General features: G+C 41.7%; 2 protein-coding genes across 16 annotated transcripts in view; one reads left to right on the top strand and one right to left on the bottom strand.

Moving 5' to 3' along the window:
- Positions 1-273: 273 nt before the first annotated feature.
- Positions 274-97,484, top strand: MAPK8 (mitogen-activated protein kinase 8). Of its 6 annotated transcripts, XM_027062513.2 has the most exons (13): positions 275-436; positions 1,803-1,956; positions 57,257-57,427; positions 60,756-60,885; positions 66,741-66,799; positions 66,889-67,027; positions 81,079-81,244; positions 85,796-85,867; positions 87,212-87,394; positions 87,726-87,850; positions 88,382-88,445; positions 91,954-92,031; positions 95,909-97,484. In XM_027062513.2, the coding sequence occupies exons 3-13, from the start codon at positions 57,306-57,308 to the stop codon at positions 96,052-96,054; spliced, it is 1,284 nt and encodes a 427-aa protein (XP_026918314.1). In that variant the 5' UTR covers positions 275-436; positions 1,803-1,956; positions 57,257-57,305; the 3' UTR covers positions 96,055-97,484. The 6 variants fall into 6 exon arrangements, with proteins under 6 accessions (XP_026918316.1, XP_026918314.1, XP_026918313.1 ...); XM_027062515.2 differs by lacking the exons at positions 1,803-1,956; positions 85,796-85,867 and adding an exon at positions 85,349-85,420 and having other exon boundaries at positions 274-436; XM_027062512.2 differs by lacking the exon at positions 1,803-1,956.
- Positions 97,485-108,979: 11,495 nt separating this feature from the next.
- Positions 108,980-144,179, bottom strand: part of ARHGAP22 (Rho GTPase activating protein 22) — a 174,292-nt gene continuing 139,092 nt past the window's right edge. For 5 of the 10 annotated variants that reach the window (XM_027062517.2, XM_053206798.1, XM_027062518.2 and 2 more), the window contains 7 exons: positions 138,503-138,679; positions 121,006-121,213; positions 118,232-118,364; positions 117,155-117,228; positions 116,478-116,599; positions 113,569-114,478; positions 108,980-109,543 (listed from right to left, as the gene is read on the bottom strand). In XM_027062517.2, the coding sequence (XP_026918318.1) occupies positions 109,315-109,543; positions 113,569-114,478; positions 116,478-116,599; positions 117,155-117,228; positions 118,232-118,364; positions 121,006-121,213; positions 138,503-138,679 (1,853 nt within the window). In that variant the 3' untranslated portion in view covers positions 108,980-109,314. Of the gene's footprint in view, positions 109,544-113,547; positions 114,479-116,477; positions 116,600-117,154; positions 117,229-118,231; positions 118,365-121,005; positions 121,214-125,414; positions 126,134-138,502; positions 138,680-144,179 lie in introns of those variants that run through there. The other 5 variants (XM_027062520.2, XM_053206801.1, XM_053206802.1 and 2 more) reach the window with 4 other exon arrangements.

Consider the following 144,179-nt stretch of genomic DNA (forward strand, 5'->3'; position numbering starts at 1 on the left):
CAGCCTAGAGTTCCGGCCACACGCCGCCACGTGCCAAGAGCAGGGCCCCGCCCCCTCCGATTCCCCGACACGCCCCTCACACTTGGCCCTCAAAAGCTCTCCCCGCAGCTCCGCCTCCAGGGGACCTCCGCAAGTCCTCCCGGCCCCTATAGTAGCCCCGCCCCAGACTTCGAGCCCCGCCCCCGCAATCCGGGCCCCGAGGCTGCCCCGCCCCAAGAGCCGTGTGCGAGGCGCGGGGGTGGGGCCCTGCGCGATGACGTGGGCGGGCGTGCGCGGTGACGGCCCGCGTCCCTGTTACTCAGCGGAGTGGCCGAGGCCGGACGACGCGGCCGGGAACGCAGAGCCGCGAGCAGCCCTGGGTAACGGCCGTGGCGAGCGCCTGGACGGCGCCAGTCCTGCCGGCGGGCTTTCCTGTCGCCGTTCGCTGCGTTGCGGGGTGAGTGCGGCGGGTGCCGCAGGGCCGGGGCGGCCGGCGGCCCCGCCGTGTTTATGTTATTGTGCCGCCGCCACCGCCGCCGCCTTCTCCTCAGCCTTGACCCCCTCCCGGGAGTGGGGGGCGGGAGCGCGCGCCGGCTGGGGGCGCGCGGCGGGCGGGGGCGGCGCGGGAACAATAGCGGCTGGGGAGGCTGGGGCCGGCCAGGGGGCGTGGGGCTGCGAGACCCGGCGCGCCCAGGCCGTCAGCCCCCGGCCCGCCACTTCAGTTCCACCCGTCAGTCCTCGCGCGCCCTCCTTGCACGGGTCCCGCATCCGCGTCGGGAGGGGAAAATGGAGCGGGGAGGTGGGGGGGGAGGGGGAAGCGGCGGGCGGCAAGTTCTGAAACACTTCGAGGAAGGTCCGGACGGAGGCGCCTGGGCGGCCCGCCGCGCCCTGGCTGCCTCTCCCGGCGATGGGGAGATGAGAGCGCTCCTCCGGTTGCTGGGTCCGGACGCCTTCCTGGCGCCCACAGGGTCCGTGGTTTGTTTCTCGGTGGTTTCTTTGTGCTAAGGCTCTGGGCGAACACAGGCAGCAGCTTCGAAAAAGGCTGGGGTGGCTTTCAGCGCTGGGCTGTGAGGGGGAGCCCTGCCCGCGACTTGCGTGGAAGGTGTCCATCACGCTGTGAGCGAGCTTCAGTGGTCAGCGGGCATTTCTCTTGAGGGTCACTCGGTGGTGACCTTTTGACTTTTTCACCCCACCCTCTCCTCTCTTTGTCTTGCCCTTGTGTTCCCAATCCTTAGATGGTAGGATCAAGTCCGGTTTAGAGTGTTGGGATGAACGCTTTTGATTTTTATTTCTGAGAGTTCCCTATCAGATGTTTACTGTGAACTTAATAACATGTTGACTACATGGTATCACTGTTCAGTGGTTACTATTTTTACCTCTGAAATTCAGTAGTCTTCGGTAGAATTCTGGTCTGTCAGTCCATTGTGTTTGGAGACAAGCATCCAGCAAGTACCTTCTTGACAATTAGAACATCTGTTTATTTCATTCATTCATTCAGCAACTGTTCAGTACTGTACTCAGATGGAGAGTTTGAAGGTAAAGGGAAATATCTTTTAATGGAAGAGGATGCTTTGAAATATAGATATGCCTTTAAATGATACAGTTATGTAAGTGATGAGTGTTAAAAAAGGTATTAGTTATACTCTCGGTCATTTCACTATTTTTTGTTAGTAGTACAATCTGGAACTTAGAGTGCAGTGTTGTATTAGGAAGTAGAGTTAGGAAGTTGGTCTAAATGTACAACAGCTTTATTTATTTCCAAATCTAACTTTTTAGTCTTAACAGCCTTACAGTCTTACAGTCATTTGTAATGTCTATCTCAGATTTTCCTGCTGTGGGTTAACCTAGGAGGGCAGATGCTCTAAGTGAACATGTTTAGTGCTGTGCCTGACAAAAGCAAGCAAGAAATCAAAATGGGACCTCCTTGAGGACAGGCCTGTCTTGCATCTGTGTCTCCAGCACCTAGCCTGGAATATAGTAAGTGTTCAATAAAAGTCTGATTGATGAAAAGCTCTTTACAGTCAATAAGATTTAAAGTCCAGTCTTTATCAATTTCAGTATCAATTTTTTTCTGTCCCTTCTAAACCATTTGCTATCCTAAAATAAAACCTCGTCTAAAATGTTTTTTTTTTAAGTATGTGTATCATGCACAGACAGTGATGTTTCAATAGGAGTCTAAAAATGATTGCATTTGTCTTTTGGTGACTATTGCTTTTGAAGTTTCTGATGACTAAGCAGAAAAGCTAGAATATGGGAAATAGGCTACCTAAAAGTTTTATTAGAAATGTTTAATTTCTAGGAGCGCCTGGTTGGCTCAGTTGGTTAAAGCATCTGACTTCAGCCCAGGTCGTGATCTCACAGTTTGTGAGTTCGAGTCGGGCTCTGTGCTGATATCTCAGAGCCTGCTTCAGATTCGGTGTCTCCCTCTTGCTCTGCCCCTCCCTCGCTCATGCTCTGTCTCTCTGTCAAGAATAAATAAACATTAAAAAAAAATAAAATAAAAGAAATGTTTAACTTCTAATAGCATTTTTTTTAGAAATATTTAATTTAAAATTCTATCTTGGTGAAGCATATGGGCCTAAAACTCCAAATAATACCGATTTATCCCAAGTTACATCTTTTTTCCCACTCACTGCTTAATAAATTTTAGCATTTGTTTTGGATATGAGCAAATTTGAGGTGAGCCCATTAATATCTGATGTAGAGTACAAATAAAAAGGAAATGATACTTTATTAAGATAAGGAATGAAAATCTTGAGATCCCAAACTTTCATTGCTTTGCCTAGTATGTCAGATTTCAGTAAGGTTTACTGATACAGTCCTTTGGCAGTAGCTCACTGTCAGGTTACATGTGAAACCAGTTTATTTTGTTTTGTTTATGAAATTCTTTTGTTTTTTAAAATCACAGCTTTATTGAGATACAATTCACATACCATAGGACTTACCGTTTAGAGTGTGCATCAGTGGTTTTTAGTGAATTCACAAAGTTTTGCATTGGTCACTATCTAATTCCAGAACATTTTCATCACCCCAAGAATAAACCCTGTACCCATTAGTAGTCATTCCTCATTCTACTCTAAATTATGTTAAAAGGAAGAGATAGCACTGAAATGGGCTCTCCTTAAGTGTCCCAGAACAGGTGGAAACTATACCCTTTAAATTCCTTTAGATCCTGGGAGAAAGGCCACTTGGGAAGGCAATTAAAGAATAAATTCCACCCAAATTAATGATGTTAGAATATTAACTCAATGCCTAATATTATGGAAATGACCTTGTGAAGATTCTCAAGTGAAACAACTTGAAATTATTTAAGTGATTATCCTAGTGGCAGTTGAAGAAGTTGTTGAATAGAAGTCTGGTTCAAGTTGTCTACGGCCATACCACCCTGAACGCGCCCGATCTCGTCTGATCTCGGAAGCTAAGCAGGGTCGGGCCTGGTTAGTACTTGGATGGGAAGTCTGGTTCATGTTAGTCTGATTTGTCTGTGAAGTGAATTTGGACACATTTGAATCGACCAGGTAGTTTAGATGCTGTGTTGCAAATATAGAAGTGTCAAATAATGTCTGACATGAAAGTGCCAGCTCTCTAGAGGTCTCTGGTCAAGTCAATGGTATAGGTAGTAGTCTTTCTGATTCATGTAGTGCAAGGAAGTCATTATAGCCACATAACTCTAGGTATGAATCATTTGCCTATTTCAGTGAGCTGTGATGCTTGTTGTCTTAGTCATAAGCTCTTACATGAACATTTAGAAAATTTGTCTTCTCTTATGCAGATTAACCTGAACTCTGATTTCAGAAATGAGTTCTGAGTCAACAGACTTTACTACCTAAAAGATGACAGGAGTATTGAAATAAGAGCTGTCCTATCATTCAGGGCAGTAGGTGAAACTAGACCTGTCCGGGAATCAAACTTGGGTTCACTTCTCAGTTCTGTCTTCTGGACTTTGCCATTGAGTTCTAGAGCCATAGAAAAGTTGCTTAGCCTCTTTGGATTTAGAACTATAAAGTGAAGCTGTTGGAACTCTTTTTTGATAGAAATGTTACCAGATAGGTTTTTCTTCAGAAAACATACTAGGACAGAAAGAGTCCTTGGGTGATAATCAGAATCCTGTGTCAAGAACAGCAGTGAAACTTAGACTTTTGTAATTTTCAGAAGCAGAGAAAATTGTTAAGTCAAATATTTTCTGTAATACCCATTCTTCTAGAAAAAAGCTTCACAGTAACCTAAGAGTTTTTGAATGATAGATTTTATTCATTTTACAGCACCATGCTTACTAATGAGACTTCCATTACTCTCAGAGGGTTAGTGGAAGATGTGAAAATGAAGAGTTTATTAGCCTTAAGAAGCTTATGATCAGACATGGGACTAAAGGCATATCTAAACAGTGAATTTATGTTCTTTTAAAAGATTTATGAGAGCTTTCCCCAAACAAAAGCCTGCCCCAAATATCTGGACCGGCTAAATTTCATTGAAATCTGTTTTTTAAATTATATGCGAATATGTAAGAAAACTTACTAGCCGCCATTCTTTTTCAGGGTGGTGGATTATATCATAAATATAGCTAATGTGGTGTTAATACATGTCTGTCTCCTGGTACCCTGTCTCCTGATACATCAGGTTTGGTTAAAATCTGCCAATTCTTTAGAAAGTTAAGGAGCCCAAACTTAATAGTGGTTGTTAACATGGGCTTTAGGGTCATCTCTGAGTTCACATTCATGCTCCAAATCTAATTATATGGCCAGGTTAGTTCAGGGTATATAACATCTTTGGGCTTGTTTTATTATTTGTCAAATGAGAGTAATAATAGCACATAATCTCATAGGGCTGTAAAATTTAAGGTACTGTATGTGAAGTGCTTGACACTAATATAGTACCTGGAATACTAGATAAAAGTATTCAGGAAATTTTAGCTATTATTAACACTTAAGATTTTTAACTTGGAACAAATGCAAAATGCCAAGTAAATTAAAAACTAATTTCATGTACAGTAAACATTTGAATTCTCCAAAATGCCAGTTGTTTTCCGCTGCATCTTTGGGGTTTGTTTAAAATTGGATTGTCTTAGTATCTAATCTGAATTGGCTGAAATGTTTGTACCACTAATCCTCTCTGCTTTAAAATTTAGAAACGTTCCAGATACAGATATTAAAAGAAAATTATTTGCCACATTCTCTGATACAAAGTTATTTTGCCGTGTTTACCTTTACCACTGCAGAGAATTGTCCAAGCTTTCCTAGGTTGATTTTGACAGATTTCTAAAAGAATGGCAATCCAGGAATGGGGAATAGCTGTATCATGTACCCGTATTTGAAGCAAATGGAATACTGTTATATCTTTAATCTTAATTTTGACTCTGTGAAGATTGCAGATTTGTCAGAGACCGGGTAACCACAACAGTTCATTAAGCATTTTCTAGAGGTCTCTAGAAAAATGAGGGAAATTATTTATAAGTGGCATCTGGAAATATTTTTCCTGTGTTTTTCTGTTTTCTGTGTAGTGTTTCTGTGGTTATATTGGTACATCAAATTTCTTGCTCCTTCTTGAAGACAGCAACTATGAAATGATGTTAGTTTTACATAGGCAGTATTCACTGAGAAGCCATCTACACCAATCCAGGAATTAGGTGATGTGGGGGCAGCAGGAAGTAGAAGTTAGTCTTTTCTTTCAGTGAGTATAACTTGATGGGAAATAAGGACAAACGTAAGTACACTTATGTCCTAATTCAAGGAACCAGATATTGTTAGGCATCTCATTGGGAATTTCTTTCATCTTGAGGCCTGAGTGCTGGATGGTGGAGCATTTGGCGACTTCCAAACCATACATCTCTTACCTTGCCTTTTAAAATATACTTACTAGGGGCACCTGGGTGACTCAGTAGGTTGTGTCTGACTCTTGATTTTGGCACAGGTCATGATCTCACAGTTTTGTGTGCCTGCTTGGGATTCTCTCCTCCCCCCTGCCCCTCCCCCACATGCTTGCTTTCTCTCTCTCTCTCAAAATAAATAAACTTTATTAAAAAAATAAAGTAAAATATACTCACTAGATAAACCGCAAAAAGCAAGATGTCTTCTTTCCTAATTTCTGGTTAAAGTTGTGACATGGTACAGATAAGTCAAAATGTAAATCATGAGAAAAGACAAACTTTATAGTCATCTCAAATGCATTTTGGAGCACAATAGGATATTAAAAGAAGTATATGAAAAGCAGATAGAAAAGATGCTATTCACATATTAACCAGAATCCTCAAACTCTGCAGTATTGAAGCTCTGAAGACTTAAAGCTAGATTTATGCTAGGAGCATTTTTCTTAAATTTTTCTCAGAGAAGTAATGGGTTTCACTGCTTCCTGTTGCTGAGGGGCTCAAGCCCCAACATATTTTTAGGGTCACGAGGAAAGAAAAGAGCTAAGCACACCGCCTTTGCTTGGCATGAGACATTAACACATCAGGAACTTGCTGTTTTCTAAAAGCTGTTAATGGGAATGGATACTCACCCTTCTCTGACTTGCTCTTTACAGAGTGAATCGCAGCTGCCATAAGGGTCAACCAAAAATGAAATAAAGGAAAGCCATCACTGTATAGATTTCTCTGTGACTTAAGAAAGGGTTACTTTTTAGTCAAAACAAAAACCAAAGCATCTGGCTGAGAATTAAAAAAGTTTTAGTAATTTTATTTATATTTTGACTAAGTAACTTACTCATTTTGATTCAGAATTCCAAAGATTGAGAAAGATATAGTAAAAAATATCCTTCCCATTCTCTTCCTCCACATGGAAACAGTGTTAAGTTTCCTGTGAATCCCTGTAAAGAAGTTAATGTATGTGCAAGTAAATACACAATTACTTGTCCAAAACCCTGGATCCAGATGCATTTCAGAATTAGTTGTTTTTTGGGTTTTTTTGGGGGGGGGGAGGTTGCTGCAGAAAGGTAATATAGTGCATCGACCATTTCATTCAAAATCCCTAGTGGAGGGGGGAAAGTGTGTAGCATCCTGTAATTAAATGTTAATATTTCTGTTCAAAAGCATAAATAGTACACTAAAGATAAATAAAGATTATAAAGTCTTATGGAAATTTTTGTCAGATTTTGACACCAAGTAGGTTTGTACTAAGCTTATAAAAAACTTATTTTTCTGAGCTTGACAGATTTCAGAATTGCCAATGAGGAATTGTGTGTCTTACATATGTAATGTATGTCCTCTGACTTCACCTCCTTATTCATTGAGTTGTTGCATACTTTGCACAGTATCCTTTATCTTTTATTTTTAACTTAACAATATAGTTTAGAGATGATTTCCTATGTAAATACCAAGTTTATTTTTTAAACACCTTCACAGTGTGTCATTTGTCTTAGCCGGGACAGCTATAACAAAATATCATAGACTGGGTGGCTTAAACAATAGGCATTCTAGTTCTAGAGGCTGGGAAGTGCAAGATCAAGGTGTTCAGAGATTTGGTTCCTGGTGAGGACTCTTCCTGGCTTGCAGATGTCACCTCATTGTGTCCTCACTTGGAGAGAGGGAGTGTCTGCTTTCTCTTCCTGTTTTTAGGATAGTGATCCCATCATTGAGGTCCTATCTTCACAAGCTCTTACAGTACTAATTACCTCCCAAAGTTCCAAAGGGGACACAAATTCAGATCATAACACCATTTTACAGGTGTAACATTGATTTAACTAGCCCCTTTTTTGATGTACATCTAGGTTGTTTTAGGTTGTTCTTTTGCTGTCAAAAGCCATGGTCAAGTGGATTACCTTAAATATACATCATTTAACACTTGCATAGAAATGTGTAGGATACATATCCAGAAGTGGAATTGCTAGATCAGAATGTATGTGCCTTTCTAAATTTGACAGACATTGCCAAAATAACATTTGTAGAAGTTGTTCCAACTTGGTTTCACCAGCCCTGCCATTATGAGAGACATTAAACATATTTTTACTTTTAAGAGCTATTTATAGTTTTTTTATTGTGAACTGTCCATATCCTTGCCTATTTTTATATCACTTTTTTTTAGATTTGTAGAATTTATTTTTATATTAGGGAAAATAGCTCTATGCTAATTTTTGGAAATATTTTTCCTAGTTTGCTCTTCACTTTTTGGTTTCTTTATGGTGATTTTATCATTCTGAATTTTTTTCCCCAATTTTTTTCCCAAGTTAAAATGCTTACCAATCTTTACTGACTTCTAAATTGCATGTTATGGTTAGAAAGTCTTTTGCTAAGCTAAAGACTATGTAAGAATTCTCAAATGTCATTTTTCTAGAACTTTTATGGTTTCTTTGTTCTTTTCTCACTCTCTTTTTGTACTTTTAATTCTTTTACTTATTTGGAATTTATTCTGGAGTAAGGTCTGATATATAGGTCCAACCTTATTTCTGTTACCACATAACCATCCAGTTGTCCCAACATGATTTATTGAATAACAGTTTTTGTCTTACAGATTTGAAATGCCACCTTTATAATTTACTGGATTTCCATGTGTATTTGGGACCATTTCTGGTCCACTGACCTATCTGCCCATTTGGGAACCAAACCATCCTGTTTTAATTATTGTATTTTATACTGTGTTTTCTGTTAGGGCTAATTCCCTTTCTTCTTCAAAATCTTTTCTGACTTCCATCTTGTTTATATGAAATTTTGCAATCAGTCCATTTAGTTTAGTTACCATTTCTGTTGGGATGACTTGATTTTTTTATTTTATGAAGGTAAAATTTGTAGTAAGATGCACAGTCCTTAAATGTATAGCCCAGTGAATTTTGCCTATGTATATATTCTGTGCAACACCCAGATCGAGATCTGGAACATTACCATTACCCAGAAAGTTTTCTTATGCTCTTTTCAAGTTAATATCTCTTCTTGTGCACCACCCCTCCCACCTTAACTTCTATCACATAGATTCACTTTGTGTTTAGGGTTTTCTTCATATTTATTGGCAGCTTTATGAAAGTGTCGTGTCTCTCTATCCAAGAATATGGAAAACCTTAATCTTTTCATTTCTTCAAGTCCCTTTTTGGGTTCCTAATAGCATTTTTAGGTTTTTTTGCTATTAATTTTTTTTCTTTCTTTTCTCTGTTAGAAATGGCATCTTTCATTTTATCTTCTACCTGATTGTATATATAAGAAAGCTGTTTATTTTGCTCATTAATTAATAATTTGTATATTTAATAATAATTTGTATGTTAAACTCCCTTTTAAAACTTGTAATTTGTAGTAATTCTGTAGTTGAAATTTTTATTATCAGGTATAAACCATGTATCCTTTTTCACTTTCTCCAGGTTTACCTCCCCTCTCCCAGCTTTTAGTGATTTTTAAACATAGTTTTCTTCCACAGTGTATAAAACAAAGATCAAAATATCTGTATATTTGTTGAGTATTTAAAGGATGTGAGTAGTGCAATTCAGGAGGGATTATGAGAGTAATTAGGGCAATGTGTAGTTTTTTAACATTAACATTAAATAGACTTGAATCATGGTTTCCAAAACGTCAAGTAGACAAGCTAGTCATCATTTGACAGTGAATGCAGAATTAGTAAATAACTTTTTTGTCTCTTATTTGGTAATACTTGTAGATAGTTTTCTATGTACATAGCACCCAGAGGCAGTTTCTGGAAGTATAACTTAGTCTGCTGTCTGGAAACATATAATCAAAGTGGAGAGTCAAGCTATATAGAAGTGAGCAGCAAATGAATGTGGAGAGGAAGGACTTAGACTTAGAAAAATGATGCTGGCAAAAATCTGCAGGACTGGAAAGCATGGAGGTAGAGGAATGAGTGGAAGGAGTGGGTTTGATTTGACTATTGGGCTTGAGGTATCTCATCCTTGTGAAATTATGTCGTGGTTGAAGATATTTGGCTGAAATTCAATTCAATTTAATTGTTTAATGGAGATTTCATAGTTGGGTTTGTATCTTTCCACCTCTTCCTGCCCCACAAAAATCTGAGGTGATTTACTCCTCCAGGACTCACACACTGTTGAATAAGCAGATAGAAATAAATAATCAAAACCGAGGGAAAACAAGAATCCAGAATGTTCTAATAATAGCTAATACTTATTCAATACTTATCATATACCAAGCACTGTTCTAGGGCTTTACCTATGTTAAAGTGTTTAAACATCACACAACAGCCCTATGAGGTAGACTCTGTTCAGCGTTTTTCCCATTTTATAGATGAGGAAGCAGGCACAGAAAGATTATGTGGGAAATTGCTGGTGACGTTGATGAGTTTTATTGAAGTGAAGAGAAAGAAACCAAATTGAAATCAGTCAAAATACATTGAATGAAAAGTTTTTTTAAGAGTAAATGAGAAATGAGCAAATGCAGGTATAGTATATGTAGAAAACTTCTTAAAGATTAGCCATGAATTGAAACAGAAGAGTGAATGGGTAGATAAAGTAAAATATAGGGTCTAGTGAATGAAAAAGAGAATATACAGGAAAAGGAATGGAGAGCATGAGTAGAGAGATTGGTCTTTGTTAGACAGAGGTCTTCCATCAAAGAGGAGGAAATGCAGAAAAATTGTGTGCCCTTGTAAGGAAGTTTGGTGGTTAGAAGATGAAAGCTTATCCTTCTTGTGTTCAGCCTTTATCTTCTGTCCTGGTTTCAGTTTTCTCAGTGAAGTATGAGTTTGGTATGGGCAAGAGGGGGAAGCGAGTTTGGGAAGTTTTAAGCAGTTTGCCAGGAAGTATTGATTAATTATTCTTTTAAGGTTTGAAATCTTGAATTTAAAGTGATATTAGTCAGGCTGGTTTTGTGATTTCCCCCCCCGTCCCCCCGCTGGCATTATTTAACTGGTTAGATACAAACACGGATAGGCAGATCAACTTCTGGGGTGAGGTTTTGCTAGGTGTATCAGATTTCTAAAGAGAGAGCATCAGTAGCAGATATTTATATATAAAGAAATTTCAAAGAATTTGCTTACACAGTTGGAGGCTGACCTGTTGGAAATCTGTAGGGCAGGCTGGCAGGAAACTCTTGGGCAAGAGTTGATGCTACAGACCTGAAGTAGAATTTCCTCTTTCTCAGGAAAACCTCAGTTTGTCCCTTAAGACATTTCATCGGATTGGATGAGGCTCACCCACATTATTGAGGATAATCTCCTTTACCTACAGTCAACTGACTGTGGATGTTAGCAACATCTGCAAAATATCGTCATAGCAACACTTAGATTTGTGTTTGATTGAATAACAGGACTGCCGCACAACCAAAGTGACACATAAAACTAGGTCACTATAAAATAAGGAAAAAGGAAGGGACAAGGAAAATAAGGGCTTTTTAAAGGGAGTGCTTACAGGAGTGGTGATGAATCATGAACTCGTAACTGGATAAGAAAAGGAGGTGAAATCAGAATGGATAGTAAGGAAGTGGTAGCATTAATGTATCGGAAATTTCAATTAGAATTGTTGGGGGTGGGTGGGATTGGATAAAGTAATGAACTAGAAGGATTGAGTGTGTTGGTCAGAGTGGGATGCTTGAAATAGAGATTTAACAGGTATAATCGTTTCTGGCAATGATAATACCCAGGATGCTTTGGAAAATGGACTGCTAAAGTGGGATTGAATGAAAAGTCTGTGGAAATGAGGACACCAATGAATTAAAGAGGCTGAGGTATTAAAGGGGTTAGTCAGTCTGCATGAATGGTGGTCAGTAGGTGGTGACGGCAGTAAGGATACTGTGAACGAGTTGCGAACATCCTTAATCAGTGGAGAAGAATTGGAAGGAGGGTAGATGATAATAAGGAATGGTAAACGTATAATCAGCTAAGTTTGTCACAAACTAGGAATTTCAGCCCAGTGAAGGGCTGAGGAGAGATGACGGATTCGGTAAAATGGAGGATGTACACCACCTCCATTGTACATGTACATGGAGGATGTGGCAGTTAAGAACTCAGAGAAGATGACCAGGAAGAGTTGGACTTTTTCTGGGACATGAAGCATGAATGAGATTGGTCCTGATAAATAGGAGATGTGGGCATCAGTTCTACTGTTAGAGGACTCTATGGCAGTGTATTTCAAGTTGCCAGTCACCCATTAGTGGAGAATGAATTTAGGAGGTCACAACTAATGTCGTGGTTTTAAATGAAACAGAATAGAAAATATCACAGAGTAATATCACAAGTAAAAAGGGGCTAAGAATTTTTTAACAACTTCGTTGAGATTTAATTTATACGCCATTACAATTCACCTATTTCAAATATACAAGTTAAAAAAAATTCTTCTTGTTATTCACGGAATAATGCTGCCATCACCACAGCCTAATTTTAGAACATATTTGTCACTCTGAAAATTCCATACTTAGGGCGCCTGTGTGGCTCCGTTGGTTGAGTGTCTGACTTTTGATTTCGGCTCAGGTCATGATTTCACAGTGGTGAGATGGAACCCTGCATCCTGCAGTTCTTCCCTGGGCATGGAGCCTCCTTAAGATTCTCTCTCACTCTCCCTCTGCCCCTCCTTGCTCTCTCAAAAACAAAAACAAAAAACAAACCCAAAACACCAAACACCTTAATTTTTATTCTGTATCCAAGTTTCTTCTGTTGTCCATTTTGTAGGTAGGTTTCTCAAACCAGGATTCAATCAAAGTTCATGTGTTACATTTGTTGTTGCCTTAGACACTTTTAATCCATGCCCTTCCCACCCCCAACCCCGCTCTGTGGAGTATACATTCCAAGACCCCCAATGGATGCCTGAAACTGCAGGTAGTACTGAACCCTACTTTTTCCTATACATATATATCTGTAATAAAGCTTAATTTGTAAATTAGGCCCAGCAAGAAATTAATAACAATAATAATAAAATAGTTCATAACTATGTATTATAATAAAGGCTATGTGAAAATTGTCCCTCCCTATATATCTTATTGTACTGTACACCCGTCTTGTGATGATGATACAATGCTTGTGTGATTCATTCACTTCATCATGAGGTGAATGATGTAGGCACTGTGATGTAGTGTTAGGCTACTATTGATCTTCTGACGGTGAGTCAGAAGGAGCATCATCTGCTTTAGGACCAGTGGTTGAAATCATGGAAAGCAAAACCTCGGATAAGGGGAGACTACTGTACTACATTTGTCCTACCTCCACTTGCTCTCCCATGGTCCTGGCTTCTGGAAGAGATCAGGCCAGTTGTCTTACAGAATGTTTCACATTCTGAATTTGTCTGATTGTTTCCTTGTGGTATTTAATTTGTATCTGCAGCCACTGTGTTTCCTAAAAATAGAAGGTTGGGTCTAAATGCTGGATTATATTTAGATTTTTTGGCTTAGATGCTCTTGTGTACATTGTATTCATTCATAATATAAGGCATATAACACCGGGTTTTGTATGCCTAAAGTGTGATCATTTGGTTAAAGTGGTATTTTATAGATCTATCCATTATAAAGATTTTTTTTCCCCCTCTTTGCAATTAGCAGCTGATCAGTGAGGCAGTAGTTTGGTTCACTGAGAAAATTCTGTCTCCCAGAAGCTTTTTGCTTGATGTTTTTAAAGCCTTTCGTTGTCTAAATCAGTTATTTCAGGGGCGCCTGGGTGGCTCAGTAGGTTGTCTGACTGGCTCAGGTCATGATCTCGAGGTTTGTGACTTTGAGCACTGTGTCGGGGCTTTGTGCTGACAGCTTGGAGCCTGGAGCCTGCTTCGGATTCTGTGTCTCCCTCTCTGCCCCCACTTGTGCTCTGTTTCTCTCTCTAAAATAAATAAACATTAAAAATTTTTAAATCAGTTATGTGATTTGGGCTCACAAAATGTTTCTATTCTGGATCTGTTAGCCAGCTGTCCTCCATTAAAAAGACTTTTCCCTTGTCAACTAGGATTGAACCACAGTTTTTTCCTAAAAAGATGAGGTAGATGTTTATTTTCCTTTGATATATCAATCTTTTAACTCTGAAAACTCCTTGAATTCTGAATTCTGAACTTGATTTCTACTCTGAAAATTAGTTACTAGTTATCTCTGATGGTGGCAAACAACTTTATTTACCTCTTTCTTTCTCTCGTTCAGTATTACAGAAATTTGTGGGGGTGGGGGTTAGTATTTTATAATCATTTCCGTCACTATTCTTTTTTTTAGAGAGTTTATTTTTTTAGAAATTTTAGATTTACAGAAAAAATTAGAACATTTTACAGAGATTTCCCATATACCCTCACCCAATTTCTCCTATTAACAACATCCTCCTACATTAATATGGTACATTTATGATAATTAGTAAACTAATGTCAATATATTATTACTAACCGAAGTCCATAGTTTATTCAGCTTTCCTTAGTTTTTACCTAATGTCCTTTTTCTGTTCCAGGTATCCCATCTAGGATACCACATTCCATTTATTTGTCATGTCCCCTTAGAATCTTCTTGCCATTGGGTACTCAGACATTCCTTCAACGTTTTCCTTCAAAACAGTTTTGAGGAGCACTGGTTAGGTGTTTTGTAGATTCCCCTCTGTTGGAATTTGTCTGATGTTTTTCTCATTTTTAGACTGGGATTGTGGGTTTAGGGGAAGCAGATCATAGGGGTAAAGTGCCATTTTCATTACATCATATCAAGGGTACATACTATTAACATAATTTGTAACTGTTTATGTTGGCCTTTAGCACCTGGCTGAGATCATGTTTGTAAGATTTCTCTGGTATAAAGTGACTCCACTCACCCCCCCCCACCCACCCACCTATTGTACTATTTGGAAGAAGTCACTATGTGCAGCTATACTTAAAGAGTGAAGAGGTATGTTTTGCCTTCTTAAGAGTGGAATACATAAATTAGTTGAAATCCTTTCACATGAGAGATTTGACTCTTTTCCCCGTTTACTAATTCAGGACTTTGTATCAATATAGATTCATGATTATTTATTTCATACTTTAGGTTGTAACCCAATAATACTACATTATTTCTTGCTCAAATTGTTCCAGCTTTGGCCTTCCAGTTGGTCTTCCAGTTGGCTCCTGTGTGCCTTTGACATACCTCCATCAGAGTGGGTTGTTTTTTGTTGTAGTTTGTTTTTTGAGGCCTTCTTTAGTTTCTGTCAGTACAAGGTGGTTCCAGCCCATCTTACATATTTTCTGCTCTAATCCTAGAATCAACCACTTCTCCAAGGAGCTCTATTTCCTTTCATTAGAGAATGTTGTTGGAAAATTAGAAACCAAGATCTGGGTGCTAGGTGTGCTTATCGCTACTAGGATCTAATTTCTTTTAGGTGCTCTCAGCATTCAGCAAAGAAATGAATGTGTATGTATATTAACATACAGGTATATAAATATGTGTCTATACACATATATATAAATATTTTATGTAACCATCTGTGTCTATATTAAGCTAAACATGAGTTCTTACTGTCTTCAACTCTAATCCATTACCACATGGATCTTTTTGGCATTCTCCCCTTTGTGACAGTAAATTTCCTTCCATACTGAGAAACCTGCCTCCTACCATATAGGATTCATTTACTTAATTGTTTAATTCCAGTATGTATGTATGCAGAGCAGTATCAGAATTATTAACCCATATCCAAAAGGAAACAACTTTATCAACCAGGAGCTTTTTGTGTATTCTTTAGGAATTACTACATATATAATCACATGTACATACAAAAACAGTTTTATTTTTTCTTTCACAATCTATATACCTTTTCTTTTCTTTAATTTTTAATAATTTTTTAAAAGTTTGTTTAGTATTGAGAGAGAGCACAAGCTGGGGATAGGCAGAGAGAAAGGGAGACACAGAATTCGGAGCAAACTCCAGGCCCTGAACTTTCAGCACAGACAGCTCGAGCTATGGCTGGAACCCACAGACCATGAGATCATGACCTGAGCCTAAGTCAGACACTTAACCGACTGAGCCACCCAGGCACCCCATACCTTTTATTTTCTTTTGTTGTCTTGCTGCAATAGCTAGAATTTCTGGTATGATACTGAATAGGAGTGGTGAGAGGGGACATTCTTGTCTTGTTCCTGAACTTAGAGGGAAAGTATCCGGTTTCTCACCATTAAGTATGATATTAAGTACAGAGTTTTGTTTTGTTAGATTTCTTTATCAAATTGAGGAAAATTCTCTCTATTCCTAGCTTGCTGAGAGTTTTTATCATGAATATGTGTTAGATTTTGCCAAATGCTTTTTCTTTTCCAGTGATAGGACCATATGATTTTTCTTCTTTAGCCTGTTAATGTGGTAGGTTACATTAATAGATTTTAGAACCAGCCTTACATACCTGAAATAAATACTTCTTGGTTGTGGTGTAGAATTTTTTTTATATATTGTTGGATTCCATTGCTAATATTTTATTGAGGATTTTTATATCTGTGTTCATAAAGAATATTGCTCTGTAGTTTTCCTTTCCTGTAATGTTTTTGTCTGATTATTAGGATAATGCTGCCCTCATACAGTGAAGTAGGGAATGTTTCCTTGCTTCTGTTTTCTGGAAGACATTGTAGAGAATTAATAATTTGTATCATTTCCCCCCCCCCCCCCCAATGTTTGGTAGAATTCATCAGTGAAACCAATTAGACTTGGTGCTGACAGTTTGGGAAGGTTAATTAATATTGATTCAGTTTCTTTAATTAATGTACTCCTATTCAGATTATGTGTTTCTGTGTGAATTTTGGTGGGTTGTATCTTTCATAGAATTGGTCCATTTCATCTCAGTTATCACATTTGTGAGTATAGAATTTTTCATAGTATTCTTTCACTATCCTTTTAGTGTACTTGAAATCAGTAGTGATGACCCCTCTTTCCTTTTTTATATTACTAATTTTTGTCTTCTTTCTCTCTTTTTTCTTGCTTAGTTTGGCTAGATTTTCTTTATATTTTCAAAAAACCAGTTTTTGTTTTTGTTGATTTGTTTTCTTTGTTCTTAGTTTTATTGATTTCTGCTCTAGTTTTTTGTTTTGTTTTTCCTTCTGCTTGCTTTAAGTGTCATTATTCTTTTTGATGCTCACATTGTTCCAGATTTGGCCAGTGGGAATTTCTTGAAGTGAATGCCCTATCGTTTTGATCTGACCTGGTTGGTCATTGAGTGCTTCGTGCAGAACGAGATGTCTGCGTTTCAACTTGTACTTACCCTGCCTCAACCTGGAACACTCCATTCCTTAGGAAATTGGTTTTAGCCTTAATTTTACATGGTTGCTTACTTCTTTCATTTAAACTTTGAACAGGTCTGCCACAAAGGATCAGCCCTTTTGTTTTTCTTTGGTAGGCTACAGAGCAACTGAGGTATCCTGTCCATTCCTGTATTTGTTGAATTCTTCCTTGTTTCAAAAACAGAACAGGGGTGCTTGGGTGGCTCAGCCAGCCAGTTAAGCGTCTGACTTCGGCTTAGGTCACCATCTTTCAGTTTGTGAGTTCCAGCCCCGTGTTGGGCTCTGCTGACAGCTCAGAGCCTGGAGCCTGCTTCAGACTCTGTGTCTCCTTCTCTCTCTGCCCCTCACCAGCTTGTACTCTGTCTCTCTGTCTCTCTCTCTCTCTCAAAAATAAATAAAACATTTAAAAATTTTTTAAAAAACAGAACATTTTCTTGTTCAGTATGTATAGGCGTAATGATACTTTACATATAGCCAAACTCTTCTCTATAAGTCACTGAAAGTGACTTGAACTTTAGCAGTTTGAGCTCCTGCTATGTTAAGAGATAATTGAACACACTTTCTTAAGAAGGTAGAAAATTGAGTATGCAATTTGCTGAATTACCTGATTTGGCTTTTCCGCATCTCTAGAATTGTTTCATCATTTATATTTGAAGTGTTTGAACTTTAACTTCAAGGTTTTTGCTATTTTTTTTTTCACCAAATATTTACTGTCTGCTAGCACTTCACAATTAACCCATTTAATCCTTCTAACAACCTTTTAGGTAGATGTTATTATTCTACCCTGTCTTCCATTTTATAGATGGGGAAACTGAGGCAGGTAAAGTTAAGTAAATTGCCCAGAGTGGTGGGGCCAGAATCTGAATCCAGATAATCTGTTTTAGAGTCTGAGTTTTAATCACTGCTCTGTGTGGCCTCTCCTGTGATAGTTACGTGGATGAGTTGTGATTTTGCATCACATTCTCCCTTTCTCTTCCTGTTAATTATGGTGTGGTGGGTGGCACTCATTACTGTAATGACTTGGTGTGGCATTGTAGGCACCAGTTATATAAGCAGTAGAGTTTTGAGATCCCTAATTGAAAGAATTCAGAGCCTTGTATTTCATTGCTTTGTACTATTGGCCCTTTGCTGCAATTCTTTTTGGCCAAAAGACATTTTCTTTAATAGAGATAATCTCTAAAAAGATTGCATTCTCCTTAAAAAAAAAAAAAAGTTTACTAAATCCATTTAGAGTATGAATTTTGAAGTACTATATTCTGTGATGATGTAAGATCAAAGGAGAGTAAGTAAAAACACTTCATAAGGTATGGAGAGCTGAATATTTGTAACAAGTTTATTGGTGTACATAGTTTGGCCGGTACTGTATATATAGAAAGGATTATTATTTTATGAGGACATCTTACTGGAAATCTGAGATTCTTAGAATTCTAAGTTTCAGTTTTTTGCTATGTTAACAAGGGATCCACTGCATCCCATTTTCTCTTTAATTTTCTCCTCTTTCTGTGCCTCCCTGCAGTTACTAAGGCCTGCTAGTTCCCTAAGGTTAGGAAGCACCCCTTTTGGAAAGAATGTTATCCAGTGCTAATGAGAGGAAAAGAGTAGGCATTTGTTTATTTTTTTTAAGTTTATTTTTATTTATTTTGAGAGAGAGAAAGCACAAGCAGGGGAAGGGCAGAGGGAGAGAGAGAATCCTGAGCAGGCTCCCCGCTCAGTGCAGAGCCAGACATGGGGCTCAATCCCACCACTGTGAGATCATGACCTGAGCCGGTATCAAGAGTTGGATGCTTAAATGACTTGAGCCACCCAGGTGCCCTTTTGTTTATTTTTTAAAAATTCAATGCAAATACATACAGAATATTGGGGAAAGTAAAGATAAAAAGATCAAAACTGCTCATAATCTTGCTAATAATATTTTGGTATATTTCTTTCCATATATTTTGTGTATGTGTGAGAGAGATCATTGTTTATATACATGAGCTCACACATCAGGTATATATTTATAAGGGATCTAAGAATAGTGTTAACATGTATCAATTGGGAACTATCACGGTGATAAGTGCTTTGATCTGATTAGGAATAAAGCCTGAAAAAATAGATTTTTCTCTAAAAGAAATGTGTCCTTAATGGAGTAAGAACTTTTATAAAATAAAAGAAAATTTGTAATATTGGTTTTCGTACCTTAGTCTGCTAAGGTTTATTAACATCTCTTATGTTAATATTAATATTTCTTTGACAGTAGAAAATATAGGAAGGGGTTTCAAGAGTTCCATGAAGTGAAACTTTTTATAATAATGATGATGATGATGATGATAATAATAATAAGTTGTGGGGTGCCTAGGTGGCTCATTCAGTTAAGTGTCCAACTTCAGCTTAGGCCATGATCTCAGGGTTCGTGAGTTCCAGCCCCGTATTGGGCTCTCTGCTGTCAGCATGGAGACTGCTTAGATTCCTCAGTCCCATCTCTGCCCCTCTCCCAATTGTGTTCTCTCTCAAAAATAAATAAACATTAAAAAAAATAATACTAAGTTGTTATTTGCCTTTTTCATGCTTGTTCTCAAGTTTTCCAGAGGCCACGTGACCAGACCTGTGATGTGGCAACAGAGTGCAGAAGCACATAAGAGAATCCAGCTGTCCGAAATTAAGCCAAAAAGAAAGGAATTTGTAAAAATGTAAAACAGAGGCAGTCTTCTCAATAGTGTTTAAAAGAAAAACTGTTTTCCACCAAAATGCTAGTTACGTTAACATGTAGTAAGTTTTATTATTATATTTAAGTAAGCTTTAAAGTTTTTAAATGTTCAGTTTTAGCATCAAATGTAGTACATATTAATAGCTATAACCAATATAAATTATAAATAAAAGTTGTCTGGGATCTTCAATATTTTTTTTAAATGTTTATTTTTGAGAGAGAGTGATAGAGTACCAGCGGGGGAGGGGCAGAGAGAAAGGGAGACACAAAATCCGAAGCAGGCTTCAGGCTCTGGGATGTCAGCACAGAACTCGATGTGGGGCTCGAACTCATGAACTGTGAGATCATGACCTGAGCTGAAATCGGACGCTTAACCCACTGAGCCACCTAGGCACCCTTGGGATCTTCAATAATTTTAAAGAGCATATGGGGTCCTGAGACCAAAAAATTTAAGAGCTGCTGCGTTATAGGATCTCAAGAAATCATTTGTTTCTTGATATAGGATATCAAGAAATCATTATATCAAGAAATAATCTGACTGCTTATTTTATCAGAAATATCTTGGGAAGCTGCCAAGACTCACAGGGACAGGTTTAAATTTTCCAGAGTTTTAATTTTTGCTTGAAACCTTGAATTTTATCATTGGCAGTAAATGCTGTCATTTGTTTTCCTTGAAGTAATTGACTGACTTTGTTCATTTTCAAGAAAATGTCTTCCAGATACCCTACTCCAAATTAATAGTTGTCAGTCATTCTTTCAAGTAAAAATGGTATTCCTGAAAAAGTACTCACAACTCAAGTAGTTGCACAGGTGCCTTACATTGAGACAACCATTATTTTTCAGTATACAGCAGAAGTGCCAGTATGAGCCTCCCATCTGATCATACAGGTTATTCGAATATTCCTCTTTTATACCTCATCAGAATTTGACAATTTAACTACAGTGTGAAATCTGAAACCACATAAATCAATTTTTCATATTCTATTATATAAAAATCCATTGGTCTGTCTGGCATTCAAATGAATCTTTTGCCAGTGCATTGATTATTTGGAAAATATGGGTTCAGTCAGGTCTGCAGATCTTCTGAATGTTGGAATATTTTAGTATATTGTTATTGTCATAGTGTCTTAGGGTTAGCACCAAAAACCCCATCTGTGTCAAGTATTTGAGGGCTGAGATTTATATAATTAATAATTTTGGGGAAAAATTATTAAAATTGTTATCTGGAGCCAGACTGGTTACTATAAAAAGAGAAAGGCCTCAAATTACCAATATCTAAAGTAAAAGAGGGACATGACAACATATCCTGCAGACAAAGGGAATATTATCAACAATATATACTAATAATTAAACGATTTAGATGGAATGGAAAAACTCTTTTTAAAGACATGCATTACCCAGATTGACACTACAAGAAAGCAGTGTATTTATTACAAAAAATTGATTTTGTAATGAAGAAGTTTCACCTGGGCTCTTTGGCATCACAAAGGAACACTAATTCAATGGGGCCACTACTCCTAAAGCTGTGATTCTCCCAATTATTTAGTCTTGAAATGTCTTTATGTCTTTATGTTCTTAAAAATGATTGAGGATCTCAAAGAGATTTCCTTTATATGAACTACAGGTATCAAAGTTTACCTTATTAGAAACTAAAATTAACTTTAAGAAGTTTGTTTATTTACAAAATGATAAACCAATTACAAGTTAACATGAATAGCTTTCTTTTTAACATGAATAATGTTTTTGTGAAAAATAACTATTTTCCAGAAGAAAAATAGTATTTGTTATGAAATCACCGTCTTTTAGCCTCTGGAAAATGCCTGTACATTTGTGAATGAGATTGAAAAATGTAAATGATTTGCATTTCTAGATTGACATTTGTGTCAGTGTCAAAACTTTAAAGTTGTAGTTTCCTTGTCTCGACTGGCGCAGTTTCAGAGAAGCCTGTGGTCATTTTTATCCCTGTTTCTATGTGAATTCTGGGAATTGTTCATCTTAACAGTTCCCTGTACCTCAGACTTGGGGAGTTTGCCTTGGGCATGTATAGATTAGTATTCAGCCAGAGACACAGGAGGACCCCATGATGATTTCTGGAGTTCTTTCTACTCTGAGTTATCTCCCTTCTATCTACTCCACCCTCAAGATTCTAGATACCTTTGCCTTCCTGATGTGGCTTCTCAACTCCGTGAAGCTGCTGTGCTGTGTAGTGTGGCCTGTTCCACACAGTGGTCTGGAAGGGGCCCCCAGGCAGAACGGTAGGACAGTTAGAGGGTTTACTTACTTTGTTTTCCTTTTCTTGGGAGGTTACAGACCTAATCTCTGTCCAGTGTCTGATAACAGTGTTGTATTTTCTCTACTTTTTAGTTACTGAAAGTGGGTAAATCTGATGCTAGTACTCAAGCAAGCCAGACACAGAAATCAGCTTTATTAATTTGTATTTTTAGAGCTGCTTTAAGAACTTTTTTTTTTTTTAACGTTTATTTTTGAGAGACAGAGCACAAACAGAGGAGGGGCAGAGAGAGAGGGAGACACAGATCTGAAGCAGGCTTCAGGCTATGAGCTGTCAGTACAGAGCCCAACTTGGGGCTCGAGCTGTGAGATCATGACCTGAGCCAATGTTAGGTGCTCAACCGACTGAACCACCCAGGCACCCCAAGAATGATTGTTTTAAAAGAACTGAATCACATTTAATATAAATATTTAATATTTATAAATATCCATATTTAATATAAAATGGATAATACTGGACAATGAAATATTTTTTTCTTTAGGAAGCTCTAAATATCTGTTACCTGGGTTAAAACATACTACAGGTCCCCACCCCCCTAATCTGAAAGAACATTCCTATTTCACCTTTAGCATGCTAAAATGATGTTAAACAAAGAAGCAATCGCCGTTAGTGTATTGGAACAATTTTTTGAGCATTCCCAGACCCCAAAATAACTTCTCTCAGGCTTTTCTGATACCTTAGGACACAGCTTGCTAGTAAATGCACAGAATAATTAAGCTAATGCACACATGCTCACAGGCACAGTTCAAAGCTATGGTGGTTTGGTACTGAGATACTGAGTGTAGTTCCTGGGAAGGAACTTGGCAGTGCACTCTTCCTGCTTGGAGTGTGCACTGCCTTTATAATGGCTTGCTGCAATAGGGGCACTTGTACCCCAATGTTTATAGCAGCACTCTCAACAATAGCCAAATTATGGAAAGAGCCTAAATGTCCATCAACTGATGAATAGATAAAAAAATTGTGGTTTATATACACAATGGAGTATTACGTGGCAATGAGAAAGAATGAAATATGGCCCTTTGTAGCAACGTGGATGGAACTGGAGAGTGTTATGCTAAGTGAAATAAGCCATACAGAGAAAGACAGATACCATATTGTTTCACTCTTATGTGGATCCTGAGAAACTTAACAGAAACCCATAGGGGAGGGAAAGGGGAAAAAAAAAAGAGGTTAGAGTGGGAGAGAGCCAAAGTATAAGAGACTGTTAAAAACTGAGAACAAACTGAGGGTTGATGGGGGGTGGGAGGGAGGGGAGGGTGGGTGATGGGTATTGAGGAGGGCACCTGTTGGGATGAGCACTGGGTGTTATATGGAAACCAATTTGACAATAAACTTCATATATTGAAAAAAAAATAATGGCTTGCTGCAAAACAAGTGCTGAGTGCTATTTTTGTTTTTTGCCTCTTTTTTGTAAAAATGGAGATCATTGGATTTCTTTTGATTAGTGAAAACAGGTACTAATGTAGGTAGGTCTTTTCTAAAAGTGAATTGGCATAATGTAAACTTTTAAAAAGCATAGATACGTGTAATAGCCTCAGTAACTAATTGTAAAAAGTATAGGAGGCTTCCAGGACACCCATATTTGAAGCAAAAGATTTCAGTTTTCATTTATTTATCAAATATTATTTGGTGTTTCCTAAATACCAAAGCAGACACTCTGCTTATGCTTTCAGGATATAGAGTGAAGAAAATAAAATAAGCATTCCCTGACATCTTGGAGCTCATAGTCTAGTGGAGAATAGCATTAATCACAAAACTAAGTGACAATTAGAACTCTGATAAATGCAGTAAAGAGAACTTGGTATCATGGAAGCGTATAAAGACACCCAGTTTAGATTGGAGAGTGAGGGAAAGCCCACCTTTCTTCTTTCTTTCTTCTGCAAACAGAAGTTTGCAGCTGAGCTGAAATCTGAGATTTGAAGGGTGTGCAGATGCTCCTCAATTGTGAGGGAAGGAAGTAGGTTGAGTAGAACTTGGACAGAGCAGGGTAGGCTGAGAGAATGCATATGCAGAAGCTATCAGGAGAGAGCCTTACATATTCCAAGGAATGAGGGAAGGCTAATATGGTGATTGAAAGGCAGAATACCATTTGCTGAGACAAGGAACACTGGAGGAAGGACCAGATTTGGTTTTTAGAAGAACCGGGTTTTGGTTGTTGAACTGGAGGTGCTTTTGGAACATCCAAATGGAAATATCATGTAGGCAGTTAGATTTGAAATCAGACGAGAGATCAGAGTTGAAAATACACATTTGGATTGTTGGATCAAGGTGGTGACAGCTGTGGATGTGGGGTGAAATTCATCAGAGCAAAGGAATAGAAGTCCTAGCCTTTGAAGAATTTTTTTATTTTAATATCTAGGTAGAGAGAATGACTAGTTCTTAAAAGCCCAAGAAGAACTGATTTCAGCACACCAGGACAGTGAATTATTAGAGAAACTACAGTGTATTAGTTTTTTGTGGCTGATTTAATGAATCACCACAAGTTTAGTGGCTTGAATCAGTAGAAATTTATATTCTTTTATAGTTCTGGAGGTCACAAGTCTGAAATCAGTATTACTAGGCCAAAATCAAGGTGTTGGCAGAGGATGCTCCTTCTAGAGACTATTTCAGCTTCTGGTGACTGCCAGTATTTCTTAATTGTGGCCATGCCACTTCAGTCACTGCCTCTTGTGGTCACATGGCCTCCCCCTTTCTATTTAATCTCCCTCTACCTTGTAAGGATATTTATGATGGCATTTAAGGTCTATCTGGATAATCTCATCATGAAATCTCATCTGCCAAAGGTTTACCCTGAGCTGTTTTTACCTACTCAACACTGATGACACCAAATGTGTGGGATTTTTCCTCATAGCAACCAATTCTCTGATTCTCTGGACACTACATGGGTATTCTACAATTCAATACTGATACTACCAGAGTTAATGCAGACCCCACTGGTTGAAGGCCCAGTACTTCAAGATTGCCCACACTCCAGATGTCTGTTGTAAGTCTGGATCACCCCATAGTTCTGACTAAATGGCTGTAAAGTGGAGGTGGGGGGAGTCCCATAACCCCTCACCTCAGGTTTGATAATTTGCAAGAAATGACTCACAGAGATTAGAGAAGCACTTTAGCAACTATTGCTGGATTATTGTAAAGCGTGCAACTCAGGAATAGCCAGGTGGAAGAAATGCATTGGACAAGTCACAGGATGAGGAGTTTGAAGAGTTTCCATGCCCTCTCTAAGCATGTCACCTCCCAAGTACTTTAATGTGTACATCAACCTGGAAGTTCTCCAAACCCCATTGTTCAGGATTTTACTATGTAGGCACGATTGATTAAATCATTGGACGTTGGTGATTTACTCACTCTCCAGCCACTCTTCCCCTCCTTGAAGGTCAGGGGATGGAGTTGTAAGTTCCAGCCCTCTAATCATGCTTTGGTCTTCCTTGCAACCAGGACACATCTTGAAGTTACCTATGGCCCTTAGCTACCAGCTAGCCATCCAGTTAGCATACAAAAGACACTGTTACCACTGCAGAGATTCCAAAGGTTTTATTTTAGGAGCTGTGTGCCAGGAATCAATACATTTTTTATTGTGTCACATTTAACAAGATAACCTTCCCAGGTTCCAAGGATTAGGACCTGGTATCTTTGGGGAAGCATTTTTCAACCTTTCACACAAGAGAAGAGAATGCTTCAAGGATTCTGTTGATCAGCTATGTTAGGTCAAGTTAAATGTGAATTGACAATATTCTGTTGGTAGTCTCGGAGACCTCTTTGATGGAAGCAGAAGCCAGATTGGAGTGTTTTAAGGGTGTAGGGAGGCTGTTTAGTACCTAGAAGTTGCAAAACTTCTTGTTTGATAGCTTTTCTGTGAAGAGAAGGATGTTCTAGGATTTGGCAGGTTGAAGAGAAGGGAGAAATTTTGAAATGAATTTTGTAAAGAGTGGGAAGTAATTTTAAAAACATTGTGCACTCATTGAGGTTTATCATGAAATGATAGTTGTATCTGTCATTTTGTGTTACTTTTTCGACTTGCACTTGAGTGTGAGTATGGAGAAAGCAGATATTTGGGTTCCTCTGGGCTTGGGATTTTGCAAAACAGGAATTTAAGGTATTCCTAAGAGTTTTTTTTTAACAGGATGGAACATGGAATTTAAGTTGGCCAAAAAAGCCCAAAACCAAAAAGAATATAGTAAGAGGAGGATAGATGGGGAGAAGAAAGTTAAGGTACTAGAAGACCATTTGAGTTCAAAGATTGCTTATTATGAGGGTGGTTTATCAGTAGGCTGCCAGGAGAAGAGATTATGGTTAGAGTGGTATACATGAACTATGTTTTCTACAAGTGGGTCAGTTTCAGATCATGACTAGATCCCAGATAGTGACCATGGGAAGAGTTAGCTAGGGTTAAGTAGAGAGATAGATTGTTGTAGATGAGGATGTCAGAAAACTGAAAGAACATAGTTTTTGGACAGTGATCTCAGGGATGTTGATAATCTTTGAGGGTGATAGGGTTTAGGGTAAAGGGGAAGACTTTAGGCATGAAACTCCTCAGTGAATGAGGGAGGTGCGAGGAAGCCTGGTAGATCACAGCAGTAAAGATGGGAATAGGTGTTGCAGCTGAAACATGAACTTTAAAGGAGCAAGTTTTTGTGTATATGTCTCCTAAGAGAGTTTGGGAATGATAGTAGTAGTGGGGAGCAAGCAAGATACCTATACCACCATTTGAGAAAGCATGGGTAGTGGTTTGAGGCAAGACAGGGTTTCATTGAAAGCAAACAAAGCAAATGTTTGGAAAAAAGATTGACAATATAGGGGAATTTGGAGCTGCAGATTTAGTGGCTTTATAGAAAGGTTTGGGACGGTTAAGGAAGAGTGGAGGTCTTGGTCACAGGTCAGAGAGGTATAGAATTCCATGGAGATGATGGTGGGCATTTGGTTGGGCATTAAAAATAATTGTTTTTTGCTGAAATGAGAAAGGAGAGGCATTATGATTTTTTCACCTTTTTCTTTGAGATGGTGGACACTGGGCCCAGTTCTCAAAATAATTGACTAAAATTGACCTAATGTGAAGGCTTCAGTTGATCTCAGTCTTGCTTCACAAGGCAAGTGTTTCAGCTTTTGTAGGCTTTTATTTCTACTGTTTTCAAGAGAAGGCAGTAGAGGTCAAGGAGCCAGAAGGGAAGGAGACAAAAGAAGGTGATGCTATCCATAAAAATATATGGAAATATGTGCTATAAATTTATTATTTACAAACCTGGATTATTTGATATGTGGGTTTGTAGTATTTTAATTCTAGAAAGATTACCCATTGAACATAGCACATGTGTATTTTCTGGTGTACCTCCAGTCACTTTCATTTAGCCAAGATACACTTAAGGAATGCAAGTTAAATAGTTGGTAATATAGAACAGTGTCAGAGTAAACAATGATATTTTGACTCTAATTATGGGTTTCACCAGTGACCACAGATAATTTAAAAGCGACTATAGTTCATCACTTTTGAAAATATTACAAGGAAATATGGCCCAGATGAGTTTTAGAAAGTTTAGGCTAAAAGATTTGCTTCTCTATATTCATTTTGTAAATTGCACATATTTTATGAGCTACTTTTGAGTTTACAGATTATGGTACTATTTATAACTTACTCTTTTCATTCCTAAAGAGCTCCCCCATTTAAGATTTGCCAGATTGGCCATCTGCAGTTGTTTCCCACTAGTCATTAGTTTTTCATTATGTACTTAACCAAAACAGTTCTTCTGTTCATTCCTGTGTTGGGGAGTTTCACAGCAGGCCACTGTTGGGTATCGTCTTCTTGGTGGCCATTGTCAGCGTACATTTCTAAACTGGTAGACTGTTTATTAGGATCTCATTGTTGATATATTTTCTAGCCTCATAATGCTGTAAGATTAATCTTCCTGATTAAATTCAAGATATACGTTATATAGCTTCTATGAACAAGGCAATGTGTTAATTACTTTGGAAAACTTTAAAAAAAGGTAACAAAAATTTTTCTACCCTCCAAATGTCTGCAGTCCATGGAGAGGTAGCATGTATGTAAATATACCCAAATTGTGTAGTTAAATTGCTGTGAGACAGGTAAAGTTAAAATGCTGTAGAGTTCAGGAATTCTAGGTGATTGTGATATGATCGAGCTCTTTAGGAGTGAAAAGAGTAAGTTATTTTTTCCTCTCTGCCCACTGAAATCCAGATGGAGTCAGAAAACAAAAGGTTGGTAAATGCTTCCTAAAAGAAAATCACTTAAAGTGATGCGGGAAGGTTAAAGGTTAAAAATCAGGAACTTTTTAAAAAAGATTATGAAGTTTTAAAGGAAAGTAAAGAATAATAATATCAGATACGTTAGAATTTGAGGAATAAACATTAACAGAACAAAACAGGCCTTTTTTATTGATAAATCATAGTGGAATACTTTGACATCCTTATCTCTGAGAGTACAATATACAGAGAATAAACAAGACCATAGGAAATAGTAGAGATTTAGATAAACTTGTCAGGGATTCCCAGTTTCATGGCTTGATCCAATATTTCTATGAATTCCCCACTTTATTTCCTTATGGTTGACTCACTCTTAACTATTGGATGCCTTCTCAATTTGGCTTGTGAGTCAGCAAGTATACAAGCCTTGGCTCTTTTTTATATTCTGCTAGAAAACCAATCCTAAATATTTTGTGAAATAAGTGAAATTACCAAATATTTGTAGTGTCAAGGGGAAGTGTATGAATGAAATAAATCAGGATCATCTCTTTGAGTTCAAAATCTGATTTTTTTTTAACACACACATGCACCCTACACACCAACACACACACACACACACACACACACACACACATGCACACACAATCTGCCCCTCTTTACCAAGCTTAACCCTGAAGAAAATATAAAAGTAAACTTAAAAGTGATGCAGTATAGACTTTTGCTTCCAGAAAGATGGAATGGATACACTTTTCCCTCTTCTTCCTAATAAGTACAGCTAAAACCCTAGACATTATGGATAAAACAAATGTAAGAGTCCTGAAAAGTTGAGAGAAGAAGGTAGATTGGCTTAGGACCTCAGGACCTAAATAACATGATGGTAAAAATCCTGGGTTTTCTTATTGCCTCATATATTCTAGAATGAGTGTGGAGAAGTTGGCAACCCTGAAATGTCGGGCACAGACCAATAAAACTCTGAGAAAAGTCTATCTTCTTTTTAACCAAGGACTAGAAAAGGAATAGCCTAGTGGGAGGAAAAACTTTTAGGCAATAACTGCTCGGCTCCAGCCAAATACACAGGAAAGATCACCTTGATTAGCAAAAGCCAAGTAGAGACCTAGACTTCCACTCTTCTCGGGCATAACAAGGCAACCCCTCCCCAGTGGTGTCAGTGGTGGTAATGTGGGGAACAGTGACTGTACACTTTTCCTAGCCGGGGCAGTATTGAGGATCATGAGCTCCCACCTTCAAATAGCAAGGAGTTCCTCCTTCCCTCCCTGCCCACGTGTGGTCAAGAAAAACCTGATGAATAATCTGGACTACCACCCATGCCAGGCAGTAATGAGGCTGTATTCTTTCCTCATCAGAGCATTCTTAGAGAAAGCCTGCTATAACAATATTTAAAAAGATCCAGAGTCTCATAACATAATACCCCAAATATCCAGGTTTCAATTGAAAATATATCAAGAACCAGAAATGTTTTAATTCAAATTAGAAAAGACAGTTAAGACATGCCAACATCAAGACAGGATTTTAAAGCAGCAGCAAGAAAATGTTTCAGCAAGCAATTGCAAACATATTGAAATAAATGAAAAAATAGAAATTCTCAACAAAGATTAAGTGTCAGCAACTTTGATGAAATGAACTGACTGCTCAGAAAGCACAAGCTGCCACAGCTCACACAGTATGATATAATTTGAATAGCTCTATAACTGTTAAGAAATGTTGTAATTTTAAAGAAAATTTTAAGAAAATTTGTAATTTTAAAATGAAAACTAGACCCAGATAGTTTCACTGGAGAATTCTACCAAATGCTTGAAGAATGCATACTTTTTGTACACAGTCTCTGCCAGTAAGTATAAGATGAATGAACCCTTCCTAATTCATTTTATGAAACTAGTATTAACTTTGCCACCAAAATCAAAGACATTACCAAAAAAACCCCACAAAACTGTACACCAGTATCGCTCTCATAAGAATAGGTGCAAAAAACCTTTAAACAAAATGTAAGTAAATATAATTCAGCAGTGTATAAAAAATTATACACTGGGACCAGGTGGACGTTATTCCAGGAATGCAAGGTTGGCTCAAGTGTTTGAAAATCAGCCAGTGTAATCACCCATATTAACAGGATAATGAAGAAAAGTCACATGATCATATCAGTTGTTGTAGAAAAAGCATTTGACAAAGTTGAATACCATTCACTACTAAAACTTTCAGAAAATTAAGAATAGAGGGAAAGTTCTTCGAATTTATAAAGAACATATAAAGAAAACATGCAGTTGATGTCATACTTGATTAAAGAAAGAATACCCTTATTATTGGAAATAATATGTCAAGGATGTCCATTTTCACTACTCTTATTCAGCATAGTGTTCGAAGTTTCAGGCAGCACAATAAGAAGGAAAAAAAGGGCATACATACAGATTGGAAAGGGAGAGAGGAAACTGTTCCTATTTGCCTGTGATATGATCACGTCTGTAGAAAATCCCAAATAATCTACAAAAAAACCCTGTAGAACTAACAAGTGAGTTCAGCAAGATCACAGGACACAAGATTAACATACAGAAAGCAGTTTCTGTACTCCAGCAATGAACATGTAGAAACTGAAAAAAAAAACCAAAAAATACCACTACTGGGGCACCTGGGTGGCTCAGTCAGTTGAGTGTCTGACTTCAGGTCATGATCTCATGGTTTGTGAGTTCAAGCCTGCATCAAGCTCTCTGCTGCACGGAGCCCACTTTGGATTCTCTGTCCCCCTCTCTACATCTCCCCTGTTCATGCTCTCTGTCAAAAATAAATAAAAATATTTTAAAAATACCAATACCATTTGTAATTGCTCTAAAAAATGAAATACATATGAAACTAACAAAACATGTATAAAACTTGTATACTGAAAACCATAAGATGCTGATGAAAGAAATCTAAAATCTAAATTAATAGAGATACTTTGTTCATAGGTTGGAAGACTCAACAAAGTACTGAAGTCTGTTTTCCCAAAATGGCTATACAAGTTTAACAAAAGCCCTGTCAGAATCTCAGCAAGGTATTTTTGTGGGTATGGACAAAATCATCCTAAAATTTATATGGAAAGGCAAAGGAAGTAGAGTAGCTAAAACAACTTTGAAAAAGGAAGAATAAAATGGAAAGAGTTACTGTACATGATTTCAAGCCTTATTATGTAGCTAGAATAATCATGACTGTTTGGTAGTGTCAGACAGACCTATAGGTCACTGGGACAGACTAGAAACAAATCCACATAAGTAAGGTCAATTTATTTTTGGTAGATGTGTAAAAGAGAATGGAGGAAGGATAGTCTTTACAACAAATGGTGCTGGCACAACGGAGTATACATTTGGTGCTGGCAACCAAATGAACTTTAACCTAAACCTCATACATGACACAAAAATTAACTCAAAATAGATCATAGATGTAAATCCTGCAGCCATAAATCTTCAAAAAGGAAACACAGGAAAATCTCTGAGACTTAGGACTTGGTGAAGGGTTTCTAGACATGACCCCAAAACCACAATTCATATAAGAAAAAAAATCAATAATTTGTCCTTCACCAAAATTAAAAATATTTGCTCCATGAACGACCATGTTAAAAGGATGAAAAGACAGACTACGTGGTGGGAGAAAATGTTAGCAGCCCACCTCTGTGACAAATCACTCATAACTGAAATAAGTAAAAAATTCTTAAAGCCCAATAGTAAAAAAGCAGTCCAGTTAGAAAGTGGGCAGAAGATGTGAAGAAACATTGTAATGAAGAGCATATATGGGTGGCAAATAGCATATAAAAAGATGTTCAGTACTACCAGCCATCAGCAAAATACAAATTAAGATTATGAGATATATCTACCCAACCAACAGAACCATTAAAGTAAAAAGTAGCATGTATATTGACATAAAGAGTAGCAACTAAAAGAAATAGAAGGAATAACTTTGACATATAGGGTAGGGAATTGAATAAGGAAGACTATGAAATCCTAAGAAAGAAAGAAACAGGCAAAAACAATTTACAGAATAAGCAGAAAACAAAATGATGGACATAAATCCTACTATATTTGTAAACCATGTTAAATATAAAATGGGCTAAGTCTCAATTAATTTAAGACTGGATTTTGAAATTTTTACTCTACAGTTTACAAAATAAAGTTGACAGTAAAAGGGTGGAAAGGATATATCGTGCAAATACTAGTACATATTTTTAAGTGAAAAAGCTTTACTAGAGATAAATTGGGTTGTTTCATATTAATAAAAGATACAGTTTAATACAAAAATTAATTCTAAATGTTAGATACCTCATACTGTGACCCCCAAAAATATGTAAAGAAAAAAAATGCAGAAATAATACAAGAAGGAAAAAAAGACATAAGCATAATTTTGAGAGTTTTCAGCTTTCTCTCATTGACTGATAAAGCAAGCAGACAGAATATTGACATAAAACCTTATAGCATCTTTTTAGCTATTGCATGTCTGTAGAATTTGTAGTCATATCCCTTTTTTTTCACCACTCTTATTAAGGGGAGCTTGTGCTGCCTTTTGCTCAGTCTTGCCAGAAATTCATCAATTTTTGTTAGTCTTTTTTAAAATTTTTCAATTTTTAAAATACACATAAAATTTACCATTGGTCACGTTTACTATATTTACAGTGTTGCACAACTGTATACTCTAGTATACACTACTGTATAGTTCCCAAACATTTCACTACTCCAAAAGGAGACCCTGTACGCATTAAGTAGTCACTTCTTCCCCAGCTCCAGCCCCTGGCAACTTCTTATCTACTTATTGTCTCTATGGATTTGCCTGTTCTCAATATTTCTTATAAATGGAGTCATACAGTATGTGTCCATTTATGTCTGGCTTCTTTTATTACCAGTGTTTTTCAGTTCAGATCACTCATGTTGTAGCATGTATCATCACTACTTTCTTCCTTTGTATGTCAGAATAACATTCTATTGTATATATGAACCACATCTGGTTTGTTCATTCATCAGTTGATAGACATTTGGGTTGTTTCTACCTTTGGTAACTGTGACTAGTACTGCCATGAATATTTGGGAAGAAGGACCTATTTTCATTTCTTTTGCATTTATGCCCAGGAGGGGAATTGCTGGGCCATATGTTAATTAATTCTATGTTTAACTTATTGAGGCACCCACCAAATTGTTTTCCACAGCATTTGCATCATTTTACATTTTTGCTAGCCATATACAAGGGCTAAAATTTCTCCACATCTCACCAATGCTTGTTATCATCTGTGTTTTTGTTATAGCCATCCTAGTGGATATGAAGTGCTATCTCGGGGTTTTGATTTGAGTTTGCCTGATGGCCAGTCATGTTGAATATCTTTTCATGTGCTTACTGACCATTTGTATTTAATCTTTCGAGAAAGGTTTTTGCCATTTATTTATTTATTTATTTATTTATTTATTTTAAGGTTTATTTATTTATTTTGAGAGAGCGAGAAAGTGTGAATCAGGGAGGGGCAGAGAGAGTGGGAGAGAGAATCCCAAGCTGGCTCCAGACTGTCAGTGCAGAGCCCAACATGGGCTTGAACCCACCAGCTGTGAGATCATGACCTGAGCCGAAGCTGGTTAACCAACTGAGGCAGTTGTCTTTTTGTTACTGAATTGTACGAGTTCTTTATATATTCTGAATTCTGGACCTTCGTCAGATAATATGAGTTGCAAATATTTTCTCTTATTCTGTGGGTTGCCTTTCACTTTCTGGATAATGTCCTTTGATGTACGAAGTTTTTAATTTTGGTGAGGTCCGTCCAATTCATCCGTTTTTTTTTTTTTATTTTGTTTAGTGTGGTTTTGGGGACATATCTAAAAAATCATTGCCAAATCCATGGTTAAGATTTACTCCTCAGTTTTTCAGGAGTTTTGGCTTTTGTATTTAGGTCTCTGATACATTTTGAGCTAATTTTTTAATATGGTATAGATAAGGGTTTCATTCCTTTCCATGTTGTTATCTAGCTGTCTAGCACTGTTTGTTGAAGAGACTATTAGTGCATAGAATTATCTTGGCGTTTTGTTGAAAATCAGTTGACCATTGGTGTGTGTGTATTTCTGGACTCTATGATCTACTTGTCATTCCTTACTCTAATACCATACTGTTTTGATTACTACAATTTTGTGGTAAATTTTAAAATCAGAACGTGTGAATCTCCCATCTTAGTGTTTTATAAAAAAATTCAGCTTTTTGCTGATCCCTGTAATGTTTGTTTCATTAATTTGTGCTTTCATCTTCATTATTTCTTCCTTTTACTGTACTTCTTGGACTTATTTTGATACTCTTCTTCTAACTTTCTTGGGTTCACATTTGGCTTATTAATTTTTACTTTTCTTAAGTGTGAATTCCCTTCCATCATTATACTGCATAACTTTATCCCTCAAGTTTTAATGTTTTTTTTTCATTAATTCAGTTCCAGGTGTCACTTTCAGTAGTTTTCTGTTTATACTTTACTGTTCCATTAAGGTATTTTTAGTTTTATCATTTAAAACCTGTTACACGAGCTTTAAAGAAATGTAAACTAAAACTACATGAGATACTATTAGTTTACATTAAGAATTTTGTCAATTCCAAGAGTTGGTGTTACCATTTTGGAAAATAATTTGGTATCACCTAGTAAAGCTGAACATGTGCTTATCCTATGACCCAGCAGCTCAACTCTTAGGTAAATACCCTAGAAAGAGCATAAGCAAATGTGTATGGGGGATATCTACAAGAATGTTCAAAGCAGTGTTTTTCATTACAGCCCAAAATTGGAAACAACCTAAATCTCCATCAGTAGTAAATTGGATAAATTGTGGTGTGTTCATGTAGTGGAATACCATTCTACAGGGACAATGAACTACAGGTACACAAACACATGCACTCCCTCTCCCTCTCCCTCTCCCTCTCTCTGTCTCTCACATATCATAGTTATAAAATCAAGTGAAAGAAGAAAAAACAATATGTGTGACTGTGATTTCTTTTATGTGAAGTTCAGTAAGAGGCAAAACTGAAAAGTATGACTGGGATAAATAACTAGATTGTGAAGCTATAAAGAAAAGCAAGGGAACGATTCTCCAGACTTGGATAAATGGTTACCTCTTATGGATGGCAGAGATGGCATTGGGGAGGAATTTCAAGGGACTGGCAATGAGTGGTGGTTACACTGATGTACATACACTTTATTCTTTAAGTGTGTGTATATATTTAATACACTTTTGATAAGTGATAAGATTTTTACAAGATGAATTCTTTCTACATTTATGCACCAGTAAATCTATATTGATGAAATGGTTGATTTTTTTTTTTTTAGAACATATAAATAACCAAAATGGGATCAGAAGAAGTGAAAGACTTGAACTGATCAATATGAAAATGATATCAAGCTGGCTACTTTTATATGTGAAATGGGAACCTGACCCACTTTTTAGAGCAGTCTGCTTTTGTATTTCCCTAACTCTCTTAGACACTACTACCTGATCAGATTACTAAAATCTCAAAAATGTCATTTCTAAAACCAATTTTTTCATCTTTCTGCGTTTCTGGTGTTGCCAGCCTCTTTATTTATTTTCTTTGACTGCCCTTACTTGACTTCTGATCACCACTGAACTTACTTTATAACGTTTTCATTTTATTCACTTTCCCAAGCTTTCCCCCTCTATTCCTAATCTCTTACTGTTACCCAGGACCTTATGTTGTTTTCAGTGCCAAAACAAGCCACTGAACATGAATCCTTTCAACTTCCACCTAGGCTTAAATGTTTCCGTATTGCATATAGAATAATGCTTACCGTTTTCAAAAAGGAAATGTATTAGAGATATCACCTCTCTCCTTTTTATCTCCTTTTCAGTTTTCAAGCCACTCCACTCTACTGACATTGCTCTCTCAAACTTCTCCACGTTTTCCTTCTTACCCTGATTGCTGTTGTCGTTTCTTCCTTACTCCTTCCCTCTCTCCCATTCTCGTTTACTTTCTTCCTTAACTTTCTCTTCAAACAAAAAACAAACAAAACCCTTGTAAGTCTTTCCCAAGGAGCACTTCTTAGCTTGCATTTTTCATCTTACCAATTCATATGTAAAACAATATGTTACATGACATAATTGTGTTTTCTACTTGGGTTAGTAATAACCACTACATTTCCTGGCACACACATTAGATTATCTTCAATTCTAGTAGCCTCTTCCTCATGCCTATATATTTAGCTGGTTAACAAAAAACCCTATTGATTTTCTTTCTAGTACTTTTTAAGTCTTCACTCATTTCCATTGACCTGGCCAGGTTCATTTGCCTTTCATAAAAGCCCTTAGATGGTTCTCCAAGGTCTGCAGTGCAAAAATAAACTCATCCCACCTTTCTAGTCTTATTTCCAGCTATAGATCCTTCATGAGGCTTGCATGCCTGACAAAATGGACTATTTTTTACTCTTGCTTTACAGTTGCTGGTTTTGCCTCCCCCCCCCCCTTTTTTTGGTCTTTTGCCTCTTTTTATAATTTATTCTCTTTACCCACATACCCATCCCCTCCACCTCCTCTCCCTCCCTCCCTAAATCTCAGAAAGAATGATACATAAGTCAAAGTTGTCTTTTTTCAGGCTAAATTCTTAGCTTCAAAGATTTATATAGCACTGTATTTGTATCTTTTCTGACTCTTGTTTTTCTGTTTTGCATTAAAATGAACTTGAGTTGGTGTCTTATTCCTACTAACTAGTGTTTCTGCATCTTGGGGTCAGGCAGTCATCTTTACTCTTTGGAGCTTGGAACACAGTTTCCATTGCTAAATGTGAGTTAATTGGAAAAAATTTCAAACCAAAAAAACCCCCACATTTTCTTTTAATTAACCTCCGGGGGGCGGGGCACCTAAAAACCCATTAAAGTTTAGAGTTAAAATCTTGCCTCTTATTTATTCCAAATTTAAGTGAATTGCCCAATATCACACTGTTCAAGTAATTTGTGGCTTCTGAATCTTTTACATTTTCACATTCTGACTTTTAGAAGCAGTGCTGTTGATTTGAGTACTTGGGAGAGTTTAGTCCTCTCATCCTTCCTGGGGCCTGGAGTTTATTAAGTCTTAGACATTTTCCTAGGGCCTCCTGCTCTGCTAGGTGGTGCAGGGAGTGAGTGCCAGGAGATCCTAAGTGAGCTGGGGTCCTCATAACCCTAATAGCATGGGAATCCTCAGGCAGAAAGGTGGCATCATCTGTCACTCTGTTCCCAGTTCCCCCCCTTTTGTTTTCAACCAGAGGCTGCCACCTTGTTTCTACTGCCTATAGCCTTTCCACAGACCTTTGTAGCTGGAAGAAATCTTTCTTATTTTGTCTTTTACATTCTTGCATGTATTCTGATGATGTGGTTTTAAGAAAAATTCAAGGATGAGTGTTTGTCTATGTTAATCATCTGTATCCATAAAATCTGAATAACATCCAGATAAACTTGTTACCCCTTTAATTCTCTTCATCTTTCTTCAATACCTACTTCTTAACTCTCTACTGTCTTTTCTAGATTGTCATTTACTGTTCCCCAAAACATACACCTTATTGTTTTCTTCATAGAAGAGAATTGGGACAGTAGGCATTTTTCTTACAGAAATAAACTTATTTTTTCTCATATCCACTAGATGGCTCAGGCGTACCACTTTGGCAGCACATACTGATGTTTGCCTGCTATGCCTGTGATTTCCGTTTTCTGAATACTGCTTGCTTTTAAGGTGTCTGGATGGGCTCTTATCTGGACCAGTTATTCCAGTGCTTTACTTATACCTAATTGCAAATTCCTCACATTTTCTGATTATTTAGAAACATCTGAGAAGTAGCTGAAGTGTCCTTCATATAAAAGTAAAGAAGGTAAAGTATATTTTACAATTCTTAGAAGATTTTATATTTTACTTTGAAGAGCTGTTCTGGACCTCAGTTCACTTGCCAACAGTCTGTATATAGATTCCCTCAAACTAGGCACACAGTTGGTAACTCATCCTTTTCTTCCTGACTCATAGTCTTCTGAGGCATTTTGCAGAATATGGTGGTACTTTATAAGGTTTTGAGGCACATTAGGAATATTTGCTTCAGTGCAGTGGTAATATTTGTTGAGTGTTTATGTGTTTGGCACTGTACTAGGCAGTGAGGGGGAAATACCAGATGAATAAACAGGAAATGTTTATCAATAAGAAGCCCATTGCATTAGTTTTTTTTCCTTGAGTTTCTGAAGCCAAGTAAGGTAGAATGAAATAGCTGAAGGAAGTTGTGTTTGTAATCAATCATGTGTATATCATGAGGAGAATTTTATCTTGTTTTGACATTGTCTGTGTTGATATTGTAGAAGATTTTTAAGAAATATTTTATGTTCATGGTTAGTTGTTTTAGTTGTTAAGTGGAAAGGAAAGGGAACTAAGATTGGTTGGATGCTTATCATGTTCCAGTTTCTTATTTAAAAAAAATTGTTTTAACGTTTTATTTATTTTTGAGAGAGAGAGAGAGAGAGAGAGAGAGAGAGACAGAGCACGAGTGGGGAAGGGGCACAGAGGGAGACAGAATCCAGAGCAGGCTCCAGGCTCTGAGCTGTCAGCACAGAGCCCTACATGGGAGCCCTACACGGGGCTTGAACCCACAAACTGTGAGATCATGACCTGAGCCAAAGTCGGAGACTTAACCGTCTGAGCTACCCAGGCGCTCCTCCAGTTTCTTATTTAATGTATAGTATTTAATTTGATTATTTCCCAGTAGCCTGGAAGATAAGTACAAATATCTCCATTTTACAGATGTAGAAACAGAGGAATCAACTGGGTTAAGTAAATTGCCCAGGATCAAACAACTAGTAAATGGAGAGGCAAAATTTGGATCCATGTCAGACCTACTTCAGGGCTTTTGTTCTTTCTAGGCATCTGTGTTGTCTCCTGGAATAATGGTCCTTGTGCCTCCAGAAAGGGAACCTGGGACTCTGGCATGTCAAGGGTTGCTTTTATTCTTTTGACCAAGAGAAAGCTATTATTTCCTGAAGTATCAGAACCAATTTTAGTGTTTAACTGGTTAGATCCTTCCATAGTTTGACAGAAAGGGAGATACTCCAGTGGATTGATGGCCTTTGACAGTTGATCTTTTAACCACCTTTGATGTTATGAAGAAGTGTTTGGGAAACTAGAGCAATCACTCATACTATCTTTGACATAATCTTATAATGATAGTAAACTTTGTGTGAAAAGTGATTTATCCAGAGAAATTGTACCTAACCTTATTTTTCAGGTATTGTATATGTATATATTTAGTACCCATGGTAATAACTCCGAATTGATTCCATTCAGTTTGAAAATGATACAATTTAAAGGAAAATGACAAGTGACTGAAATAAAAATACACAACATATTAACAGTATTGTAACTAGATAACAGGTTGTTTCTTTTCATAAAACTCCCTTGTATGCTCCATTCTTTAAGGGTCATGTAGCTGTGTAAAACAGGAAATATAGTTATTGTCTAAGGTTCTTAAGTAAACAAGATTGAAATAAAGTAAAACAAACTAAAAAAAAATTACATAAAACAGGTATTTAATTTCTCTATGGTTGTGGTATCATTTTTCTTGGTTCTGTAGTCTTTGTCCTTTTCCACTTATTAGTAAACAGTCGTTAGGTACATATCCTTCAGAGTTTTCAAAGTTGATATTGTACCTTCACAACTATGAAAACAAAAATAACTCCTGACTTGAACACATTGATGTTATTTTATGTCATCAAATTGCAGTTAAACAATGTCATCCCATGACCATGAGTAATTTATACTCTGTCACCTTGTAAATTACCCTACACACTGCTTACATTGAGATTTCTATTCCTTTTGATGTATTATTGGGCATTGACAGTTACTGTATTTATAAAATGTTGCATTGTATGGAAATTCCAAAGCGTTGCCAACTCTTGATAACCAAGATAATGATAAGCTAAAGAGAGTCCTAATTCTGTCTTTCAAGGGGAATGTAAAATTATCTGTCTATAACGAAACTTTGGCAAAGTTAGAGCTGAGCCAGAGTCAGATGCTTAACCACTCAGCTACCCATGTGCCTTGGTAAAGGTGTTTTAAAAAGTGTGTGGAATTTCTAGCCATTTTATTATTGATAGCTATGTATCTGAGTTATTTTTTAGATATAAGGAAGGAATTCTAAGTTGTCAAGGAATGCGCGTGTTCAGTGAGTTACAGTGGTGGAATGACAATTGGATAACAATTGTATCTTGCTGAATCAACTTACTCTAAATCTTAATTGCATATTTTATTGTTTAGTCACTTCCTGATTCAAGAAGTCACAATAGGTAGAATTTAATAGCTAGCATGTTCTACTTCATATCTTATAGAATGTTCTTGGCAAGTAATGTCCACAAGAAATAAAAAATAAAATGAGAATTCTTACAGACTACAGTTTATCTAATCTGTTTTCCATAATTTGAAGTGTCTATGTCTTGTGTAATAAGAGAACCCTAGGTATAGTCAAATATTTAACCCATTATAACGTATTGTTAGTTGGAAATGAATGGATTTTTTTTAATGAATATTTTTAATGTATATTTTATATCCCTGTGTCTTGTAAATGTCATTGGTTTGCTATTTTGACTTTTTTGATTGTGGTCCATAACCAATATCTGGTCCATAAAAACATCACAAAAATACTGATACAGTATACACTGTATGTGTGTGAAAGTAAAAGTTTCACAATTATTAACACATGAGCTGCTCTCTCTGATACTCTGTTCTCTTCTGTTTCATTTGAAAAATCTAATCAAAATTGATTTCATGATCCATCAGTGGGTTGGGACACATAGTTGGGGAAAAAAATGCCATATAGGATTGAAAAGTAAATTTTTCGCTGTAAGTATTGGCAGCTAACTATTCTGAAGCAGCTAGGATATTTGGAAAGCTTTCTTACTGCACTTTAATGGCTGGCTTCAAAAAAAAAAAAATCTTGCTTTCTTGAATCCTCTCTGCTGTGTAATCACAAATGTTATTTCACTTTGTTTTTCTGGATGTGAATATTTAACTGAGTGATAGAAGGTGTTAAACCAAAAAAATCTTACTTTCTTGACTCATCCCTGCTGCATAATCACAAATGTTATTTCACTTTGTTTTTCTGGACTTGAATATTTAACTGAATGGTTAGAAGGTGTTAAACCAAGAACCATCTGAGATACCAAGCCCACAAAGGAAAATTTAATATTGACTGAAATACCCTTGTTAATTGTATAGTTTTACAATTAAGACATTTTAGTTAATACAAAGTAAGTTTCAAGTTAGTTTTTTAAAGGGATGTCATTAACCAGGACAAAACAACAACCCTTGGTAACGAAAACATTTTAAACATGAAAAGTCTATGTTGTAGACAAATAGAATTTTATTACTAATAAGTAGTCATTATCATATTCGGGACCATTAATAACTCATTCAAATCATTTACATTGAATTGCTTTACATGTTTTATCTTTGCGTAACCAAGAAACTTGACATTTTTTGTTGACATAAAATTTTACAGTTGGATATATAGGTAACTTTTAGTACAGTATAAAAAATACTAAGTGTCATGAAAGGTATAGATAAAATTCAGATGACAAGTACCATTTTCTGGCCTTATGTGATGGCTTATATTTAAACACTTGGAAATGATGGAGAAAGGTGTTTCACAGAAGAGAACAGAGACGTAAAGGCAGAAAAGTTTGATACGTTCAAGAAATAAAAAGTAGTCCACTTGAATAGGCTTTGTTCTAGAGGTAGTTTTTAAGCAGAGGAGAGAATTGACATTTTTTAATACCTAGTTGTTACAGGAGATAGGATGGATTTCAATGGGGTGAAATTAGGCAGAGAGATTAAAAATTCATTGAAATAGTTTAGAGAAGAAGAAATGAGATTGAATAGGATAGTGTCTACAGAAATAAAGAATTTATCCAAGATACCAGAGGAAAATCAACATGATTTGTCAACTCATTAGATTAATTTATTCATAAGTATTTAGGTATCTGCTGTGCAATTCTGAGAACACAACTGTGAACAAAACAAATGCTGTTTGTCCTTACAGGGTTTTTATTAGTCCAACGGGAAGCCCAAACATTTACAAATACAATAATACATATGCTGCCATAGAGGAAAGCCTACTGTGCCCTGAGAGTGACTGCACTGGCCACTAAACTCAGAAACCTTACTGTTGTGTACATCTTGACAGGGAAAGTGAGTGGGGAGAAGTATGTTGCAAGTAAAAAGAAACCATGTGTCACCTTGTAGGTGAGAGAGATTGTGGTACATTGTGGAACTAAAATAAATTAATTGTGGCTGTATGCTGGACACTGGGGAGGCCAGGGCTAAATCATCCATAGCCCTGAAAACCTTCATGAAAGGTTTGGGCTTTGTCCTATGAGCAGAAGGAAACCAAGGTATGATTTTAAGCAAAGGAGATGCCGGATCAAATTTGCATGTTAGAAGGATTATTTTTGTTAAGGATGCTTTAGTTTTAAGTAAGAAACTTTGGCAAAACACAAAGAAAGTGACCCAGAGATATTCAGCATATGCAAGGGTAAGGAAGTACAGCAGACCTCAGAAAGGTCTGGAACCAAAAACACGTCCTGAATTAGTATCAGGTGCTCTTGCTTTCCTTCTCCCTTACCTTCACTGCAAGGTGTCTTGTCTCTAGCTTCTGTTTTATTGTCTTTTCTTTCTGTACTGGCTTCTCGGTTTCTTTTAACTACAAAGCTAACCCACAGCCTCTTAGTTTTTCTCCCAGTTCCAGATTGTGTGGAGAAAATCCAATTGGCTCATTAAGTCAGTTGTTTCCCCTAGATATAATCAGCTATGGCCAGGAGAGCATACAGCAGAAGCATAACTGCTTCAAAGCCCACCCCTCTCATAATTAAAGGGTTACAGTGAGTTATGGGCTGGGGAGATTTCTCGGAATTAATCAAATTTAGAAGATCAGTCTGACAGTAGAATGAAGAATTGAGGGCAGGAAGACTAGAGGTCTTCTTTGGGAGAATACAATAATTCAGACAATAGATGTTGGCCAGAGTTGGAGTGATGAGTTCGAAGAGAATAAATTTGTGGTAAAGATTGAATCTCTAGAACTGTATGGTAAATTGGATATGGGAGGATAAAGAATCAAGGATAATGTCTGTGTTTCTGACTTGAATACCTGAGTTCACCATGATAGCACCCAGAGCTAGAAAGAACATAGAAATAGGTTTGGTGGGATTGAAGGAGATGGAATGAATTCTTCCTTATTGTCCATTCAGAGCTTGAGGTAGCTTTGAGACATCTAAATGGAGATGTTTAATAGACCATTGAATATATGCATCTAGGGCAGAGGAAAAAGCTCAGTGGTAGTTAAATATTTGAAAGCTAGTTTTAAGTATTAACTGAAGCCATGAGAATGGATAAGATGGCCCTGGGAGAGGTAACAATAGAAGAGAGCCAGGACTGTGCTGAAGACAATCCTATTTGAGGGCTGGCAGGGAAAAGGAGTTTGTAAGGGAAGACCGATAAGTGAGAAAAATCAGAAAACGCAATGTTTTTAGGAACCCAAGGAAAGAGGAGAATGTGGTGAACAGTGCCAGATTCTGCTGAGTAAAATTAGGTTGACTTTCAGAGCAAGGAGTTTGTTGATCACCTTGGTGAATGAGTTTAATGGAAGTGGTGAAAATGGAAGCAGAAGGTTGAGAACTCTCTGAGGGGTAGAGATCAAAATAGCAAATAGTGCTTGAGAAATTTGAATGGAAGGAGAGAGAGGGGCCTATGGCTAGAGATTGCTTTTGATGGTGGAATAGAGTTTTTTAAGCGTGTGTATGTATTTTTTTAAATAGTAGGGCCTTATTCATTATTGAGTGCTAGGAGAAAGAGTGATGATTATTTGAGCAATAGTAGTTATTCAGAGCACTGTTGTTACATTGTAATAATGAAGGATGAAGCAAAAGTAAATATATGGATATTAGTTCGGCAAGAGATTTTCTGACTGTGGTTTTCTCTAGGAAGAGATTGTTATTATCTGCAAGTAAGGTAAGGTTGAAGATTTAAAGAGCAGGGGGACTATTTGACATAGATTCTGTTGACCCTTGAATAATGTGGGGGTTGGGGTGCCAGCCTTCATGCAGTGGAAAATCTGCATCTAACTTTTGACTTCTCCAGAACTTAACTATTTACAGCCTGCTATTGATGGGAAACTTTACTGATAACATAAATAGTTGATTAATGCATATTATGTTTATGTATCATATACTGTATTCTTACAATAAAGTACGCTAGAGAAAAGAAAATGTTACTAAGAAAATGCTATTTAGAAAATCAGAAGGAAGAGAAAATACATTTATATAATACTGTGCTATATTTATTGGAAAAAATTCACATATGAGTGGACCTACACAATTCAAACCTGTGCTGTTCCTTGGTCAACTGTACTGTAGAAATTAGAGAAGACAGCTGACTAGGGAAATCTAGGATTATCTGTCTGGCTTAGTTTTCAGGCCTTGAATTTAAAAGCAGTACCAGTATGCACCATTGTGTTTTTTGTTCAGCAGCTTCTGTATAGACTCAGGAGACAGCCAGTTTGGTCCACACTGTGTTATTCCAGGTTAGTGCATCAGGAGAGAGCAGAGCAGGGATGTTGGCTTAGTGGTGGTCAGACTAATGGACTGTGGAATTTAAGATGAGGAAGGAAAAAAGTAGAAGCTTTAAAAGCCTGAGGGTCCGTGTGTGCAAAGAATAAATGAGAATAACTCTGTAAGGGACTGATCCTAAGGTGAAGGTGACACTAAAGGAAAATGAACCAATAGTTTTACTAGAAGAATGGTACTGCTGGTAAAAGAAATAGATACAGAAGGAAGAGTGAGTTTTGGAAGAAAGAAAGGTTCGATTTTAACTATTTATAATTTGAATACCTATAGAACATACTCAGATGACTAAGAGACAGTTGAATATATAGGAGAGAGTTCTGGTCTGGAAATAAAACTGGGAGATCATAATTGAAGCCATGAATTTACCAAGGAAGAGAAATACAGTAAAACCTTGGATTGTGAGTAACTTGATCTGCAAGTGTTCTGCAAGATGAGCAAATAATTGTTTAAAAAAATTTTTTTTAATGTTTTATTTTTGAGAAAGAGTGTGAGCAGGGGAGGGGCAGAGAGAGAGGGAGACACAGAATCTGAAGCAGGCTCCAGCCTCTGAGCTGTCAGCACAGAGCCCTGTGCGGGGCTCGAGTCATGAACTACAAGATCGTGATCTGAGCTGAATCAGATGCTTAACCGACTGAGCCACCCAGGTGTCCCAAGATGAGCAAACATTTCTAATAAATTTTAACTTGATAAACAAGTGATGTCTTGCAAGATGAGTAGTTATGATGCCAAATATCACATGATCACAACTGAGCCAGTGGTTCTTGAAATTTGCTTTGATATACGAGTGCTTTGGATTACAAGCATGTTTCCAGAACAAATTATACTTGCAAACCAAGGTTTTACTGTATATAGAAAGGTAAGGTCTTTTTAGGTACTATATGCATTTAAAGAGTGGGAAGTAGATGAGAAAAGTTGCTTGCCAGGTTTGAGCAATTTGCAAAGTGGTTCAAGAAGAGTTGACTGAGCAGGTCCTGGATTTGGGGAACGTGTGAATGGTTTTTCCAGGGGTTCAAGAGACAGTGAAGCATGAAAGGTGATTGTAAGGATTTGAGAAGTAATTGTGACTTTTTGCAATATGTTTATTGCCAGTGAATGATGTGTATTATATGTGATTGTTTTTTTCTCCTCAATATACTAACATTTAAAAACCATAACTTTGATTAACTTCCTTATAAAAGTTTTTGGCCAGGTTCTGGCTTTCCGAAATGGAGTACACTGGTCACTTAATTTCTTAATGCCTCAGGAGTATCATAATTATTATTACTCAGGGCTATAATACTCCTGGGGCCTTTTGAGCCCTATTATCAATTCATTCTTGTACTGAATCTAGCATGCTTTGTTTTGTTTCCTCTGTGCCATTTGTTGCATCAAATCATTTGACATTATTATTTAAGGATCTTTTTCCTTCAAAGCACTTCATTGTTTTATGGTTTAAAATTATTAGAGGCCCCTTTAGGGATAAATAAATGCTCTTAAGTTAGCTAGCATTGTTGACTTTCATGAATCAAAAACTCCAAACCAGAAAAGCCATTTTATCATTTCTGCCATTTAGCATGGGGACACCCATGTTATGTTTAAATTGCTTTTTAAGAGATTCCATGAGCTTTTTCCTCATGTAGGTTATTGGACTACTCCAAGTAATAAATCTTTTGGGGAAGTATGGGGGAAGGAGGATTAGAGGAGAAGTACTTAGTATCTGCTATAAATTTATGCAGGGAAAAAAAAAAATCTGTGTTTTTAGTCTTTAGCCTTTGTTGTTGTTAATGTGTTATTAGTGGAAAAAAAGAGAGATTTTTATGGTTGGTACAAGATAATAGATCTTACTCTGTGAAGGGCATCTTGAAGATGAGTTAGAGCTTAAAATTGAAGCTCTTTCTGAGTGATTGATTATAGGTTTGTAACTGGGTGATTAAACCTTTTTATTAATCTTGCAAATGTTCAGCTTAGATTTGTTATATCTGGTTATCACAATCAGATGGAAATGCTGCTTTTGTCCTCCATCTTGCTGAGCTTTCAGATTTTGAAACATGGTGTAATTTACTCTGAAATTCAATGATTATTTTTTTTCTCCTGGGAGCAGGCGTATTTAATTACAGAAAGCTGTTTGTAATGGAATCACTTTCTTCTAACACCTACATAGCACTTTTTCAAAATTCTTATCATAATTACACTGCTGGCAAGATAACTAGTGGTAATTATATGTAGAATTAACTAATATGAGTAAAATTCCTCGTACAGTGCATCTGGGACACTTCTCATTTGCTACTTCTAATTTGTGGTTTTAGGAAGTGTCTCTGGTGGTGGTTGAATGTGATCAACATTTTCTTCTCTTGTGAGCCTGAGAATCTTATTACTAGAAGATTTGGCAAAATTATAATTAGAAAAGGTCAGGCATTTGAATCTGTCTCAAGGAATGAGTTCTTTCGTATGATCAGTTTTTTTGAAAGCAGAACAGTTAACCCAAGCTACCACATTGTACAAAGATGCCCTTAAAGCTATAGGTATTCTTTCTTGCCTAATAACTAAAAAAAAAAAAAAAAAAAAAAAAAAGAAGAAGAAAAGTGACAGGAATTTTCAAGTATAAATTTTTTTTAGCTTTAAAATGAAAATATTTTTTGAGTACCTTGAGGAATAGTATATTCTTACAGATTAGGTTACCTATTTTTATTGAAATGAATGTCATTGAGAAAATTCTCACTGCATTTTAACCACTAACATAAACAATCTACACACAGTTGAGCAGCCCAGAGCCAGCTTTCTTAATATTTTTGAGATTTTTGCCATTTTGAGTACAAAGTAATTTGTAGAACCTTGGATACCAGTTAACTAAAATGTGAATGGTATTAGAATATATATTGGGTTGTTATTGTTGTTGGAAGGTACTTAGAAGCATCCTACTTTATTGCTAAGGACACTGCTATAAAGTCCTGAGATTGTTAATAAATAACTTGAATGTCTGAAGTCTTGGAAACTAATTCTGAAGCTTAGTGTTCATGTGGCTGCTGCTATTTTAGTTAAAGGCATCTGCCTCAAAATACAGAAATTGTGAAGGGACACTGATGTGTTAGCATTATTTTGTGGTTGGAATGTAATAAACCTACTCAAATAAGCTCAATTAAGAGATATATCTATTTTATAAATAAGTCCTACAAAAGCCGATTGCTGAAGTACAAACTGAGCCTTATTTCCTCTGCTCCCTTTGTGGGGGAGGGTGGGACTTTTCTAGAAAAGAGGGCATACTAGGTATGATTGTTATATAGTAAAAAGAATCACTGGTGGCCCAGACATCCAGGTTATCTTTTAGCTGGAATACTTTCTTTCTGCACTCAATGGATAACTAAAGACACACATTAATGTTTAAAGGATAACATGTTTAAAGGAAACATAGCTAATGCTTGAAGGATTTACCTTCTAGTTTTTTACAGAGGATCTGTGGGAGTAGATCCTATCCTCTTTATAAATGAATAGTGCAGAAAAGGAGGGAAGAGATACCACCTCACACCTGTTAGAATGGCTAAAATTAACAACTCAGGCAACAACAGATGTTGGTGAGGATGCCGAGAAAGAGGAACCCTTTTGCATTGCTGATGGGAATGCAGACTGGTACAGCCACTCTGGAAAAAAGTATGGAGGTTCCTCAAGAAATTAAAAATAGAACTACCCTGCGACCCAGCATTTGGACCATTAGGTATTTATCCAAAGGATACAGGAGTGCTGTTTCGAAGGGGCACATGCATGTACCCCAGTGTTTCTAGGAGCACTATCTACAATAGCCAAAATATGGAAAGAGCCCAAATATCCATCGACTGATGAATGGATAAAGAAGATGTTCTGTATATATACAATGGAATATAACTCGGCGATCAAAAATAATGAAATTTTTGCAACAACGTGGATGAGACTAGAGTGTGTTACGCTTAGCGAAAGAATGTCAGAGAAAGACAAATATCATATGACCTCACTCATACATGGAATTTAAGTTACAAAACAGATGAACACAAGGGAAGGGAAGCAAAGATACAAAAACTGAGAGGGAGACAAACCATAAGAGACTCTTAAATACAGAGAACAAACTGAGGGTTGCTGGTGGGGTGTTAGGTGGGGGGGAAGGGCTAAATGGGTGATGGGCATTAAGGAGGGCTCTTGTTGGGATGAGCACTGGGTGTTATATATAAGTGATGAATCACTGAATTCTTTTCCTGAAATTATTTTTACACTATATGTTAACTAACTTGAATTTAAATTTTTTGAAAAAAGTCTCAAATTTAGAGGGGCATTATTTCAACCCTCAGGTAGGCCCAGTTAGCCTCTTTTTTTAATAAAGTCTGAATAAGGTGAATTAGTTCTTTTAAGATTCTAACTTCTCCCTAGAAGCTTCATTATTTTAATGCTTAATGGCAGTGATATTTCATCTTACACAGGTTTAACTTTTAAATATCCAACTATGCATATCTTACCAACAAACTGAGATCAGTGACACTTTAAATAGTACAGACGGTTCTGCCCATCCCAGTGAGCTTATGCCCTTGGAGGCAGGAATCTGTGTTCTGCTTTAATTAGTCCCTATGTTTTCCATAGGGTGAACATCTCATATTTAGCCCTAAAAATTATTGTACTAAATATTATTGTATATGATGATTTAAATAATTTTAGGGGTGATTTTGTGCAAGTTTTACAGGTTATTTAGAATGGACTCTTGTGCACACTGGACTTAAGAGTTTAAAGTCAGTATGTAAAGCCAGAGTCAGAATCACTCTTGAAAGTTCCCTAACTCATAAAAGACAATATAAAATCTTCTGTGCGTGCGCGTACACACGCACACACTTCTGAACATTATTATGCACCTTTAAATTGGAGAATCACTAAACTAGAGTAAAGTACTCTAGGAAAAAAAAAAGTATACAAGTGTCTGTATGTTCAGCCCATTCAGCGTTGGAGATGGTAGATAAGTAAATAATTTTGCTTCTTCTTTCCTGTTGGTTTTATGTCATCCTGTTTTAATTTTTTTTAATGTTTTATTTATTTTTGAGAGAGTGTGAGTGGGGGAGGGGCAGAGAGAAGGAGACACAGAATCCAAAGCAGGCTCCAGGCTCTGAGCTGTCAGCACAGAGCCCAATGGGGGGCTCGAACCCATGAATCGTGAGATCATGACCTGAGCCAAAGTTAGCCACTTAACCAACTGAGCCACCCAGGTGCCCCTACTTCATTGTGTTTTAATAATAAGCTTAAGTCTTAATACTTACTAATAATTTTTGGCTGTGAGGATTATACTAGCTTGTTGAGTTTTACTTTTCTATAGAATAACTTCTGAAGTTAATTGGTTAAATTCTAAGCTTAGCTATTAAATAGATTTGTGATGCAACCAGAGTTACTTCTGTTGTCTTTGAGGCTTATCTGTATGGCTGCATTAAACTCATTCTTTTTTTCCCCTAAATACTTTTAATATAACTATTTAGTTTAACTTGTTTGTCTCTACATTCAGGCTTACCAGACCAACCATTTTATAGGTGGACCAGCCTGATAGCAGTAGTTACTTGTGTAGACGTCATAGAAATTGAGTCATAAAAACCTAATTTAATCTCTTCTTTTCCCCTGCTAACAAAGGAAAACATTGGTGAAGATAAACAGAACAATTTATTAAGTAATTTGTGACTTCATATTCTTGGTTAACTTTTTTAGCAATTATTATTTAAATAATAACTATACAGAGAGCTGATATGTTTTGGAAATCTGAAAACCTAGGAAAGTAATCCTTACCCTCAAAAAGATCACAGTCTGGTAGTAAAATCTGTATATCTAAATATTCAAAGTGGTTTAGATAAGACATTAGGTTCAGGCTGGTTTGAGTGGCAAGGGTTCCTGAACATCATACTTAAACTGGTCTTTGGTAGATATAGTGGAATGGAAAAAATAAGTGAAAATGTTTCACAAAAAGGAAAGGGAAAATAAGCAAATTTCAGATGCATGAGAGATTTGGGGTTTGATAATTTAGCCATGTTTACATTGTAGTGTTCTCACTGTAAGAATAATGAGAGGTGAAATTTGAAGGCTAGAGCTGAACCTCAACATTTCCACAGCAATTGATTGCATGTTAGCTTTTTTGAACCTCAGTTTACTAATCTGTTGGATGGGATAATAATGCCTGTCTATTCTCTTACTCTTGTGAGCCTCAAAACCAGTCACATCTAAATTCTACAACTGTAGTTCCTTTGTTTTTAATCCAAGAAGAGGCTTTCCTGAGTAGGGGCATGAGTGATCAGAGTCCATACCATTTCTTGCTCACACTTGTGCTCATCCAGCTTCATCATGGAGAGAACAGGACAGCAAATGCATCCTCCATAAATGTCACCAGTAGCCTTAATGCCCTTATCTTGAAAATTGATCCTTTTGTCTCAGTCACTTGATGGTATTTTCTGATGGCAGAGTGACACCAGTATTTCCATCTGTATGGCCACATGTGTTCTGGATCCCATTCCTTTCTACCTTTTCAGAGATATTGTGCTACCTGAAACTTCATTTTTTTTCATTCCCCTATTCTCACCCTTCCTCTATATATTGGATCCTTTCTATTAGTAGGTAAATATGTTCAGGTTGTCTCTGTGTTATATATGCTATACTATGTTATATATTATATAATCTAATCACCCTCCCTTGACCATTTACCTTTCTCTATCAGTTTCCTCTTTGCTAAATTTCTCTATACAAGTACTGACACCTACTTAACCTGTGTCTAAAATCATATCCTTCTCACACCTCAGCTCATTCCAGTCTAGCTTCTACCCTCATTACTCTAACTCAAGCGGTTTCTTTGATATGTCTGTAGTATTCAGAGCTATTGACCACTGACTATTCTTTAAAAACACTTCCCTTGGCTTCTCCAAGGTGTTCTGTTCATTTTCTATGTCTGGTTCTCTTCTCTGACTTCTTTGTTGGCTTATCTTTAATTGCTCATTAAATGTCGGTGTTTACAAAGCTGAATCTTAGGTCTCTTTCCCTTCCTACTGCACTCCTTTTGAGTAACATCATTCTCATTAGTTCAGTAACAACAACTCCTAAATTTGTATCTTTCACCCACACTCTCCTCTGAGGTCCAGTTCTGTATCTGGCTACCAACTTGATATTTCCATTTGGATATCTTGGAGATATCTCCGACTCAGTGTATTTATAACTGTTCCTCTTCCTTCATATCCTTTTTCACCACCAAGATTTTTTTTTTTTTTTATTTTGGACTCTAGTATATGGGTGAAGGACTCAAATCTTCCTTCTACTCCTTACTAACTTTGTAACCATAGGCAATTAACCTTTCTAAGACTTAATTTCACCATCTGGAAGATGGAAAAACAGTAATTCCTATTTCAACATAAGGAAACATCAGACAAAACGAGTATATGGGATTTATGCTTCCAGCCAAATAGTAGTAACAAGAACTGAATTTACCCTTAGCCATAAACAACTAGAAAACATCCATAGGCCTCTTGTGAGGATTAAAATAAATTTATAAAGCACTTGAAATAGGACCTGGCATTAAGTAAAGCCTATTCAAGTGTTTGTATTTATTTTATTATTGAATATGGATATGATGATAAATTATGGGTAGAAGCTAAAGTGGTAAGCAAATTATGGTATTAAATGTTTATATTATTTTAAAAAATTTTTCAAACCAATACTTTTAAGCTTCCATTATAAGAAAGTAGAAGAGCAATCCCAAAACAAGCAAAAAGAAGGAAATAAAGACAAGAGCAGGAAGTAGTGAAATAGAAAAGTATAAAAAGACAGAAAACCAGAAATTAAATTCTAACTTTTTAAAATGGTCAATAAGAGTGATGAAATTCTAGCCAGATTAATCCAGAAAAAAGAGAAAAGATGGATTATAATAACAGGGATGAAAGAGGGTACATGATTACAGATACTGTAGACATCACATTGGACAACTTAGATGAAATTAGCAAATTCCTTGAAAAACACAGAACTACCAAACCTCGTTTAAGAAGAAATCGAAAGCCTGAATAGTCCTCTCTGTATGTGTGTATTAGTTTTGTTTTTTTTTTTTTTTAATTTGCAATGAAAACCTTTCCACAAAAAAACCCTTGTCCTTGAAGGCTTTCCAGGGACATTTTATCAGACATTCCAAGATCAAATAATACCACTTCTACATAGAGTCTTTCAGAAAAAGAGGAGGGAACACTTCCCAACTCATTACATTCACCGTGAAAGAAAACTACAGACCAGTATTCCCTATAAAAATAAATTGAAAAACCTTCGACACAGTTTAAGCCAAGTGAATTAAAATAAAAAGGATACTTTTGACTAAGTGGGATTCATTACAAGAATACAGGTTGGTTCAACATTTGAAAATCATCAGTGTAAATCATCATATAAACCAACTAAGAAGGCAAAACTATATTATTATCTCAATAGATCCAGAAAAGTCATTTGACAAAATTCAGTACTCATTAATACTAAAAACTCTCAGTGAAATAGGCCATAAGGAGAACTTTCTTATCTTGTTAAATGGCATCTCGTAAAATCCTGTCATTTACATCATACTTAGTGATGAAAGACTAAATGCTTTCTCTAAGATCAGGAACCAAGGGAATGATGTTTGTTTGCTCTTGCCACTTCTATTCTGGATTGTATGGAAATTATAGTTAGTACAGTGGGGCAAGAAAAGGAAGTCAGAGGCATCCAAGTTGGAAATGAAGAAATGGAACTGTGTATGTAGGACATCTCAAAGAATCCACAAAAAAGGCTACTAAGACTAATAAATGAGCTTTGTACAAAGTTATTATACAGAAAATTGTATTTCTATGTGCTACCAATGAACAATTGAAAATTTAAAAATTAATTAACATGAAAACATTTACAATAGCACCCAGAATATTAATACTTAAGGAGAAACTGAACAAAATTTTGCAAGGCCTATATATTGGGAACTGTAATATATATAAAGGATTACATATTATGTGATTCCATTTATATAACATTATTTAAATGAAAAAAAAATGATAGTGGTGGAAACAGATCAAACTGCCAGGGGTAGGGTTGGCAAGAAAGTGTGATTATATACAGGGATAACATGAAGGATTTTCTTTGGTGAGATGAAACACTTCTGTATTCTGATTGTGATAGAGATTACCCTAATAGGTGTATGTGATAAATCTACATAGAACTGTACACACACACACAAAGTGCATATAAAAACAAGTAAAATCTGAACAATGTCTGTTTCCTTGTTGGCTAATAGTATGTACCAATGTAAACTTTCTCTATCAAATACCAATTTTTGATAATTGTACTATGGTTATGTCAAATGCTCTCATTTGAGTGAAGCTGGGTGAAGCATTGCCAGGAACTCTGTACTATTTTTGTAACATCTGTGTTGGTTTAAAATTATTTCACGGTAAACAGTTTTAAGAAAAAGACACTGTTAAAATAGAAAGGCAAGCCACAGACTGGGAAAAAATGCTTGCACATCTGATAAAGGATGTATATCCAGAATATATAAATAAGTACCAAAACAATCATATTTTTAAATGGGCAAAAGAATTAATTAGCTACTTCACAAAAAAAAGATGTAGCATATAAGCCCATGAAAAAATGTTCAGCATCGTTAATTATTAGGAAATGCAAATGTAAGCCACAGTGAACTACCACTGTGCACCCGCTAGTAAAATGTAAAATCACAAGAAATTGGCAATCACAAGAAGGTTACTTTGCTTACTTTTGCTTACTTTTACTTACTTTGCTGGTAGGAATGAAAAATGGTATGGCCACTTTGGAAAACAGTTTGGCAATTTCTTATAAAATTAAACGTAAGAGTCAAAAACCCCATTCCTAGGTATTTACCCAAGATGAATGGCAGGGGGAGTGTGAATGTTTATACTAGCGTTATTTGTAATAACCTCCAGACTGGCAACAATGCAAATGTCCAAATGGTATATCCACACAATGGAATACTATTGGGTTGTAAAAAGGGATGCAGCATAGATTGTTCTGCCTAGAAAACTCCCTTATTTCCGTGTCTGGTTAACTCATAATCTGTGTTCAGATCCTGCTCAGACATCACAGCATAAAGGGAATTTTTTCTTGAGCCCAGACTAGCAGGCTTGCTTCTATCAGCATCCTGTCCTTTCCCTTCACTGCTCTTATCACAACCATAGTGATACACCAGCAGATTCTAAGCAATGTAAGGTCTCCTTATCTGTCTTAACTGCAAGTTCTGTGGATGGCCAGATGCTGAATACTATTGTGTTTTGGTACCCAACATAGATTTTTACTCAGGCGTGCCGGTAAATATTGTACAGCTGATAATGTAAGTGAGTAGAGTTTTCTATTTCCTTTTTGTAGGAGTGGCAGCTGTGGCTTCTACAGAGGGTACTACTGGCTGGGTCTGCCTACTTAACCTTGGGTACTCTGCCTGCTATCCCTGCTCTGTTCTGGGGTGTTGTAGCTATCATTGCTCAGCTGCTGCCACAGGTTAGTCTAGACTTCTGCGTGCATACCATGGGCACTCCTGCTCCTGGGCCATTCTGTTCTGAGAATAAAGAGAAGCCTTTCCTTGCCATTAAGGAGGCTCTGTGCTCAGTCTCTGGCCATATGTGCAAATTACCAGAGAGCATTATTACTGTCTCCAGGCCCTGGGCCGACCTAGTTTCCAGGATAAATGTGTAGAATATTTGATGAGGGCGCTGACACCCAATGCTTCCTTTTCCTCTTTTCACTTCTCTTTCTATTTCCCTACTCCAGTAGACAAGAAGGAATTCAGGTTAAGTTAAGAAATTGGTCTGGGTAACCAATACCTATATTTGATCAGCCTACGGGTATATCTAAGTGTTTAAATCATGAGCAAACTTTTTCCTTTAAGCCTCTGGTTCCACTTAGGTAGATTGATGACACTTGTCATTTCAGACACTTCTCTCTGGAGCATTACATGACTAGTTTTAGTTACTAATTTTGGAAGTGTTTCTCTGGCCCCTCTTTAATTTATCCAAATCATTGATCCGACTTTTCAATTGCTCTCAATTTATTTACCTTCTTTTTTAAAGCTTACACCATTTGGACATTTTTGTTTAGTTTCTGTTTATTCTTAACGCCATCACATCTAAGAATTCTCATTAATTTCAATTTTCTCTCTTATCTGGATTGGTACAATAGCTTACTAGTTTTGCAACTAGTTTTACAACTCTTGCTCCGCCTCCTCTTGGAGTGTAATCTCCAGGTAGCAGCCAGGGAGCTGTTCAGTGGTTTCTGTCCTACTCTGGGAATTAAACTGTTAGAATCCAGTTCATGAGCTTCTGCATAGTCTGGCTCTAGGGCGCAATACAGTGCCTGGCGCAGGTTAGACACTTAGTAATTCTTAGTGTTTGTTAAATTGATTCTTTGCATTGTAAGTCTAATCAGGATTTTGTTTTTATTTTTGTTTTTATAGGCGTTGCCTTGCAACCACACACACAAACAGTAATTCTTTAGACTTAACTGGTTTCTAGTCTTATTGTGGGATGTGGGGAGTAGGTTGGAGCTGTCTTGCATGCATTTTGCAATAGGCCACTTCTGTCTAGAATGAGTAATAGGTATGTCAATAAATACAGCCCAAACAAGTAGAAGAAGACTTCCTTGGCTTATAATCAGGCATGTGGCAAAGAACTGTGGTCAGAACTTAGGTTATGCTTCTGAGGCCCCACAATTCAGAACAGTATATTGCTTTATTTCATATCCTAATATACTAAATGCTTTTCTCTATATATTTTCTCATTTTTCACTTTGTTATCTTTTTATTTTATTGTATAGTTTCTACCCTTCTTCTCATCCTTTCAACCATTCTAACAACATATGCATTACACCCTGGGTGTTGCTGTTGGGGGTCAGGGGCATGGTGACAGCACTGTACTGTGTTTGTTAGGTAGGGGTGATACATGCTAACCAGCTTACTTGCCTGCCAGTTGGTTGTTTCTTCCATGTCACATTAAATGAGTTTGCAAATTATGATAGTATCAATTTCTTACAAAAATTAAGTTTTCAGTAATCTATAATAAATACATAAAATGACTGGTTTTAAATTTTAAACTATGGAAGTGACCTTAAAAGCATGTTTAGTTATAATTATTTGGTTTTGTTAAAATGTTTTTACAGTTTTCCAATAAGTTAAGACATGTATGCATATTAATACTAGTGACTTACAGTGAAGAAATTGTTTACCCTTGTAAAAGCTTTGTTTTGTTTTTAACTATCAATCCTCTCCTTAAGTATGGCAGATGCTAACCAAGTTCTGAGGTATTTTTTCTTTCTATTTGTGTTTTAATGTATTTTAATGGAGTAGCTCTTTTACCGTGCTGTAGCAGTCTGTGTTACTATCAGTGAATAGAATGAAGACTCAAATTTTAAGATTAAATACATTCATTTTGTTAACATCACATTTTGTTCCATTTTGCAGCTTCTTGGTGAATATTTGGATGAAGCCATTAAATTAATTGTTTGCCATCATGAGCAGAAGCAAGCGTGACAGCAATTTTTATAGTGTAGAGATTGGAGATTCTACATTTACAGTTTTGAAACGATATCAGAATTTAAAACCTATAGGCTCAGGAGCTCAAGGAATAGTATGGTAAGTTTTACTTCCAAAAATTAGGCAGAGAATCATTAACTGCTATCTTTTCTCCTTTTGTAATATAGATACCTTGGTAAATATGTAACTTGCTTCAAAAAAGTTAAAATAAAACTGTTATTTAAATTAAAGCTATAACATGGTAATAATTTTGTTCTGGGTTGATGTTCTTTATTATTCATTAAACACAACTTTATAAATCAGCACTGTCATCTTTAAGTATAAATTATGATTAAATATGTGGTCATAAGCCATGTAAAGACAAATAATCTATATCAGGAAAGAATAAGTGGCATGCTTGTTAATTCCATGTATACATCTATTCCCATAGCTACTTTAATAAGAAGCTTCACTTAATCATCATTTTCACACTACAATGAAACTCTGGAATTTCAGAAATCTTATTTTATACTGGGGAATGAAGTGAGCTCATTTTTCACTGTATGTTTCAAAAACTCATATGTATCTTTAAAACTGATTTACAAGCTAATTTCTGCAGTGGGCGTAGGCTTTATAGATCAACATAATTCTTAATAAACTGAAGTGTAGAATACTTTTTGGGACAGTTCTGCTAATGATTTTAGATCACTAAGTTAGCATAATCTAGTGCTTTGGGGAATTCTTAGCCTCGCTCTAGTGTAATTATATCTTTATTACCTTTTCTTGACCAGATTTGTCTCAGAATCTATTAAAAATCATAAGTGTTTATGACCCTGCAGGTCTCCCCCAGGTTCCAGAAAACCACTTGCACATGTACCTAAAGAGACTTTTCTTTGCAGCACTGTTTATAATAGCAAAAATTGTTAATAGCAGTGAGTCTATCCATGAGAATAAGAAATTGTGATATATTCATACAGTAAAATACTATACAATATTTAGGATGAACTGGAGCTGTGTTTCAACAAAGACAGTTTCAGAGTTGTAGTGTTGTTGAGTTTAAAAGGAAGATGCGGGATACATATACCTTATAATACCATTTATATATAGTTGAAAATATACAAAATAGTACCATATATTTATGGATGTATATGTATGTAGAAAGCTATAAAAACATTAATAACACCAAATTCTTCAGAATAATGTCTATTTCCAAAAATAGAGACAAAGAAAGGGGACTTTATCTGTGAATTTTTTAAAAATTCAGAGCAATTGTGGTAAAATGCTAAAATCTCTCACATTTCTGTAATAGGAACAGTAGCATTTATTCTCTTTTTTGTACTCTCGAAATAAGTTATAATACGAAAAATTACAGAATTTGGGTAACTTTTTTTTCATTTTTAGTATTTTGGGTAACTTTAAAAAGTAGTATTGGCTGGCTGGTTGTCATTTTAACCAACCACATTTAACCAACCACAAATTCATTGTAAAGAAAATAATGCGGTATAAAAGGATTCTGAAAGCCAGCTTATGGTTCAGATTCTAGCTTTATGATGTACTAACTTTGTGATTCATGGCAAATTAATATTGCTAAGCCTGTTTTCTCACCTGATTTACATTATTGTGAGGAATATAGTATTTATATACATACATACATACATGTATATATACATACACACACATATATATGTAATACATGAGCATATATATAAAAGTATATATATAAATGTTTTTTCTGTACCTTCACTTATCCTCAGGTAAGTACATTTTGAAATTTGTGTACCAGAATTAAAAAAACAAAAAAACAAAAAAACTCCTTTGGAAGGGACCTCAAGCCATCTTAACCAGCCTCTGTTTTATCCTAAGGAATAAGTGTCTTCAAATATTTTGCTTATTCTTTCAGAAAAGATTATTATGAAATAGACAAATATTAAGCTAAAAAGTTTTTAAACTCACTGTGTGTGTTTACTATCACTGTCAACTGAAGAAATTAATTTTTTTAAGGCATTATTTTGGACCCCAGTGATAGATGGTAAGATTCATTGGGATCTGGATTGATCTCTAATTTGTACACATTTAAGTATCAACAATTAGAAATCTAACTTCCTTGGATACAAAATAGTACAACCTACTCAGATACTTTTGAACCTCTATAGTTTAAAATGTTACTTTGATTTAACACAAAAAATTAATAGGAATGAATTTAATGGTTAAAAGTAAAACATACTTCATCTGAAACAGTCAAAACTTTTAATCATCTTTAATGACCCCTTATGTTGTGGGTGTTGTTTTTTAATTTGGGGAGAACATATACACAAATATGGTATTTTCTAACTAAAGAGTATAATATTTATGTCTGTTTTGCTATGTGTATGCATATGTACATATATAGGAAATAAGTTATGTCCTATATATTATGTATAGATGCGTCCATTTATGCCAAAGTGCTCATTTCTTAATACATATTTTTTCAGTACATTTGATACAGTGAGGTTGGATGAGAGAATAATTTTAGTCAGTAGTGTGCTAACTTTCCAAATATATAAACAGAAGTCTTCAAGTATGTTAGGTAGTCCAGTATGAAAAGCATAACCTTATGTCTTAGTCTTTTGGTCTCCGCTTTGCTTTTAAAAGTTTCTTTCAATCATAACATTCTATAATTTTAAGATAATTTACCTTATTTGTGCTTTACTGTCTCTGGTCTGTCATTTGTAAAACATGATGTTTAGTCAGTATCATATGGTAAAGATATGAAGAGTAATGAGTATGGTGTTGCTGTATGTCACAGAATTATGTGTTTCAGTAACAGTTATGAAGCATCTTCTAATGTCCTGAAATCTAGCATTCATATCTATAGGCTTGATTTTTTAATTCCCTTCTCCAAAACAAATTTTAAATACTTTTACATTGTAAAATAACCCTTTGTATAGCTCTGTATGTGTGTTCCTTCCTCTTTCTGTATTCATTTTGTTGTGTCCAAAGAAGTTGGAAGTGATCTACTTATGTCGAATTCTTCAGAAAGTATTTTGGGTAGAATTTATGACCACACGTATTCTTTAATCCTGTCTGCCCTTGGTGTAGGTGCAAAGTGAAGGATTCATCAGGCTTTAAGCTATGTATTGGGCCTGAATACTCATTAAACATTTATGCATTGAGTGCCCATTGTATGCTAGGGAAATCTTGGAGGACACCCAACTAACAAGTACAGTTTCTGCCTTCACAGTCCATTGTCTCTTTGCATCCATTAGCGTTTTAAGAAGCAGTTAACAATGCTATACATTGTTGGAATATGCTGTAATAGGTATAGAAGAAACATGTTGCCTATCAAACACTGGAAATTGATACAGTTGCATTTATCTTTGGAGAGAGTAAGGAATCTACATGAATGTTTCATAAATTCAGTTTTGTAGATTTTAAAGCTTTGTTGTTGTTTTTGAATTTCTTGTTACAGTGCAGCTTATGATGCCATTCTTGAAAGAAATGTTGCAATCAAGAAGCTGAGCCGGCCTTTTCAGAATCAGACTCATGCTAAACGGGCTTACAGAGAGCTAGTTCTAATGAAATGTGTTAATCACAAAAACGTAAGTGAACATTTGAGAAAATGTTGTAAGTATAGATGAAATCAAGATTTGTTCATGAATACATAACCAACAAAACTTTTAAAAATATTAGGTGCTTTAAATGCTCTTCCGGTTTGAAACATTATCTAAAAGGGATATATGTCTGCAGTGTGAAATTTTCTCAATTTTATTAAATTATATCAAAAGAAAGACAGTTGATGAAATTTAGATTGTGTAGTTTTTTATTTTTCAAAAGGAGTTTTAAAAGAGGTAGGTGTTTTAGAAGAACTTGATTTAGACTTGATCTCATCTTCTACTTTTTGTTTTCTGGCAGGCTGACATTTCAGAAAACTGTAGCCTTAGCACAGAGGTGAAATTGTTCCCATTTTACTTTGACAATAGTTATTTTATTTAATATTGGATATAAAATAGAAATCATTTCTCCCTACCCCACTCCTGGTTTTTTAAGTGATGCTGGTACTCACTGGTGACTTTAAGTTGAAGATAGTCAGTGATTTTATGAAGCAGTTTAGCAGAAACTTCAAAAGATACTTAAATGAAATTAGGAAAGCATTCCTAATTCTTTTTCCTAATGATTATAAAGACTTAAGCATATAACTTTCATTCATTTTGAGAATTGTTAACACTTTGTAAAACTTACTTTCAGCATACTTTCATGATTACTTTAATGGAATGATTTTTATAAGCCAAGAGGAAATAAACTAGGAGTAAGTTATGCAAGGGACGGTTTTATGAAGTACTAAACCAAAAGCATCTGACTGGAGATGTTTTGTGGTATATTTGTCTAAAGGAGGTTATAAAATACAGTAAGCTCCATGCTTTCTGATTGCAGATAACACAGTTTACCACATTTTGAGAACTAACTGTGCAAGTTTCTGTGTACTGGAGTTACTAGTCACTGTCGGGGAAGGATGAGGCTCCTGATTTGGGGGAGCTTATTACAGTGTTATTTTGAAGACAAATAACAGAGAGTGAAATACCGAATATGATAAAGCGGTAGAGGTTTGATTGTCATATCATGGTGGGTGGAAAATAAGTGCTGAGATTTCAGGGGAGAGAAGATTGCAGTGAGCTTTCATGAAATGGGAATGCTTTGGGGAAGGGTGACCCTAGACTAATTCTTAAAAATGGGGTAAAAATTGGATTGTTAAAGAAAAAGGGCCTCCCAGAGAAAAAGAACAGCGTTTAAAAAGAGATACAGTTTAAAGTCCGTCAGTGACAGCGAAGAAGTTGTGTCACCATTCTTGTTTAGGTGGGAGCCAGCCATATTGCTTGTCTGGGTTTTGCTGGTGGTCTTTCCCTCTCAGATGGAGCTGCTTATGCCTCTTGTAGCCTGTTTCGTGGCAATGATGGTGGTGATATTGCCTTAGTTTTGCACTGGGGACATGGCCAATAACTCCCTATTTCCTGAGCCAGCCGACTGCAAAAATAGATGGTTCCATTGACTAAATGGAGGGCATGGAAAGCTTGTTTCACATAGTTAGCCCTCTGCTGGGGGTGGCAAGATCCACGTAGGCAATACCCTTGGCACCTAGAAGAGTGCTGACTGACGTAGAGTAGATGCTCCTAACATATTTGTTCAGAGAATGAATATAAAACTAAATACAGTTGACCCTTGAGCAAAGTGGGCATTAAGGATGCTGACCCTCTGTGTAGTTGAGATGTACATATAACTTTCAACAACCCCAAACTTAACTGCTAATAGCCTACTATTGACTGGAAACCTTACCAATAATATAAATAGTCGATTAACACATATTTTGTGCATCGCATGTATTGTATTCCTTTATTTTTTTAATTTTGAGAGAGAGCACGAGTTGGGGAGGGGCACAGGGCGAGAGAGAGAGGAGAGAGAGAGAAAATCCCAAGCAGGCTCTGCACTGTTAGTGTGGAACCTGATGCAGGGCTTAAACTCGTGAACCACGAGATCATGACCTGAGCTGAAACCAAGAGGCTGACAATCAACTGACTGAGCCCCCCAGCCACTCCTACATGTATTGTATTCTTAAAGTAAGCTAGAAAAGAAATGTTATGAAAATCATAAGGAAAATTTTTACGCAGTACTGTACTGTATTGAAAAAAAATCCATGTGTAAGTGAACCCTCCTAGTTTGAACCTATGTTGTTCAAGGGTCACTATGTATAGGGAAACCAGGAATGATGGAATTTTTACATTCCTGATGGATGGATGTTTTTGTAATGTCTTGCCTTTTCAGCAGTTCATGCTCTACACAGATTAATCTCTTCATTGGTCTAAACATGTTTTTTCCCACCCTTCTTTTTTTGTGGTAAAATACACATAGTATAAAACTATCTTAACCGTTTTAAACATACAGTTCAGTGGTACTAAGTGCATTCATATCGCTGTGCATTTGTTACTGTTTCCATAGATGCTTTTGTATGTCCACTTGGTCACTTATCTGTGAACACACTGGTGTGTCACCTAGCACACAGTACTTAATGTCTGATCAAATCCTTCAAGAGGAACTGAGGCTTGTCGTCTCCTCTTAACTGTGGACATTGTAATCCTGTTTGGAAGTCAGGTCACCATTTGGTTCACATTGTCTTAGCAAGTTATTCTTTGTCACAAGCCTGCTAATAGGTCACATCTTTCCCACCTTTCACTTTCTTTTTTTCTTTATAAAGATTTTAATTTTAAGTACTGTCTATACCCAACATGGCACTTGAACTTATTAAAACCTTGAAATCAAGAGTTGCAAGAGCCAGCCAGGTGCCCCCCCCCCCCCCCCCCCCCCCCGTTCACTTTCTTTTTACTTTTTGCTTTTGGAGATTAAGTATATAGTACTTTCTGTTTCTCTCTAGAATTTCACATGAAATCTGGTTTCTGTTCCCAGACTGTTGGGGGTTGCTTTTTCTTTTGTTATGACTTTTCACTTGCTGGCTTCACTTATCAATTTTGCTCAGGATGCCTTCATAATAGCTGCATTACTTCATTAGTGACCTTTGTTTATATAGCAGAAATTGTGTGTGTAACTAAAAAATTATCCATCTCTCCTGAATTCTTCATCTCATTCACATGGGTATTATGATTGGAGACATTTTCAAAATGCATTTTTGAAATCTCCATATAAGTACTTGGTCACATTTCTGACCTGCTGCTGTTCTTTGTTGTCGTTGTTTTATTCAGAGAAGAAAGTACAGTTTCTCGGGGAATTTTTACCTGCTCCTAGTAAGTGTTACTTCTTTCACATACTTCTGTATCACCCACTTAATCAACACTTGACTTTTGTTTGCTGTCCAGTCTATGATTGATATAATTTCCCTTCTGTTCTTTTTTGAAGGAAAAAAAAGGGCCACTGTCTGCCTTAATCTTTTATAGCACCTTTATTGAGATACAATTCACATGCTGTACAGTTCATTTAATGTGTGTAATTAAGTGGTTATTAGTGTATTCACTGATGTATATGACTACAGGCAGTTCTAGAACGTTTTCATCACCTCAGAAAGAATCTCCATATTGTGTAGCTGTCACGTTCCTTTCTCCCATCCACCTTAGCTCTAAGCAACTACTGATCTCTTGTTTTTATATGCTTTTCATCTTTAACACTTCTCTTGTACTATAGGATTTCTCAGATAAGAACAGTTTTACTATTTCTACAAGTCTGTAGATGTGCAGTTCATCTAATTAGGAGCCAGGAATTCATTCATTTAGAGCAGCTAGATGCATTCTTATTATCACTTTCCCTATCTTGAACAGATTTGTTAGACCTTTTCTGATCTGAAAATTATGTTTCTGAATTTATTCACTGAACAAATATTTGAATGCCTCTTATAAGCAAAGCTTCGTACTTAGATGAATGACATAAATTCCTCCCTCATGTAGTTTGTCTAGAAAAATATTCCCATTCCTAAGTGTATTTGTCAATAAACATTTTAAAAATGTGTGTCAGTTATCTCCCTGTGCTAGGGCTGTAAGAGGGAATAATTCTTTCCAACAAGGATCCTGGTGTGATTGGGATGAGGCTGTCATGAAAATGAGTCTATACTACAGTGTGTTAAATGCCATATTAACACATAAGACATTGTGGGAACAAGGTAAAGAGAATATTCAGCAACCCATCAAGGACTAGATAGAGGTTGTTAGACTCTACAAAAGACATCAATTTTGAAAGGAACAGAATTCAGTAGGTAAATATGACAGGTACAGGGAAGAGTATCTTTAAAGGCATTGAGAGTTTTTAAATATATCATTGTTTAATTTAGTATGGCTAAAGTATCAAGTTTAATAGAGGGCTTAGCAGGAGACAAAGTGGGCTGATATTCTGTCATGGAAGTCTCTGAATATACTTCCTGCAAGGGAGTTTGGGAAATTTTTTTGCTGGTAGTAAGTTTTTGAAGAGGTGAGTAATATGATCAGGTCTTTCTTTCACCATATGATAGGCAGTAAAATGGTAGCTGGATTTGTAGAAAACCATTGTTAGGGAACCTAATGTTAGAAGTACTTACAGCATGAACAGTCTAGATGAGATGTCAGAATCCTTTACCTGTATGGTAGCGCAGGGAATTGGAAAGAAGAGATTGAAGTTCAGACTGACAGTGGAATGGAATAGTATTCTTTTCAACATTTATTATGGTGGAAATACTGAAAACGGAGTCAAAAATTACTCTGAGCTGCCTTTGTAAAAGAGAAGGCACTCTGGAAAAGTAAAGGGTTTGGGTAGGAATGCTAATGAGTTCTATTTTGTATTCTTTGTGAGACTTTCATGTGACATGGCAATGTGTATTTGAGACTTCTAAATTAAGCAGGGCCTTTTAATGTATATTTGGAAACTGGCCAACATAGAGATGTTTAGAGAAAAAGACATATATTGCCCCCAGGGAAAGGGTGCAGATGGAGAAAAGGATTAAAGACAGAATGGTGGGAAAGAGGGCATGTCTGTGGATGAACCAGAGAATGGACTGGGAATGAAGAAAACTGGGAAAGTTCAGTATTATGAAAAACTGAGGGCGATGGGGGAGTTAGATAAGAGCTGATGGAAGGTATTTAAAATTTGCTCACAAATTGGGGCACCTGGGTGGTTCAGTTGGTCCGACTTCGGCTCAGGTCATGATCTCGCGGTTCCTGAGTTCGAGCCCCACGTGGGGCTTTGTGCTGACAGCTCAAAGCAGCTGCTCCACCAACCTAGAGCCTGCTTCAGATTCTGTGTCTCCCTCTCTCTCTGGTCCTCTCTTACTCATGCTCTCTCTCTCTTTCAAAAATGACTAAATGCTAAAAAAAATTTTTTTTAATTTGCTCACAAATTATGTAGATGATTGTATAATATACATCCTTGATAATTGAGTATTCATAAACGGAATGGATATGTGGAGCTCTTGTGTTGGTACAATTTTAAGAGCATTTTTAGGTTCACGGCAAAATTGAGAGGAAGGTACAGAGATTTCCCATATACTCTCTGCCCCCACACATGCATAGCCTCCCTCATTATTCATATCCCCCACCAGACTGGTGCATTCACTATAATCAGTGAACCTACAGTAATGTGTCCTTATTACACAGAGTCCATAGTTTACATTAGGGTTGTCTTTTGTATTGTACATTCTGTGGATTTGGACTAATGTGTAATGGCATAATATCTACCATTATAGTATCATGCAGAGTATTTTTCACTCCCCTAAAGATCCTGTGTGGTCTGGTTTTCTCCCTACCCCCAATCCTTGGCCATAAAGTTGTATTAGGTAAAATAGAAGAGATTACTTGGGCTTAGAACATAAGATTTTAATATTCTTATACCATTGGTAGATTTTTTTTTAACCCATGTATTTGCAGCTCCTAAATGAAAGTATTATTAAGCAGCGGTGGTGTCTAATTTTTTTGTCTCTCTGCTTTTGCCACAGATAATTGGCCTTTTGAATGTTTTCACACCACAGAAATCCCTAGAAGAATTTCAAGATGTGTAAGTGTGATAATTAAAAGTTTACATTCATACATTATTCTTAGATTGTTGCTGTGCACTTTAGCTGTCATCTTTTCTCACCCATGAAGTTACATAGTCATGGAGCTCATGGATGCAAATCTTTGCCAAGTGATTCAGATGGAACTAGATCATGAAAGAATGTCCTACCTTCTCTATCAGATGCTGTGTGGAATCAAGCACCTTCACTCTGCTGGAATTATTCATCGGGTTAGTAGAAAAAATTATCATCATGTTCTTTTTTTAATTATTGAGGTGAAATTCATGTAGCATAAAATTAACCATCTTTTAAAGGGTTCGGTTCATTGACATTTAGTACATTCACAACATTGTGCAACCACCACCAATGTAATATTTCAAAATATTTTCATTGCCCCAAAAGAAAACCTCATACCCGTAAAGCAGTCAGATCCTCTCTCCGTCTCTCCCTCCCACCCCTCAGCCTCTGGCCTCATACCAATCTGCTTTCTGTGGATTTCTCTCTTCTGGGTATTTCATATTAAGTGGAATCATATAATATGTGACCTTTGTCTTCTTTAACTTAGTGTAATGTTGTCAATCTCGTTCATGTTGTGGCATGTATCAATAGTTCATTCCTTTTTATGACTGAATAATATTGCAGTGTATGCATTTACTACATTTTATTTATCCATTCATCCATTAATAGACATTTGGGATATTTTTACCTTTTAACTTTTGTGGATAGTACTGCTATGAACATTCATGTACAAGTATTTGTCTGAGTTCCTGTTTTCAATTATTTTGGGTATCTTCCTAGGATTGGATCATATGGTAATTGTTTTTTTAACTTTTAGAAGAACTGCCAAACTGTTTTCAATAGTGGCTATACCATTTTACATTCCTAGCAGCAACATTCCTAGTAGTGAATGTTCCTAGCAGTGAACATTCTGATTTGTCCAAATCTTTGCCAGTACTTAATTGGCTTTTATTCCAACCATCCTAGTGAGTACAAAGTGATATCTCCATGTGATTTGCCTTTTCCTAATGACTAAAGATGTTGAATGTTTTCATAAGCTTGTTGGTCATTTGCATATCTTCATGGGAGAAATGTCTGTTCAAGTCCTTTGCCCATATTTTGATGGGGTTATCTTTTCATTGTTGAGTTACAGAAGTTCTTTATATATTCTGGATCCTAGATACTAGACCCTTATCATATATGTGATTTGTAAATATTTTCTCCCATTTTGTATATTTTCACTTTCTTGATATCCTTTGATGTACAGAAGTTTTTTAATTTTCATGAAATTCAAGTATCAGAATTCTGTGGAACTGCTGTAAGGACAGAAACCTAGACCAATGGAATAGGACTAAGAGTCCAGAAATAAAATCACATATCTACTGCCAACTGATTTTCAACAAGGGTGCAAAAGGCCAGTTGGGAAACAATAAGTCTCTAATAAATGATGCTGGGACAACTGGATTTCCACAAGCAAAAAAATGGCTTTGGACCTTCTCTCACATCATACACAAAAATTAACTCAAAATGGGTCAGTAACCTGAACATAAGAGCTAAAACTATAAAATTCTTAGAAGAAAATGCAAAAATAAAGGTAATTATTTGACAATGAATTCTTATAGAGGATACCAAAAGCACAATCAGCCAAAGAAAAAACTAATTTTGTAGTAAGTTTTGAAATGGGGAAGTTGAGTCCTTTTAAATATTGTTTTGACTCTTCAGGACCCCTTGTGATTCCATCTGAATTTGATTATCAGCTTTTCCATTTCTGCAGAAAAGTCATTGGAAGTTTATTTATTTATTTTTTTAGGTTTATTTATTTATTTTTGAGATGGGGGTGGGCAGAGAGAGAGAATCCCAGGCAGGCCTGGCACTGACAGCGCAGGGGCTGAAACTCATGAGCTGAAGTCAGATGCTTAACCAACTGAGCCACCCAGGCACCCCAAGCCATTGCAGTTTTAATAAAGATTTCATTCATTGGGGGTACCTGGGTGGCTCAGTTGGTGAAGCTCCCAACTCTTGATTTTGACTCAGCCCTTGACTCCAGGGTCATGGGATTGAGCCCCACATAGGGCTCTTTGTTGACAGCAGGGAGCCTCCTTGGAATTTTCTCCTTCCCTCTCTGTCTCTGCCCTCCCCTGCTTGCTCGTGTGCATGCACACATTCTCTCTCTCTCTCAAAATAAATAAAAATAAACTTAAAAACAGAGATTTCATTCATTGAATCTGTAGATTGCTTCGGTAGTTTTGCCATCTTAACTGTATCTAGTATTTCAGTTCATGGATGCTGAATGTGTATCTTTCCAGTTACTTAGGTTGTATTAGTCTGCTTGGGCTGCCATAACAAAATACCACAGACTCAGCAGCTTAAACAGCAGCTATGAAATTGCCCTCTGAGCTCTGCTTTTTCTTATTCCCTAAATTTTTATATGTTGTGTTTTCATTTTCATTCATCTCTAAGTATTTTCTAATTTCCCTTGTGAATTGTTCTTTGCCCCATTAGCTGTTTGAGAGTATGCTGTTTAATTTCCACAAATTTGTGACTTTTCCAGTTTTCCTTTTTCTTGATTTCTGGCTTCATTCCATGGTGGTCAGAGAAGATACACTGTATGATTTCAGTCTTTTAAAATTTATTGAGACTTGTTCTGTCACCTAACATGTAGTCTGTTCTGGAGATTGTTGCATGTGCAGTGTTTTTGGAGGGAGTATCCCATATATGTCTGTTACATCTAGTGGGTTTATAGTGTTGTTCACATTCTTTATTTCCTTAGCTTCTGCATAGTTGTTTGTCCATTAATGAAAGTAGGTATAGATATCTTCAACTGTTATTGTATAACTATCTGTTTCTCCCTTCAATCATGTCCATTTGTGCCTATATTTTGGAGCTTTGTTGTTTATAATTGCTGTCTCTTCTTGAGGGATTGATGTTTCTGTTAAAATTTATTGTCCTCCATTGCCCCTTGTAACAGTTTTTGTTTTTAAGTTTTATTTTTATTTAAGTAATCTTTCCACCCAACGTCGGGCTTGAACTCACAACTCTGAGATCAGGAGTTGCATGCTTTTGCTACTGAGCCAGCCAGGCACCCCACCCCCACCCCCCGCCCCACCTTGTAACAGTTTTGACTAATAGTCTATTTTGTCTGATACTAGGTTAGCTATTCCACCTCTCTTTTGGTTTCTGTTGGCTTGAAATATCTTTTTCCGTTCTTCCACTTTGTGCCTTTGAATCTAAAGTGAGTCTCCTTTAGAGTCTCTTAATAGGATCAATTTTCTTGTATCCCTTCTGCTGTTCTCTGGTTTTTACTTGGAGAGTTTAATCTATCTACATGCAATGCAATTATTGATAAGGAAGAATTCACTTCTGCCACCATGCTGTTTTCTCTATTTCGTATCTCTTTGTTTCTCAATCCTTCCATTGCTGCTTTTTTTGTGTTTAATTGCTTTTTTAGTAGTGTGCCATTTGATTCTTTACTCATTTCCTTTTCTGTGTCATCTTCAGTCATTTTCTTAAAGGTTACCATTGGGATTGCAAATTTAGTCTCTTCAATTTATAACAGAATCTATTTTAGATTATTACCACCTTACCCTCAATAGCATACAATAGCATACAAAAACTCTACTCCTGTATACAGTCTGTTCTTCCCCCATTATGTTGTAGTTGTCACAAATTAAGTATTTATACACTGTGCCCAATAAGATAGATATGTTATTATTGTTCAGTGCATTTGCCTTTTAAATCATATGTGGGGTGGGGGTGAATAGGAGTTAGAAACACAAAACACAGTAATACTGACCTTTGTTATTTACCTATGTAATGACTTTTACCAGTATTCTTTATTTCTTCTTACAGCTTCAGTTTACTATTTAGTGTCCTTTTATTTCTACCTGAAAGACTCCCTAGTTTAGCATTTCTTATAGGGCAGGTGTAACTAACAACAAACTGCCATAGCTGTATCTCAGAGTGTCTTAAGTTTCTCCTTTACTTTTGAAGGACAGTTTTGCTAGATACAGAATTTTTGTTTGGATTTTTTTTTCTTTTAGCAGTTTAAATGTGTCTTTTCACTGCCTTTTGGCACCTGTGATTGCTTTTGAGAAATCAGTTGTTAATACCATTGAGGATCTCTTATAAGTGACAAGTTGCTTCCCTCTTGACTCATAAGATTCTCATTTTGTCTTTGGCTTTCAACGGTTTGATTATAATATGTCTCAGTGACGATCTCTTTGCTTTTATCCTTGGAGTTTATTGAGCAGCTTGGATGTGTAGATTTATGACTTTCATTAAATTTGGATGTTTTCACTCATTTTTTTCAATTTTTTTTCTACCCCCCTTTTTTTTTCCTCTTATTTGAAACTTCTATTATGTGTATGTTGTATTCTTGAATATATGCCACATCTTGTTTTCTTCAACTTCAGTGTTTTGTCACAGGCAGAATAGGTTATTCAATTGTCTTGCAGTGTTTTTGAGAAATGCCCCCTGTCTAGCCCAAGGCAAGAGTCCCACACTGAGAATGCGGGCAGCCAAGAAGATGGGTAGGACAGGACTAGTAAAAACACCACACTCTTGCCTATTGTTTTTTAAGTTGCCTTTGTCTCAGTTCTATGTTTACTTGGTTGTTGTGAACATTTGACTGTTTTCCAGATTTCTGAAAAAGTATTCTGATCCATTTTGCTCTGCTTTTTGGCGTTTCTGTGAAGCAGTCTACTCTTCCATTTTTGCTGACATCACTGTCTTCAATCATATTTTGGGGCGTTGTACTTCACGGGTTTATATGGAGTAGAATAAGCTTAGTTTTGCTTTGAAATGAGGCAGTATATAAATATCCTGCTATCATTACCAATGATATAAAACTGAGTATTCATCAGAGTTGTTTCTCAGATGTTCAGAAATATTATATATTTTTGTAATCTGTTTTTAACTGATTTATTGACATGTAATTCCCATACCATACAATTTATGAAGTGTATAATAATTATTTACTATACTCAAAGGTTGCACAACCGTCACCACAATCTAATTTTGGAACATTTTCACCCCACTTAAAGAAATCCTGCACCTGTTAGCCTTCCATTTCTGTTATTCCCTGTTCCCTTTGCCACCAGCCCCACACAACTACTAACCTACTTTCTGTTTCCATATATATGCCTGTTCTGGACATCTCTTACAAGTGGAATTGTATATAATATGATCTTCTGTGTCTGGCTTCTGTTCCCTAGAGTAATGTTCTCAAGGTTCATCCCTCTATGTATTATGTATCAGTACTTATTCCTTTTATTGCCAAACAATAGTTCACTTTATGGATATATACCACATTTTGTTTATCCATTCATCACTTGAGGGACATTTGGGTTGTTAGCCATTTTTTGGTTATCGTGAGCAATGTTGACATGAACGTGTGGACGTGTGTTTTTTGTATTTTAGTTTTAATTCTAGCTTATTCTTGGAAAAGTATAGCATTTAATTTGAGAGAAATTTCTTGAAAAGTATTTAATTCATTGGAATTCTGTCTTTTCTCTGAGCTACCTTGTGTCAAATAATCTAACTCAAAATGAAAACAGATTTGTTCTCAGATTAACTATTTTCAGACCGTTACGTATGTGACATATTTAGGCTTATCCTTAATTATCGTTCTGACTGAATTGCTTTGTATATTGCATATGCAACTGCTATAATATTATGTCTGATGCCATCTTTAAGCAACATAGGAGATATCTCTTTCAATGGGAAGGTGTGTTATCTTCCTCATCCCATATTCCTATTCTGTGAGAGGCAAATGAGTTCAACTTCTGGGTTTTGTTTCTGCTTGTTTCTTTTGCCCTGTGGACCAGGATAGTAATGTGCCACCATGGAAATGAATTTGATTTTAGTGAAGTAAAATCTCCCAAATAGAATATTTTCAGATTAATGGGGGTAACAGAAATCACAGACCACATGACAGAAGATAGGAAACAAAAGACATAGCAAGAAACATAAAAAGGGAACATTAAATTACGGAAAACCAGTAGGTAACATAATGGATAAAGGGAATTAACCCCTTAATGAACAAAGTTCAGGTTTTGACACACAAAACTACCAACAACAACTGTGTGTTTCTGTAATGCAAACAATTGTAACTAGCTTCCAAAGGCTAAAAGCAAAGGCATTGGGAAAGATGTACTGGGAAAATGAAACATGAAAACAAGGATAACTCTATTTAGTCAGGTAAATTGAATATCGTGGAGCCAGGGGGAAAGCATTTCTCAGTGACTTTGTAAGGATAAAGGGTGGAATTCACTTATTTAGTAACTGTCAAGAACTTTATACATGAAGTGGAGTTACAGTACACAGAGTTTAAACTGTGGAAAATAGAAGAATTATGCAAACACAATGGTATTGGGATACTTCTTAAAAAATTTTTGTTTAATGTTTATTTATTTTTGAGAGAAAGAATAAGAGAGCGAGAGCAGGGGAGGGGCAGAGAGAGAGGGAGACACAGAATCTGAAGCAGGCTCCAGGCTCTGAGCTATCACAGACACAGACACAGATCCCGACCCCGACGCGGGGCTGGAACCCACAAACTACAAGATCATGACCCGAGCCAAAGTTGGACACTTCACCGAACTGAGCCACCCGAGCACCCCAGTATTGGGATATTTTAACATACTCCCTTAGTGTGGATAGATAAAGTGGTAAAAATAAGTACAAGTGTAGAAAATTTACATAATAAGTTTGAGCTAATAAGAGACATACTGTGAAGAAGTCTGTGCCTTTATCTTAGGTCAGGTTATGTGGGAAATAAATCTCTAGGACAGATAACACATGTAAGAAGTTCGTTGGGGATTCCCCTAGGGATCAGCATCTTTGAGGGAGTAAAGGAAGTAAAACTGGACAGAGGGAGAAATTGAATTGGATGCAGTCACTCCTGAGGCCTCAGCTGTTGACTTAACTGGACTTTTGCTCTGGGGAGCCGCATGACATTGGAAAAGTGGCTCTCTGTGGCTGAAGGCAGTTCCTGGAGAGAGTTGCTGCAAACTCGGCACCCAACGCTGGCAACAGCTAGAAGAATGAGTGCCTCAGTCCTGAATCAGGAATCAGAGCAGCCACCAGAGGACCCACTGTAGGACCTCTGGTGCCTCTTGTTCCCATTTCCTTCATACAGTAGGTTCTGGAGACTCTTCCTCCAGGGTTTTATTTGATGTCTGTTCCTTGAGGAAGTTATGAGAAGTTTCATGGGATAAACTACAGCACCCTCTCCTATAGCTGGTCTTGAGGCCACAACTGATGCTCATCTCTCTGCTCTGCTACTAATTTTAAATACCCTTCACCCTGGGGCTCCTGGGTAGCTCAGTCGGTTGAGTGTCCGACTTCAGCTCAGTTCATGATCTCAGAGTTCGTGGGTTTGAGCCTCGCGTCAGGCTCTGTGCTGACAACTGGAGCCTGAAGCCTGTTTCAGATTCTGTATCTCCCTCTCTGTGTGCCCCTCCCCTGCTCATGCTCTGTCTCGCTCGCTCTCTTTTTCAAAAATAAATAGCCATTAAAAAAATTTTTAAATACCCTTCACCCCAACCTGATCTAAAATTGCTTGCTTGGTAAAATAATCTGAACTTTCATCTCTTAGGGCTTCAGTACAAGGCAGGGGGAGGAATGGGGTTCCTTCCACATAGTCAAGAGACCCAAGCTTCACCATCTGCAGAGTTGCCAGTCATTGTGTCCAGCGAAGAGAAAGCCAAGTGGTTGTACTGGCTCTTCTAGCTTTGGCCTGGAAGTGACACACATCACCTCTGTTCTGAGCCCATTGGCAGAACTAGTCACGAGGACCTGCTTAATTATGAGGGACAGGGAAATGTGGAGAGGCAGAGCTTGAAATGGTGGTGGGCATTAGTTTCTGCCGTACACTACCCTTCAGGCTGTCGAACACTTCTTTGCCCCCTTTATGCCACACATAGTACACTCACCCCTTGCTTAGGGGAGATAACCCAGAGTCCTAGTCTATCCAGACATTTATTTCCCAAGTGATACATGGTAATCTCTACTTCAGATCAAGACATTGTTCATTTTAGTCCAGAAGCTAAAATGATCAAATTATCTGACCACTCCTGTTTACTCCCCCTGCCCCCATCCCCTAGATATGATGGTCACACCAGGCCAGGGTAACCATAATAAACAATCCCATTTGGGGAATCTGAAAAACTCAGACACTGATTATTTGTAATTTGGAATTCTGTTGGGCAGGCATTGTGAATGTCACTTCCCTTGGGGATGAGGAATATTCCTTGGTTAGTTCCGCAAGGAACACTCTGTACACTGTTCTCTGTGGTACCTGGCTCTACTATGTGAAGAGTCCTTCTTTTCCACTATCCTTTTAAATATATCTGAAGTGTTTATTAGAAAATGTGTTTGGGAGGCACCGGGGTGGCTCTGTTGGTTGAGCATCTGACTCTCGATTTCAGCTCAGGTCGTGATCTCACATTCATGGTTTCAAGCCCCACATTGGGCTCCTCACTAACAGCACAGAGCCTACTTGGGATTCTCTCCCTCCCCCTCACCCCTGCCTGCTGTCTCTTTTTCTCTCTCAGAGTAAATAAATAAACTTTAAAAAAAAAATCTGTTCTCCTTGGGGGCTGTTCAGCCTTCTCAGCTTACTCTCTGTAAAAAATTGGGGAGCCCAAGTGTCATTTTAAGGCAGCCCTTCTCAACCTGGACTTTGTTGATGTTTTGGATGAAGAATTCTTTCATTTGAGGAGCTGTCCTGCACCTTGTAGAATGTTTAGCAGCATTCCTGGCCTGTACCCACTAGATCCTACCAGTACTTCCCAGTTACGACAACCAAAACTGTCTCTAGACATGGCCAAATATCCCTTGAGGGCAAAATTGCCCTGAATTGAGAGCTACTGTTTTAAAGCCAGAAGAGTCACAGGCTAATGGAGGTGTTTTTGTTTTTGTTTTTAAGTTTGTTTATTTATATTTGAGAGAGAGAGAAGGACAGAGGGAGGGAAAGAGAAAATCCCACATAGCCTGTACACTGTCATTGTGGAGCCTGACATGGGGCTTGAACCCACGACATGTGAGACCATGACCTGAGATGAAATTGGGTGCTTAACTGACTGAACCACCCAGGCGCCCCTGGGCTCTTTGACAATACAACTCTCTCAGAAACTTAGGAGGCTTCTTGTTTTTAGTTACAGTTCTTTTCACAGCACTGTTGTTAGTCACTGGTTCTGCCTTCTTGGATTTAATGTCTACCTTTAAGTTTTCAGGCTTCTGTTGACAAGTCTGAGGCATTTTCATCAAGTTTTTGAAAGATCTTACTGGTCTTTTTCCCTCCAGGGTTTTCAGAATTATTACGTGGAAATGATGCATGAAAAACAAATCCAAGGTATTGGTGGCATAAGACAACGTTTATTGCTTGTTCAGGGGTCTGCAGGGTTGGCCGTGTGGCACTGCTTCAGATCCCAGGTTTGTTCCACCTTCACGTTTCAGCATCCAGGCTGAAAGCGTGCCTCCCTGGGGCACATCCCTTCCTCCTGGTGAAAGATGGAGGAGCAAGAGCCAAGCTAAATCAAGCATATTTAAAACTTCTTTTCGGGGCACCTGGGTGGCTCAGTTGGTTAAGCGTCTGACTGTTGATTTTGGCTCAGGTCATGATCTCACAGTTCACGAGTTCAGGCCTTGCGTCGGGCTCTGTGCTGGTAGTGTGGAGCCTGCTTGGGATTCTCTCTTTCTCCCTCCCTCTCTCTGACCTTCCCATGCTTGTGTGTGCGCGCTCTCTCTCTCTCTCTCTCTTAAAATAAATAAACTTTAAAAAAAAAATTTTTTTTTAAATATAGAGAACTTTTCAGATTTGGTGTACAACATATTCCCTCACATTCCATTGCCTAAAACAAGTCATCTGACTTTGGCTCATTAGTAAGGTGGAGGAGCACAGATGGTCCCTTCCTCATGGGGGCTCCACCTAATTTTTCCACTTTACTTTGGTGTGAAAAGTATGGTGTGAAACCGTGCTTTGAATTTGATCCTTTCCCAGGTTAGCGATAATGTGGTGCAGCACTCTGTCACAGTGCCGCGGCTCCCGCCGCCACGCCGTCACAGGGTGAACGGCTGCTGCACGTAGCAAGCTTTCCCTACACATACAGCCATTCTGGTTTTCACTTTCAGGACACCACCAATAAATCACATTAGCTGTTCGACACTTGACTGTAAAACAGGCTTTGCGTTAGATGATTTGCCCAGCCGTAGGCTAATGTAAGCGTTCTGAGCATGTTTAAGCTAGGGTAGCCTTAAGCTCTAATGTTCAGTAGGTTAGATATATTAAATGCATTTTCATCTTACGATATTTTCAAGTTAGGAGGTTTTATCGGGACATAATACCACTGTGAAGTCAAGGAAAATGTATATATTGGGTTGGGAGGGGGAGAGAGTTACTAGACAATCTGCCATTTTTTAAGGGTTCAGTAGCATTTAGCTTTTCTAGAATGGCAAGGTCCTGAAAATCTAGACTCCAGGTCCCTTTCATTTTTGCTTTTAAAGTGGCCACTTCTTTCAAATGCGGCCAGTGGCCATCAACACACATTATGAAGGTTTTGCTTCCCAATCTCTTCTAGAGCAGGGGTCAGCAAACTTTTTCTGTAAAGACTTGAGAATCTTTTAGCCTTTGCAGATGATAGAGTCTCTCTCACAGCTATTTAGCTCTAACACAAAACAGCTAATAACACAAAAGCAGCTGTATATAGTAGGTAATTGAATGAAGAGAACTGTGTTCTAATAAAACTTTCTTCACAAAAATAGGCCTTAATTTGTTAACCCTTGTTCTAGAGCTTCAGGTTCAGTATACAAGTGCTGTGCCTTCCAAGTTACTGCAAGTGACAGGATCATGAAATGTATTGCTATTATATAATCTGGATCACCTTTCCAACCTCTGATATTAATTTCGCTGCTGCCTGCTGCTCAATCTGCTAAGCCAAGATTCTGTGTCTATAATAGTAACACCCCACTTCTAGTACTAATTTCAGTGTTAAAATAGACTAGTGTAAAAGAAAAACATTGTGTGTTTCCTTTGCTTTTACACTATTGCTGTACTACTTCTGACGCCAAATGTGTGGTAGTTTTTCCCACACCAAACACTTCTCAGATTTTCTGGACACCAGCTGGGTATCTGATAATTTAACTCAATCCTGATACTACCTACCTGGAGATAGCATCAGATCCAACAGGTTAAGGGATCTTGCCCAGAAGTACCCACTGTTCAGATGCCAGTCACAAACCCAGCTTGTTACCTGTGCTTCTGAACTACTGCTATAATTCAGAGGTTTATAAGACCCCTTCCTTGGGTTCAATTAATTTGCTAGAGTGGCTCACAGAACTCAGGGAACTCACCAGTTTATTACAAAGGACATAACTCAGAAACAGCCAGATAGAGAGATGTACTGGGCAAGATTTATTCTCCCAGCACCTCCACATGTTCACCAGCCTGCAAGTTCTCCTTACCAGTCCTTTTTTTTTTTTTTTTTTTTTTTTATGGAGGCTGCATTACAGGTTATGATTGATTAAATCATTAGCCTTTGAGGTTGAATTTGGTCTTTAGCCTTCTTCTCCCTGGTGATCTGAGTGGGAAATGCTGAGAGTTCTGACCCTCTAATCATTTTGTTGTTGCCCCTGGCAACCAGCCCCCCATTTTTGGAACTTAACAAAAGTCACCTCCTTAACATAAACTCTGGTTTGGTTGAATGGGACTTCTTAGGAATAACAAAAAGTAGGTCTTTCACTTTTAGTGCTCTTTTAGGTAATGCAAGGGTTTTAGGAGCTCTGTGCCAGTAATTGGGACAGAGACCAAATAGATATTCCTTATTTCAAATCGCAGTGGTACAACTAGGCTGTGTCATGGTAACAAATAAACCCTGAATTCTCAGGAGCTTAACACAGCTAAGGTTATGGTGGGGTAAGGACATAGGTGCTCAGCAAGCTCGCTTGACAGAGGGTCCACTATCTAGGAGGTACTAATCACCAGAGCCTAGGAAGAGACAACAGGGTGTCGTGCACTGGCCCTTCTGTTCTTTTTTTTTTTTTAACGTTTATTTATTTTTGAGACAGAGAGAGACAGAGCATGAACGGGGGAGGGTCAGAGAGAGGGAGACACAGAATCTGAAGCAGGCTCCAGGCTCTGAGCTGTCAGCACAGAGCCCGATGCGAGGCTTGAACTCACAGACTGCGAGATCATGACCTGAGCCAAAGTCAGCCGCTTAACCGACTTAGCCACCCAGACGCCCCTGGCCCTTCTGTTCTTTGCTCCCACTCACAGCCCATTGACTAGAGCTAATCATGGTTAGGGCTTGTCTGTGAGGAGGCTGAAAAATACTGGATTATTAGATTAATCCTACTTCCTCTGCCACAAATTTATGCAAATTTAATTCTTCTCATGGATAGTTAGCAGTGTTACATCTGTGGAAAGCTGTAAGTTGATACAAGGATGAATTTCAGGTAATAGTCTTTGAAGCATTTTCTTGACAAAACATATTTGTAAAAAAATTATATTTTGCTCTTAATCTTTCCAAAATAAAGTATTTAAGGTTGGCATCTTATTTCTAGGCTAGAGTGTAGTAGTGTAAAGAGCCATTAATCATTAACCATCACAGTAGACACTGAAGTGGTTTCAGTTTTGCAATATGCAATTCTTGAACAGGCTGTATTTGCTGAGATAATGTGTTTTGTAAATAGTACGACATTATATGTACAAAATAGCTGTAATGAAAACTTTCATTTTATATTTCATTAAGCCTGTTGATATCTTTTTTCAATTTGACAAAGCCCTTGGAGTACATATCTTCTAAACCCATTCATGATCGCCTATCAAAATGTGCTAAAGACAACATACATGATTTTCTGGATATAGGTGTTACAAAGTGTAAACAGTGTCTTACAGGCCAGCTTTTTTCTTTTGTATTAATCGTTCATATTCAACGTTACGTACTGCATGTCTGTACCCATAATGGAATGTGTTTGTGGGCAGATACATTGAGTTTGCTTTCTTTGGTTTCTTGGTTCATAATAAGATTCATCAGAGCTAACAGACAAAGTGTGTTGGACTTGAAAGTCATGAGTGTTTATGCTGCTGCTGCCTTCCTTTTAATGATCATAGCATAGAATTCCTTAAGGTTGGGCAGGTAGAAAATTCTTCACAAGGACCAACTGCTAGTATTTTATGGATTAGTGGCACCAAGACAATGGTGTCCTACTTCTATGGGCAGACAACAATTTTATGAACACATTTGTGTGATTTAAAGTGGGAAGCCAGTGATGGAAACACTGGTAATGATCATTTCAGTCCATGGGACGCCTGGGTGGCTCAGTTGGTTGAGCGTCTGACTTCAGCTCAGATCACGATCTCTGGGTTCTTGGGTTCAAGCCCTGCTTTGGGCTCTGTGTGAACAGCTCAGAGCCTGCAGCCTGCTTCGGATTCTGTGTCTCCCTCTTTCTCTGCCCCCTCTACCACTTGTTCTCTCTCTCTCTCTCTGTCTCTCAAAAACAAATTTAAAAAAACATTAAAAAAATTTTTTTAAGCTGAAAAAAACTGATAATTAATGACTTAAAAAAAAGATCATTTCACTCCTTTACAAATGAAAGTCTGCCAATTTGGTTTTTTTTTTTTTTATTTTTTTTTAAAGTTTATTTATTTACTTTGACAAAGAGGGGTAGGGGCAGAGAGGAAAGAGAGAATCCCAAGCAGGGTCCACACTATAGGCACAGAGCCCAGTGTGGGACTTGAACCCATGAATTGTGAGATCATGACCTGAGCCAAAACCAAGAGTCAGACACTTAACTGACAGAGCCACCAAAGCACGCTGAAAATCTGCCAATTTGAAAGGTCTTGGATTGTCAATAGAATGGACCGTTGACTTATCTATATAAAGCTCATTGTGACTTTAAAATGAGATTTTTAAAAATCTGGTAATTTAGTATACAAATGAGTATAAATGCTTACCTTAACTATTCTCTTTATTTTACTGTAACAGTTCTTACGTGAGCTTTAAAATACCTTTCAAAATTGCTTTTATTGCACTTGATTGAAAATTTCTAGCTAATCATAATTTCCATTGCTAATTTCTGTAATAAGTATGTATTCTTAAGTGAAAAATGCCATCAAGCTAATGTCTCACAATTACCTGTTACAAGGAATCTGAGCAGTGATACGGATTGTAATTGAGATAAATTATAACAATTACCATGAATTATTTTACAACTGATCTAACAATTTGTGAACTGTAAAATGTTTGTATATATCACAGCAGCCATTTTTTATTTTTGTATTTTGAAGGACTTAAAGCCCAGTAATATAGTGGTAAAATCAGACTGCACTTTGAAGATTCTTGACTTTGGACTGGCCAGGACTGCAGGAACTAGTTTTATGATGACGCCTTACGTAGTGACTCGCTACTACAGAGCACCTGAGGTCATCCTAGGGATGGGCTACAAAGAAAACGGTCAGCAAACACTATTTACTCAAAATACTGTTACTGGCTTTTGTTTATCAGATTTATTATGTAAATATTTAAGCTGGAAGTGCATAGAGTTAAATGTACCACTGAGGTGTTTATCAGGAGTTTGAAAGTAACTATAAATTTTGTCATAAATGTTTGGAAAAACTTGGGGCCCCTGTTTATTTAAATAGAAGTACATAACAGTCAACACTACAGTTGGATAGTTTGTTGCTATTGCCCCTGAAACAATATATGCCATCTGTTTGCCTGTAACTTGAAAATGAGCATTTCTTTTTTTAAATTTTTTTATGTTTATTCTTGAGAGAGAGAGACAGACAGCATAAGCGAGGGAGGGGCAGAGAGAGAGGGAGACACAGAATCCGAAGCAGGCTCCAGGCTCCAAGCTGTCAGCGCAGAGCCTGATGCGGGGCTTGAACTCACAAAATGTGAGATCATGACCTGAGCTGAAGTCGAACGCTTAAACCAAGTCACCCAGGCGCCCAGAAAATGAGCATTTCTAACAGGGACTTAGGAAGTATGTGGTAGATTGACAGTTTGTTTTTAGTAATAATCCTACTTTGCATTGGTGATATTTGAACATATTTCCAATCCCATGAAACTAAGGTTCTAGCACTTAGTGTAAACTGTAAGAGCTACATTGAGGCCATTCTGCAAAGCTGATGGATAATTAATTAAGGTGGTCTTTGGGGAAAAACAGTGTTTCATCAAAGCCTTGTATCCTGCCTTAAAGAGATAGCATTATTGTATATGGGTATATTCAATCATATATTTCAACAGTAGAATCAAGATTGAAAATTATCAGGCATGTAGTTCATGAATTTTTACAAATTTTATACATATATGTACATATATAGAATTTAAGAAGTTTTGTTGGGGGCGCCTGGGTGGCTCACTCGGTTAAGCGTCCGACTTTGGCTCAGGTCATGATCTCACAGTTCGTGGTTCGAGCCCCACTTCCGGCTCTGTGCTGACAGCTCAGCCTGGAACCTGCTTCAGATTCTGTGTCTCCCTCTCTCTCTCTCTGCCCCTCATGTTCTGTCTCTCTGTCTCAAGAGTGAATAAATGTTAAAAAAAAAATTAAAAAAAGAAAGTATTGTTGAATCTCACTCAGATATTTAGGAGATGAATAAATCTGCACAGGATTATTATTAACTTAAACTACAACTTTTAAAATGCAGTTTCATCCAAAATACTCCCTAGAAAAGGACCTAGGTGTTTTTTCTATCAAGAAATCTAGAACAGCAAGCAGTTTACTTTGAATCAAGAAACTATATTAATCTTCAAATTTCTTTTTTATAAAAGACTATATTGAACGGAGGGTTTTAGCTTAATTTCCTTTGCTTTTCTGAATTAATTAAAAACAAACACTTTAAACACTTACAGTTATTCTTTCCTAAGTAAACATGCTGTTCTGTTTTCTTACTCTCTACCTAAAATTGTTGTATGCCTTAGAATTTGGTGAGTTGGATTTAATATTAGACTCTTCTTTTGAGAGTTGATACTTCAAGTGATCAGCATGAAGATTGCTTTTGCATTTGCTGTAAAACTATTGGTTGTCATGGATATTGTGTCACTCAGTGACCTGTAAATGTGATTTTGGGACATAGCTCCCTACCAGAAATTAACATCAAGAGAAACTATCCTATGAAGAATTGGCATGCTTTCCTGTCTTAGATAAGAACTGTGGAGATCACTTGATTGCCTTTTTTTGCCTCAGGAAATGGAGTTAAATGTAATGCTCACTCATGATAACATTAGCAGCAAAGTTAAACATAAGAACTTCCTTCTTTTAGTGACACCCACCGCCATTTGTTTTAATAACTTTATTTGTCTTTTATTGCAAGCTACCATAAAGCTTTTTGGAAACTGTGATATAATGGAATATATTTAAACTGCCAAATAGACTAAGCAGTTTGACCCTTTAAAGCTAGTTTTTTGTTTGAATTAGGCTTACTATGTTCTGAGAGACTTCACTAACCCAGACAGTATCTTCCCACACTTGCAGCTTTTGAAATTTGTTTAAAAATAACGTTTTTCTTAAGGTTATCTATATAAATTATGTCCTGGATCTTTAACTAAAGTTTGCCATTCTCTAAAAATCTATAGGAAAAAGTTATTGTTGTAGATTTTTTCCATAAAATGAAAACCCTGGAAAAAAATTGTTCTTTGAACTGATGTATGAGTATTACTTTTTCCTTTAAAATTCTGTTCTTGAAAGTTTTGAATCATAAGGATTCATATGTATTTATTTCTATTTCTATTTTTATTTTTGAGAGAGAGTGTGTGTGCCCATGCGCACAGGTGTGGGACAGAGAGAGAGGGAGAGTGTCAGCTTGGAGCCCAAGGCAGGGCTTAATCCCTAGATCCCAGGATTCCATGAACTGCAAGATCATGACCTGAGCCCAAATCAAGAGTCAGGTGGCTCAATTGACTGAGCCACCCAGGCACCCCAAAACTCATATATATTTTAATATGAAATTTTATTTTTATTTTATTTCTTTATTTTTTTAGTGTTTGTTTAATTTTGAGAGAGAGACAGAGCATGACCAGGGGAGGGGCAGAGAGAGAGAGGGAGACACAGAATCTGAAGCAGGCTCCAGGCTCTGAGCTGTCAGCACAGAGCCTGACGCGGGGCTCGAACCCACGAACCACGAGATCATGACCTGAGCCAAAGTCGGACACTTAACCGACAGAGCCACCCAGGCGCCTCTTAATATAAAATTTTAGAGAAACTTTAATTCTACAGGATTTCCGAAATTTATTACCAACTTTGTTCCTAAGATTCTGTAATGAGCTGGCAGTCTCTTTATTGAGTGTATTAGAAAGTACAGACTTCTAATTTCATAAGTCTACCAGCATGGGCGCCTCTCCCTAATACTTTTGCCCTTTTCTTCATGCTCTCAAAAAGGGCCTGGAAACTTCAAAAACAAATGCAAGTTTCTGAGGCTTTCTTTTTAAATTGCTCATTCTTCCCCTCTTCTATTAAGCTGCAGCCACCTATTCTCCTTTTTATTTTAATTGAAGTAGAGTTAACATACAATATTATATTAATTTCAAGTGTACAACACAGTGATTCAGTGTTTATATACACTATGAAGTGATTACCACAACAAATTTAGCCATGTACTCCTGTTTTTACCAAATTTTCAGACCAAAGATATAAAATGTCAGGGTATATTAGTGAAACAGGTGGAGATTGCCCTTTCTGTGTCTGGCAGATTCTTTTCAGCATTGATTAGAGTTGATAAGAGTCCGTGAGTCATTGAGGAGACTCTGTAGATAATAAAATCTGTAGGAACTTTCATACTGTACCCAGCTAAAACTAACTTAAACCAAAGCAGTTTGGCTATATGGGTTTAAAAAACTTTAGGTGGAGAAAAAAGTTTAAGTTTTCTTAATTGATTATTTGCTCATTCTCTAAACACTTGTTCCTTTTGGGATAGTAGGGTAAATGTAACATGGCATTGCCAAGAAGACAAATTACTTCTGATTCAGAATAAGCATAGGATTTCTTTAATACATTTATCCAGTTTGAAATCCAGTTTGAAAATTTCTGAAGAGCTTTCGATTAACTTTTTAACTGTAATTGTTCATAGAAACATTCTTTCTGTGTAAATATTTTAATATACTAGATTATTTCTGCTCATGCTTTTTTCTTTTATTTGACTTAAAGAGAGAGTATAATGCACAGTTGAGCCTCAAAATAGAATCAAAATTTTATTTAAATTTTGCTACCTCGTGTTCGTTTTCAGCCTTATTTGTAAAGTCTGTGTTTTGTTCTGCCTATTTTATAAACAAATTTTTAGAGACAAAATGTATAAGTTTCTTAATTATGTGATTTCTGTGCATAGCTCTCACTTTAAAATTAGATGTGTAGTTAAAAGGCAATACTTCACGTTTGCTTTTGTGAATCAAAGCCTTTTGAAAAATATTTTGTGTTTTAAATTATTCCATTAGCTAAAATTAAAATCACTTTTTTCTTTTTGTGATGTTTTGCAGTTTTTATATAATGCAGTCATATTATGCTTCTTTGATTTTAATGACCTTTTGCTTTGCTTTTCCTTCTTTTGTGCTGCAAACATATAGTGGATTTATGGTCTGTGGGGTGCATTATGGGAGAAATGGTTTGCCACAAAATCCTCTTTCCAGGAAGGGACTGTATCCTTGTGCTGCTGCAGCAGTTTAATTAGTTAGGTGATGAACTTCCTTGTGTTCTCTAATGAAAATAAACATGGTACATTCATATATATATACATATATATATGGGTTTCGTAAACAGATGTAAAGTTTGTGGCTGTTATAGTTCAAAAATTGTTGAGAAAAGAAGCTGAAATATTTGTAGGCTGCATCTGGCAGTAGGACATACAGTCTCTGCTGGTAGTTAGAGCACATTCACTGTCACTCATTTTTATTTTATACTGCTTTCTATAATTTTAAAGTATACATGGTGTATGTGATTTTTTTTAATGTTTAAATATTTTTTTTTATTTTAACCAAAATCTTTATGTTAATGTCATTGCATTTTGTTTTCAGTTGACATTTGGTCAGTTGGGTGCATCATGGGAGAAATGATCAAAGGTGGTGTTTTGTTCCCAGGTACAGATCGTATCCTTACCTTTGGCCTAAAATGTAGTTTCTAAAGGTCAAAATGTATGATAGCACTTCAGCTTGGTCAGGTATAATGTATTTGTCTCTCCCTAATAATAAAGTATTGTTAAATTACTCTTTCAAAATACCACCTGCTATTTGACATAGACTTTCCTTTCCCTCATTTATTGTTTTGTATGTTAATTCTGACAACTGCTCAAGTTAATTATCCACAATTACTTGCTGGCTTTGAGTTGATTTATTTAACCTAAATCAAAAATCATGGCTTGCATTAAACTTTCTAATAATTGTACACTTGAGTAAGTCTTAGAAGTACCTTAGGACTTAATATGAATTTTAGAATTGTCTGTTGCTTCTGTTCATCCTTTTGTTTTTTACCCCCAACACCTCCTCTTTTGTTAATGTTCTGTGTGTTTCATGTTTTTTGGTTGCTGTCTCATTATTCAACATAACATACTGATATTTTCATCAGATAATTTTAGCAGTGATAGTTTTATATGGTGATGAGTAGATTTGGGTTCATTCTTTTTGTTCATCTGACCACTTTTAGTATTCATATTAACAGTGATCTGTTATGTGTTTATCAGCTGGTGACACTTAGAGTTGTTGTAGGACCGGGGATGGAAAAAGCCATACTCACTGGGTTACAGTAAGAAAAGTTGAGTTAGTGTGTAGAGAAGACTTGGAGTATAAAGACTAGGAGGAAAAAGACCAAGGAATCCTAACCTCACAACTTACCAAAACAGACTCATTTTCTTAAGTTTCAGAGCTTTAAAAACATTTTCATTAACGTAAGGTAAACAAAGAGTGGCAAAAGAAAATGCCACTTTTGTTAGACCCATCATTTTTATTGCTACAGGTTATTTTCTGTCGGTGTAGAAAACTAAAAAAAGTAGGACAGATTATAAGAAATATTTCTTATACTTCACATTTTCTGATAAGCTGCAAGAAAAGACAGATTTTGTATTCTAGAATTGTGCACAGTTTAAATTCAGATTCCCTGTGAGTAGTAATTGTCATTATTTCTTCAGTCACCTGTCATTTGTATATAGAATTTGTAGGTTTAAGCTTCCGTTGTTAAGGTAAAATCAGTATTAGACACACACACACACACACACACTCACACACAGACAAAGTAAGGTTAACAAAGCTTGTTTATTGATCCTTTCTGTCTGTCTACAGTCATTGCCTTTTACAAGCTGGCTATAAGACAGAAGATATATAACTGCCACATTCTTTCTTAGGGTTTTTTAAATGCCATTTTCTTGTCATTTTAATATAGATATGACTAATGTGTTGAACATTAGATACAGAGTATTTTTCTTAGCTACTTGATATTAGATATTGATCAGTGGAATAAAGTTATTGAACAGCTTGGAACACCATGCCCTGAATTCATGAAGAAACTACAACCAACAGTAAGGACTTACGTTGAAAACAGACCTAAATATGCTGGATATAGCTTTGAGAAACTCTTCCCCGATGTACTTTTCCCAGCTGACTCGGAACACAACAAACTTAAAGGTACTTTTTATAAATACATATATTTAATCCCATTTTGAGTGTGTGTGTGTGTGTGTGTGTGTGTGTGTGTTTGTATGTTTGTGTGTTTATGTTCTTACGGGATATAACCCAGCGTCCTTTCTGGGTAATGGAACAAAGTGAAAGACTTTAGTTACTTTTTTTTTGTAAAATTTTTTTTTTGACCATATGTATGACCAGATTTTATAGTAAAATCTGTTCTTTTAAAAAGAACATATACTTTTTGATAAATGATAATGTCAAGTTTCTGAAGTTTATGGTAATTTAAAAACTTTTATGAGGTACATGTACATTAACATCATTATTTTTACAGCCAGTCAGGCAAGGGACTTGTTATCCAAAATGCTGGTAATTGATGCATCTAAAAGGATCTCTGTAGATGAAGCCCTCCAGCATCCATATATCAATGTCTGGTATGATCCTTCTGAAGCAGAAGCTGTAAGTTCTTTTCTTAATGTTTGAAGAATATATTGAATTAGAGTTAGGTTTGGAGGAGACTTTTTAAATTTAAATAAAAGTACAGATAAATGATGATGGTATTTTTCTGTTTTTGCATGAATGGTATCTTAAGTTAATGAGCATCTCCAAGCACTCCTGACACAAAATAAAGCTACATCCCACTGTTTCTTACCTTTTTGCCTTGCCTTTTACATAATGAGCTAGAATGTTGAACACTTTGGGAAAACGTTGTAACTAATTGCAAAACAAATTATTGTGTCCAAAGCATAGCACAATTCTGTAATATAAATAAAATGTGACAATTTCAAAAACTGGAAGAAGAGAAAAAGACAGTTCAACATCTTTTTTTTTTTTTTTTTTTGTCATTTTGTTGTCCAAAATTAGTTTCTCTACATAAGAAGGTTGGTCTGATGATGTATTTTTGAAAGCCTCTAATACTTCAAATAATTATAAAGAATTTATGTACTCCCAATAAAGCAACTCAATTATTACTGCCCTTGTGTTTTTCAGCCACCACCCAAGATACCTGACAAGCAATTAGATGAAAGGGAACATACAATAGAAGAGTGGAAAGGTAACATTCGCCAAGTTCTTAGAGATGAAGCTGAAAGAGCATCTGAATCTTTATGTTGATTTAATCATGTTAGGAAAATTAAAGATACTTGTTATTCATAACTGATATTTGGTAAGAGGATTATTAATGTTTTTACAGAGGTAGAAATTAAGTCTCCTCCATCCCTGACTTTATCTGAATCTCTCGTGTTTCCTACCCCAGAGAGACACATCAGTGGTTTCTGAAATTTGTATGTTCTTCCATAGTGTACAGATACACAGACTTGTGTTTGCCATCTCCCTCTCTTTCTCTCCCACCCTGTTTTAATCACAAATGGTCGTATACTGTTCACATTTGCTTTGTTGATATAATCATTTATCTTCAAGATTCTTCTGTCTCGTTCCACATATCTGGCTCATTTGGCTTAAAAGCTGTTAGCATTCTGCTGTACGACTGTGTCACAATTTCTGTATTTAACTCCTTCTTGAAGAGCTTTGTGTCCAGGCTGTTGTTGTTACAGACAGCTCTGCAGTGTTGTTGTGCACATGTGAGAACAGGCCTGTAAGAAAAATCCTATAAGGAGATTTGTCAGGCCAAAGGATATTCCCAAATTACTTTCCATAGAACTTATAGCAGTTTATACTTCCATCAGCATTGTGTAGAATGTCTGTTTTACCCCCACCCTCCCCAACCGAGTTAATTTTTCATCTTTGCAACTCTAATATGGTAGTTTTACTTTGTGTATGTGGGTAAACATTAATAATACATTGATTGTCACAGAAATGTTAAAGTGTTTCTTTCATTAAAAGATTCCCTGGAACACTGGAGCCAGATAATTTTTAGATCCTGTTCACTTCCATTTGCATTGTTGTCATTTAGTAATTTGATGACTTTTATAGCCGCATGACTTTGGGCAGGTCACTTGGTCCCTTCTTTACCTATCTTAAAATGGTGATAGAGGACATCTTATTAAGAGCTAAGTACCAAAGTGGTTGCAGGGCTAAAGGTAGTGAGGAGATACAAACTTAAACAAGTGATCTGTCTATAAACCTGTTCGAGAAGAATGAATTTGATTCTTTCTTTTTAGGAATAACCAGAGATTGGTCTTCTCTGAGTTGACTTTAGGGAAACACACAGACCCTCTAGAGCCCACCAGAGTGATAGAATTGAGTAGAACCTAGTATATCTGTATATGTAATAAGTAATGTACAAGGATGTAATTGTGGATCAAAGTGTGTACTAAAATATCTTGCCTGATATTTTTATATACCATTACATTTAGAATAGGCATTTATGTATTTCTTATAACCTTAATAGGCCACCAGTTGTAAAACACACCGCTGTATACTACTAAGAAAACACTGCCAGGGGCACGGCACCATTGATTGTAAGATGCAGCCCCATTTCCAAGATAATAAACTGATAAAAGTGCATCTTAAAATCAGTGTAACACAGTATAGTTGACCCTTCCAGCAATGCAGGGGTTAGGGTGCTGACTCACACGCACTTGAAAATTCACATAAAATTTTTGACTCCCCATAAAACAGCTGCTAATAACCTGCTGTTTTCTGGAAGCTTTACCACTAACATGGTTGGTTAGCACAGATTTTAATGTTATATGTATTATATACTGTATTCTTACAATAAAGTATGCTAGAGAAAAAAATGTTATTAAAATCATAAGAGAAAATTTACAGTACTGTGCATATATTTGTTGAAAAAAGTCCACGTATAACTGGACCCATGCATTTCAAACCCATGTTGTTCAAGAGTCAGCTGTATTTTTGTTTGTGTGTAAAGATGTATCTGGAATTTATTCTGTATCTTTTTCTCCTAGTCTAAGTGTAGCTCAGTAATTACCCACAAAATGCCTTTTTTTCTTTCTTCTTTTTTTCTTTTTTTTAAAGAGGGTGAGTGTTTGGACAGGGGAGGGGCAGAGAAAGAGAGAGAGAGAGTCAGAGAGAGAGAATCCCAAGCAGGCTCCATGCCCAGTGCAGAGCCCAGCATGGGTCCGATATCCCAATTGGGAGATCCCATGATCCCATACGAGATCATGACATGAACCAAAGCCAAGTTGAATGCTTAACCGACTGAGCCACCTGGGTGCCCCGCAAACTGCCTTTTTAAAGATCTGCTTAAGAGGTTTAGCATTACAACAGAAAGAAAAATCTGTTGGCAGAGCCATTAACTTACATGTTGCGTTGCCTACTTAGTACTCCTAAGTAGCTTTGGTTCTTCTCCCCTTTTTTTTCTTTAAAGAAAAGCATCTTTCATTCTTCCCTCTATCCTATTTTTCTCCTTCGAAGCCCAAAAAGATTAATATAGCAAGGAAAGTTAGGTGTCTCTAGCTTTTGTTCATTTCAACATATCCACTCAATTTACCTTATAATCAGAGATTCCTTATCAGTTTAAGGAATTCAGACTCCTTGAAATTCTGGGCAACATTCTCTACTTGTACATTTTCCTCAGAAGAGGGTTTGTTGTGCTTATGCAGTTCTCAAAGGATTCCTGACTCAAATATGGTGATGCATAATGGTGATTGTAGCATTGACTAGAAGGCTCTTCTGAAGTAGATATTCTTACCCTTATGGTGCATCACACTTGACCTCAAGATCACTTAGAAGAACGCAGGGCAAGGCACATAGGACCTCAAGGCAGCATTTGGCATCTCTCTTCAGTTGGAACAGTGCTCACACAGTCCATCCACTGTCCAGAAGTCCAGTTAAAAAATGAGGTTCCCATGGAAAAATCTTGACTGTGATAGCATGTTATGCTTCAAATCATAAGGAGTTGAAGTGTAGCTACCTGCTTTTTTTTTTTTAACAGAAGTCCATGGGGGAGGGGAAGAAAAAAAAAAAAAAAGAGGTTAGAGAGGGAGAGAGCCAAAGCATAAGAGACTCTTAAAAACTGAGAACAAACTGAGGGTAGATGGGGGGTGGGAGGGAGGGGAGGGTGGGTGATGAGTATTGAGGAGGGCACCTGTTGGGATGAGTACTGGGTGTTGTATGGAAATCAATTTGACAATTTCATATTAAAAAAATGTATATTCCATCCCAATTAAAGAGGCTTCCATACACTTCTGTACTTAAGTCTTTTAACAGATATCTGGATAAGCACCTACAATGTACTAGGTTACTATGTCACAACCAGGAAATAAGACATGAATGAAACAAATGTGATTTAAGCTCTCACTGAGACAGAACTGAGCATGTGTAGAATGATATGGTATAGTACAGAGTTCTGGTGGAGTAAAAAAGATAAGGCTTCTAACCCCAGCTCTATCCTTAATCCAACTTTAGGAACATTAGTTATACCAGAGATTTTGTTCTTTCAGTATAGTTCATTGTTCAGGATCAGGGTATTGTTACAAACACCTTTGAATCTTAGACTGACACTTAGGGACACTTTACCATTGAAAGGACACTATTAGAAGTCTTTAATGTGTGTAAAAATGTTCAACTTAAAACAGATATCTGTGAGGTTGGCTCTCAGACTTTGAAAAGTTTGTTTTTGTTCACCTCTTTTTCAGAGTTGATATACAAAGAAGTTATGGACTTGGAGGAGAGAACCAAGAATGGAGTTATACGGGGGCAGCCCTCTCCTTTAGGTTGGTTACTATATAAGCTTGGTTAAGGTTATAAGGTTTTAAGGTTAGGGTTACTTCTTGTGTTGTAATCTTCAGTTGCATGGATCACGTATTGTTTCCTGTATTTATCACTGTTACTATTCAAAGTTTAAGTATAGGGAGTGTAGTTTGGGTGCTTTAATTTGAAACCACTGGTAGGTACACTGTTGTCCCAATATATCATGCTAATATATCGGTAACTGACTCCATAAAATACACATCTTTTTCTATAATACTGACATTCTGTTGAAAAACGGAAATTTAAAACCATTTTGTATTGGCATTGTTCTCTTTAAAGAAGAAATTTTTCATAATTCAATATACTTACCAGGATTTTAATAGTCTTTACTTTGGATAAATAAACTAAGCCTTCATTGAAAGATTTAGTACGTCTTTCTCATTAAGTTACCATCTTTCTCATTTTGGTATTGATTTGTTGAACCAAGGCAGTAACATTAAAACTGCCATTAGGAAGTGTTCCATCTAAAAAGAAAACTGGTTCGCAGGAGTTAAACATTTTCTTCTATCACAAGCTATATTTAATGTTAGCACTTATAAAAGCATAAAGCATTGAGAGAAAAAGTTAAATGACAGGTAACATGTATATATTCAGTACAAACTACATGACAGGCACTGGTGGTTTATGTACTTTATTTCATTCAGCCCCTGAGACCTCACTAAAGGGAATATTATGCATATTTTACAGATGAGGAAACTAAAGTTCGGAAGAATTAAATGAACATAAAATCACAAATGTATTATGTAGAAAAGCTAATACTTACAGCCATGTTCATCAGTAACTTCAAATGGCATGGTTTTTCTAGCATCCCATGTGGCCTTTAGCTGGCAGCAGAGACTTTTGGCTACAGAAGTTAGAACAGCTTTATGAAAGAGATGAAATTTGAACTGAACCTTGAAGGCTGAGTAGTGTTTTAAGAGCTAGGTCTTGAATTTGAGTAAGACTATGCCATTTTAACCATCCCTTTAAAACTCTTCTACGTTCTAAAAAAAATAAAAATAAAAATATTATATGAGTAAGATTTTTAACTATAGTTTCAAATGCCCATTTTGTTATACTATAAACATATTTGTTTAGTTTCTGTGGCTTTCTGAGGCACTTTTGGTTATATTTGTGAGTTTTTGAAATTTTTTATTTTTTAAATCCTTGATCAGGAATACAGTCTTACAAATTATAATATAGATCCTGTTGAAAATAGAAAATGGGGGCACCTGGGTGGCTCAGTCGGTTGAGCTTCTGACTTCAGCTCAGGTCCTGATCTCACGGTTCGTGGATTCAAGCCCCACATCGGGCTCTGTGCTGACAGCTCGGAGCCTGGAGCCTGCTTCTGATTCTGTGTCTCTCCCTCTCTGCCCCTCCCCTGCTCACGCTGTCTCTCTCTGTCTCTCAAAAATAAATAAATGTAAAAAAAAAAATTTTTTTAAATACATAAAATGATTTTGACAGCTTTTACCTACAATTTAGTTGTAACAAAAGCTATATTATAAATGCTTTAATAGCTGAGTTAATTAGCTTTGTATTGATGTACAGTAGTAGTTATAACTAAATTTAGTTCATGTTGGAGCTTTGAGTGGGATTTGAAAAATCCATTATGTGGGAGACTTATATTTCAGAATGCTCTCCTAGTGAGTGGCACATCGGAAGTGTCAGATACTTGAGTAAACTTAATTTCATGAGATAGAGCAGTTTTATCTGTTTTTAACTTATTTAAAGAAACTGGATCTTAAACAGCACTTGACTATGGTTATAAAATAAGTCAGTGGTAAGGACAGGACTGCAGGTTTCTAGACATTTTCTGGATTCTCAGGTATAGCTTAGGGAGAAGAGTGTTAATAACTCAACCCATTATAAAAATATTCAGTTCTTGATTATATGGAAAAAGAGAAGAAAGTCTTTGACAGATTAAACTATCAGATAATCACAATATCATTTCACCTTGAATTTTGGAAATTAAATATATTATTTTTCCCACTTTTCCTATCTTTATTTTGGTTTGGCTAAGTTTGCATGCCTTTGAGGGTGTAGAGACTCACCTTAGGGGGAAATGACTCAGCTACCTAAAATGAAGGATTTTCCCTATTATTGCCAATTCAGATATTTGAGAATTTACTAGATTGCTTTAAAGTTCAGGGAAAAAAACAAGTACTTTTCTTAGGTATTTGATTTTCAGATTTAGAAGTTAACTATTTAGGGTTGCCTGGGTGTGGCTCAGTTGTAGGTGCCGGACTTTGGCTCAGGTCATGATCTCACGGTTTGTGAGTTCGAGCCCTGCATCGGGCTCTGTGCTAACAGCTCAGAACCTGGAGTCTGCTTCAGATTCTGTGTCTCCCTGTCTCTCTGCCCCTCCCCTGCTTGTGCTCTCTGTCTCTCAAAAATAAAACAAACATTAAAAAATTTAAAAAAAAAAACCACTTAAAAGAAAGTTAACTATTTAATGCATTTAAAAGTTAATTTTGGGGGCACCTGGCTGGCTCAGTTGGTAGAACATAACAATTCTTGATCTCAGGGTTGTAAATTTAAGCTCCACATTGGGTGTAGAGATTACTTAAAATTTTTTTTAATTAGAAAATAAAAGTTAATTTTTATCAAATTAAGCAGTTTGGATAAAATGAAGTTTGGGTTACAAAATAGAGGCATAAAATGTATATTTGGTGGAACCCTTTTATGATTTGAATATTTTGGTACAAGTCTTTGAAGCTAGCTGTGGTATTGTGTACTCTTCAGTCAGAACAGGTGCATTCTGTAGTGTCCTATGGATTGAATTTAAAATATAATGTCTTCGGTTCACTCTGGCTAGAAACCTAATGGACCAGTCCAGCCCAACACCCTAAAGATTTGCCTATCCCCACTCCCCTGGCTATTTCCTTGTTAGATTTGAAGACAAGCTCTCAGAGGACCTTTTGTATTCTAAAGTGTTTTATGGTTCATCATTAGAATGGTAGGATGATTTCAAGCACTGAGATGCTGGGTTCTGGAGTAGTGGTTTTCAGCCTGCTTTGTTTTATCATCCTTTGAGTGCCTGAAAACTCAGCCCTTAGATATTCTTACCGCTCAATTTGGAAACCACTGCTTTTATTCCATAAATGAGTTCTTAAGAACTTTTGTATAACTTGCATTATTTAATAGGCTCAAGTTTGGAATGGCCCTTATTTAGTAATCCCATAGTTCAGAAGTACTTACCTAAGAATGTGAATCACCGTTAACATATTTCCCACCCCGCAAGTGACATTCCTTCCCCTTTCCTAACCCAGCCCCCTTGAAAGGATTTCACTATTGGTTATGTATTCCTCCTGTTCCTTTTTAAAATCTAAGAAATGCTTGTTACGTATACTTTCAGTAAAGGAAACAGTCTTCCCCTACTTTATCTGTTTAATAAATCCATGCTAGCATTTATGAAGTATTTATTAGAGTAAAAATAACAAGAACTTGAGTTTACCCAAATAGGGTTCTTGAGTGACCCTGGCAAGTCCTAAAACCTAAACTGGGACAGTTGAACTAAGGACCCTTCCATTTAGAATGATTTTAGTCTTTGTCTTGGCTTTTTCTTTAAAACAAGATGTGCCAGAATACTGCTTGGAGTTTACAGTGAGAAGATAACATAAGCCATTTTTATTAGGGCAGTGGTTTTTAACTTTTTGAGTTACATATCCCTTTGGATCCTCTGTCCAAAAAAATGCAGTACCGACAGTATTGCATGTATTATCACACACACAACTTTTAAACCTTTTAAAGCCAAGAGAAAAAAAATGATTGATTACTAGAGGAAGCCAGTACAGTACAGGTAGCTCAGTGTGCAACTCTGTCTGCAACTGATTTGCTGTTTTGTTTCTCATAGCACAGGTGCAGCAGTGATCAATGGCTCTCAGCATCCATCGTCATCATCGTCTGTCAATGATGTGTCTTCAATGTCAACAGATCCGACTTTGGCCTCAGATACAGATAGCAGTCTGGAAGCATCAGCTGGACCTCTGGGCTGTTGTAGATGACTACTTGGGCCTTGGCAGGGGGGTGGGGGGATGGGGAGTCGTTTAGTCATTGATAGAACTACTTTGAAAACAATTCAGTGGTCTTATTTTTGAGTGATTTTTCAAAAATGTAGAATTCATTTTGTAGTAAAGTAGTTTATTTTTTTTAATTTCAAGTGATGTAATTTAAAACTTAAGTTGTGTTTTAAAACAGCAACAAAACTATTGTATTTTTGCTGTAATTAACTGTATAATGTAAACCTAATTATTTTATCATGGTTTAAAATTTTTGCATATTTGCTTTATCTTATGCTGCTGATTTTTTTTTTACTGAATTTGTAAGATTTTGTTTATCAAAGCAACTATTATGTGGTGACTTGCCTATATCATGAATTATTTAAGATTTTTATAGGTTTTTTTTATTAGAATTTTATTTCAAATGTTTTGTTCATGATGCTATCCTTCAGGGTTATGTGCTTATCAATGAAATAACCCCAGAGGAGTGAGGGAAAATAACCTGTAGCCAGTTGTATTCAGGAATAACTACTGTAAATGATGAACGTGTTAAAAAACCTCCAATATTTGCTACTTGCCAATCTTAATTTAATTTCAACAATTGGTAGGTAATCCTACATCCTACATTGTTTTTTGGCAAAAGCCCCATCATCTAAATGACAGAATAACTCAGAGCATGTCTTTGAAGATGCTGGGCGTCTACCACCACCCTCCTATTCCCCGCCCCCCCCCCCACCCCACACAACAGAAGCCAAGTAAAAAGAATATGGTATTTTCTGCAAATTTGTGGCATGCTCAAAGATTATGATCACATAAAGTCAAGAGGATACTTCATGAATAATACATTTCAATGCAAATAAACAGATGGTTCACTTCTACTAGCTATGAGCCTGTTTTTGTATACACTGAGTTAATCTACTCAGGCTGTAGGTCCCAGCTGTGGTCTAGAGTCTGGTCTTTCCCTTTCCTGCAGCCTCAGGCCCTTGGACCTGGGACCTTTCTGGTTTCCTAGCATGATATCAGTCAGTTGAGCACCAGTTCTCAAGGCGTTTCTGGCCATTTGATTCTACCTGTAGCATAATCCTATTTATACTAGCTGTCAGGAGGTTCCGAAGCCTACTTCAATTTCTGTAGGTGATGTATCAAATGAGCAATATACCGTTCATCTGAAAATAGTAGCACACAGCCATATATAGGATATCATTTTCTAAGGACTGTTTCTTCACATTGAGCAGAGCAGGCATAAGTGGTGGTTATTCAGTCTGAGTCTTTGTTTTTTTTATACCTGATTTTCAATAAAACATGCAATGTGGATGTTGAGTAGGGTAAGAATGGTGCTGCTCCTGACAAGTGTATGTTAACTGTTTACATTTTCTATCTGCGGAATTATTTCTCCACAACTGAATTTTTCGTAAGTAAATGTCATTGAAATCTCATTTTCTCTGAAATACATCGTCTGTACGGCCCCAGGCACCTTTTGTTATTTTTGGAACAAGACGGATTTTATATCATGAACTGGGAAATGCATACGTAAATCAGTGACAAGGTTCTAGGCAGGAAGCCCATGGGAATTACTGACCAGTAAGAGCAAGAACTGGTGCATCTCAACATGCCGTGTCTGAAAGTTCGCTTGGCCTGTGATTTGTGTATTTAGTGCCAGATTCCTTTTGAGTTACTTATTTTAGGTTATTGTTAATGTGCAATATTCAGGATTAAAATACGTTAGCCTTTTTAATATGCTTTGAAATAGCAAGTTTGTTTTTGATGGTTTTATGTCATGATATCTAGCCTCTGGAGGTTGTCAGCCTTTTTATCAGTCCCTTTTCTACTCCTACAACATGGTGCATTAATTTTGTTAAGCAAATTAGAGTTTTGAGACTGTAACACCTCTAGAATGGCAGAAACAGGATTGGATTTACGATGTTAGCAGAAATTTGAGCATGAGTGTGTTCTTAGTTTATATTAGTTTGGCAGTTAATTAGCTTTATTTTCCCTAGGATAGCTTATTTCACTATTGCACTTTAACAACTGACATGCTTTCAGAAGTTCCCCATATTTTATGTTTGATTGCTAATAAGCCATCTCTGTTGATACAGATTTTGATTAAGCAAGGAAAACCAGGTGTTCTTCCTGTATCATCTGTTGTAAATGCCAGCTCCCCCTTGCCAGCCAGCATGTTTCAGTTGATTCAGAGAAAAGGAATTCTTATTCATTAATGTAGACTAAAATACTTGGCAAACTATATCCTGAAAACAAAGTTTGCTTGTTAAATGTTGTGTGCCCTATGTTTTTAAAATGCAATATCTAAATACAACTTTCCCTCATCCCTTAAATCTGTGAAGTTAAACAAGTACTGATTGTTTTTGTTTTACAGCTTTTTTGAACATTTAAGACATCTTAAACATTTGTGTGTGTTTTAAGAGAAATTACAAGTAAGATTTCTGTCCAGCAGTACTTCCATAAAGCCACCTTGCTTCTCTTAGGGCTTTGGTTTTTTGACTTCATATATATTTAATATATCCATCATCTTACCGTCAAAAAATTATTTTGACTAAGATTTATTGTTCACATTTATATTATTTTATTATTCACCTTTACAGGAAAGAGACACTAATTCTTTTCTCATAGTTCTTCCTGATTTACTACTCTGTTACTCTCCTATGTATACTGACCATTTGTAAAATGATTGTGTTGTTGGGATTGCTTCGTTACAATAGACGTGAATAGAGCATCTCAACTCTTTGACGCTGCTTGCCGAACAGTTCTCATTTTGTCACACACCCTCCAGCTGCTGGTGTTCCTGGTATGCACCCTTCCAGGTCGGTAAAGGCACAGTGCTTCACCCCACACGTACTAAGAGAAATGCCAGCCTTTAAATGAGGAGGCCACCACACAACCCCCTTCACGGTACAGAGAAGCTTGGTGGTATGCAAAGCAGCAGACTTGCCTGTACTTTTCACTATTCTGTTCCTTGTTAACCCTGCTGTTTTGTCTAAAAAGATGAAGGTGAAGAGGACGTAAGTGTCTGATAGTGAAATCAGAAGAGGGCACGTGAAGCTGTTTCAGGGTTACAGATAAGACTTGGTTTACACTGTCGGCCAGTATGTGCTACACATATGAAGACTTAACTACTCAGTGTTGCCTAGGCACAAGCCTGCACCACACTTTGAGGTAAAGACATAGTCTATTTTCAAAAATACTGTTGTAGTTTGTTTGTGAGTGTTGTTCATTAGTCACACATTAGCTGTAGAGTGAATGCATGAAGCCCCATGACCCCAGGAAACTTCTCTTACCAGTAGAAAAACCAAACACCACTGTTCTGTCATTAGCAGCCCTCTTAAATGTTGCCTCCATATCCTTTACGTGTTAGCGTACATTGTGTTTCTATGATCTCTCTTAGGTTTTTCCTGAATCAGAGGAAACTACTTTTTCCTTAATAGCAAGAAAGATGAAGAGGTAAAGGGCATTGAAGCAGAAATGTATAGTTTGGGGTACGATTAGAAAACTCGCAAGGAAAACAAAAATCCGAATTAATTTCAAACTAACTGCTCTTAGTTAAGTGCTCTTAAGGAGAGTCTAGTAAGAGTAACAATTTCTGGCCATTTCTAGTTTAGATTCTCTTCGTTACTGAGACTTTTGAGAAATCTTATCTGTGGATTAGTTTTGCACAATGTTCTATTCTCACAATAATTTACAAATTAAACTAGGTTTTTATTGAACTACCTCACACTAATTTTCTATGCTTTCCCAAGTAAGCTATTGCCCTTACTGTAAGCTCTTTACTGAGTGTGAATTATAAATGTGTGTTAAATACTTTATAGCCAATGTTGACACAATACCAGTAAGTATGTAAAATATATACCTTGCATCAGTAAGAGAGACTCATGCGTAAAATCTTTCACTGTGTATCTTGGAAAATTGTGTTAGATGTGTTTGTTGGACATTATTACTGTCTGTTTTTATAAGTAGAAACCTGCTCGTGATATCAGTCCATTCTTTACATTTTACAAAAGGAATAAATCTTAGTAAATTTTACGAAGAAATAAATTACTTTTGTAGGCCCGATATTTGGTATATTTTTGAGAAGCTCTTAATCTTTTAGCTGAATGATGAAGTTAAACTGAACTAGCTGTCTACTTGGACTGTGACATCTATTTTCTCATTACAGTCTATCCTGTTCAACAGGTTTAAAACCTGAAAACCTACATATGATAATTGACATTTGCTTTTCTCCCTATATGATGCCATTCCTTCTTCATACCTGTTCCTTCCCTGTGTTCCATTCCCTCTCCTCTCCTCTAGACAAAACAAAATGGGGCACTTTGTAGGGAATGCTGAGATAATTATTGTGGTTTTTAATCATTCATGCCCTAGTCATTAAACATGCACCACTGGAATGTAAACATTGTTACCTAGTATGTTAATTGGTTATAATATTTTAAATAAAAAAGAAAAAAGTGGTATGAAAAATATGAAATTAAGAGTTTTTTCATTGAAAATGAAATATAAATTTGTGCTAAAAAAGTTTTTATGGGCAATTTTAAGATTTCCTGTGGATTGGTATTAAAGGGGTAGTAGGACTAGGGCAGCTTTCTTAGATTTGGATTTATACAGATTGTGAAGAGCCTAAAGTACCACTCTGCTTTTCTGGTTTATCTAGTCTTGCTTTTCTTGTATTTGAAATCTCTGGAGAACTGTATCTAAAAGGAATTTTCTTCAGTGCCCTTAACCTAGTTCTCAGTAGCCATGTAAGAGAGCAGCCATCGCGGCCACTTGGCAAAAACAAGTTTAATTTTAAAAGGATCTATTTCAAAACAAACTGGGGATTTCGGTTTTGAGTGTGTTTTCAACTTTGCCATGCTTCTCTTCTCTTTGCCGAACTGGGCAGGCTGCTACGTGGGTATCAGGGTCGCCCACTGTATACGTCCAGCCTCTGTATGAGGTCACTCCCTCTTTTGCTCAACTCTTACTCCAGAAAACCATCTTCTCCATGCTTTCCCCATTCACCTGCACTCAGACTTCCCTGCTCTGAGGAAAGGACAAGACGGGGTCGGTCTTTACCTGATCACTGCAGCTCCATCGGCCTACGGGGTTGCTGGCCTGGTGCATGCGCTCTGCTTTGTCATGGTCGTTAGGTCTCCAGTGAGAGACTGGGTGGCAAAAGCAGACATCAAAGTTTTGAGTCCATATAATTTCCGCCCAGTTGTAATACCCTGGTGACACCAAATGAAAGGGGGTAGTTCGCCCTTATTAGTCTAGATACTATGTCTATTTTAGTATTGTACCTTAGAAGGTCGATTGACTTCATGTAAATGAACATTGATTTGTACTAGTTTTGTGCTTTAAAATTTTTTTAGCTTTTACAGCTTACACACTGATATGTCTTTGGACTTCATTTTAACTGAAACACGTCAAATATGCTTTTCTAATTTTAGACTTCTAACATATAATCAGTTCGTGAATGCATATATGTCTACGATCCTATGTTGAAGCTGGGGGTAAGGAAAGATAACAAATGGGACGACGGTCTGGTCAACCTGATTGAAATACTGTTGTGTAGAGGGGCAAGAACCATGCTGAAGGGACATGGAGGGATTGGTCAGGAAGTGAGGGTTTTGCAGAAGAGGCATTTTTTGAGCCTTGGTATAAGGAATGGTATTCCCGGGTAAGGGAAAAGCAGGGAGGCTTAAAAGTGTGTGCATGGGCAAGGAATGTGGAATGGCCTGACATGAGAGTGGGTGTGGAGAGAATATAATGAGAGAAGTCTGAAAAGCTGGGGATCAGAATTGAAACATTTGGAGGAATTGTCTTCATTTTAAAGGCAGTAGGAAGTTACAGTTTGTGAGAAAGAGTAATGTGACCAGACCTTGGTTTTAGGAGGGACACTGGTAGTGGGAGCAAGCTGGTTAGACTGGAGGTGTGGAGATTGGTGACTGGGAAGCCAAAGATACACAGCTGAGAGCTGAGGTCATTATTTGCACAATGAGAATGGAAGAGAGAAGACTCAGATTGCCATTAACTACGCGAAATAGCTGAGATTAGCATTTGGGGCTGAGCCCTAGTGATTGGGTAGCACAGCAGGTGTTGTGCAGGGAAAACACGTCCAAGGTATTTTCCAGTTTGTACATCACAGATTGAAGAGTCCAGGACAGGACACACGTCAGGTATGGCATCAGCTTGCCACTTAAATGTTTCAGCGAGGGAGGAAAGGAATAATTTCTCCCTTACTGCCGGTCACCCCTCCAGTCTCTTCCATTGTGAGGTCTGTGTCATCTGCTTGCATGGCTCTTACACCAATTCCATTAGTGTCATTTTGTGGACAGAAGAAAAAGGGGATTCTTGTTGGGTGTAACATATGTAAGACTTAGCATTCCCTGGACAGGTGTGGGAGCATAGTTCTGATTAGTAAGGATTGAGTGAGTGGTGAAGCAGCAGTAAAGAGTGCTTTGGAAAAGTTAGCAGGAAATAAAAGAATCCTCACTGTCGAGAAAAAACAAAAGTAGACTGAGGGGTCAGCACAGATTAAAAGGGAGAAACTAAAAGCACGTGTGCCTTGACAGGGTCCTGGAGAGGGTGGGATCTATTGAATCCTATGGATCCAGGCTAACCTGGATCCATAGGAGAGTTTCGGTAATCTTGGACAGGTCTTAATTTTGCTGAGCTTTGCGCTATATTACCTGAGCATGGGAGATAGTCTCTTATCGGGCTGCCATGATGATGGCAAGTTTTCTTATGAACTATTGCGTGTAGTTTTATAAAAATAGTCTGCAAGCAAATGCAATTGCAGACTTTAACGTTGGAAAGGAATAGAAATGGTGTGACGTGGAGAAATGTTAAAGAGCAAAGGAGGAATTTGCATGGTCTCCCACGTTAGAACTTCTGTACCCTCTGACCTTCAAGTCATTTTTTCCAGCCTGAATAGTCCCGCTCTGGTTGGTAAGAATAATTCCTCATTGGAGAGAAATGTCTCAAACTCAAGATTTGATTTTTTTTTTTTTTTTTAAGAATTTGAACAGTTAAAACATTTTGGTTCTATTTCATACAACATTCTCACCATTCATTCCAAATGAACCTCCTCCCTGGCATATACCTTACATCTTTGTGCACATGCTTTGGTTGCTTACTCCTGCGTTTGCCTGTTTTAAATCCTCATTGCTTAAGATCCAGCTCAAACACTTCTCTGATGAGCCTTCGCTGCGATGACTTTTCCTTTCACAAACCCAGAGCGTACTCGCTAACTCCCATCATCTGCTCACTGTGTTCCATGGAGGTAAGACAGCAGCGTGGTGTGTGCCTCTTCACGTTGTTCTGTGAGTCTTCTCTTCTAGATGCTTCACTCTGGAACGCTTGGATAGAAGAAAGTGTCTTACACCTGCCTAGTTCGTGCCTGGGAGGTAGGCATTTGATAAATGTTGGGCTGGATAAGCTAATGACTAGGACCCATCATCTATACCCTTTCTGTCCTCTGAAATGCAATATTCATGGCCTTCCAACTGTGTCCTAAGGAAACTGTACAGCACTACGGGATTAGTAATGTGAGCATGGGCTCTGATACCAGATGTCTAAAGTAGAATCCTGGCTTCATGTTAGTTGCCTCACCTACAGCAAGTTGCCTCAACTCTCTGCGGCTCTGTTTCCTCAGAAGAGGTTAGAGGGAGAAGGTGATTCTCATACAGAATTAGAACCATGAGGGAGATAGTTTTCTTAGGAGCTTCCCAAGACGGTTCTGACCTGCCCCCCTCCATCCGTGATCAGCTGCCTTAGAGACCTAAATAAATACCCAACTCTCCGCCAAGAGCAGTGACAGATGGGGTGCAGGGTGCGTCAGGAATGAGGCATGCCAAGCCCCAGGTGGTTACTGTGAGAGAAGGGAACCAGAAAGATACCAGGGCACTGCTCAGGGAAGACAGACAGGGATGAGGAAGTGGAGGAAGCGCAGATGGTACAAAGTGACTGTCATGCCCCCACCCTTCCTAAACATGGTGTTCTGCCTGCGACGTTTTATGTGCACATAGGCTTTTGTGTTCAAGTAAGTTAGGGGGCTGCTCCTTAACTGTGAGCGTGTTCATCATTTTTCAGGACTTGCTTATAGACCTCACTATGCGTTTCCACAAACCTATCCACAACTGTCGGTGTGCTCTGTCTCCCTAACTTCTTGGAAGCCAACCCTTCCACTGCCTTTCATCTTTTTTCCGGACTTCTCTCCTCATTACTGCCCTCGTTTCATTACCAGCCTCTCCCCCTCTACTGAACCATTCTTAGCAGCATACAAACATGCTCTAGTAATTTCCATGTTTTAAAAAAAGCTCTCTCTTACCCCCTTCCACCTTGCAACCCTATTTATTTCTCTGCTCCCATTCACGTCAGGACTTCTGTAAAGATTGGCCTGAGCGTGATGTTTTTCTTCCCTTCCCTTCTCATTCAGTCTCCAGACCATTCCTTTCTAGTTTCTGGCCTGTCACTCTACTACACTTGGTCTGGAGCACAGTTCCTGCACTAGCTTCCCTGCAGCCACTCCCCGTCACTGCCACCAAATTTATCCACCCTCCACCAGTGGCCACAAGAACCTTGCTGAAATACAAGCCAATCCATGTCCATTGATTCAAAGCCCTCAAATGCTTTTCTATATCCCTTAAAGTACCTTTACCTTGGGTGACCGGGCCCTACAGTGTCTGGCCTTGCCTGGCTCTTACCCTGGCACCCACCATGCCAACAGTGGCATTGGCACTCGTGCAAACGTCTACAGCTCTTTCCTTCTGCCTGTAGCTCTCTGGTTGCATGGCTGCCCTGTCTGTCCTTCAGTCTTTAGTTCAAATTTACCTCCTCAGAGAGGACTTCCTGACCAACTTGTCTAAAACAGGCCCCTGGGATCACCTTTTTCAGAGCACTTATTACAACCTGAATGTCTTGTTTATGTGTGCTTCTGTTTAACACACACACACACACACACACACAATTCACCTGAATAAATTTAAATCTTAATGGCTTTATTCAGTGATTCATGAATTGGGCAGTATCCTAAATCTAGCAGACAGATAGGAGCTCTGAGGAGCTGTACAAAATGAAAAATTTTTATAAGCAGAAGGGAGCAGGAAATTATACTAGGAATTATACTAGTGTACTAGTATAGTGCTCTATACTAAGAGCAGGTTGGTTATTGTAAACTTACTTTCCTGCAGAGGATGGCTGGAGTCTATCAGGCAGATGAACTACCTAGTACTGACCAGGTGATTACCAATGGACTGACTTAAGATTCCATCTCTGGGAGAATCCAAACTGTAAGTAAGTCTTGGTTCAGTGATGCGTGGATTAGTATAAGTGACTCCATTTGGGACCTACTGTCTTTTGGGACCTAACCTTTCTTTACGGTCTACCTTGCCCCACTAGAAAATCTATGAAAGCCATGACCTAGGTTTTGTTCCCTCTAGGCCCACGCGAATGAAATGCCTGTGGATCTCTACAGTGGAAATAATATACTGTAGGGCAGTCCTCTCCTAAAGCGTAAAGGCTAACCTCATACCACACCCTCCATGACCAGATCCTCGCCACCTTCTCTAGCCCTCCATCCTCCCCACAGCACCCCCACACCCCCGCTCTGTTTCACATACACCCCTTTTGCTCTAGCAAAAGCATACACATCAGCATACAAAAAGGAAGTGCCTTCCCTCACCTCGGCCCTCCATTGGATTTAGAGGTCTCTTCCAGCATTCATTTTGCACCCTGTGCACACACCTCATCAAAACATGATTGGGGGGATGTTATAAAGCTATCAAGCCAGCATCTTTTGAACTTGGACGACTCATTAGGAATACAGGCCCTTAATTAAGACTCCCTGGGACAGAAGCCTGACTCCTTCCCTGACTCGTGTACGGTCGTGGGCCAGGTCCTGAACAAGTACTCTGTGCTTCCCAAGTCCTCGACTGTAAAGTGCAGAGAGTAAGGTCCCCTAATGACATGTGAGGCTCTTAGACCTGCCGACACAGCAAGGGCTCTGAGGTCACCCTCATTGTGGGCATGAGGGAGCACATACCCGCAGAGCTTCACTTCCCCGAGGTCCTCCGGCGGCACGGGCCCAAGCTCTTTGTGCGAACAAGCTTTCTGTGGCCGACTCTCTCCTGTCTTACCAACCACAACACAATCCTGGCACCTCACTGGTCCACCTGTCACAGGGCTTGGGGAGCACGGAAGTAGTAGCAACGTGGCTGGTAGGAAGGGTGGCAATTTCTGACAAAGGTGGTGGCGTTTGGCGAATGCATGGGCATGAGACGCAGCAGCACTGTCCTATCAACTCAGCTATGAGCTCGTATACATGACAAACTGTCCCTTCCTGACATGTAGGATATAGGGAGAACTCGCCAGGAGGCCGGGGCCCTGCACCTAAAGGAGGGGGAGTCAGCGAGACATGTTATTGTTACTGACTCCATTTTTTTGCACACAGGCCTGGGAACATGGATACGTGGACTCCATCCAAAGCCCTTTTACAGTGTGGAGTACGTACGTAGTGGGAGTGGTCGTGCCCAGTCTTTCAACACCCAGGTAAAACAAGGAATGCCTCTCTCACCCTAAAAACTCTATTCTTTTAAAAAGGACACTTGTCAGTCTTTATTAAGCCAATTCCTTTTTTGTTTTTTAATATGAGACTTAGAATTTCTGCTTTTTAAAGTCAGACACAAATTTATAACACTTTTGAAGCATTCTGAGAGCAGAATCCTAGAGTTTTGCCGATTTTCCACTATTGCCTGGTTGATTTATCCATAATTTAACCGTTTTGTTAGCAACTTGCCTTTATTCTTTCTAAATAATTTAAAAAATCAAAGGTTTTCAAAACATTAATGTTCTATCTTTTCGCATTCATAGTTTATCGGTTTGCTTAATATTAAATGATGTCATTACAATAACAGGTACAATTTGAATCCACATTTGAGAATAGGTTCTGTAAATGTAACTCATTTGGGAGAACCTAAGTGGACAGGGACAGGGTACTAGAGGCTAAAGCCCCTCACAGCCTTGGTGCTTGGCCTACTTTACAGGCAGAAGTCCCTGTGTTTTACAGACGCAATGAGGAGTGCTGGCTCAACGGAAATGGGAGGGCAGAACTACTGAATGTTACCAACTAATTCTGAGAAAAATTGCACCTGCAGATCCTAGTTTTGCCAGCAGGTGGCAGATGGGGTTCATGAGCTGTTTTTGGCCAGGACTTGGCCGGAAGCTGAGCCTTTGCCAGTAGGAATGGTTAAGAGAAGACAGACAACCTCCCTTTTCATCATGTGAAGCCCTTTTTTGTCTTTCCTGCTCCTTTGATAGCCTGGTGGTGTTTTTCTCTTCAAGTCAAAGTTGGCAGAATTCCAGGAACTGTGGCGAGGGAACCCAGAACCCTAAGAATACACTGGTGTTCTCACCTATCTTCTTCTTAGCTTCAGTTTCCCGAGCATGGGGCCAATTCCTATCTTGTTGAGGAATCAATCACTTCAGTTTCTTTTTTCTCCTTGAATAGGGAGGAGAGCAATATTTTACCTTCTTGGGAAGCTGGTCACCCGATCATCTGCTGTAGATTGCCTGAAAGTAGATACGGATGTTGCTATCCACTGACTGCCCCCTCCCCCCTGCCCTCCTCAGAGTTCCTCAAGAGAACTTTTTTAAAAGTTTATTTATGTATTTATTTATGTCTCTGGAGAGACAGAGACAGTGTGAGTGCCAGTGGGGCAGAGAGAGAGGGAGACAGAGAATCCCAAGCAGGCTCCACATGGTCAGTGCAGAGCCTGACGCGGGGCTCAAACCCAGGAAACCACGAGATCATGACCTGAGCCAAAACCAAGAGTCAGATGCTTGACTGAGCCACCCAGGCGTCCCGTCCCCCCAACAAGAGAACTCGTTGACTACCGATGCTGCTGAGTGCCCTTGGCAGGCACCTGGCTTCCTGGCTGGTGAGGCCCTGGGCAGCCCAGCAGGCCTGTGGTCAACCTGCCTCACCACGGTAGGAATTACCAGCTAACTTGGGCCTGTGGGCTTGCATCTCATGGTATGAAGTGAGCTCTTCTTGGGAACACCAAGACCCTGGCATTTAGAGCCTCCGTGTAATAGTTTATACCTGACTCTAGGTGGATGGGTGGTTGGACCTGAGAGACTTTTCCAGAGATAGGGGTCGTAAATTGGGGCACTCTGGTGTGTAGGGTGGCAAGAGGCAATATGTAAGGACACTGCACAGGAGCCAGCGGAGGGTCACTGACATTGCTAGCCCCGAGAGGCCAGTCCTCTCCTCCCTAAGCCCCATCTCCAGGAGCTCTGGCCCAGGCCTACACCACGTGTGGTGGTGGCCAGGGAAAAGTTTTCTGGAGGGATCTGCCCTAATGGAGACTTAAAGTCTGAGGATGAGCTGGAGGAGGGTGAATGGGCAGGGGAGAGGAATTAGCACTAGCTAGAGGGGAGTCTGAAGGGAAACGGGACATAGACTGAGGCTGTGGAGGACAGAGAGGACAGAGGATGGGCACTTCCCATCACCGTGTCACCTTCAGACACATGCCTTGTTCCCCTGCACGGGCCTGGGGCGGAAGTGAGGTGTATATCGCCCATGCTGAGCTCGGACTCCTGGACCCTGGCCCTGGAGCAGAGCCGGGGCCAAGCAAAGGCAAGTAGGTTACGATGGAAGGCCAGAGAGGAATTCTAGGCCAGATGCCAGCTGCAGAGGCCCAGGTGGCTCAGAGGCAGAAGGCCTGAGAAAAACTGTCCTGCTCTGGGCACGGGCAGGATGCAGCAAAACACAGATTTGCGTAAGAACAGCTTCCGTGACTGTGACAGCACCGGGTGTTCCTCAGGGAGTTTCACATCCCACTTCCGAAGCCCGTGGGAAACCCTGGGGACCTCCAACGAGCAACTTGGTAACCCCAACCCCCAATTTTGCATGACCATAAAGAAGGAGTCAGGCATCCAGACGTCATGCTAGGAGAGCAGATTTAATAAAGAATGCAAAATGTTCCCTGTGGGCTGCTTAGACCCCAGGTGCCATCTGTTTCGGTGGGTCACGGGGCTGCCGTCTCTGACACCTGCCAGGCCCCGCACCGTCGGAGCAGCATCCAGATCCCACGTGGGGCTTGGGCTCCCGACAGTCCCCCTGGGGGTGTCAGCACTCCTCCCTCCAGCTGGCTCTGGAGCTCCTGGCACCACGGAGGCCCAGGTCCAAGCTGCAGGGCCTCGTGGCTCCTCACAAGGCCGGCAGCCGTCTCTGCTCAGGGGCGAGCACTGCTGCAGAAGGGAGCTCTTCCCCCTCCCTCACTTGGGGGCCTTGTCCCCTTTTGCCCCAACAGTCAGGCTTCCCAGGGTTGAGAAGAACTCCTCCATTTCCTTCTGCAGCAGCTGGTTCCTCTTCTCCGCATCTTCCCGGGCCCGCTCCGAGTTCCTCAGCTTTATTTCCAGCATCGTGTACTTTTTCTTTTCCTGGTCCAGTTCTTCTTCCAGCTGCGACATTCGCTTCCTCAGAGTGGCACTACCTTCTTCGAGTCTTTAAAATCAAGAAGAAAGACACTGTTTTAGACTGATGGCTGGGTGTCAGTGAACACGTGCCTGCGTGCACTCCTTCCGAAGGAGCCGGTCAGGCGGCCCAGGGACGGGAAGATGCATGCGGGCTCAGAGCTGGCTCTGCAGCAGGCCCCACAGGCCTCGGCAGTTCCTCCCAGGACCCTGGTACTTCACCCCCCCCGGGGGACCTCCCCTACGCCTGTGACCCAGAAAGGCCAGCATGAGCATTTGGCCCTTTGGCACTCTGAGGCTGGGAGCCTGAGTCCTTGCTAAAATATAAAATCCACTTGCCCTCCAGCCCAGCCAACTGTCCGCTGAGGAATGGACTGCTGGCTGGCAGAAGGCAGGACTGGTCCCCAGATGGAGACGGAAGTAGGAAACTGGCCCCTCGCCTTTGCTCTTCTGGGAGCCGCCTTGGACCCCAGCCTCCCTCCAACTGCCCCACCTCCCAGGCCCCAGCCAGACACGGTGACTCACTGAAAACCCCATTTGGGTTGTGCTCTCCATTCCTACTTGTCCTTCACTCCCCAGCTCGAATGCCTCACCCTCAGCGATAAGTCTCTGGATCCTCCCCAGGAGGCCACATCAGCGTTCCTTGATGCCGTGGCAGACATGCTTCTGTGGATGTTGACACCACACAGAACAGAGGTCGGCACATCCATCTTTTCAGCCAGATGACTACTTCCCGTAAGGCCTGTGGGGCATGCTAAGCCCAGCCCCTGAGAACCAAAACACTGGAGTTTGAGCCCCAGCCTGGCTGCTTATGAGGCATGTGACTGTGGGCAGAACACAAACTACCGGGTCCTGGTGTCTTTTCTGAAAAACTGTCAGGGACAACCCTTCCTCCAGGAGCTACAGCTACAATGAACACAGAAGGCCACGAGTGCACAGCGCAACACCTGTGACATGGAGTAATGGGAGTAAGAATCCATTCCCACCGCATCCAGGCCCAGGCCTCCACCCTCAATCAACGAATACAAAGCATGAAGAAGGCAGGAAACCTCTCTGCAGCCCAGCCCCCCATCTGGGGAGCACAGGACACACTATGAGAAGAATCCCCATAGCAGGTGGCAGCAGGCCCCCCCCCAGACTCCTCACTGCTTCTCCTCTGGCTCCAGCCCCCTCTTGGCTGGCTCCTCCTCCCCGATCTGGTGCTCTCAAGCTTGGGCCTGGGCCTCCTGTTTCCTCTCTATGTGGCTCATCGTGTGACCTCATCCAGTCTCCAGACCCGAGGCTGCATCTACATGCTGACGACCTCTCAGCCTCTGTGTGCCTCGACTCCACTCAGAAACTTGGTAAGCACCGCACCTCAGCGGGTCCACAGTTGGCTCCTGACCCTTCTTCTCCAAACCACTTCTGTGGCCCTGGTGTCCCACACACTGAACACCCCCCTTCCATTTATTACACCAAGACAAAAATGTCCCCTAAGTCCGTTCTTTCACCCCTACATCTGACCAATTAGCAAGCCTTCCAAACACGTTCAGAATCTGGTGCTTTTCTCCACCTCAACTGCTGCCCGTCAGGTCCATGACATGCACACGTCTGGCCTGGAGCCCCACGCTCTGCCCTCCACCCCTCTTTCTCCCACTCCACTTGCCCGACCCTTTCCTCCACCTACCTCTCCCCACTGCAACCCCTGGCCTTCCCTCTGTCCCAGCACAGCCTTCCAGCCCTCTCTTCCCATGCTCCCCTGCCCTCCACCCTGCTAGTTCTCCTCCTTTATCTGATCTTCTAACATACCATAGATTGAAAAAAAAATTTTTTTATGTTTGTTTATTTTAGAGAGAGAGCCAGAGACAGAGCACGAGTGGAGGAGGGGAGAGCGAGAGGGAGACACAGAATCTGAAGCAGGCTCCAGGCTCTGAGCTATCAGCACAGAACCCGACACGGGACTCGAACTCACGAACCGCGAGATCATGACCTGAGCCAAAGTCGGATGTGTAACTGAGCCAGCCAGGTGCCCCTCACATACCATAGATATTTTAAAAATCTATCTCGTTCATGGTCGCTCCCCCTCACCCCCAATACACACACAGCACCAAATAAAAATAAGGACAGAGGTTTTGATCGGTTTTGGTCTTGGCTCTGTCCCCAACATCTAGTACAGTGTCTGCACATCACAGCCACTCAATGAATTCTCTTTTGGGAATGTAAGAATTGGTACAGGGGAGGGGTTCTGAGTCCCGGAAAGCAGGGCTGAAAGCTGGTTTCCCCCAACTCCCCAGACCAGACCCAGTGCAGACTCCATATGTAAAGACCTGCTGGCTGGGGCTCTATTCTCTCCTGTGCTCAGAGAGATCCTCCTCTCCCTAGACCACCCCTCGGCCCAGGACGACAGCACAGACCACGCTGCTGGCGAGAGTACTACAAGGGCTGCCGCTGCTGCCCCGTTGCTTCTGAGAGCCTCCCACCCACCAAGCAGGAGGAAGCGTGAGCAGTGAAAGCTTCCTGAGCACTCTGGCTGCACCGGGCCCTGTGCTGAGGACTCCCATCCGCTGGCACTTAATCCTCATGCCAAAGGGGTGACATCATCAAGCCCAGAGAGCCTGCCAGACAGACATTCAGCCAATACACACCGGGGTCAGACAGCCCACCTGGGATGCTCGGCCAATACCCAGCGGGCAGGGGCCCAACCCCAGGCAGTCTCACCCAGAGCCCTCCACGAAGCACAGCATTGTCCCCCTGAGAAACCTAAGCTTCTGAGAAGGTAAAAGAACTAGAAGCTCAAGCTGGCTCCACAAACAGCTGAGGAAGTGAAAAGTGGACTCTGACGCCCTCTGAGGCTGTCCTCACACTTGCCATGTATTCTGTAGTTTTTGTCTGCGAGCTCATCTTCAGCTGTAATCCTCCTCCTCTGTATCTGCGGGGCGTTCCATTGTTACTTCTGCCTGGTAAGTCCCAGCCCAGCGCTCCCGTGTGTGGGGTATCTCCCCCTGCCCCCGTTGTATACCTCACAGTTCTACTCCTGTTGTGTCCTTTCTCCTCCTGGCTCAGCCCAATCCTATTGGTCCTTCAACTCCTAGCTCACACGTCGCCTGCTGTGACCCTCCCTGACCTCCTGCAGAACAGAAGGGCCGACGCTGCCATTGAAGCTCCCTGTAGAAATCCCAGGCTCAGAGTCAGAAGCAGGAGTCCCTTCCACCCCCCACTGTCTCTGATGGAGAAAGGAAGACCTCAGAACACACAGACACCTGCTAGTCGGTGGGACCTGATTTACAGGTCAGACATCTGGGGCAAGGGGCTAGGGAGCCAGAGAGGCTGGGAGAAGCACTGCATGCTGTCAGTGCAAGACTCTGCTCCTGACCTTGGGTAGAGAACCTGGCGCCTCAGAGCTGGGAAACCCCCTCCTCACAGGGGAGGGGGAAGGATCACACTAGAACCATCAGTGAACAAACCTGCAGGGCTCAGAATGGGGCACAAGGCATCCTCCTGTGACCAGGGCAGATAGGAGGGCACCGCTTAGCACAGCCAGCTCCCTCCTCATAGAAAATTGGATTACAGTCCCAGAAGGCGTTTCCATATCGGGCCCGACCAGGTAAGCCAGCCAGGCTAGCTGGCCCAGGGCCAGCATTGCACGTGGGCGCTTCCTTGGGCCCTTGCACACTTCAGGGGGCCCACCTCCTCCCTGAGGGCCACGGAGGGACCCCCATGCTGAGCCCCTCCATTAAAGGTGCTCTGAGCAGCTAAGGCTGAGCTTCTCATTCACTCGCTCATCCAGCAGGCATTTATGGAGCTCTGACTGCATGCCAGGCCCCAGAGCTCCTGAGCTTTCCCAGACATAGGACCCCACCCCTCCATTCCCAACCCCGTCCTGGGGGCATCTCCCAGCAAGGTGGCTCCCAGGGGCTGGCTGCTCTGAGCCCTGCCTCCTGGTGGGTTGCTCTCAGTGCCAGAGGCCGACTGCCCAGGGCCTGTGTCCCCTGGGCTGCTGGCCGCAAGGGCTCTGCCGGGCCCCGGGGCGGGGGGGGGGGGCGGCCTCACACTCACCCAGCGGCTGCAGCCCTTTACCTTTTCATACTCATCTCGTACTCAGTCCTCTGCCGGCACAGCTCCGCCCTGAGCTCTGTGACCAGGCCCTGGAGAGCCTCGGAGCAGCGGGCATAGTCCTGGCTGGGGCTGCCTGGGTCACTGGGCTCGCTGCTGCTGATGCAGGTGCCCACCTCGTCCAGGCCGCGGCCCAGGTCCGGGGATCTGCGGTCCTCGCTGCTGCTGGGGAAAGGGGAGGGTTCGAGGCCCCCCTCGGTGGGCAGGGAGCTGCAGGCAGACGAGTCGCTGGCCCGGCAGGCTGTGCAGCTGCTGAGCGAGCCCCGCGCTGACGCCTCGCAGGAGGAGGCCCCCGACCACGCCATGCTGGCCACACTGGGAGTGCTGGGAAAGAGGCCGCTGGGCGGGGGCACGTTGTCGTAGGTAGAGAGTCTCTGCGCAGAGCCAGAGTCCTTGAGCCGTTCTCCCGAGGAGGCCCGGCGGTGACCGCGCAGGGAGGACAGCCCGTTCATGAGCCAGTTCCCTCCGGAGGAGATGATGGGCACCTCCAGGGAGGAGCTGCCCACCTTCGGGCTCCCTGACCGGGCCCCCGGCTGCCAGAAGGAAGATTTCCAGTTGGGCAGAGTCTGCACCTTCTTCCCGGGGCTGGCGGCAGTGGTGGGGCTGCCTTGGCCACCCGGACCCATGGGGGAGGTTCTAGACAGCGCCGCCACAGTGGCCCCGTCCAGAGAAGAGGTCCTGTGTGATGGCAGGCCGGGGGTGCTGGGGCTGCCGGGCTCTGGCTGGCCGTCCCTTGGGACCTCCTCGGAGCCCCACCCCACTGTGCACGGTGGGCCCCCCCGTGGGGAGGCCGGCCCCTCCTCGGCCCTCGAGGTGAAGAGTTGGCTGTGTTTGCGGATCAGGACGGTCATCAGGTGCTGGACCAGGGACGTGCCTGCCAGGAAGAGGGAGTGAGAAAGCCTGGCCATGGATGTCTCCAGTCCAGGGTCTCTAGACCAGACCTGACGCAGGGTATCTGCAGTCCAGAACCAGGCTGCTCCTCCAGAGAGCTCAGCAAGGCCTGCCATCTGCCTCCCCGAAGGAAAGGACAGCCACCAAACCCTCCAAATCCAGCACGAGCAGAAGGACCCACCCACGAATCCCCTTCCTTGGACACAGAGGGGCACCGTGCCTCCAGCCCACTCCAGCCCGCGGCGTGCGGGGAAGAAGCAGGCACGATGCCTGCTGAGGCTGCAGGGCGAGCCAGTGGCAGGCAGGCCCTAGAAATCACGACCTAGACATCACAGCCTTCTAGGTTGTCCCAGGTCACTCCCCTGGACTGCTGATGATGGCTGTGCCTGACTGTCCACATTCTGGGGGGCTCTGGGACAGGGACAGAAATGTCTTACAGGTGCATGTGGGCACACATACAGTCCCACATGCTGACGGTCGTAACACACAATTCCACATATACACATATAAATGTATGCAGCCCCCAACACACACAATACCCCCCTCACGCACACGTACACACAATCACGCACACAATACCTCTTCTCCAGGCCACAGCCCCTAAGATGCAGCCTGGGGAGCCTGTATTCCTGAGCCTGGGGGTTGGGGAGGAAGCGACAAAATGGGGGCAGTACAATGGGACCGTGGTACCTATCCGCTTGCCTTGGTCCCTGCTGTTACCCTCCACCAAACAAAGACCAGAGACTGGGAAGGTTTCCAGGTGATAAGCAAGGAGGGGTCCTTGGGTGGACACTCCCACTAGAGGCAACTAAGAATCCTGGAAAAAATAAAGGAACTCTTAGGCCAGAAAACTGGGTGAGGCAGGAACTCTGGGTTTGCTGTCGGGCATCTGTTTAACCTGGCAGGCCGAGAAACTGGGGGCCTGGGGTGAGAGACCAAGCCAGGCAGGCCAAGGGGGGATCTGAGCGAGAGTGCCACCCCAAGAGTCACAACCTTGGCTTGGGGGGACAGAGAGCTCCAGACAGGTCTGCTCAGCAAGGAATAGCAACTCTGCCCTCAGCTTGCCAGGGGCCAGCGGTGGCAGCCCCAGCAGGCTTTGTCCTGCGTGAGACCTGGCCAGCCTCTGCACACCTTAGCTGGGACTAGCTGTGGGTCTCCTGTCTGCGAGGACTCCCACACTAACCCCTCTGAGACAGTCTTCCACGGGGCCTCCGAGCCTGGGCTCTGTTTCTGGGTCAGCCTGTACCTGTGCCCTTTGGTAAATCTAGCTGACAGAGAGTCACCTTGCCCCTCCTGACCTCAGTTTACTCATGTGTAAAATGGGTGCCATAACCACACATGAGCTGCTTGTAAAGATTAAAATGAAGTGATACGAGTAAGGCACTTAGTAGAGGCCCTTGCATATTGAAAGCAGTGGCTACTGCTAGTTTTCATCTTATTATTATTATATAATATTAATATATAAATATATATAAATATATAATGTAATATATAATATATAATGTAATATAATAATATATAATGTAATATATATAATTAAGAATATAATATATATAATATATCTGTTATATATAGTATATATAATTTATAAATATAAGTAATAAATATATATATTAATATATAATATTGATATAATATATATATAATATCCTGACATCCAGGAGCCTGTGACAACTACTTAATAAAAAATTACTTAAGGAAAGCAAAAACATCTGTGTGTATTCAAGGGCAAGGGCACTGACCTCTTCCATCCCCTCCTCCCCCCCCCAGGCCCTCCTGTCATTCTCCATTGCACTCAGTCACCCCATCCGCAGGGCAAAGTTCCTTTTCCTTTTATAGCTGGATCCCATGGGGTTAGAGGTCAGAGGGAGGTGAGGTGTTCTAGAGGCTCCTTCCAGTTCCCCCGGAATGGAGCCCCCTTCCACTGGCCTGGCCCTAGGCCGGGTAGCACCCAGCACCGCCATGCATGCCTCCACCGTTACCTTCCATGATGGTTACCGGGTCTTCCAGCTGTGGCCGGAGTATGTTAGGTCCAAAAACGGTTGCCAGGTTCTGGACACTCATCTTGTTAACATTTGAGTGGGACTGAACTTCATCCAGAAACCTGTACAGTAAGGAAGAGGCAGGTGGCAGAAAAGCAAAACCTGATGCCAGATCTGCTGGGAGCTGCCCGGCCCCCAAGCCCAGCCATGTCCACGAGTGTCCACAGCTGCTGGGCATGCCCCTGCCAAGCTCAGAAGGGGGCGGAGCTTCCCTCTCTCAGGGATCTGGGAGGGCCATCAGAAGCAGGGACCAGAGGGACGACTCTCCCACCTGGAGTGGGGGGGCAGATGCCCAAGAAAGCCCAGACCCCTCAGGCATGGGGCTAAGTGAAGGCCACCTTGCACGCCCTCTCCAGGCACCTGGGCCCTGGTTGTGCTCAGGAGGCAGACCCCTGGGGGAGGGGATGGCAAGAGGCACCCAGAGAAGGGTGAAGGGACAGAGGTGCATCCCCTCACTGGGGAGACTATACCACCACCTGCTCCCACAGGGACTGTAAGCTCCGTGAGTGCAGGGGCTATGTTTCTCTACCCCTCACTGCCTCCATCAGCACCTGGGTGGGAGAATGACCCAGCCCCCTCTGTGCAGGGCACTGAAGCCCCTGCCCCTGGTCACTTACTTGCAGATATATCTGAGCAGGTTGTAATTGGCCAGGGGAAGGCTGCTCACTTGTTTAGCCAACTCCAGAGTCCCCTTGGGATTGAAAGAAAAAAACAACACTTCAAAGGCCAGCACTGAGACCCCAGGCCCTTCTCCTGCTCAAGGAAGGGAGGGCTGGGGAAAGAGGAGGAGGGTGGGCTGGGAGTGGGGGCAGAAATCAGAGTCCAGACCTCCAGCCAAGGCCCATGCAGCCGAGCCCCAGGTGACCAGAAGGCACTCCCCCCTCCATCTCCCTCGGAGGAGCAGTGAGGCCAGGCTTGTGACCTCTTGGGGAAGCAGATTTACTTTTGGGGAATTGATGTGAAGGGTAATGCCTCTGCAGGGCCAAAGAGAAACGTTAGGGCCGGGGCTCAGTACACCTACGGAGGTACAAATATTTGCCAGATAAAGACCCCTCATCTCCCTCAGGGCCAGAGGGTGAGCAAATAAAGTCCTGCCCCAGCCAAAGCAGGCTTAGGGCTTAGACACCTGCGGGAGAGGCTGGGGGTAGGCGTGGGAGCCCTCAGCCCTGGAAGCAGACTCAAATTCTTTTGGGAGGAGGCAGGATATAAATAGATGAAAGGTCTGGTGGTTTCTGAACCCTGTGGCTGGCCTGGGTGGCCTTACGTTCAGGTTGTGTGTGTGTGTGTGTGTGTGTGTGTGTGTGTGTGTGTGCGCGCGCAGCAGGAGCCCCCGCTGGGGGCCCAGGACCATGACTGAAACTCGGCCTGCTTTAGGAGGTACTTGCCCCTCCCAGAGACGGAGGCCTGCACGAAGAGAGGACCCTACACAGATGGGATGCTCCAGACATGCACCATCCAGAGCCCCCTCCCACACACAGACCTGCTCCGGGCCCCCCTACAATCACAGAGCAGGGTGCTCTGGGCACCCCCCTTCACAGAGCAGGAGGTTCAAGGGCCCCCATCTTACAGAGCAGTTTGTAGGCCAGGATCTATGTGCCACGAAAGTCACTCAAAGTCAGAGTTTGTGCTCTGCGTCCATACATCCAATTGCCGGCAGGCCCGCCTCCCAGGATGGGTCCCCAGGAGCCACTAACCTCCCCCTCGTCCTTGGTGAGCAGCTGGGCACAGCTGAGGAAGTCCTCGTACCTGGCGAAGGGGACCACAGGCTCGGGGAGCTCCCGCAGGTACAGCTTCAACAGGGAGGCCACCGTGTGCACGTCTGTTGTGCTGTGGGCAGGGGGACATGCATGAGGCCTGGGACGCCGGGAACCCCAGAAGTGACCAGCACCTTGCGCCACACCACCAGGGGCAGCCTCTGCTCTCATGTCCACGTGTGTGCTTGCGTGTGCACACTGCTAGCCAGGGAACCGGGAGGAGCGCAGGTCCCCTTCTGGTGGCCTGGTGGCTGCCCCAGGGTCCTCTGCAGGGCAACATGGGAGCTGCTCTGCTCCCAGTAGGGGGTGGATGATGAGTGGATGATGGGGCCCCCAGGGGCTGGGCAGTCAGAGGTCAGGCCCTGCCCCCCCAGCCTCTGAGTTCCTGTTCACATTACAGACGTGTGGGGCTATGTTCATCACCCCATTTCCAGCACCCCAGTGCCCTTTGTGTCCACTCCCAGCTTGGAGCTGCCCGGGCTGATGCGCCCCCATTGGAGGGCAGCAACCCTGGGCCTGTTGGCCTCTGGGTTCAGTCCCTGGACTGCGGTCTTGGCACCTCCTCTAAGCTTGCCTTCCTGGATGGGTCTGGGCCTTAGGTATTCCATCTGCTTGTCTAGGGCCCTGAATTTAAACCTTGAACCTGCATCTTAACTCATGGCAGGCACTCAGGAAAGATGAGCCAAGGGCCAGGAGAATGCGACTGTGTGCCACTAAGGTGTCACCTGGCCCTGGCTGTCCGTGGCTGGCCTCACAGAATCCCTTCTGGCTATGGCATTTGGGATTCTGGGGTTCTACAGCCCCATATATACCTGAAACCCACACAGCTAGGGCCCCTCTCTGCCTCAAGCCTGGTGGCTCTTAGTCTGGCCTGGTCAAGGGGCCCCCGTCCCTGCCTCTAGCCAGGAAAGCTGCTGCCCACGCTCTGCACTACCTTCTTCCAAGGCCACTTTACCTCCTTTGCCAACACCCCCCACTTCCTGGGTGCTCACAGCCCCAGCGGGTGCCCAAGCTCGAGCTCAGTGTCCTCCCTGCCTCCGCCGCCCCCCCCTCCAGCCCTGTGGGTTCAGTGTGGGTCAAGGCAGGAGCTAGAGCCCCAGGAGGATCGGGGGAGGGGCAGAAAGCAGGGAGGATCTGCAGGGTTGCCCTTGGGGAAGACCTGGGTAGTGTAAACAGAAGTGTGGCCAAGGCCCCTCTGTGACGTCTCCCGTCGGTGGGGGAGGTGAAAGCTTTTCTGTCCTGGGCAAGTGGACTGAGAGCAGCCCTTCTACTCTGCAGGCCTCACTGGCTGGAGCCCCATCCTGGCTCCCCCTCCATGCCCTCCGCTTACAGTGCTCTTGGGCCTGGGAGGCGTGCCCCCGCCCCCGCCAGTGCGGCAGCCTCAGTTCACAGCCCCACACATACCTGCAGCTATGCTGTCCAGATCCTCTGCCCCGCCCTGGTCTAGGGAGCCTGGCCCAGCACCTGACCGCCTCACCTGCTTCCCTCCCTGCCTAGAAACGCACTCCTCACCCTCTCCTTCCTTCCCCACTCACTGCAGAGCCTTTCCCTTTAACAGAGGCTCAGGGCTTTTTCTTGGTACTTCTTCCTGAACCCCCCTCACCACCCTCCCCTCCTACACAGGCCTGCCCTGAATCCAGGCATCCTTCCCCAGCGCCCAAGGAGATTGTCCTACAGCCCACAGCCCTGTGGGTGCCCACGAGCCTAGGCGTCTCTCTAGGGCAGTGTCCCCTGTCCCGCTCCCTCCCCCAGGATCAGGCTCTCAACGTGTGGTAAGGGAGCTGGGCACAGAGGTAGGGAGGGCTGCCCTGGGGTCCAAATCAGCTTCTGACCTTACTCTAGGTGTGACCTGGAGAGATAACCCTTAGTTTCTCTGCCCACAGGGTAACACCTCCACCCCTGGATATCTCTTCTTCCCTGAGGGCGGAGCTCCCCTGGGGCAGCATCCAGTCCATCCAGTCCACCTCCGCAGAAGGGAAGTGACAGACTCGCCTGGCTGCGCTGATGGGTCTGGGCGGAAGCTGGAGGCACTGAGGGTGCTCTGCCCCAAGAGAAGAGCTGGGAAGGCCAAGGCCAAGGCTGCTGGCAGAAACCCATGGGCTTATCCTGGGGCAGAGGCGGGCCTTGACTGTGAGGGCGGACCTGAGAAGAAAGGGCAGCTCCACGGAGGCCGGGGTTGGCTTGATGCACCAAGAACTTTCTATGAAAACTGCTCCATAATGGGTGGGGCCCTGTCAGGAAGAAGAGGCCTCCAAGTAGCCCCCCCCCCCCAGGTCACACTTGGGCTCCTAAGTGAAGTTGCCTCTATCCACAAGGCGCAGCCCCGGACCTGGTAAGCCCAGTGATGGGTCAGGACGGACGGGCACCGGCGCAGGGAAGGTGGAGGAGACGGGCTCCCCACCCCTGACACCTGACACCATGTGGGGCTGCTGCACCATCCCGTCACTGAAGGGGCCTGGGGGTGGGCCAGGGTCCCATCCCTGAAAAGAGGCCCAGGGGGCCTCTGCAGAGACTCTGTGCCCAATGGTCAGCCCATGGGGGTAGCGGGGGGCACTCACTGAGCACATGGGGGGAGCCATGCCACCCAGCATCCTGCTGCCAGGCTCTGTGGGTGCCAGCGGGCCTCTGCCCACTGGAGCCCGCGTCCTGGGCGGAGCCCCTGCAGCGGGAACGGGCAGGTGATCCGCCTGTACTGTTGTTCTCCCTCGGCTCACCTGTCAAACAGTGGCTTCTCCCCACAGTCGAAGGAATCCTGGAGGTCCCTCACCAGGTTGGCCTGGCCCGGCATGCGGAAGAGCCCCTCCTCAGTGAGCCCACGCTCCCGGATGAAGTCCACGCACTGCTCCACCAGCAGCGGGGCCAGGCGGGGGCCATACTTCCGCTCGTGGTGGACCGTGTCCTCCAGGCGCTGCCCAAAAATTCCTGGGCACAGAGAGGAACTGGTCACACCCTCAGCTAACCAGCTTAGTGAGTGGGGGGGAAGGGTGCTTGGGATGACGGAGGAGGAGGGGTACTGTCAGGGCCCAAAGCGCTCCTGAGGCGCCCGGAAGCTTGAGGAACCTATAAAGGCTTCCTCAGACCCTGGGCAGAACCCAGAGAGCAAGAATAGATGAGGCAGAGCTCACGCAACCAAGACAGAGAACGTACTCACAGGAAAACATCATCATGATTCGGCATCACTGGTCGTTAGGGAAATGCAAGTGAAATCCCAGTGGGATACCACCTCACACCCGTTAGGATGGCTACTATCAAAAAAAAACCCCAGAGAACAGCCAAGTGTTGGCGACGATGTGGGGAAACTGGAAGGCTTGTGCACTGTTGGTGGGAATGTAAACTGGTGCAGTCGCTGTGGAAAACAGTTACAGAGGTGCCTTAAAAAACGTACGCAAAAATAAATAAAAATAAATGTTAAAGAAAAAAAATTTAAAACAAAAATAAATAAAAATAAATGTTAAAAAAAATTAAAAAAAAAAAAGGGGGGCGCCTGGGTGGCTCAGTCGGTTGAGCGTCTGACTTCGCTCAGGTCACGATCTCACGGTCCGTGAGTTCGAGCCCCGCATCAGGCTCTGTGCTGACAGCTCGGAGCCTGGAGCCTGCTTCGGATTCTGTGTCTCCCTCTCTCTCTGACCCTCCCCCCGTTCATGCTCTGTCTCTCTCTGTCTCAAAAATAAATAAAAATAAATGTTAAAAAAAATTAAAAAAAAAAATGTACAACACAGGGCGCCTGGGTGGCCCAGTCGGTTAAGCAGCCGACTTCGGCTCAGGTCATGATCTCACGGTTCACGGGTTCGAGCCCCGGGTCGGGCTCTGTGCTGACAGCTCAGGGCCTGGAGCCTGCTTTGGATTCTGTGTCCCCTCACCCCCACCCCTGCCCCTCCCCTGCTCATGCTCTGTCTCCCTCTGTCTCTCAATAAAAAAAAAAAAATTTTTAAATGTACAACAGAACTACCAGACGACCCAGCCACTCCACTTCTGGAAACTCAAACGAGCGGGGCAGAGGACACGCAGGGGGAACTGCCCACAAGCAGAGGGTCCCCGAAAGGGGAGGGAGCGAGCTTGGCACTGCACCCTCAGTGCCTGCCTCCTTTCCTGTCAGCCTCACCCGCTACTTGAGCGTCCTAAATCCGCCTGCTTTGCTGCTGCCTGGCCCATGAGCAGACCTCTACCCAGAGGTCTCTTTCCTCTTCAGTCTGTGCAAATTTCCCATTAGCGCTGGGGAACAGCTCAGACGTGCCCTCCTGTGGGAGCTGTCCCAGCCCCTCACCTCTGCATAACCACAGAGCTCTCGCTCCTTCTCTCCCTGCGCTCTACCACGGATGCGGATGCGTGAAGACACCTGCCCCTCTGCAGCCCCGAGCTGGTGCTGGACTGGGGGCAGAGGTCAAGGAGCACTGAGTGAAGGATCCAGAGTTCACGCACTCGGCGCCCCTCCCTGGGCTCACAGGGGACTGAAGGCCACAGTCAGGCAAGAGAGACACGGAGCAGAATTCTAAAACGTCCTCCAGAGATCCACAAAGCTGGGGTAATCCCATTCAGCCTCCTCTGGGCTCTAGCCCTTCCTGCTCTCCCATCTCCCATCCGAGGGCCAAACGCCATCCTTCTGTCTGTCCCTCTGCCCATCTACCCTTCTATCACTGTCACACTTGCACCTCACCCTGTTCTAGGTAGAGGACAGCCTTAGTGCGGCTCGAGAGCTGTAAACATGTAAACCCTACCAGCCGAACGCCCGTTGCTGCCCCCCTCCCACCTCCCCTCCCCCAGGATAAAAGGCAATTTGGCAGGCAGGCCAGGCTCTGCCCCCACCTCCCTCTGGGGTGCAGACATGGGCCAGACACAGGGCAGCCGCTTCGGAGCCTGCTCCACTGTTCGTGCAGCACCCTCAACTCTGACGGCCCCCTCCCAATCTCAACACACCCACGGCCTCCCCGTGAGGCCTTCCTCCCCACTCACCCCACCCTAAACAGGGCTGGGAGAGCCAGGAAAGGCCATGGGGCCCCTGGTGCTTCCAGATAGAGGCGATCTGGGGGAGGAGGTGACATTGAAACCGGGGTGTAGGCATGAGCAGGAGACAGCCTGCTGGGTCGGGGTCTGATGTGGACTACAGGGCTTGGAGGGTGGACATGAGGGAACATAGCTGAAGAAGCAAGGACCAGGTGCTGTGGTGAGCACTGACCTCATATGTTGCTCAGGGACTTTGGGAAACGGTGATAGTACCTCAGAGGCCCTGTAAGTCGCTGAGCTCGGTGACAGGACTGGGCTACGGGTGGGAGTGGAGACACGGGCAGCAAGTGGTGGTCAAGACTGTAGGCCATAAACAGATTCTGAGCCTCAATGTGCACGGGTCTGGGTATACATCCCAGCTAAGCTATTGAGCAGAGAGGTGGCCGCCTCTCCTGGGCCTCAGTTTCTCCATCTATAAAATGGGATCATCGTACTGTTTTTAAGGGGCTGCCCTGAGGGCCCTGTCCGAGGCAGGGGGCTGTGAGGCACCACCAGGCCTGGGACTGACCCCACATTCCCAGCAGGGCTGTGCGGAGCTTTGCATGAGACTCTGTGCCAACTTTAGGAGCAAGCTGCCCCCTCACCACCCTCTGAGGAAAGAAGTTTCGTGGAGCGCTGCGGGAAAGCTCACTCCAGCCCAGCCCTCTAGGGTTTCCTTTCTCCTGCTATCCTGCTGGAAGCAACCTGCACTCCGGCTACAGGGCCCGGCCTCCTTCACTCTCCTTGCCCACCGCTCCCCTTGCCACGGTCTCTCTGGAAGAACCTGGCAGGGCTCAGAACAGCCACACTGAACTCCCTCAGCCCTCCTGGCACATCTCGGAGGGGAAGCCTTGCCAAGAACCAGCTCCAGTAGGTTTGTCAGATCCCTGGAAACCCAGCCAGTGTGCGGGTTCCTCGAGGCCCCAGCCCACGCTCTTCACAAAGTACTGGCTTTGCCACCAGAGAGGAAACTGGCAGTGGCTGCCTCTCCTCTCGATGAACCTGTCGGAAGGCTCAGAGCTGGGCCGAGCCTCCTTCCCTGCCAGCTCCCCCTGGCAAACCCTAGCCCTCATTCCCCTCTCCACAGAATCCCCTGAAGAAGCAGGAAGTCACAGGCCACAGACCGGGCAGTCAGTTGGCTCAGATCCCTGTCCTGGATGACCTTGGGCACAGTCCTCAGTCTCCCTGCCACTTCGTGGGGCTGTGAGAAGCCATGGGACAGCTTCCCACAGCAGGCACACCGAAGCAGGTGCTTGGTGAATGTGGCCTTCTCTTGGCCCAGGAGGGCCGGCCTAGGGCCCTGGGCTCTGTCAGCTCAAAGGACTCTGCAGGAAAGGGCCTGGTTTTCCCTCTCTGGAGCTGATTCCCAAGAGGAGACCTCAGGCTGGCTTTGGCTCCTCTAGGGTTCTCTCTAGTTGGTGGCAGGACCAGGAGTGGGGGACTAGGCCACAGTCGGGGAAGAGAGACAAGGAAAAAAACGTTCTTAAATTCTCTCCAGAGGTTCAGACTTGGGGAAGTCCCTTCCTGCTCTCAGCTCCCCTCCAAGGTCTGTCAACCCGCCCTTTCATGGCTGTGTGTGCCCATGTGCCTGGCCCTGCTCTGGGGCCTCGACAGCTTCAGAGCTGCCCCGGAGGCTGAAACCAACAGGCTGGGCTCTAGCCAGGCCTCACCAACCAAGAAGCTGACATCAGCGCAAGAAAGAGAATGGCAGCAAGAGGCATACATCATCTTGCCGGGTCCGGCCCAGGGTGAGCCAGCCCCAGGGCAGAGGATCCCTATCCTCCCAGTGGCAGCCAGGCCGCGCAGTGGATTTCCCAAGGCCCAGGGAGGCAAACGTGGGGGCGAGCACTGGGTTTGGAGTCGGTAGCCCGGGGTTCCCGTCAGGCTCCGTCCCCTCAGTAGTGGCGGGGGTGGGGATGACCCTTGGAGAATCCCCGCTCGGCTCCGGGCCGCCACCTCCCCACTCCGGGCGCAAGATAGGAGGGGCCTCTCGCCGCGAACACGCACCCGCCCCGCTCCCCCAGCCCCGCGCCCCGCCGCGGGCACCCCGACCCACGCGCGCTCCCCGCCGCGGCCCCCGAGACGCATGCGCGGCGCCCTCCTCGCCCGCGGCGCCGCTTCCCCGCACCCGGTCCCGCGCTACCTGGGGCCGCGGGCGCGCAGCAGGCGGGCAGGCGGCAGGGCGGCCGCGGGCAGGCGCAGCACCGGGAGAAGGCCCGCGAGGCCGGCATCAGGCCCATGGCGCACCCGGTGCGGCGGCGCGGCGGGGCAGGAATGCCCGGCACGCGCGCAGGTAGCGTCTTGCCCGCCGCCCGCCCCGGGCCCGGACCCTGGAGGGAGGGAGGGCCCGGCACTTGCGAGTTCCTGAAATGCCACGCCTGAAGCCGGCCCCCGGGAAGAGCTCCGGGTTCACACGTCTCACCCCCTTTCCCCGAACGCTCCGCGATACTAGGCTTCTAGGCTCCGGAGGAATGAATGCCAGCAGCTCCCAATGACGGTCCCTTCCAACAGGGGGGACGAGGACTCGCTTTAGGAGCTCCCATTCCCCGCAGGCTGGGAGGCATGTGTTCCAGGTGGGGCAGTGGAGACCCAGGAAGGCCAGGTAACTGTCTGGGTCACCCAGCTTGGGGGTGGGTGGGTGCGGGGTGGGGAGGGAGCGCCGAGCTCGGATCTAACACTGGGCTCCTGGCTTCAGAGCTGGTGCTTCGGCCTTTAAGGCGTCCTGTACAGCCCAGAGAGGTGAGTATTGATGTCCCCATTTTACAGACGTGGCAGCTAAAGTCTAGAGAGTTTATAGAATTTTCCTAAGGTCACACAGCTAGTAAGTACCAGACCTCCCATCCAGACTTAAACTACGTTAAGACAAGTTAAAGATACGTAATCTTTCCAGGTCGGGATTCTGTCCCAGTGAAATGAACCCACAAGCCCATACTTCCAAAGTCTGAAGACTGGGACGTTTATACTCCTCCTGGTATATATACCGGGGGGGGGGGGGGGGCGCAGGTGCAAAGCAAAGCTGGCGGGGGTGGGGGGGGTGGGGGGGGGTGGCAGCACCAGGCAGGAGGAATAGAGACCCACGGGGTTCTGTGGGCCAAATTCTGTAAGGGAGGAGCTTAGGGGAGCCCTGGGGCTGGAAAGGGTGGGGGGCTCATCTGAAAGCTGAGTGTGCAGTGCACAGCCAGTGCTCTCCGAAGCAAGGGGGGACCAGGATGAGGCAAATGAGGCACTGCCCACCTGCGCAAAACTTAAGGTATCAAAAACTTCAATAAGCAAGGTAAACATTTCACTGCAGTGTTTTAACAAATACAAGTTAATGTAAAAAAAAAAAATCCATGATGAACAAATTATCAAAACTTTAAGTAATGACAGGCTGCAACCCTGCTTTTGGCACAGATCCTGTGAGCGTCTCGCCCTAATCCCCCGGATCCTGTCTTCATTTGAAATTTTGAGATTTACTGTAGACGTGGTGGGAGAAATAATGATTCCCCCCTCCCCAAATGTCCACATCCTAACCCCTGGAACCTGTGACTGTGTTACCTCACCTTTTGCAGACATGATTAAATTAAGGATGGAGAGACTGTACTGGATTATCCAGGTAGGTTTTCTAAAAGGGAGGCAGAGGGAAGGCTGACTACAGAAGAGGTAATGATGGTAAGGAGGGAAGCAGAGACCGGAGTGATGAGACCACAACCAACGAATGTGAACAGCGTTCTAGGAGGTGGACAGGCGAGGAACAGGGTCTCCCAAGAGCCCTCAGAAGGAACAGGCCCTTCCAAAACCTTGATTTTAGCGAAGACTCAGTTCTGACTTCTGACCTCCACGATTGTGACAGGATAAATTTGTGTTGTTTTGAGCCACTAAGTTTGTGGCAATTTGTTAGAGCAGCAATAAGAAACTAATGTAATGGACTTTTTGCATTAATTTCCATTACAAATATCACAATAACATGTTCATCCTGATCACTGAGGCTTTTGCTGCCCTCCTTAAATTCTGTGCTGCAGGCCACATAGGCCCCCTAGTCCTGGCCCTGATACTAGTATGGGGGTGGGGGCTCACATCCTCCTTAGCCCTGGGTTCTGGGGAGGGGCTCAGGGCTCTCCCTTCCCAAAGTTCAAGTACACAGGAAGGGAGGAAGGGCATTTCATGATGCCGGTGAGGGCCACAAGCCAAGGAATGTCCCGCCCTAAACCTGTCAGAAAAGCCTAGGGCTCCCACTACCCAGGGACCGTCTGGGTCTGAGCAGCACTGTCCACCTTCAAGGGAAGGACCCAAGGGCTCAGTTAGAGTCACCTACCCTGGGGGTAGGCGGACCCTCCCAGTGGCCATGTGGGCTCTGATGCCATCTTGCTTTCTCCTCCTGAGCTTTGGTTCCCCTACCTGTGCGGTTAGACCTGCCAGGCTCTAGGGAATCCCTTCCATTCCCACACAGATTCCCCAGACGGCTGGAAGTCTGCAAGTGCCCGCCATTTAGAAGGCTCTGGACTCAGATGGGCACCAGATTATGCCCCAGCCAGGATAACACACCCCATGTCGGGGGGTCATTTGTAGCTGTGGGGCCTATTAGGGTTGTTCAGAGAGAGTCTTAAAATTGTCCCGTTGGGGGGTGGGTGCCTGGGTGGCTCAGTTGGTTGAGTGTCCAACTTTGGGGTCAGGTCATGATCTCGTGGTTCGTAAATTCAAGCCCTGGTGTTTGGCTCACGGGTGTCAGTGCCAAAGCTGTCAGCGCAGAGCCTGCATCAGATCCTCTGTCCCCCCCTCTCTCTGCCCCTTCCCTGCTTGCTCTCTCTCTCTCTCTCTCTCGCAAAAATAAACATTAAAAAAAAAATTGTCCTCTTGGGGCAAGGCCAGGAAGCTGAGGCTCTGTCCTCTCAAACAAGTACCTGGACACAGATGACCTCTTCAGCGGGGGTGGCCCTCAGTTCTGAGCTGTGTGTCGAACAGGCCCCGGGTCCAAGACCTCGGGGACTCTTTCCTCAGTCTGATTGCCTCCCCATGATCTCCGTCCCTCCCATCAAGACAACTCAGATCCAGAGGCTATGGTGCTCTGATGCTTACCCAGGGAGAGAAAGAGAGAGAGGGAGACAGAATCACTGATGGTCTCACCCTGGGGACAGCTGCCTCTGCCCCCAGCTCTGCTGTGTGCTGTAAGGCAAATTGCTAAACCTCTCTAGGCCTCTCTGCCTCCCTCTATAATGTAATTTTGATACAACTAACCCCTGGCAAGAATAGCACTTAGCAAGCATGAGACCCCTCTGTGTCTCCTCAGACTGATATGGAGAACGACCAAGGCCACCTCGAAGCCACGAGACCCAGGGAACCTGGCCATAGGATCACCTGGAGGCCCCCTGGCATCCTACTTTCCAGAGCAGGCATCCAGCAGGGGGTGCTCTGAAGTCTAGCAGACCTGGGTTAGAACCCAGCTTCCTGGGGTACCTGGGTGGCTCAGTCGGTTAAGCGTCCCACTTGGGCTCAGGTCATGATCTCACAGTTCGAGAGTTCAAGCCCTGCATCAGGCTCTGTGCTGACAGCTCAGAGCCTGGAGCCTGCTTCGGATCCTGCGTCTCCCTCTCTCTCTACCCCTCCCCTGCTTGTGCTCTCTCTCTCCCTTTCACAAAAATAAATGACATTTAAATACATAAACAAACAAACAAACAAACAAAAGAACCCAGCTTCCTGCCGACTTCTCTGTGACCTGGACAAAGCGTTTGAGTCTCCCTGTTGCCCAGTGTCCCCGCCTGTAAAGGTTTTCACGACCAGTTTCCTAGGGCTATTGCAGAGCCTGACACAGGAACATGCTGAATAAATGTTAGCTGCCCTGGCGAGTGGCTGGGGTTACTGGGGCACCGCTCAGTGTCACTGGCACTAACCCTCCACTGGCCTCATCTTAACAGTAACCATGACAAACTCTCTCCTGGCCCTGTCTGTGATCTGAGCTCTCCTTAGCACAAACAGAAGCCAGGCAGGCCACGTTGATGGGGCATTTCCCATCACAGCCGCTGGGAAGGAAGGAGAACTTCTGGCAAGGTGCGGAAGAGGCAGCTGAACAGTTAGCGTCCTGAATTCACCCCAGTAAATCACCACTGCTGGCGTGCCGGGCTCTCCCAAGGCAAGTTATCTGCCCTCCCTCTCTGTTCTCCCCATAAACGGCCCCGGGCTCCCTGCCATCCTGTCAGAGGGGTCCGTGGCTGGGAACTATTTCTCCTACAAGCTCAGACTCCAGAAGCACTACAGGGGAAGGAGGCCCAAGGATGCTGTGAACCAACCCCTAAGCCCAGAAGAGGCCAGATCTGCCCTCTGTGAGCCTGGGGCATGGAAAGGGTCCCAGGCCTGCTGAGGCATCTCCTCCACCTGGCTTGTGGACCCACAGAACATACGAGGATAGGCTGAAGGTACCAGAATCATGCTCAAGCAGCCCATCTGCTGGCTTAGTGACCTGAAGCCCAGCGCAGATTAGCCACAGTCCTTTCTCTCCCCTTTTGGAAGGGCTGCCAAGAAAGGCCCAGCGAGGGACTCTGGGCCTGGTGGGTCAACATTCAGGGAAACCGGAAATAAGACTCTCTTCTTCAATCTCCTAGAAGAGCTGGGCAAGCAGCACGGGGGAGAAGTGGTCCACTAGTATCTCGGGCTCCACCACTGCTAGCCTGGGCTGGGGCCAGTGACCTTTCATTCTGAACCGGATTGTGCCTCGAGGGGCTTCTATTTGGAGAGGTCATTCTAGCAAACAGTGACCACTTCCAGCTGGACTAAAAAGGTTGCTTTGTGTCCCTCCAACTTGCCCCACGGCTGGGATTTTCTCCATGTCAAGTGTCCTGCCCTGTGGCTTCTGGAAGCTGCATGTGTCCCCTCTTTTTCCTTCTACCACCTGATTTCTGAGGAACCGAAGAGCAGGAGAATTGGCTCCAGGGAGTCAGAGGAAAGTCTCCAGCAGACTGTGAGAGCCGCATACAACCGGGCTGGGGCAACAAGGCTCTGATGGCCACTGCGGGCCTGCTGCTGGTCCCTCACACCCCTCCCCAGCGCAGGGCAGTCACTGTGGGCAGGGACACCATTCCCAAGCTGGGTTCCTTGCCCCAGGGCTGTCGTTCCGTGCTGCTGCCTGTAAGGTTGGGGCAGAGAGCTTCTGGGCTGTGCTAGGCAGTGCCTGGCAGCCTGTGAGTGTCAGAGTTACCATGCTACTAGTTACTGAGCGCTAATCCTGACTCCTGCATCCAACGCAGCACCTGCCCTGGCTTCATGACAAATAGACATCTCAAACTGAGAAGTGTCCAAATGGAACTGTGGTCGGGCCGCGACCTCCCAAACCTGAACTGCGCTCTTGGTTAATGACAGCTCTGTCCCCAAGACCTCTCACCCACACCCCATGAGTCACCTGCACTGTCCTTGCTCTCGCACACCTCCACCCAGTGCTTGTCAGTCCTATTTTCCAAACAGATTCAGAACCTGATTACTTTCACTGTCACCCACCATAGTGAAAGCGCCCATGTCTCCTGCCTGGATTAGTCCATGTATACCTGTCCTTGGCTTCGCCTTGTCCCTCTCAGGCCAGCAGTCAGAGTGGCCCTTTACAACTATATGTCAGATGCCATCATGCCTCAGCTCAAAGCCCTCCAATGCGCCCTCCCCCTTTCATTTAGGAGTGAGAGCCAGGGCACCTGGGTGGCTCAGTTGGGTTAAGCATCTGACTTCAGCTCAGGTCATGATCTTGCAGTTCAGGAGTTCCAGCCCCGCATCAGGCTCTGTGCTGGCAGCTCAGAGCCTGGAGCCTGCTTCAAATTCTGTGTCTTCCCCTTTCTCTGCTCTTCCCCTGCTCATGCTCTCTCTCTCTCTCAAAAATAAATATTTTTAAAAATTCAAACAAACAAACAAACAAAAGGAGTGAGAGCCAAAGTCCTCACAGGGGTGCGGGAGGCTCCTTCCCATCTGCCCTGTCCCTCACCCCTCCGGCCTACCCACCCTCCACGCTGCTTCAGGACCACATCAGATGTACTCTGCTGATGCCCAGGCTGCTGCCTCTGGCTGGCCAGCTTCCACCAGACATCCTGGCTGGCTTTCTCACCTCCCAGACTGTTTGAATGGCCCATCCTCATCACTGTATTTATGCTCGGGTTTGTTTTTCTTTCAACAGCACTCACCACCCTTCCAAAACACAGAGGTTCACAGAATATGGGCCCCGGACCAGCAGCACCAGCAGCATCTGGGAACTTGTTAGAAATACAAATTCGAGGGCATCGCCCAAGTGAGCTGGAATCCCCGTGAGTGGAGCCAGCAGTCCCATTTCCACAGGCCTTCCTCGGGGTGCCTCAGATGCTAGCTAACATTTGAGAACCACTGCTCTGTGCCTCGTGGCTTGCTTTCCTGGTTAGTGGCCGTCTTGTGGAGTAGGAAGGAAGCTCCCCCGACCTCTTTTCCTGCCACCTCCCCTGCCTGCGCACAGCAGATGTGCTGTGTTTGCTGAATGTTCCAGGGCTACCTTGTACTGAGAGAGCGCTGAGCACTTTGTGTCCGTCTTCTCTCTTAATTCTCACGACAGTCCTGCAATGAAGGCATTCTTCTTCCGTTTTGCAGACAAAGACACAGAGAGGGTAACAGGCCTACCCAGGGTCACACAGCCAGCAAAGGGCAGAGCCAGATCACACTCAGACCACACAACCTGATGCTGGAATCTGTGCTCACTCTGCCTCCTCTCACCCATCAGTGCAACTGGCTTTGCCAAGCACCGTCCTATCAGACCCACCTTTGAGGGCTTGCAGGCTCTCTCCAGATAACTAGGCAAGGGTTCATCCATGCAAGCACCTGCCAGATGCCAGGTAACCCTGGGTACTCAGTGGTTCCCTCTTCTTTCGTCTCATGGTGAGCTGGGTAGGAGTTGCTGCCCAATGGGGCTCCAGGGCCCATGTTCCCAGAGCTGGGCACAGAAGTCCAGAGATCTACAGGAGAGCATTGCCCTCTTCACAATGTCAAGTTTTCTGATCCATGAAGATGGGATGTCCTTCCATTTATTCAGGTCTTTTTTAGTTTCTTTTAACAACATTTTGTCACTTTCAGAGTAGCAAGTTTTAAACTTCTTTTGTTACATTTATTCCTAAGTATTCTCTTCTTTGGGATGCTATTGTAAATGAAGTTTTCTTAATTTCATAACAATGAAATTGTGTGCTCATTGCTACTGAACAGAAATACAGCTGATTAGTGTATCCTGCAGTCTTGCCGAATGTTTTATGACTTCTAATTGTTTTCTAGTGGATTTCTTAAGGTTTTCTGTATATGAGATCCTATTATCTGCAAATAAGAGATACTTTAACTCCTTTCTTCCTTTCCAATCTGGATGTATGTCATTTTCTTGCCTAATTGCTCTGGCCAGAACCTCCAGTACAGTGCTGAATTTCAGTGAGGAGAGTGAGAATCTGTGCCTTGTTTCTGATCTCAGAGGATAAGTATCCAGTCTTCCTCCACAAGTATGATGTTACCTTTGGGTCTCTTGTAGATACATACTCTTTATCAAGTTCAGTAAGTTTCTTTCTACCCCCATCCCTAGGCCATTTATTTTCATCAGGAAAGGGTGCCAGACTTTATTAAATGCTTTCTCTGAGTCTACTGAGATGATCATGTGGTGTTTTAAGTAGGGTTCATGTACTCAGCAGGGAGCCCAATGGGGGTGGGGGGGGGAGCTTGAATTCACAACCCTGAGATCAAGACCTGAGCTGAGATCAAGAGTCAGATGCTTAACTGACTGAGCCACCCAGGCGTCCCAATCATGTGGTTTTTGTCTTTAATTCCATTCGTGTATTACAACTGTTGATTCTCAGGTGTTAAACTATCCTTGCATTCCTGGGATAAATCTCATTTGGTCATAAATCTCATTTCATTTGTATAATCCTTTCATATACTGCTGGATTCAATTTGTAAGTATTTTGTTGAGGATCTTTGCATCTATGTCCACAAGAGAGATCAGTGCTCCAGCCATTCTTCTCTGCCTCTCCAGTACCATCAGTCTTTTGCATTGCTGTTTTGTCTCCCAACTTAAAACCAAAAAATCCAACAGCCCTCTCTTTACCTGACCTCCCCTTCAGCCACTGTCCCATTTCTTTCCCTTTATAGTCAACTTCTTGAAATAGTCGGTTATTCTCACACTCCATTTCCCCTCATCTTACCCTTTCTCATGCCCACTATTATCAAGCTCTATCCCCAGCACTCCACCAGAACCATGCTTGCCCAAGTCAGCAATGAACTATGCTCGATCTCTTCTGGTTGATCTGTCCACAGTGCATGTTGTCACTGCCCCTTCCTCCCTAGACATTCCCTTCAGTTGCCTCGGGATCCCCAACTCACTCCGGGCTCCTCCCCCTCACCAACCCTCCTGAGCCCCCTCTGCTGGCTCCTCCTCTGCCCTTGACTTCTCACCTGGGAGCAGCTCAGGGTTCAGCCCTGGTCCTCTGCTGTCTCTACACTTGGCTCTATGGTGCCTCACCCCAGCCTCACGGCTTCAAACCCCATCTATATGTCAACAGCCTCCAAATTCCCCCTCCAACCCAGTCCTCTCTCCAGTTCTCTAGACTTAAATGTTAAACTGCCTATTGGACACTTAAAGTTGAGCCTCTAGGGGTGCCTGGGTGGCTCAGTCGGTTAAGTGTCTGACTTTGGCTCAGGTCGTGATCTTGTGGTTCGTGAGTTCGGGCCCTGCACTGGGCTCCATACTGACAGCTCAGAGCCCAGAGCCTGCTTCAGATTCCGTGTTTCCCTCTCTCTCTGCCCCTACTCTGTTCATGCTCTGTCTCTCAAAAATAAATAAACGTTAAAAAAAATAATAACAAACTTGAGCCTCTACCAGGTATCTCAGACTAAGCCCAATGGGAACTCTCACACTTCATTCCAAACACTGAACTTCCTTTGGTCTTTTTCATCTGTTAATGGCTAATCCATCCTTCCAGTTGCTTAGGTCAAAACATCCTGGAATTACCCTTGACTTCTCTCATTCTCTTATACCTTTCTTCCATTCCAGCAGGGAAATACTTACACTGGCTTTACCTTAAAATATATCAAGAATTCAATTACTTCTCATCACCAGTACCACCCAGGCCAAGCTGCCATCGTCTCTCAGTTGCATTAGTGGATAATGAGCTCCTAGCTCGTCTCCCTGTTTCTGGCCTTGCCTTCTGGGATCTATTCTCAACAGGTGGCCAGAAGGATCCTGTTGGAACCCTGTCAGGCTCTGCCATTCTCTGTTCAAAACCCAGCAAGGGCACCACGTCACTCAGGGAAAGCCAGAGTCATCACCGTGACAAGGCCCTACTGACTTAAACCCCATTACCTCTCTGACCCACTTCCTGCTCTCTCCCTCTTCGCAGACTCTGCTCCAGCAGACTGACTTCTTCGCTGCTCTTCCGACATGGACCCCACTACCCCTGCCTCCAAACCTCTCCGCCCAGGTATATGTGTACGTCACCCTTCAGCTCCTTTACTCAAATGTCAGGAAACTCCAACCTCCAAAGCCTTTACTTGCCCTTCCCCCCTCACCTTTCTCCACGGAGCCCTGCAATCGGCTTGTTACCTGTTCTCTCCTAGAATGTGCATTTCATGAGGGTAGAGACCTTGTCTGTCCTGTTCACTGCTGTATCCCTGGCTCCTAGAATACTTTCGCAAGTGAATGAATGACTGGCTGAATGAATGAATGAACGAATGCCCAGATAAGAGGGACTGCCACCTCTGGGCAGGCCATCGCCAGTAACGGGCTCCACTGACCCCGTGGGTCTGCTGCCTCCAGTCTTCTCCATGGGGATGGCTGGGGCTGCCTCTGGCTGCAGCAGGCACACTGCCCATTCCTGTCTGTCAGAGGCGGCCTGCTCTCTGCCAGAACAAACATGCTTGAAAGGGCTCACGGACTCCGTTATTAACAGTGAAAGAAGGACTGATCCTCTAAGCCTCCTTTCCAGAGGAACCCAGGCTAATAACAGCTTTGCCAGGAACCTGCTCCAGAGGCTGACTGAGCCCACCTGTGAGTGCCCATGGCTTGCCCAGACATGTCTGCCATCGCTAACCCCTGCGATTGCTGCGTTTCCTCTGTGCTTCTGGTAGAAAGGAGATAAGTGCCTTTGATGACGGTTCCTGTTTGAAATCTTACAAGTTCTGCAGCACGCAGTCTGAGAAATTTGGTAAATGCTGGGGGACCTGAGGGAGGGACAGATCTGGGTTCCATGTTGGGTTCTGCAAAGGGTCCCAGTTCTGAGCAAGCACAGAGAGGGAGGGAGGGAGGGAGAGAGAGAGGGAAGGGGAGAGAGAGAGAGAGAGAGGTGGATGTGTGGCCAGAAGCTGGCACCATGAATAGAGTAGATGGGTGTGCCAGCGCCCTGCATGGTCTGAGTCAAAGCATGGCCTCTGGGGTTAGAACATCCACCTTTGTTTCTCAGCTTTGCTCCCTGAGTAGCTGGGTTGTCTTGGCCAAATTACATAGACACTTCAGCCTTGAGCTTCTCTGTTTTTTTAATATAGTGAAGTATCCGTACATCCAGAAACGTACTTAAAGCATATACCTGCAGATTACCACATTGCTGTAAAATGAACACCTGTGTAAGCGAGACTTCTATCCAGACTTTTATGGCATTTGTTTCTGTGCCTTTCTTTATTTCTGCTGCCCGATTACCCACCTACAAATAGTACAGTTTTCTTTCTGCCCTGTTATTCAACTTTATACACATGGAATTATACCTATAACATGTTACTGAGCCTCCCTAGTCCCATGGTAGGTGTTTAGGATTCATGCACGTTGTTAGGTGGAGTTGTGGGTAATTCTTTTCCACTGCTGTAGAGTTTCCTGCTGCAAGAACGAATCATACTTATTGAGCCCCTGGATCATCCCTAAACCCCTGGTTAGGGTCAGGCCATCATGGGTAAGGCTGCTGTGAACGTGTGATGTGTCCAAGTCCCCAGCATATCTGCACACATATTTCTATCTGGGACATGCCTAGCGGTGGCACTGCGGGGCCTCGGGGTGCATAGCAACTTTTGCAGATCCCAGCAATACCCACAAGTGCCCGTAGCTCTGTCCTTGTCACCTCCGAGAACCACCCGCCTTTTTCATTCAGTCTTTCTGGTGGGTGACTATAAGTGGCATGTCGTGGTTTAACATGCACCTGCCTGATGACTAACGAGGCTGAACGCTGCAGCCTGTGTTCACTGGTCACAAGGATTTCTTTTTTGGTAAAGTGCCTGTCCGAGTCTCTTGCCGGAGTTTCTACTGGCTTGTCTGTCGTTGCCTTCTGGGTTTGTAGAGGTTTGAGGAGCAAGTCATTTGACGGCTGTATGTGGTGCAAACACCTTCTCCCACCCTAGATGCTGGTCTTTTCATTTTCTTAATCTACCTTTTAACGAACAGATGCTCTTCCTTGTGTAGAGCATAATTTATCGATCTTTTCCTAAAAGATTAATGATTTTTATAACTCCTGCAAAAAGAAGTTTTCTCTACCCAAGATCACAATGATGTTCTCCTTTCCCTGGTGTTCGGAGGTGCCATCTGTCATAAGTCAAAGTCCAGCTGCATGAGAGTCTGATTCTGGGCTCTATTTTGTTCCATGGGTTCAATTCCAACCACTTTGCACCCAAGGAGGTCTGCGAAGGCCGCAGAAATCCCTGAGTGTGCCTGGGTCTTGGGTCAAAGTTGCCACGAGCCTCAGGAGGCAGGGAGGCCATGACTAACAGTGTGAGGGCATTTATGAAGCACAGGAAAAAAAACTGTCTTTCCAAGTGATATCGACTCTTCTATGTGAGGATCAGTGGTTCTAGGAGAGATGGCCAGGCAGGCCACAGCCGGGAATAGCAGAGGAGAGCTGGCGAGGTGAGTGGGGAAGGGAGGGGCTCAGCCTACAGAGCACACTGGGTCTGGAGATGGGCTCCAAGCCCTGAAAGGTGAGCTTCCGCCCCTGCCCAGAATGTGCAGCACTCAGACACTGTGCGGGGGAGACAGGATGTCCATGGCTCTCATGGTCACATGGTCTCCACATTCAGCAGGGAGTTGGTGGCCGCAACCCAGCCAGTATGGTGACCCCTTCTAAAAGCTCTTTTCATGATGATTGCAGAGGGGCACCAACCACACAGCCGGGGGCCACCCTTCCTTTCTCTTGCACCCTGTTGTCTGTCCGCAGACCCTGGCAGCCCTACCTTCAGAACACAGCTGCTGAGCCCTCTTCACTCTCTTCTCCACCCCCACGCCAGCCTGTGTCCCCGTCACCCCCGTCTGATGGCTGTCTCAGCCTGCCGTGTCCACTCCTGTCTCTCTCTGCTCCACCCCTCACATGGCGGCCAAAGGGCCCTTTACAAATCTGGGTCAGGTCGTGTCTGTCTCCTGCTCAGAGCCCTCCTTGGTGCCCCATCGATTGAGAACAAAATCTTGAGATCCCCACCATGTCCCCAAGGCCTCAGTGACCTCTCCTGCCTCATGTCCTCTACTCTCCTGTCCTCACTCCCTCAGACCCGCTGGCCTTCCTGAGATTCTCTGTGTCCAAATCTTTCACTCCCACCTCAGGGCCTTTGCACTTGCTTGCCCCTCTGCCTGAATGCTCTTTGCCCAGCACTCCCCTGGCTCTCCTGGCCACTTCATTGAGCTGGCTAGGCTACAACATCTAACACAGCATCCCCTCTATCATCCTACTTAAATTTACTTTATTGTGTTTCTCTCTACTTAAAATCATGTGACACCTTGACTTGCCTATTATCCGTCTCCCACTGGACAATGGACGGGAGAGGAGGGCAGAGGAATCCTCTATTTTGTTTTATCACTGAACTTCCGAGTGTCCGGAATATGACCAGGTACGTTTCAAGCATCCGATAAGTGTTTTCAATAAAGCTGCGTAAATGGCAACCACTGCTCTCAGCTCAGAAACAAGGCGCTGGTTGTGTGGGCAGCGCAGGGGCCCTGTGTGGCTGTAGGAAGGCACAACAGAGGGAAGGACGCGGGACCCAGTGCAGACCACCTCAAAAACACCTGCTGTGCAGCAGGGCTCTGGACGCAGGGAGGCAGTATGCACACGCCACAGGATTCTAGCCGGAGGAGGGCATGTTTTGAAAGGTGGCCCCGATTCCCCTGCTGCTGCCTGTCCAGTAAAGTGGAGGTGTGACTGTCAGGGGCCGGCAGCAGAAGAGGACAGCATGGCTTGCCTGCCGTAAGCAGCTAGGGACACAGCCAGTGGGTCCCAAGTGAGAGAGGTCTTGCGGGCTCAGTGCAGGGCGGAGGGGCATGATTACCTGAAGGCAAGGGTTCTAGAGGGTGAGCATGCGATCTACGGGCAGTACCTCCGCCAAGTGGGGCCCAGATGACCCGGCGGATGGCCTGCACCCAGTCCTCCATGTCACGTTGGGAGCTGGCCATGAGCAGGAGCGCCTCGGGGTTGGCCGGCACCTTCTCCCGCTCCCCGGTACCACCTGCAAGACAGGGAGACACAGGCTTACTGCAAGGACCCCCGTGCGGACACCGGGGCTCACACTCCCACAGCACTGTCCACCCCAATGCCAGTTAGCCTGTTCTTCCCTGCCCTGTGAGAAGGCCGCCTCTCCCAAACCTGTCGGCAACGGCCAAGCTTCTGGTTCCGTTTTGGCAGCCCCCTCCCACCCGCCGCCACTCCTTTCACACCCCACACGTGTATCTTTGGGGCCCTTGTAGGTTTCCACCTAGTTACATTTCCGCATCAAAACAGAAATCATTAGAAGCATGCCCAGGCACTATTAGGGAAAGAGCATTCACATTGGAGGCCAGCTGGGAGAAGTTCAGAACCCAGAGTAGCCTATGTATTTTGTTCTGCATCAGCTTTACGCCTCTTCCGCGCAAAGTGCAACATCACTATGCTTTTAACGTCCGCTCTGACATTACAGGCCTCCTTCCCCAGCCTGGAAAGGAGGCCTGATTCTCCACAAGCAGTAACATTACGGAGGCCTGCTGTCAAACCAGGATGGAGCAAAACGCTCTAGAATTCCCCACCCATCCCCACTCGCAGCTAGACATTGCATCTCAATGCAGAAGGATGGGAAAGTTCAGACAGATGTCATTAAATTTTCCCTAAGTAGCTCCAGCGGTTCTCACATTTTCATGTACAAATGAACTCATCTTTAGGGTGTACACAAAAACCATTTATACTGAACTTCATCTAAAGGCTTTTCAAGAATGATCTTGTCTTCGTTCATCCCCAACATCCTGCAATATGTAACTCACCCAAGTACTAGCCTCTGGTCCCAGAGCCACCGACCCTGAGCAGGACTGTCTGCAGGTGGGGTGTGAGTCCCAAGGTCCTGGGTTCTTGAGGGGGTGGGGTGGCAATGAGGGAGAACCGTGAGACCCAGGACACCCCCTTGCTAGAGCCTGCAGCCCTGGGATGGAGACAGGAGCAAGTGCTTCCTGAGTGCGTGGTACCTGCCCGGGACTCTTCTAGAAGCTGAAGACACTAAGTGGACAAAACCGTCCTCCTGGGATTCTTTAATCTTCACAAAGACTGTGTGGCAGGAGGTGCCGTTACTTTCCGCAGTTTCCTCAGTCAAGGAAACTGAGGCACAGAGTGATTAAGGAACTTGCTTGAACTCACACAGCTACTACGTGGTAGAGGCTGGGATTCAAAGTCCCCTGCTCTAGGCTCTGGCCCACCCCATGCTCTTGTCACCCCTCAAAGAGAAGGCAGCCTGGTGGGATCAGTCTGACAGTGGTCCCAGCAAGGCCGCCAAGGGCCAGGAAATGGAGCAGAGTACTCTGAGAGCTGGAGCAGAGTACTCTGAGAGCTGGAGCACAGGGTGGGGTATGTCCTCACTGAGGGGGCACCTGAGCAGGGCCAGTAGTCTGGACAGGCCTGTGAGGCCCAAAGCTCAGAAGGGTGATGAGCAAGGAGACAAGCGTGCCGGGACCCCAGGATGACTTCTGGAGCCCTCACCACACACACAAGCCCTGCTCCTTGGGAGCCCGTGCAACCGCTGGGAAGCAGGGCGGTGGAGGTGGAGGTGGAAGTGGAGGGGAAGGGAGTCATGGGGCAGAGGCGGCAGAGCCCGAAGCCAGACAAGTGTGTGTGCACCTGCGGGAAGCAAAGTCTGCACCCATGGCTCGGTGGCTGCCATGGTCATTCGTGGGGTGTGAGCACTGCCACAGAGGTGGGGAGAGTCGGAGCGGGGTGGGGGGGGAAGCCTGATGCCTCCAGGAAGCTTTGCTACATAAGCTTCTCTGAACCGGGGTCTCAAGATGGCTCAGAAGAAGATTTAGGACTCCCAAGAATTTGTTACAGTTACTTGCTTATCCTAAATACTCTTTTTTAATTTTTATTTATTTTTATTTATTTAATATAATTTGTTGTCAAATTGGTTTCCATACAACACCAGTGCTCATCCCAACAGGTGCCCTCCTCACTGCCCATCACCCACTTTCCCCTCTCCCCCACTCCCCATCAACCCTCAGTTTGTTCTCAGTATTTAAGAGTCTCTTATGGTTTGCCTCCTTCCCTCTCTGTAAGTCCCCCCTCTTCCTCTCCCCCATGGTCTTCTGTTAAGTTTCTCAGGATCCACAGAAGAGTGAAAACATATGGTATCTGTCTTTCTCTGTAGGACTTATTTCACTTAGCATACCATTCTCCAGTTCCATCCACGTTGCTACAAAAGGCCATATTTCATTCTTTTTCATTGCCAAGTAGTATTCCATTATATATATAAACCACATCTTCTTTATCCATTCGTCAGTTGATGAACATTTAGGCTCTTTACATAACTTGGCTATTGTTGAAAGCGCTGCTATAAACATTGGGGTACAAGTGCCCCTGTGCATCAGTACTCCTGTATCCCTTGGGTAAATTCCCAGCAGTGCTATTGCTGGGTCATAGGGTAGATCTATTTTTAATTTTTTGAGGAACCTCCACACTGTTTTCCAGAGCAGCTGCACCAGTTTGCATTCCCACCAACAGGGCAAGAGGATTCCTGTTTCTCCACATCCTCTCCAGCATCTGTAGTCTCCTCATTTATTAATTTTAGCCACTCTGGCATGAGGTGGTATCTCAGTGTGGTTTTGATTTGTATTTCCCTGATGAGGAGCAACGTTGAGCATCTTTTCACGTCTGTTGGCCATCTGGATGCCTTCTTTAGAAAAGTGTCTATTCATGTTTTCTGCCCATTTCTTCACTGGATTATTTGTTTTTCAGGTGTGGAGTCTGGTGAGTTCTTTATAGATTTTGGATACTAGACCTTTGTCTGATATGTCATTTGCAAATATCTTTTCCCAATCTGTCGGATGCCTTTCAGTTTTGTTGACTGTTTGCTTTGCAGTGCAGAAGCTTTTTACCTTGATGAGGTCCCAATAGTTCATTTTTGCTTTTAATTCTTTTGCCTTTGGAGATGTGTCAAGTAAGAAATTGCTGCGGCTGAGGTCAGAGAGGTTTTTTCCTGCTTTCTCCTCTAGGGTTTTGATGGTTTCCTGTCTCACATTCAGGTCCTTTATCCATTTTGAGTTTATTTTTGCGAATGGTGTGAGAAAGTGGTATAGTTTCATTCTTCTGCATGTTGCTGTCCAGTTCTCCCAGCACCATTTGCTAAAGAGACTGTCTTTTTTTCCAGTGGATATTCTTTCTTGCTTTGTCAAAGATGAGTTGGCCATACATTTGTACATTTTTTCCTTATTGAGTTTTGAGAGTTCTTTACATATTCTGGATACAAGTCTTGTATCAGATATATGCTCTGCAAGTATTTCTCCCTGTCTGTGCCTTTTCTTTTCATTCTCTTAAGAGTGTATTTAGAAAAGAAGTTTTTAATTTTAGTGAAGCTCAATTTACCAATGTTTTTCTTTTACTGAGTGTGCTTCTCTAAGAAATTTTTGCTTAACCCAAGGTCATAAAAGTTTTCCCCTAGAAGTTTCGTGGTTTTAGGACTTACATTTAGGTCTATGAGTTAATTTCTGAATTTGGTGCAAGGTATGGATTGAACTTCATTCTTTTTAAGTAGGCCTCACACCTAGCGCGGAGCCCAACACAGGGCTTGAACTCACAACCTTGAGATCAAGACCTGAGCCGAAATCAAGAGCCGGCCGCTTAACTGACAGACAGAGCCACCCAGGTGTCCCATATCTGGTATATTTTGTATCTCATGCATTATAGGTTTGAGCTCTAGAAGTTTGATTTGGGGTCTTTTCAAAAATATCTTTCACATCTCTACTTAACTTTCTGAACCTACTGGAATACAGGTATAAAAACTGTTTTACCATCTCCATCTGCTAATTTTAATACTGTCATTTCTAGGCTGGTGTCAGTGGATTGATTTTTCTCCTCATTGTGGGTCCTGTTTTCTTGATTCTTTGCATGCCTGATATTTTTTATTCGGTGCCAGACACTGTGATTCCTAAATCGTTGGGTGCTGAACATTTCTGTATTCCTCTAAAAACACTTGAGTCCCTTCTGGAATGAAGTTAGGTTACTTGGAATGAGTTTGATCCTCATAGATTTTGCTTCTAAGGTTTCTTAGGTGGGTCCAGAACACTCAGGATGAGCCAATTCTTCCCCACTGCTAAGGGAAAACCCTTCCGTGTTTCCTATGCAATGCCCCATGAGTCATGAGGTTTTCCAGGATGGTAGATGTAACAGGAACTATTCCCTGCCCTGTGTTAGAGGGGATGCTGTTGCCTGGAATCCTCCCTGGTCCCCTCCTCGGGTTCAGGTCATGTCCTCACTGTACATGGTGATGCGTTCTCAAGGAGTTTTCTCTCTGAGCAGCTCTTTCCTCCTGGGTATCCCATCCGAAAACTCTAGATGCTTTGGTCTCTCCATCCCTAAGCTCTGTCTCCTTAATGCATGGAGTACAAGGGGTTCCACCTGGGGTTCCCCTTTCTGCGGCACAGCCTGGAACTTTCTCCAGCTGGGGCACGTGTAGACTTTACCTCATTTGTTTCCCGTCTTTTGGGGGTCACAGTCCTTCACTGCCACTGTTCAGTATCTTCAAAACTGTTTCAGATTACTTGTCCTTTTTTTGTGGGGAGGGAGTTGTTTTAGGTGAGAGAGCAAACTGGTCCCTGTTGTTCCATTGTATCCAGAAACAAGTCCCGCTACTGCTTTTAATGACCCGCTACATGTAAAACACTGTGCAAGAAGCTTAACACACACGGCGACACCTAGTCCTCATAAATACCGTAGGAAGGAGTGTTACTGACCCCATTTTACAGATGAATAAATGGATGCTCTGAGAAGTTAAACATTTAGCTCACAAACAAACAAGTGGAGAGGCCAGGATTCAAACCAAGGTTGGTTCGACGATACACGCATTCTCTATTTATAATATAAAACCTCCTCTCTGGCAGCCGAGGGGAGTGCAAGGAAGGTGAAACAGGCCATTAAAGCAAACTCTGGCATTTTCTACGGCATTCAATCGTTTATGCTTACTTTTTCCTCTGCTACTTAGGAAAAGAGTCGTATTAGCTTTAGTTTAAAAAAAAAAAAAAAAGTCCTAACAGCCAATTATTTCAGGAAGAAACGCATCATGAAGGCTGAGGGTCTCTTGTTACCGTTTTTGGTTTTCCCCTTTCCTTTTTTTAAACCAGGCTGTGTGGCCATTGTGTTTCCATCCCATCCTGACACATGTCACAGGCCTCTGAGGCTTTCTAGAATGGTGCTTAGCCCAACCTGGGGTCAACCCTCAGCTCCACCAGGGGGAGCACCGTGACTTAACTTTGCCAAGCGTCAGAGTCCCACACCTGTAGGGTGAAGAAAATGAAGGTAGCTACCCTTTCGGGAGAAGGACATTGAGATACTCCCCTGGCTTAGCACCTGGCACCTAACAAGCTCTTTAAATGTTCACTTAAAAAAAAAAAGTTCATTATTTATTTTTGGGAGAGAGAGCATGAGCAGGGGAGGGGCAGAGAGAGAGAGAGCAGGGGGATACAGGATCCAAAGAGGGCTCTGCCCTGACAGCACAGAGCCTG

Source organism: Acinonyx jubatus, chromosome D2, assembly GCF_027475565.1.
Source record: "Acinonyx jubatus isolate Ajub_Pintada_27869175 chromosome D2, VMU_Ajub_asm_v1.0, whole genome shotgun sequence".
Taxonomy (NCBI): Eukaryota; Metazoa; Chordata; class Mammalia; order Carnivora; family Felidae; genus Acinonyx; species Acinonyx jubatus.

Excerpts from the sequence above, each read along its gene's own strand:
- MAPK8 (XM_027062515.2), top strand. The coding sequence starts at position 57,306 with ATGAGCAGAAGCAAGCGTGACAGCAATTTTTATAGTGTAGAGATTGGA. Across the intron at positions 67,028-81,078 it reads CTGCTGGAATTATTCATCGG|GACTTAAAGCCCAGTAATAT; the intron begins GTTAGTAGAAAA and ends TGTATTTTGAAG. Across the intron at positions 87,851-88,381 it reads ATCCTTCTGAAGCAGAAGCT|CCACCACCCAAGATACCTGA; the intron begins GTAAGTTCTTTT and ends TGTGTTTTTCAG.